The 143,473-nt window shown below is 39.6% G+C and overlaps 9 protein-coding genes across 10 annotated transcripts in view; 5 read left to right on the top strand and 4 right to left on the bottom strand.

Moving 5' to 3' along the window:
• atp10a (ATPase phospholipid transporting 10A) overlaps positions 1-20,687 on the top strand; it is a 31,445-nt gene extending 10,758 nt beyond the window's left edge. The window contains exons 9-21 of the mRNA XM_053322333.1: positions 1-38; positions 2,163-2,718; positions 7,689-7,792; positions 8,260-8,386; positions 8,572-8,756; positions 9,881-10,235; positions 13,511-13,587; positions 14,733-14,858; positions 15,046-15,246; positions 16,465-16,545; positions 16,662-16,766; positions 18,826-19,013; positions 19,197-20,687. The exon at positions 1-38 is cut by the window's left edge and continues 157 nt beyond it. Of these exons, the coding sequence (XP_053178308.1) occupies positions 1-38; positions 2,163-2,718; positions 7,689-7,792; positions 8,260-8,386; positions 8,572-8,756; positions 9,881-10,235; positions 13,511-13,587; positions 14,733-14,858; positions 15,046-15,246; positions 16,465-16,545; positions 16,662-16,766; positions 18,826-19,013; positions 19,197-19,839 (2,786 nt within the window). The 3' untranslated portion in view covers positions 19,840-20,687. The remainder of the gene's footprint in view (positions 39-2,162; positions 2,719-7,688; positions 7,793-8,259; positions 8,387-8,571; positions 8,757-9,880; positions 10,236-13,510; positions 13,588-14,732; positions 14,859-15,045; positions 15,247-16,464; positions 16,546-16,661; positions 16,767-18,825; positions 19,014-19,196) is intronic.
• Positions 20,688-35,125: 14,438 nt separating this feature from the next.
• ube3a (ubiquitin protein ligase E3A) lies at positions 35,126-42,263 on the top strand. The gene is made up of 11 exons (XM_053321905.1): positions 35,126-35,349; positions 36,581-36,627; positions 36,921-37,213; positions 37,305-38,515; positions 38,605-38,749; positions 39,292-39,497; positions 39,705-39,869; positions 40,358-40,513; positions 40,600-40,673; positions 40,792-40,935; positions 41,170-42,263. Coding segments are annotated over exons 2-11 (2,517 nt in total). The 5' UTR covers positions 35,126-35,349; positions 36,581-36,625; the 3' UTR covers positions 41,291-42,263.
• Positions 42,264-43,623: 1,360 nt separating this feature from the next.
• Positions 43,624-47,370, bottom strand: cnga3a (cyclic nucleotide gated channel subunit alpha 3a). 2 transcript variants are annotated; one of them, XM_053322219.1, is made up of 8 exons: positions 47,270-47,370; positions 46,794-46,883; positions 46,527-46,691; positions 46,212-46,271; positions 45,561-45,761; positions 45,330-45,431; positions 45,142-45,248; positions 43,624-45,020 (listed from the first exon to the last, which is right to left on the bottom strand). In XM_053322219.1, the coding sequence occupies exons 1-8, from the start codon at positions 47,368-47,370 to the stop codon at positions 43,624-43,626; spliced, it is 2,223 nt and encodes a 740-aa protein (XP_053178194.1). The 2 variants fall into 2 exon arrangements, with proteins under 2 accessions (XP_053178194.1, XP_053178195.1); XM_053322220.1 differs by lacking the exons at positions 45,561-45,761; positions 46,212-46,271.
• Positions 47,371-61,534: 14,164 nt separating this feature from the next.
• tmem131 (transmembrane protein 131) lies at positions 61,535-86,607 on the top strand. Its single transcript, XM_053322877.1, has 41 exons — positions 61,535-61,826; positions 64,364-64,425; positions 64,632-64,672; positions 67,730-67,798; positions 69,262-69,382; positions 70,878-70,994; positions 71,105-71,227; positions 71,325-71,405; positions 71,521-71,671; positions 71,788-71,844; positions 71,946-72,007; positions 72,096-72,204; positions 72,808-72,916; positions 73,053-73,206; positions 73,406-73,576; positions 73,758-73,868; positions 74,222-74,356; positions 76,226-76,330; positions 76,430-76,516; positions 76,770-76,922; positions 77,010-77,085; positions 77,170-77,284; positions 77,399-77,537; positions 77,673-77,782; positions 77,884-77,956; positions 78,116-78,267; positions 78,353-78,495; positions 79,003-79,189; positions 81,510-81,695; positions 81,802-81,957; positions 82,916-83,349; positions 83,446-83,630; positions 83,795-83,925; positions 84,034-84,152; positions 84,261-84,413; positions 84,545-84,695; positions 84,787-84,899; positions 84,993-85,074; positions 85,166-85,269; positions 85,383-85,528; positions 85,618-86,607. The coding sequence occupies exons 1-41, from the start codon at positions 61,655-61,657 to the stop codon at positions 85,882-85,884; spliced, it is 5,412 nt and encodes a 1,803-aa protein (XP_053178852.1). The 5' UTR covers positions 61,535-61,654; the 3' UTR covers positions 85,885-86,607.
• Positions 86,608-89,524: 2,917 nt separating this feature from the next.
• si:ch211-201h21.5 (uncharacterized protein LOC555526 homolog) lies at positions 89,525-93,163 on the bottom strand. Its single transcript, XM_053322880.1, has 6 exons — positions 93,068-93,163; positions 91,903-92,091; positions 90,656-90,838; positions 90,474-90,585; positions 90,263-90,399; positions 89,525-90,182 (listed from the first exon to the last, which is right to left on the bottom strand). The coding sequence occupies exons 2-6, from the start codon at positions 92,083-92,085 to the stop codon at positions 89,811-89,813; spliced, it is 987 nt and encodes a 328-aa protein (XP_053178855.1). The 5' UTR covers positions 92,086-92,091; positions 93,068-93,163; the 3' UTR covers positions 89,525-89,810.
• A 227-nt stretch (positions 93,164-93,390) lies between these two features.
• On the top strand, positions 93,391-98,943 carry LOC128362186 (basic immunoglobulin-like variable motif-containing protein). Its single transcript, XM_053322878.1, has 10 exons — positions 93,391-93,522; positions 95,896-96,391; positions 96,550-96,679; positions 96,824-96,919; positions 97,434-97,538; positions 97,629-97,723; positions 97,820-97,952; positions 98,048-98,131; positions 98,205-98,301; positions 98,398-98,943. The coding sequence occupies exons 2-10, from the start codon at positions 95,950-95,952 to the stop codon at positions 98,698-98,700; spliced, it is 1,485 nt and encodes a 494-aa protein (XP_053178853.1). The 5' UTR covers positions 93,391-93,522; positions 95,896-95,949; the 3' UTR covers positions 98,701-98,943.
• Positions 98,944-99,557: 614 nt separating this feature from the next.
• On the bottom strand, positions 99,558-104,072 carry zgc:172121 (uncharacterized protein LOC337599 homolog). Its single transcript, XM_053322881.1, has 8 exons — positions 103,935-104,072; positions 103,400-103,467; positions 103,137-103,309; positions 102,899-103,002; positions 102,559-102,720; positions 102,279-102,484; positions 101,049-101,128; positions 99,558-100,964 (listed from the first exon to the last, which is right to left on the bottom strand). The coding sequence occupies exons 1-8, from the start codon at positions 104,037-104,039 to the stop codon at positions 100,876-100,878; spliced, it is 987 nt and encodes a 328-aa protein (XP_053178856.1). The 5' UTR covers positions 104,040-104,072; the 3' UTR covers positions 99,558-100,875.
• A 530-nt stretch (positions 104,073-104,602) lies between these two features.
• Positions 104,603-124,144, top strand: nme7 (NME/NM23 family member 7). Its single transcript, XM_053322879.1, has 12 exons — positions 104,603-104,697; positions 106,570-106,671; positions 106,908-107,074; positions 107,451-107,561; positions 108,939-108,989; positions 109,189-109,396; positions 109,501-109,606; positions 114,788-114,852; positions 115,472-115,540; positions 115,894-115,995; positions 122,804-122,911; positions 123,539-124,144. Exons 1-12 carry the CDS (start codon positions 104,686-104,688, stop codon positions 123,569-123,571), a joined length of 1,134 nt encoding a protein of 377 aa, XP_053178854.1. The 5' UTR covers positions 104,603-104,685; the 3' UTR covers positions 123,572-124,144.
• A 507-nt stretch (positions 124,145-124,651) lies between these two features.
• atp1b1a (ATPase Na+/K+ transporting subunit beta 1a) lies at positions 124,652-132,447 on the bottom strand. The gene is made up of 6 exons (XM_053322882.1): positions 132,195-132,447; positions 128,261-128,389; positions 126,527-126,682; positions 126,111-126,295; positions 125,104-125,187; positions 124,652-124,981 (listed from the first exon to the last, which is right to left on the bottom strand). The coding sequence occupies exons 1-6, from the start codon at positions 132,286-132,288 to the stop codon at positions 124,724-124,726; spliced, it is 906 nt and encodes a 301-aa protein (XP_053178857.1). The 5' UTR covers positions 132,289-132,447; the 3' UTR covers positions 124,652-124,723.
• Between the last annotated feature and the right edge of the window lie 11,026 nt (positions 132,448-143,473).

The following is a 143,473-nucleotide window of genomic DNA, read 5'->3' as shown; positions in this document are numbered from 1 at the left end:
CGGTGGTGGCGTCCTCCCCCAACCAGCCCAGGCAGAAGGTGAGAGTCACCTCTACAACATCTCACACTTCCTTCGGGTCAATATGGGATGACTTTGTCCCAATTTAGAAGTTAATGAGATAGTTGATGTGGTCAGAGAGGTGTTTTGGGTTATTTTACACTGAATTTGAATGTAAAATGTAAAATTTCAGTTTTTTTGTTTGCTTTTTCACTGGTTCTGGTTTGACTCTTGCCTCTCTTACGTGTGTGTGTGTGTGTGTGTGTGTGTGTGTGTGTGTGTGTGTGTGTGTGTGTGTGTGTGTGTGTGTGTGTGTGTGTGTGTGTGTGTGTGTGTGTGTGTGTGTGTGTGTGTGTGTGAGACTGTCATGTCTAACTAGCAGGTGAAGCAGGCCTTGTGTTTAATTACAATAATAGTCATGTCTCTTGGGTCAGTGAAGCGGCTAAAATTATATTATTGTGCCGACAACATATCAGTGTATCCGAGCTCTCTTGCTAAAATAAACTGAGCTCACGTAGTGTATTTACATCATTACATCCTTTTATCAGAGACTATATTCACTAGGTTCAAGTACAACTCCATAGGGACTCCATGCTGGAAAAGAATGAATTTAGAATAAATGAAAATGATACTTAGAAATGTTGTCAGAACTTTGACAATCTTGCCTGAAAATATTCTTAAAAAAAATAGATATGAACCTAGATGACCTTTTTTTTGTTGGTGGCGACATCTTCCAACTATTTTCCTTGTGCAATGAAATCCCTGCTCTGCTTTATTAGAGTCTAGAGATGTGACAGAAACCAAGGAGACAGAGAGACGGGAGAGGATGATATGCAACAAAGGTCCACTGCCGTAATGGAACATTGCAATTTTATCTGTTTGCAAAGAGCCCCTAACTGGCTCTGTCACTTTTTCTGATGAGAGTAGTTGATTGTAGTTGTTGATGACCTTCGCCAGCTTGCTACTGAATATACCGTGCAGAGATATTGTATGACAGGATGTTTTCATTTGGTGTATTTTAATGAGTCACAAGCACACAAAAAAAAAGTTTGGAACAGCTGCCCCCAAGCATGTGTCTTTTAAGGATTCCTACAGATGTCTGTGCACCGTTTCCCATAAAATCACAGTAATAAGTTTAATGAATGTTTTAAGTCTATATATTTTTTTGATCTTATTGTTTTTTTTACTGTTCATTTGCAGTCTTTGAACCACTTTCTTCGTGTCAGCATGCTCCTGAGATTGGCTGGTAAACAAGATGTCTAGAAAGCTGGGAGGTATGATAGGGAGCATCAGTGGGAGATCCAACAGGGGCTAATTCTACTGATATCCCTCCAAAAATGGCTAATGCCTCTCTAATCTTGCACGTATTTTTGTTTTTCTTTTATTGAACCACACAGATGTAGTTTTCATCTTTTGCCAAAAAAACAATGAAGCGTGTCGCAGCTTCTTTTTTTTTTTTTTTAACTAGTTCTCCAAGAAAAACACTATCTCAATAGCTCAAAAACCTTTCAAAATTCTCACACAGCCTCCCTCTGCACGTAGTGTTCGCTTTTTTGTTGCCTGCATCTTTGATGTGTGTATCCGTGTTTTGTTTTTTGTGTGAGCCTGGGTGTGGTTGTCCTGTTCAGATGTGATATCCTCTCTTCGCCACACTGTGCACTGGCTCGCTTCTCCTGCCAGTCAGATGCACAAATCAGTGCAGATCACGCTTTATGCTGTGACACATTATTTATGTTCTTTGTGTTTCTGTTTGAAGGTTATCTGATAAGACAAAATCTGCACAAAACTGTTTTTTCCCTTTTTTTTATGATTATGCCTTTTTTGTTCTTTGTGCCAGTGTAATTGTTCACGTTTTTATTATGATGCCCTTGTGGCTAACCTAGCACCTGAATGATTTATACATATATATACATGTGAGAATTGTGGCTCCTGCTGCCAGGAGACCTCACAGTGAGTCACTCTCTCTGCTATTGTGCTGCACCGCCTTGGGGTAAAGGATTTGGCTAGGGTTGAAGCCAGGAGGTGCATTTTCATCAGAACGGAAGTCTCCGTGCCATAGGAACTGACCTGTATAATGTTCACAATTTGCAGAATGTAATAATGTTTGAATTAGTATGATTGACTCAGTTGCCATCTGTTCATTAGCGTCTCTTCCTGTCCTCCAGGTTCGGATGAGGTTTGAGCTGAAGTCCCCAGTCAAGACCATCGAAGACTTCATCAAACGCTTCACCCCCAGCCGTCTGACCTCAGGCTCCAACAACAGCAGTTCCTCCAGTCTGATCACCAACCGCTCCTCAAACAAGGGATGCTCCAGCATGCTGTCCTCTCCCTCGGCAGAGAGCACGCTTACCAAGCTGAACGAGGAGTGTAGCAGAGGCCTGGAACACACCTTTAGTCCTGTGCCTCCTTGCTATGACGGGAAGGCCTGGACCCTGGAGGAGGGCGAGCTGCGCTACGAGGCCGAGTCGCCGGACGAGGCGGCGCTGGTGTACGCCGCCCGGGCCTACAAGTGCTCCCTCGTCGGACGCCTCCCTGACCAGGTGACGGTGGAACTGCCCCACCTGGGGAAGTTGAGCTTTGAGCTGCTGCACACACTGGGCTTCGACTCCACCAGGAAACGCATGTCTGTGGTGGTGAGACACCCTCTGACCGACCAGATCACCGTCTACACCAAAGGAGCAGACTCTGTCATCATGGACCTCATCAAACCTCCTGGCACAGGTAGGAAAAGCCTCATTTATACTTTCGCCGTAGTTTGTCAGGTTGTGGTTTCCAGTTAGGAATTCATCACAGTGTTAAGGTGGAATTTAGAGTTGGTGCACTCTTCATAAATGATTACACAGCTGTTGGTTTGAAGTGCTGTGTGGCTGGCGCAGTATCACGTCCGTAGACGTCTCCGCCAGAATTGATGAATCGTGGCTGTGAACCGGAGATTGGCCACAAATCATTTGATGTAATCTTCACTTGGCACATGGGCTTACTGGACATGTCAACAAATTAAGAATATTTTCACTAGACGCTGGTAAATCCCAGATGATTGATTGCCCTGTGTTGTAGCTGCTGCGGGTTTTGTGAAAAACTGTGATTACATGATGAAAACACATTTTTTTGAGACTGCTCTTTTCCTGAGTGCTTCCAGTGTCTGTGGACTAACATGCCTGCTCAGGGTGTTAGTCTTTGTCTAAGAGCTGCCTACTTCACACCCCAGACCTTCATGCTTTCCACTGATGTAAAGTTGTAAACTAGCGTGTTATGTAAGTAGTAGTATTTTTAGAGGAAGTTACTGCTGCAAAACTCAATGCCTACCTTAACTGGCCCTTTTTTAAAGAAGAAAAAACTTCCGGATGTCTGTGTGTATTTTTTCCTCTGTGATCTTCCGAGTTCTTTAATGTCTTAATGGGAAAGGTGTACCAGCTTGTTAGTATTCCAGGCACACCAAGAGCTACACAGGCACTTTTCACTAATGCTCTGTACACAATCTGTCCAGTGGTGCTTAGAAAGAACTGTTTCAACACACCCACTGAACACTTAACACAACACACAGTTGTGTAGGGCTGCAAGTAATGACTATTTTCATTGTTTGTTGTTTTGGTGGGTTTTTTTAATCACATGATTAGTGGGTTTAGTCTATAAAACAGTGAAACATGCCATCAAAATTTTACAGAATCTAATATGACACCAACAACAAGATCCACATATTCAGTTTACAATGGTATAAAACGGAGAGAAGCAGCAAATAGTCACATTTCAGAATCAATTGATAAACTATTATTTTCTTCTTCTTTTTTTTAAAGCTGCAACAGAGTTAAGACTAACTTACTGAACCATGACTGTACATTAAAGGAGTACAATCCATCGGTTATCCTAGCACTCAGCCTGTGAGACTGTTGTGTTTTGTTGTCTGTGGCGGTGACGGACCTGTTTTAAAGTCTGAAAAATAACCCTGATGATGTCATCATGGCTTGAGACTTTTTTATTTTTAACAGAAAGCCTTTGTTATGAAGTGGGCACGTGGAGTTTAAAGGTGCCGGTTGCAGTCACTGTCTGGTTTGTTTCATGCTGGTGTGAAAACTGACAATCTTTCTTTGTAAATATTTCTATGTAATATTTCTGTCATTGATAAATATGTAGTTTAAGAATTTAGTAATCGTGAGTTAAATCTGTCTTAATGATAAGTCAAGAGAAGAAGAATCAAATCTACCCAATTTTCCAAGTGACATAAAGCTTTACTTTGTGGTAACCATGGTAACGTGTATGTGCATCAGCGTGTGAGTGCAGAGATGTTCTCTTACGTCAGAATGTGAAAGGCAGTGAAAACCGAGGCGTTGACCTTGTTTCCTGCTCTCTATTTTTCTAACAGGAAGTGAGTCTCTGCTAATAATACTCTTAATCACTGAGGCCTTATTCTTCATGAGCTCTTATTTAACACCAGAGAAGATAAGAGTTTGAACAGTCAGATTTTTTTTTTTTTTTGTAATATGTTATATATTAGTTAGTTATAGTTATTTATAATGATTAAATTACCAGGGAAGTTTACTCTTTCAGTGCACTGATGTCATTCGACCCTTGTTCTTAATTCAAGTTTAATATATAAATGATTATTTTTGTTTTGTGTTTTTGTTTTTTTATTTATAGCTATTAGCTAATTATAATTAGTGTATAAAATGACATCAGTGCAATGAAACAGTAATCACCAGTGGGCCTTTTAATACATGTATTGATAAACTGTGCCTCCATTACATATCTTTGTCACAAGAGTTTGATAACCACATATAAGGGATCATTGCAAAAAAAAAGTTTGATTATGTATTCTGTACATAACATTATTGGCAAATATATCAATATCAGAATTTTTTTTACCACATAATATCACTATCGGCATCAGCCCCAGCCCTAATTGTCGTCACCACACTGTCCAATCATTGAGTTACCTGTCACTTAGTATGACTTCATGCTTACAGCTGTTGGTTCATTCATAATAAGTCAGTGTACATTTATGAAAGTGTAATACTAAATCAACCAGAGAGCTCCTTTTAAGATAACTCAATGTGTATTTTCTTCACACACCACCCATGATTCATTAAGATCTGGACTTATTTTCACAATGTGATGAAGTACCGGGCATAAAAGCTTCATAAATAGTCTATATATATATATTCCACATATTTATATTCTGATGGGCCGGATCAACCTGCGCAGCGACTCGTCTCAACTTCCTTTCAGTAAAAGCATGCCGTCATGTGGTGTGGGTAATTCATTTATTTCAGATGCCTGGTTAGTGGCTCCCCCCTGCTCATTAGAGGGAGGCATTTCATCTCAACAAGGCATCTCGTCTTCGCGGAAAAAAGGTTTCCAACTAAATTACCTCCTTACGCTGAATCTAGACTGCAACATATCAATGGAGGAAAAGCACTCCCATCTTGTTTTGGCATGTTTTCCAGCTGACGCACAATGCTATTCTTTGGAGAAATTCTGAATTACAATATGATTTATTGTATCGATTTTCCATTGTGAGGATTACGCGGATCCTTTTTGCATTGGGGTACCGCTGGAGTGCTGATTGTTCATCATTTTTATAGCCCTCTATAGAGCGATGTCTGAGCTGGCACACTATGCCATTTTCAGAAGTTTTTCATTCACTTAAAATTCACAGAGCGGCGCTGATCACAAGAGGAGAGGCTTCATCGGGACAGTTCTCACTCCACCCCTCCTCCACCTCCTCCACCTCCTCCTCCTCTTCCTCTTCCTCCTCCTCCTCCATGTGTCTCAGCTCAGCAGCTCTAATGGCTGGCAGGGTGTGTCCTTGTAGAGACAGCTCACCACTTTGTTTTACCGTTGGGTAATACCAGCCAATTAGAGCTGAGAATGAGTTGGGCCTTCTCATAACACAGACCCTCCATAATGGCTCCATTCAAGGCGACCAGGGAGTTGTCCAGTGTCACTCTAATAACAGTGCACATGGAGGTGTTGGAGGTTGACTGTAGACCCTTGAGGGCTTAGAAGTTAGCAGTACTGTGGGCCATGACGTAACTGCAGTCTCGCTCCTGCTGAGGAGGTTTTAAAGCAAATTCCACCTTAAAACAGAATTTGAATCTTATTTAAACTAGTTAGATTTCAAAGCAGACCTTTACATTTAAATCTTGAATCTGTGTGCTCATCAATTCTTGCATTTACAACTTTACAATTTCATACTTTTAAAGCTGCCATAATCAATATTTTCACAATAAGAGCAGATCTAATGACGCTCACTCATAATGACAAACTGTCAAATAATAATCATCAGACTCAGTTCTCAAGAGCTTTTTAGCGTCTTCCAGCTCATGTTTTGCTCCAGTCCAATGCTGTCATTTTTAACTACAACAGGCAGCTGTTTACAGAAGAAAAACCCATTGTGCACTGCTGGCCTACTACAAACAACAAGCAAGCAAAGTTAAGAGCAAGTAGGTGAACACAGTGGAGCATTTAGAAGCTGTAGAGGCACATATTTCCCTCAGGAGTTGGTGGAAAGCAAAGCAGAACTAAAAAGAGTGTAAATATTGGACTTGCATTCATCAGCTGGCCAGAAACACAACTCCAAATGAATGCTATTGTTCCTCCGGATCTGCTGGATGTTGAAATAAGCAACCATGTTACTTAAAAGCTAGATAATATGTTAGTGTTTTCTTCACAGCTTGTTTATGCTGCCCCCGAAGCGCCCAAAAGCAATTGGTGAATACAGCTTTTTACATCCAGGACATAAATGCTATTTTAGGTGGATTTTCCCTTTTCATGGGTAGGGAAAAATAAACATTGTGTGTAGTTCCACCTGCGCCTGTGAGGCTGTCTGGTCCTAGCAGCTATTTGTCAAAAAGGGGGGAAAACTCCTGCTGTCCTTTTGGAAAAAAAAAAAAAAAAAAAATTCTTCCCCTGTGAGCCAAAGAAGAAAAAGAGTTTCTGTCACAAACAACAAAAATCACACTTGAACAAGTTGTCAGATGGAATCATTAGTGAGCAAAATTGAACGTATTACTTTCATACAAGACACCTGCCTCAGATGTGTATAAAAATATATTTGACTCTCTTTCATCACGGTTGAAGACAACATCCTTTTTCCCGATGCTTGAAATTCTTCAAGATTACTGACAGTTTTGTGTTAATTTGCTCCTTTCAGTGGAAATGATTTTTTGCGTGGCGGTGCATGTGTAGAGCTGCCTGCCAAGCTGTTGTGTTATTAGTGAGATTACAAGGCTGGCAATCCGAGTGTTGGCTGGTGCATCTGTGTCAGGAGACTGATAAGGCCAATCTGTTTGTGTACTGTCCTGCTGCCAGAAAGATGCCAAAGATACGACAGCAGAGACACAGTTAAGCAAGACGCATGATACTTCAACACATCTACAAGTAATATATAATCATGTAAAATAGATCACTTTATGTTTTAATAGATTTCCTATATGAGCTTTAAAGTCTGATTATCACATTTTAGCTCGGGTGTCGTCCAGTCTCAGCTCGATGAGTGATATGAAGACTTGGTGATATATACTGAGGCGAAGCATACATGGTTAATTTAGGCGTGAAGACAGATGGCTTTCATGTGCCTCTTGGAAGAAGCCCTTGGCAATCTGGATCCAAAACGCTAAACCACTTATGCCAGTTTCCTGAAAAACAAGGATATATAATCTTTATTCTTTTGTCCTCTTTTATTTTTTTCCCAGGTAACTCCAAAGGGAAACGGCAGAAAAAGATTGTCTACAGGACCCAGAACTACCTGAACTTGTATGCCGCCGATGGCCTTCGCACACTGTGCATTGCAAAAAAGGTAACAGGGATCTGTAAACCTTTTCTTCTTTTTTTTTTTTTTTTTTTAAGAAGTGCTGCCCTCTCTCATTAAAGTGCTTAAGAAGAGTGGAGCTGACGCGTCTCAGTGGCTATTTGGCAGCTTGTGTTTGTAGTCCGCCGCAGATGATCACATGGACCGGCCTTTTCCAAAGTGACATTCTTCGTGACTCAGCTGCAATCTGTGCCACTTTCCCAGGCTGTTAATTTATGCTCTCACAAGCCAGGCTCATTATATCCCTGCTTGTGCAAAAGCCCGTCACCAAAGCAATGTGATAAAACACCTTCTCAAGGTCTCACATTCTCTCATGGATCCTCTGTCATGTAGGCAGAGAAGGAGAAGGCTGCTCCGCTGTTACTGTTACATTTCCCCTCATGTTTTAACAAATGATGCTGTGTATGGATGTGTGTATGTGTGTGTTTGTATAAACTTTTATGTGTTTGTTGCAGATTCTGAGCAAGGAGGAATATGCCTGTTGGCTGCAGCGTCACCTGGAGGCTGAGACGGCCATCCAGGGAAGAGAGGAGCTGCTTTTTGAGTCGGCCCTGCGTCTGGAGACAAACCTCCAGCTTTTAGGTAATATTTACACATATACGTATATATTCTTATATTTTCAGACCTCACAAAAAGATGTAATATCAATGCTACATTTGAAGCTAGGATTAAACCCTAATATCCATTCTAATTTGTGTAGAATATTGATGTTGGCTCATGTTGAGGATGTTGGCGGGTTTGTCACAGTCGTGCATCTTCACCCACAGGAGCGACGGGCATTGAGGACCGGCTGCAGGACGGCGTTCCCGAAACTATAGCCTCTCTGCGGAAGGCCGGCCTGCAGATATGGGTGCTAACGGGCGACAAACAGGAAACTGCTGTCAATATCGCATATGCCTGCAAACTGCTGGACCCCGAGGAGGAGATCCTGACACTGAATGCTGACTCTCAGGTGAGTGGCGGCTGCTGGCGTTATAAAGCTAGACTTGCTTTACTGAGGAGATGAATAAAGAACAATAGCTTCACAAAAGAAACATAAAACTAGAAAAAAAATCTCTTATCTAATATATATAATCAAGATTGTTTTAATGTTTTTATCCTTAAAATAATAGTTTGATATTTTGGGGAATATAGCCTATGTGTACTCCATTTTTTGCTAAGTCATGTCCGTTGACCAAGAAGCTAGTCAGTTTTATCTTGTTTTATTAAATCCATACAAAAAAGTGTAGTCTTGGAAATGATGACAACACTTCTGCAAAGTTTTGTGCCATTTAAGCAAAAGACATATGACATGTTTAATAGTGAGCTTTAGGTGTAGAAGCTTTTTCAACTAGCTTACAGTCATAATGCTAAAGCTAAGCTAAGCTAAGAGGCTTCTGGTGCTAGCTTCATATTGGGATAACTCTTCTCATGCTGTATAGCTCTCAGCAAGAAGGCAAAACAACAATAAACATATTTCCCAAAACTATTCCTTGAACTTTATTTACTGTTTGTGCTAATTGAAAACCACCTTTTATTTATTTTTTTTACTTTTGAACATGTAAAGATAAAAATAAAACCGCTAAAAACAAAACGAGGATAAACAATCAAATGCAATCGACAATAAATCTACACAACTAACTCCATAAACAAATTCTCATAAACAATATAAATTAAAATTTTTCATGTTCAAAAAAGAGCAGGAAGAAGTATACACTTACTTATTCCTCCCTCTTTCTCCACGTCTCATCCATGATCTCATATAAACAAGTTATAAACAACTATCTCAATTTTATATACAACCCAAAAAAAATCCACCTGGTGTCAATAAAACACAACTTAAGACAGTTAACACAACCCTTCCTCCTACTAAAACTGATTCTTTTGTGCATCTTCTTGAACTGATTTACGTTTGTACTTTGTTTTAGCTCCTCATCCAGACCATTCCACAAATTCAGATCATTTTAGGACTGACAATGTTTAATTCCGTGCTGTTGACACATCTGGTTGCCAGATGTGTAAGCAGGCCAGGCAGTTTAATATTAAGCAAGTTAGTGTCCTGAACTCCAACCCACTCTGTGCCTGTCTCTGAACCAGGAGGCGTGTGCGTTGTTGCTGGAGGAGAGTTTACACTACATCCAGGCCAAATTCCTCTGCAGCTCTGCCGACCAGGCTGCCAAGGCCTTCCACACTAACTTTGCACCGTGTGAGATCTATCCCTCTTCATCTCCGTCCTCATCCTCCCACACCTCACCCTTCATGGTGCACCGGTTGGGCCTGGTGATTGACGGGCGCACCTTGGCCTACGCCCTGGATAAGAGCTTGGAGGATAAGTTTCTGGCTGTTGCGCGGAGCTGCCGCTCGGTGCTCTGCTGCCGCTCCACGCCGCTGCAGAAGAGCATGGTGGTCAAACTGGTGCGGAACAAGCTGAAGGTCATGACGCTGGCCATAGGTAAGTCACAGGTCAACATAATCCACTTTGACACATGTAACACCCCTTTTTCTTTGAGCTCTACATGAGATCTCAGTTAGACTTATGCAATTAATACTCTTATATTAGTATATTTGTCAAAAAAAGAAAGTCAGAATGTCCCTTTAGTGAACAAATAACCAGACCTAGAAGTTTAAATAAATCCCAGTCTTGTTCTTGGAGGCATTCAGAGCTGAATTGGGGATTCCTTATCATCTTATTGATTAAACTATAAGCTGTACTCTTGCACCTTTAGGCACCTATCAGCACGTGGTAGCACAACACACATACACACACACACACACACACACACACAGATATCTAGTAACGTCCAGACAGATCAAAACACGCCTGAGCAGACAGCTGCTGACAGGTGAAAAGATAAGTGTGAAGGAAAGCTGAAAACTCACTTCAAATTTAGATAATAAGAGATTATTAAATTAAGTAGACTCATTTAGTTCCAAAAATAGTTTGTCATGAAATGTTCCTCTTATATTAGTAACAGGTTTGGTAGGGATTTGTACACTGATGTTCAAATGTGAAAAGTTCTTATTCTATTCACCCTTGGATATATTTAAGTAGCAGTTGATATGTTTGATGTATTAGAAGTCATTAGTGTGTCTACAAAACTCACATTTAGTGTTTGGAGATTGTGGAAAAACTGATGACCTGACCCCAATAGTGACTTCTTCAGCCAGTGTACTGCCTTACCACTACGAGTATTAAGGGTCCTGCTCTTGGGCTCCTGCAGATTGACTACAAACTACATGTCATCTACCAACCTCGACTAAAGCCTGCACTGGCACGTATCATTCCTACATGTATGTCCTGAAGGCGTTTCACTTTTTGCACTTCATTTTTTCCTCAAACACATTTATATCTTCTCCACAGAGCCTGAAATTAAGTGACCGATAAAAAAAAAAAACCCGATAGAGTGCAGTGTGTTCTTCCTGCTGCAGGGTTAATATAAATTGACTTTGAAATGTAGGTTAAAAAAGGAATGAGCTCTCAAACCTCCTGCATCCTTTCTGTGACCGCTGAGACAAAACAATGTCATTTTAAAGCACCTTAGTACTAACACATTTTGGCTTAATGAAGCTGCAGCATAATAGAGGTGATAAGAGAATGTGACTTATGACTCTTTTTTTTTTTTTTACTGTTTGTCATTTATTTGTTCCTGCTGCACTCAGGAGGATCCTGTTTTTGCCAGGCAAGCGCTTTCCCGTCATTGCTATGTTAGCAGTAATGTGGAGGAAACACACTCCCCACACACTCTTTGATTTTACATCTGTGTGAGGACAGCAGGTGATGGTGAAGCTACATCAACCATCAGAACAGCAGCTTATTAGACCTCATCTACCTCTAAGTTCTCCCACAGTCTATATGTTGATTATATTTGACTTTATGTAAGACACTTCAATGTGTAAATTCTTTCTATTACAGCAATTGAAATAGTTTGCAATTAGCAAGTGGTAGTAATTATTTAATAGCAGGCAATTATGTTGATGCAGGTCAGAAGTGCTGAGATACTTAGTTGATTTGTCAGTGGGCAGAAAATTAATTACATAGAATTTTAAGTGAAAATACCAACTTATGTTGTCTCCAGCTTCTCAGATGTGAGGATTTTCTGATTTGATATTATTAAATTGAATATTTTTAATGTCAAATTGAACAACTAGCCGATTATCCCTTACATACTGTTCAAATTCTGACTCATAATTAGTGTCTATATCAATACATTCATAAATTGCCCATCAGACATTAATACATGTGTGATTAATCGTTCTGTGTGATTAATCTTATGGGAAAAAAGACATTGACTATCACTATTATATGGTCCAGGAGAACATTTTATAGAATATGGTGAATACAACATATGAATGCTGATTTTTTTTTTTTAAACATTTTTAATTAATGAACACAGGTTAAACATCACCTTTGTATATATTGCACGCAAATAAAAAGAATGATGCATTTTATTTCCATTGTTATATATTGTGGGTCACATTAGGAAAAGTTCAACCAAAGTAAATGTGTATAGGATGTTTTTACAGCTCAAATATAAAAATGGGTCAAATTTGACAATGTAGGTGTTAATCCATTAATCAATTAACAGATAAATACTCAGTTTTGATTATTGATCAATCAGTCAACTCATCTTTTAACCATGCCAAATATGACCTTGTTCCAGCGTCCTGATATTAAAGACTTTCTGCTTTTCTTTGTCAGATGTGATGAAACGTTCTTGGGAAATTGGTCAGACATAAACAAGCAATATGATGATATCACCTGTGGAAGTTAGGATGGGTGTTTTTTTACAGTTTTACACATTTTAACAAAATAATTAATTAATTTGACAAAATAATCCTCAGATTAATTGATAATGAAAAGAATAGTTTGCTCCAGTCTTATTGGTCACACAAAACAGGCATTGATTCGGTCCTTGCATCAGCACCATGACATCGATCGCTTAACCCTGTATAAAACCACAGCGTGACATTTTTATATTTTGCTGTCATCGTGCTAAGCTAAGCGAACTAGCTAGCTAGTTTTAGATTTACCACATAAATATGAATGTGGTATAATTCTTCTCAGCTAAGCAAGACAACAAATATAAGCCCATTGTCCAAAATATCCATCTATTCTTTAATTGAATTAATTATCAGTACCCATTTATTTTACATTCTGTAGACATTTAGTAATATAGGGTCTGAGTCTGAATCCTTATTGGAAATCTATTGTGAGGCTGTTTACCTGCCAGTTTAACACTGCTGCATTTGGATAGATTTTGGTGCACTGCAACAATACAACACCTACGTCTCATATTCAACCTGTGCTGCCACTCCAGCGCTGTTTACTATCACAACAACAAAAACCCTCTCCTCCACCCACCAACACTTCACCTCCTACTTTCACCACCCGTGGTGACGAAAAAAAATATCTGCAGCCCTCAAAATGTAGCAGGAAAAAAAAACAAAAAAAATCCATCAGGTTTGGCAGCTTTGCACAGGGACAGTGGAGCTGGTGAAGGGCAGCTGGGGAACAGCGGAGGATAATAAACTCACACAGCCAATATACAGTAACAGCTGATGGATCTGACAGTTATAGGAATTCTTGACGTTCCTCCCACATATAAAGCAATGCAGCACATGTCTCGCCATCGCTACGCCTAATAACGTCCCCCCCCCCCCCCCCCCCCCCTCTTTTTTTTTCTTTGTCATTTGTATTCTCTTTCTGTCTTACTACATTAATCTCAGGTGATGGGGCGAATGATGTCAGTATGATCCAGGTCGCTGATGTGGGCGTGGGGATTTCTGGACAGGAAGGCATGCAGGTAAGGAGAAGTCTGGGCGGGACTGACCCGGGAACATGAGTGACAGATGAAGAGGGGATTGAATGAGGCTTTGAGGGAGCTTCCTTAATTAAAAAAAAAAAAAAAAGGAAAGAAAAAAAAAGAAAAAGAGTGAAAAGAGCTAAGGGAGAAAAGATAAAGGAATAATGGGGGACACTGGCATTCTTTTGCATAGTTAATGGCTTTTAATTACTGTTAAGTGTGTGTTTTAGTCAAGCAAACACATCTTCTCAATAGGATTGACTGTGTGTTGCTGACTCAGGCAACTCGCTCTGTGTCCTGCAGAGAAGCAGCACACTTTATCCAATCCATCCACCCCTGCCTCTCTCTCTCTCCCTGCTCTGAGGTCACAGCCAATGCAACAGCCAAGGTAGATTCTTTGGAAATGACAGTGGAAGGGAAAAAATAAAAAAAGGACTCCGACAACCTCCTCCCCCCCTCGTTCATTTCACTCCAGCACCCTGTTCCAGGAAGGTGATCTTGCATTGCAATGATGGAGATTCCCAATTAACTTCCAGGGGAGACTTTGCAGGCGCGCCGCTGTGTAGCGCATCTGTTAAAGTCTCGCTATCCTGTCCTTAACTGAGCCGCCAGATTAATCATTGTTAATCAAAGGCGGCCTTAATGAGACAGCGGTCACTCCTCGGGATTCCACGGTGTGTGCTGAGACGCACATTTCCGCGCTCAGGCCAAGCACACTCCGCATTATGATTAACAGACCTTTCTTCTATTAGGAGAGTGCTCCCCAGGTAGTCGTTTAGAGGCCCGTTATTAGAGCGCAGCAGAAATTAAGCAGCCACGCAACGAGGAGCCCGCTGTTATTTTTCTTGTTGACGGGTAATGTTGACGGTTGAGACGTGTCGTAAAAAGGTTATCACGCCATTTTTAAAAAGGAAGTTATAAACCCCCAACTTCACTTCAGGGAGGGTTTTGTTTTAGATGTTGATTGATGAGACTGATATATTCTCGCTGCTGTAACGATGAAATCCCCAAAAGCCGAACAACCCAATTAGAGGTTATTGCTTTAGAAAGATTATTTTATTATTTCCTGCTAAATATTCTTTAAAAAGAAAGTGGTGGAGGATGGAGGAGGAGATTGAATGTTGGATCTTTCTTTTGTTTGGCAGGCGGTGATGGCTAGCGACTTTGCTCTCCCACGTTTCCGGTATCTCCAGAAGCTCCTGCTGGTCCACGGACACTGGTGCTACTCCCGCCTGGCTAACATGATTCTGTATTTCTTCTACAAGAATGCTGTAAGCTGCTTTTTATATACTGTGATCCAACTCTGCAAATATGTGATTTAGACAAAAGGTGACCGATTAGGAAACAAGTTCCCAGTAATGATGTGTTTTCTATTTTCTGCCCACTCCTCCTCCTCCTCCTCCTCCTCCTCCTCCTCCTCCTCCTCCTCCTCCATCCTGTTATCTTTTGCTCCCACAGATGTTTGTAGCACTCATCTTCTGGTATCAGTTCTACTGTGGATTCTCAGGTTCAGCCATGATTGACCAGTGGTATCTTATCTTCTTCAACCTGATGTTCTCCGCCTTCCCACAACTCATCACTGGCACGCTGGACAAAGACGTGTCAGAAGAGACTCTCCAACAACTACCTCAGCTCTATGTGAACGGCCAGAACTCTGAGGTCCGCTTTACGTGGTGTACTTTGTCCCTTTTTCTTTGTCCCTCTTGTTTTTAGTGATTTAATATGTGTTCTAATGAAGCAAGTGGTGTAAAAGAAGATGCATCTTCTCCTTAATTGATGCAGCCTGTCCTGTATCTAACATCCACATTGTACACATGCTCACTTCACATTTAAGTTAATCTCAACAAGTTTGAAAATGTTGTGATACAATTTAACATTGAAGTTAAATATGTAGTGGAAGTTATACTCATATAATACTCATCTAATACATAATAATCATTCTAATACTATACACTCTATACAAGCCAAAATTTGCAAAACTATTTCTCTTATTAGATTTTGAGAAAGGTTTTTTTATTGTTTGTTTGTCAAAAAAAAAAAGTCTGAATTCAAGGTCCTTTTTAATAAATTACTTCCGGACCTTTCAGCCACTACATGTGAATTTCATCAGCAGATGGATTTTGAAGCAACACATCTTTCTGCCAATGAAGGCCATGAGATGTGGCTGATAGCTCCAGAGGAAATCTAATATGCAGATCTTGAGTTAAGAACTTGTTTTTGTTGAACTACTTTTTCCAACCCTCAAGCTCAGGATTTCTTTTTTTTTTTGGTACATTTTATAAGATTTGTGGATCTTTTGTACGGTTTTGAGCAAATGAGGGTATGCTTCAAGGAAAGACTGAAATATCTCCTCTGAATAACTGCTGAATAGATTACCATGAAATGTTCTACAGACCTTCTTGATTCCCAGAGGATGTTTTATAATGACATTGATGACCCTCTGACTTTTCTAGCACCACCAGGAGGTTCACATTTGGGATTTGCAGTGAAATATAGTACCAGTTAAAAGTTAGGACACACTATCTCATTCAAACTTTTAACTGGTATTATACCTAAACAGCTATTGTATGGATTGCCATTACATGTTCCACTCAACTGTACTTTGTGTTCAACGCTAATTACAAAATGTTAACATGCTAACACGCTTCACAGAGATGGGAACATGGTGAATGTTATGGCTGGGAATGAATTGGGAAAACCTTAAATGTTGTGGAATCATGTTATTAATCATTAGTAATTACTATACAGAGCTCCAAAAGCTTTAACTTTGGTTTCACAACACGTGTTCTATATGGTACTGTGATTGATGTGATTTCTACTCCTGCTCAATCACATTGATGAGTTGCATGACTGTGAAACTCTGCTTTTGTCTTGCAGGAATATAAGCCATATATGTTTTGGATGAACATGATTGATGCCTTCTACCAAAGTCTGATCTGCTTCTTCATTCCTTACTTTGTGAGTCTGGTTTTAATTTCCATCCGCTCATCTTTGCTCAGTAATTCCGAGTTGACCTCACTTACTCATCATTTCCCGTCTTTCCGTGCCGTCTCCTCCCGTTCTTCTTCCTCCAGGCTTACGCTGACTCTGACGTGGATCTGTTTACATGGGGAACTCCCATCACCACCCTTGCCTTATTTACCATTCTGCTGCACTTGGGCATTGAGACCAAAACATGGGTAAGAGCCTTAATTATAGGTTTGTTGATGACAATGCACTTCAGCCCAATACAAAGAAACGCCTCCTCTCTTTCAGTGCTGCTCTCTCTCACTCAAATCAGTGTCTTGGCTTTGCGAGGGCACTGGTGTGAAGGCTGACGGGCACATGGATGTTTAACTCAGGCTGATTAGATTGAACTAGAAAGCATTGCAGCATCAGGGCCTATATATCAGCTTGACAGTGTGTCTGCCTCCGTCCAGGCCCTCTGCAAACTGTCTGCACTACATTACAGCACACTGCGACCTCACAACACCACACACGTACAAATACCCGTTTATCCCACAACCCCCCTAACCCCTTTACCCCCTACCCCCGTCACCACCTTGGTTTTATTTTCAGGTAATCTACGTATGGTTCTCGTAAACGGCGCAGCAGTCTTGGTCATGAGCCATTTTAAATTTATGACCCTGCATTGAATCAGAGTCTTTTCCATTATGCCGAGGCTGTAAATTTAGCCTGACAAGTTTTGTACATGAAAAATGTCCTTTTCACTAACTACCTTCCTGGACATGATGGGCCCTCGTGCAGAGAAGTATTCACACTGAGTAACATCGACGGAAGGTAAACATTTCCAAATGTTCAGCTGGCAGGTGCTTCATTCTCTAGCTGCTCGGGAGCATAATGCAGGCAGGATTGGTAAACGGCTGTGAAAGTCAGTTAAAGGTATTTGAAATGACAGCAAGCAGCACTCCTTCTCTTACCCCATACAGAAGCTGTGAGGCTGTAATTAATTATGTGCTTCTGTATGTGTGTCTGTGTGTCAGGAAGGGATAAATATTTAATATTAATCATCCATTAAATGACTGCAAGTAATGGGAAAGATGTCAGTCGTTGTGGCAAATACACTGAGAAATATCACCTGACTTAGCAGTTTCTCTCAGCTTGATGGAGTATTTTAGTGTCTTTCAGCTCATTGTTTTGGTTTTATAGCTGCAACTTCAATGTTGGGTTTTTATTTGTTTGTTTTTACAAAAAAACACTAACAAACCCATTGTACACTACTAGTGCTAAATGACAGACAGACGGAGTCAGCATCTAGCTCCCTTCAGGAGGTTGTGGAGACCAAAACAGAGCTAATAGTAGAGGAAATACTAGACATGCATGTATCAAGAGACTATTGCCTGTCACAATTAATATGTTATTGTCTTATCATACAACAACATAATTATCAACATCATCATGTCTATATATGGACTTATTGTGACCTTGATCATTTTTGACTTCATTATTGCCACATTTCACATTAGCAGCTAAGAGGCTATTCATGTCACATTAGCTAAGCAAGTAGTGTCCTCCATTCCTCACTGTGTAAGTCCTGAGTGGAGACTGCAGAAGGGAGCGGTGCCACTTATATGGAATTAAAGGTAAATAACTCCTCAACCATAATGGCAGTCTGTGTTTTCACAGAAGTGTAGTGCACACTCTCCAATCCTACCCTCCGCCCCCCTTGTATTATTATACTATTGTATTATCATTATATCAGTGGTATTAAATGATCTTCAAATGACAGTAATATCTTTTATCTCCATTATTTATCACAAGATAATATATCGTCCAACTAAAGTAGTTATTGTGAAAATGTCTGATGTCACTGTGTGTCTGCTGGATGTTTAAATAGGCAACAGTTTGATTACATGTTCACCATGGCAGCTTTATGATGTAATCCTATGTTTTAACTTTAAAATGATATTATCTGTACTTTGTACTTTAAACACATGTTGTGAAGCAACAGTGCTAACCGCAGCACCGCTGTGCTGCCAATACAGATGTTGTACATAATGTACAAGAGTTTGTGTCTATTGTGAACACAGATGGTTGTCAATCATGTCAGCCTTCACCCATTGGAATCTTAAATATGAGAACTATGTTTTCTTCCTCACAAATCTTGTTTTCTTCTTTTTTTTTGTGATTTAGATATTTACAGAATGATTTGTACGTTCATCTTGTTCTGTTCTACTTATTTTAGAAAACTGAAGGAAATAAAACATCCTAACTTCTCTTTTTCTTCTTTACCTGTAGACCTGGATGAACTGGCTGTCTATCGCCTTCAGTATAGCTTTATTCTTCATGGTGGCTCTTTGCTACAACGCCTCCTGCCCCACCTGCTACTCCCCATCTAACCCCTACTGGACCATGCAGCGGCTGCTTCAGGACCCCCTCTTCTACCTGCTCTGTGTCATCACACCTGTTGCAGCACTGCTGCCCAGGTACACTGCTTGATTTGTGGTTGACTGAATACACAAGCCCCTTTCACAAATTTTTATGATCCGTGTCATGAATTATGTGTTATTGAGACCAGATGTCTTTCATGTTTATCCCAAGAGCCTGGCATTCATTTCTGGAATAGTGCTGAAGTGTGTCCTGATGTCTGGCTTTGCTTTCCTTTCCAGATATTTCTACAGGGCGTGTCAAGGCACACTGTTTCCCAGTCCAGTCCAAGTTGGAAGACAGTTAGATAAACTCCCCGCTGAAACCCGCAGGAACATCCTCAGTCTGAGCAGGGTCAAGGTGGGGTCACCGCTCAGCCCCAAGCCTCCCTTCCTGTCCCTCGCAAAGTCCTCCCCCAAAGGTTGCAATAAAAAAGACCAGAGGAGCTTCCCCAGCTCCAAGACATCACAGGGGCCCATCTTACAAACAGATGAAATGAGAGGCCAGAGAAGCCCCCTGGGGCCAATAGACAGTGAGAAGAGTCTCTCAGATCTCTGCACATTAGTTCCTACAGAAATAGACACTCTCCCTTACACAAAAGACGCTCCTCCACTCACAGGGGAGCAACAGTCTCCTCCCACCAAAGACTCCGGGTGTCTCGATAAGACTTTAGAGCCGTCAGATCTGAGTCTGTCCAGCTGGATCACATCCACGCCTCTGCTCACACAGACAGACAGCATTGAGCTGAACCTGCCCCCTGACGGAGGCTCGCAGTGTGTTAAATACACAAGAAACTCAGAGGAAGTACTCAAGTCTGACCAAAGCGCTCATCCAGCACACAGGATGGAGCAGGTGGCAGAACAGCCGCTGTACACCAGCCTGTGATGAGTTCCAGTCTTAAAGTATGTTACTTAAACTCCAATTTGCACGATAGTTTTTTAAAAATCTAATTTTATTCTATTTTTCAAGGAGATTCTTTTATAAAAGATACAAATAGGTACTTTATATTATGGATGTATAAAGCTAAAGTTATTTTTGAGGTTTTGGAGATGGAAGAACTGGAAAGTCTCCTGTTTGTTTGTTTTGTAATCCTGGGAACCATATTTTCACAAAGATGCATCTCAGTACTTGATCAGGTTTTTAATGTAAGAGCAGAGTAGAGACATTCCACTGCTGGGTTATATGGGAGTATGTTTTCTCTCTGTATGGTACCCTGCCCGTTCTGTCAGCATCGTCTGTAAGTGACCTGTATCAGATGCCGCTGTGGCCTTGAATCAGTGTTGGTAATTCCTAAGAAGAGATGTTTTATATGTGTTTTAAGTCCCGACGGACATCATGTTTGATTTTGTGTATGAGAATTTCCCAAAGTTTTGTATTTACATGAATCGGCAAATAGTGGCATTGGTTCATTGCATATTTCAGTCTCTGTGCTGGATTTGCAGACACTTCTTTCTTTCTTTCTTGAGGCTGTTTATAGCTGCTCTGTAAAAGATTACATTCCACTTGGTAATGATGAGAGCTGTTGACTTTATGTATAATCATGTACTAGGAGCATACACCAAGAAGTTTCAATTTTGTCATCTTTTTTTAGCAAGAATTTACCAGAAATTATGCTCTGCTCGTGTGTGTGTCTGTATGTCTGTGTGTGTGTCTGTGTATGTGTGTCTCCACTGACTCATTGGATCAGTTTTTAAAAGAACAGTTACAGATTTTGGGAAATATGCATATTTGTTGTCCTGGCGAGAGTTAAATAAGAAGATTGATACCACTTTCATGTTTTCCATTCAATATTAAACTGCAGATAGCTAGCTTAGCTTAGTGTAATAACTGAAAACATGAGAAAAGAGCTGCTTGGCACTGTCCAAAACGTAAAATTCTGCCTGGCACCAGTGTCGTGTGTCCAAAGGCAAGTTGTAGTGTTACGGGGAATTACTTATTTTTTTGACTTTCAGACATAGCCAAGCTAACAGCCTCCCTGTTTTTTGTCTTTATGCTAACCTAAGCTAACTGTCTCCTAGCTGTAGCATCTTATTTATTTTTCTTTACTTATTTCTTATTTCTGCTGGTTGCCTGGCAACCTCACGTAACCCCATTACCCCATGTTATTTGTATCACTTTCGGACAGAGCCAAGCTAACAGCCTCCATCATTTCCCATCTTTATGCTAAGCTACGCTAACTGTCTCCTGGCTGTAGCTTCTTATTTACATGGGAGTGGTATTAATCTGAGCCATTCAACTCTGTAAGAAGGCAAATTATTTCCCAAAATATCAAAGCATTCCTTGAAGCACTGTACAGTAGGATGACAACAAGCTACCATCATGTGTTTCTCAGTTTTACTTGAAGGTCTTTTTTTTTTTTTGACAGTTCATGTATTTCATGTGTTGAGCTTATTTTGCCGCAATCCAGTTATGTGTTTTATTTTTTCTCTGCTGATGTTCAGCTGTAAACCAAAAGCTCAGTGGTGAAAGAAGGTCTTTCCCAAAGTAAAAGATGATTCTTTGAGATTTAACTTTGCACTTTGAAAGTTGAGAACTGCAGATGAGTGCTGTTGGTGCTGATGACAACTTAATTGTTCAGTATAAAGAGGATTGGAAAGTGTTGTTTCTTTCACACTTCTGCAAACATGATAATGAATGATGTTCTTTTTCATCATGCACAAACTCACTAGGACTAGTATAGAAAATTGGACAGATGCTACAGTTTGATTTATTGTTCAGCATTTAAAGCAGCAGCACCTTGAATATGTTGATTGTTCTTGTTCATCTTATGTCTCACTGCAGTGCATTTTTTTTGTAAAGTGTATCATTTACCAAAGATCATTTATATTTCTGAATTTTCTAAGCAATAGTATGTGCCTTAACACTGGATGAGAAATTACAAATCTAAGAGCAGTCGCTCTCGAAGCTGTTATTTGTTTAAAGATGACGGTGCGTCTTTGTTCAGTGAGGAGCATTATATGTTCATGTCAATGATATTTATGAGGCTACATGCTATGTGGTTTCTTTTGCTCCTGTCTGTTTTTGCACACGGTGCTTTTTTTCTCTGACATGTTGTTCAGATTCTGACTCCGCAGTCTGTCCACTTTGTTTTATAGGTTCTGTCTGTTCTGTGCTTTTGGCGTCGCACTTTGTGTGCCAGAATGAAGCTCGAGCGTATTCACTCGCTGCATTCCAACATAGCCACTTTCACAAATTCCTCACAGGAACGTTCGCTCTGTCTGCACGTGGCCTTGAGCATATCCTGAGCTCTGTTTGTGGGCTTTCATTAGTATTTTGGTCACAGGGTAGGTAGTAGATAGTTTCACATGTTGTAACACTCAAAAGAGGGATTTTTTGAGTTCAGTTATCATTTGAGGTATTCATCTATATCTAATAGATCCAAAAATCACACAGTGCTGGTTCAGTCCAGCCTCTCAGAGGAAATGGTTGTAGCAAACTGGATACACTGCAAAGCTCCTGCCCACATCATCAAACGCCATCAGCAATTTGGAAAAAACATGTTCAGATTTACAATTTGAGATCATTTCTTTTGATTTGAGTAAAAGGAAAACTCAGATATCCATGGCTTCTTGTGAACAAAATAAAAATGATAATTAAGTAAATTGTCTCTTTTTAATATTGTCTTTGGGGTGCATTCAATTAAATATGTCAAAAGTCATGTCCTCTTAAAATCACTGCCATATTAAAAGTATTTGATCTCTGAACTTCAACATAAATCTCTAGTAAGTGCTTTAATGGTGGAAGTGGCACCATACATGAGTAACATAGTAAAACATCTTCAAATTAGTTTGAAAGTTAATATCATACAGTTCTGTAGCCTAGGGGCCTCCAGTGATGTTGACCTTGATGAGATCAATGTGTGGATGACTCATAAATTCACAACAACTGATTATTCTACATCTAAATACCTTGATGAGATCAATGTGTGGATGACTGATAAAATCACAACTACTGATTAGTCTACATCTGGGCTATAGCCTTACCTTGATGAGATCAACGTGTGGAGTTTGATCATTACATTAGCCGGTATATGCCGGCTTTTGGTCGGTATAACGTGTAATTGGCCAGCAGATTAAAATATCAACGGCAAAAATGTCCGGCAGGAAAAACGTCAAATAAATAAATACATGTATAAATTCATTAATAACATATTAAATACTAATATTATCATATAATATTATGTAATATAACCTATAAGATATGTTGCCTTGTCAACAACAACAAAGTTGTGGAAAAGTTTTGTTTCCTTCCGTTTCATTGAGAACTTCACTGAGTGTTTGATCATGTCACTGACTGCAGCACTTATAAATCACACTGCAAATAAATGTGAATTATATGTGGAAATCGGACCGGAAAAACATCTACTGTAGAATGTCTATATTTAATACTGAGGAGTGATTTTCATATATATCCAACACGCAGCTTAGTAGACAGCACACAAAGCGACAGGCAAGACAACACATACCAAGTGTCGTGTTAAATGTTGCAATGTAATTGTGTGTGCATGTGTGTGTGAGTGCATGTTTGCTCATTTGCAAAAATGAAATGCACATAGTTAATGTTAGGCCTACATACATTGAATAAATAAATCAGTTAATTGCTTGCAATATGTTTGATTTGTTGCATAGCCTATGGAACAGTTATTACTAGCCTAAGTGAAGTATTGTGCTGATGTAATTGTGTGTGTGGGTGAGTATATGTTGGCTCATTTGCAAAAGTGAAATGCACATAGTTAATGGTACATACAATGGTACAAATAAATGGCACAGAGCCAAAGATGACCTTGTATTGAGTTTTTATAGGCAAAATATAGTATGCCACTTAGGGATGGGGGGCTCATGAAGTCCTGTAGCCCAGGGGCCTCCAGTGATGTTAATGCGCCCCTGTCCACAACGCATGCTAAAAATGTAATTACTCATCATGCTGACAGGTGCTAAAAAAAAAGCAACGAGGCAGGTGGAGGATGAGATGGTTTGAAATTGAAAAACAGAAATGCAGCAGATAATATTAATAATACAGTATATCACAGTGTTAAATCAGCAGCAGATATGCATTCAAATATGAAGGATCTTGACATTTAACACAGAGGAAGTGTATTAAACATATATTTAATTTGAAGTCCATCTGTATGCTCACACAGCTTGACCCTTCACCTCACTTCACCTCAGTTAGTGGTGCTTCGTCTCAGTAATATGCGGTATATCTGCATGAATTCAGTCTCTGTCCTCATCTGCGCACAAATCTGCACAAAGGTGTGAGATGAGAGGCCTCAAGAAGATGGATGATCTTTAGCCTGGTGTTGCAGCAGTTTGTGTTTGCCTGGTGTGTGCAGCATCTGTGGCAGGGGCGTTATTAACGTTTCTCTTAAGGTACGATGAGGGAAAAGGGACAAACGAGCCTCTGCTGATGCTGCCTTTACTCTGCAGCAGGGCGGCCAAATTACTGACCGCAGCTGCACTTTGCAGGAGCAGGTTCCTTGTCTGAACATGGAGATAATGATGACTCCTCTACCTTTGCCATCCTGCTCTCTCCATCTCTTTCAAAGCCCGAGTGAACACCAACCGGATTGATCAGCTGTTTTTTTTTTTTACTGTGTGTGTAAGTGTGGAACTTTTGTGCCATTGTGCAAATCTCCAAACCTTTTTTTTAAAGCTGCACATACAATAAAATTATTTTTTTTTTTGTCACAAGTGTGAGAATTCATGTAAAAGATTGATAATATAATTAAACAGGCTCCACTCTGGAAATGAAGGATCCCTCACAGCCTTCTTTCATTTTCTCTAATTACTTTTCTGATAACCTGCAGCCCGCAGACAGTCAGGAGACTAATTCTGCAGAAGCTAATGGAGTTTAATTTGCATTTTATCATAGAGGAGCTCCATTGATTCTGGTCATTAAAGTCGCCTTGACCCGCCTCATGACCCATTGTTTTAACAAGCTTAAATCAGGACATTTTCAATTTCCTAAGCTGCCTCATAAATAATCTGGTCCAATGAAGCCGTCAGAGAGCTGGATTATGGGAATAGTTATGCTTTAAAAGCCTTGCAGCCTCTCCTCTCCACTCTCCCAAGTGTTCCTGAGAGGACTCAGAGACTCGTTCATTTACACTAGTGGAGATTTGCCCTGCATCGCTTTTGATTCCAAAAACAAATGAAGGCTTCTTGCAAGCCAGGGCCATCTGTCTTCCAGTTGGTGGAGGCATTGTGAGACTCCATCCTGCACTATCACGTAGGAGTGGCTTTAGCTGAAGCATTATTGCTCTTTTCAAGCCTAACTTCCCACTGACACACAAATCCATCCAACAGAGACACAGACAGGGATACACTGAACAAACATCGTCACACCTACGATTAATTTAGTCTTCAGCTCACCTGACCTCTGTGTCTTTGGGCTGCGGGAGGAAACTAGAGAGTAAATATACAAAGCCTACATAGAAAAGGAGCAGCATCATACCACCAAAGTATTCAGTTTGCTACACATATTTGGGGCAAAATGTAATCCTTTTCGATCACTTGAACATTTTTAATAGTCAAAAAGATCCCTCCAAAACCTTGAGGAACACCATAAGAAAATTCATGCTGTGATTTGGTATTCAAAATTTTGACATTTGGAGATTTCTGTAAGAATTGCATTTTCAGTGATTGAATAGCGATAAGCTTTGTTGTGGAAATTGCTCAGAAACATCCTTATTGTCACTATACCTATGAATACACACATCCTTCTGAATGTCCTGGGTCTCAGTAGTTTGTGGTTGTAGAGTTTCATGGGACTGTGATTATCCCAGAGGTCACAATAGGTCATTTTACACAGTCAGGTCAAGTTTCCAAAAATGGTTCTCACTACATTAAAATGGCTACTATGAAGACTAACATCATCACACGTGAATACATTCATGTTCATTGAATACACAAGAGTCTAAGTCTTCCAGTCATACCACAATTTGTTCAATTTCAATACTGTTTAGAGTATGCAGAAATATTTAAATGCACCATTTTAAGAATAGGCAGAAATAACATTTATACTGCATGCAAAAAAGTGCATGTTTTTTGCTAAAACTGTATGCAATCAGCATAAAGTGGACATGTGTGGAAACGGGAGATTCGTTTGTACCCTTGAGTTGAGAGGCCAAGGCACCACTTTAAAGACCATGCTAGTTTTTCTTTCACCAACCTAACTTTGGAGCGTTATTTATTCCCGACAAGCTATCATGAAATCGTTGGTACCAATGGAACTAAACGGTACCCATTACAGCTTCTAAAAGAAAGTAATGTCAGGTTTTATTCAACTAATGATATACAGAAAGACATTAATGTAAATTCTACCTTCAATGGGGAGCTCAAAGAAATACTGGTACATTTATTTTGGTCATTGCCCACATACAAAACAAATGTGGAGTCAATTGTCATGATTTTTTGCTGATCAGAGATGTGGCCTTCATGTTAGTTCACATATCCTAGACATAACAAAACATCCACAGTTCATATTACAACCAAGTCATCAGTAGTCTACAGTAGCAGAGGGAATTAGCAGGTCCTCCCAAAAGTAATACAAGCTTGTACACAAAACAGAGAACAAAAAATTCATTTAAAAGGACAAGAAACTACATGTTTAAAAGTGCCAAGGACATTAAGATAGCAGATATTACATGTGCATAACAGTGACATTTTAAATTGGCTAGGTCTCTCATATTTAAATTTTATCACTAGCTGTCCAGCTTAGCCATTTTACTGTATCAAATACATTGATTAGATGAATAAAAGTTGAAGTGGCTTTTTAAAAAAGTAGCTGGCTGACTTGATTCAAATGGTGTAATGAACTATGGAACATGGAGGCATTGTTTATTGTCGTGGCAGTTATCAGACAATAAAAACTGCATTTGGATGGAAGTCAGGCTGGTTTTCAGACAAACTGCATGCTTCTCTAATTCACTGCTTGCAAGATTACATTTTAGTTCTTATTGTGGGTATTTTTAATAACATGCAGTCAGTAGTGTGACTTACAGTAAGAGTCCGTGTGGGATTTGAAGTTATTTATTCAGAAACTAGAATGTTTTGGTTGATTTCACAATTAAATATAATGTGTTTTGGTATATAACAGGGGTTTTACTGCCACCTTGGCAACCTTCCCAATTGAAGCCGGCCACGAAAATTGTTTAAAAAGTGAAACACACTTCTGAGCAAGAACCAAGAACCAGGACATCTGTAAACAGTGCAACACATAAACCAAGAATAAGCCTTATTCACATAGCCATGGTTTTTGCCTCATAAACATTTAGGTCAACACTTATACTGCTCGTTGTGATAACATCAGCATTCCCAATCTGAAACACTGAAAATCCCCCGTGCATCTGATGAGCTTGAATTACGAGCCAGAATTGATATGGTTGATCAGAGACGTGTCCTTCATGTCTCTAGTTCACATGTCCTGATCACAGAAGACACCAGTTCTGTCCTCATTACCTCAGTGAACCCAGTCTCTGTTCACTGTATGAAACACTTCCAAGAATCACTTAACAGTCACGATAAAATAATCCCACACTACACACTACACACTACAGTCTTACAACCTTGAGTGTCCTCTCCTGAACTCTGTACCACCCAGCAGGCACATTCCTAAACTGCCAGCACCACAATTGAGGTTAATTGATATGTTCCAGGAAAAGAGACATGCCGTGATGATGTCAATTTTAGGCACTCTTAATCCATATCAAATGGCTGGGAAGGGAATGATATAACCACAGTTTATCACACGTAAAGAGCAACAGCCACAAGTATCAGCTAATGTTCACTGTTAGCTCTTTGCATGAGTCAGTGGCTGCTTAACCTTATTCCCTCCATGTGAAACATTAAATATAACAACCTGAGCAGAAAGGTTACATGGAAATGATGAAACAAGTTCCTATGTGCACCAGAGTGTAAAGTTCTGGCTATACAGCAGATTAATAGAGATGCCTCCATTTCCTTTTCCTCTGCTACATGGAGCTGTGGTGCAATAAATGTATATGTGAGTATAGACAGAAAGATTGTTTTGTTTATTGTTCTTAAAATACACACCTTAAAACTGAGACAAAAATGGAAAGGGGCAAAAATAATCAAAACATTTATTAATTTGTTAGGAAAGGGAATTCTTTGCAAATAATTAGACAATTAGAATCATATATTTTACATATAAAATATGTCGCTTTACATTCAAAAAGGTCTTATTGGCAACAAAATCCTGTAATATAGACGAGTGGTTCCCAACCTGGAGGTTAGGACCCCACCAAGGGGTCACAGGGTAAATTTAAAGGGTGGTGAGATGATTAGAAAAACAGCAAGAAAAAAATCTATCTATCAAAATTTTGTTTATTTTTTAAGACTTTTTAAAGAATCTTTGTTTTTTGAACTCAAGTAAATAAACCAAATAAACCAACCCTCAACAAAAAAAGCAGCTCATAAGCAGAAACGCCTGATGCTTTGTATGCTCACAGAGACCTCCGGTGTTCATACTAGGAACTGCAGCAGTCTGCTAATGTAAAATCTTTATGCTCAGAGAGAAACAAAAGAATGGTGACTAATGCTATGCATGTTATACTTTTATGCAACTTATCTCACTCTCCTTTTCTCACACTATCTTAGAACTTCACCATGAATGTATTAACAGTATGAAAAGTAGCCTGACTGCTTTCAGGAACATGCTCTTGATAATCTATGAATGCATTTGGTTATTGTAAAAAATATTAACTTATTTCCATTTTGGGCTCTCCTTCTGAATTAATTTCCATTAGTATTTGCATGCATCACCTCTATATTTACTTTATTTTGACCTCCATGCACCACAGGGTTTAAGATGAAGCGTCTTCAGTGTGCAGCATGACACGGAAGACTGACAGGTACAGAAACCAAATGTCACACCAAGTGTAAAAGTCTACAGTACATCGAGCTGGAACACTGGTAGAATAATAAACATCTCTTCTGCTTAGATAATGCATCATTTACAGGGGCCTATTGCAGAATAAGATGGCAGCTCTATATGCCAGCTTTGATTTATGGTTTATGAATATGATTTAGAGGTTATGAATAAGATTGCCCTGTGTCTTGGCCTCCATCAACACATTTTGCACATGACATTTGCACACTTCATACTGAAGGTGTGCTCAGTCCTGTTCAGCATACAGCAGGGACTAATCCATGGAGCAATAGCTTTAGGATTTATACTTTAGTCAACAGGCCTTGGACAAAATAATCTCACTTTCATATATTTCCATACATACACTCAAAGTGTATTATAGTGTATGTACTGCTACACATGCACTGTAATGTAACTACTTGTACTCAAGTACAGTTTTGAAGTATTTGTAGTTTACTTGAGTCTTTCAATGTTATTCTACTTTCATTTCATTCTACTTCACAACATTTGGAGGGAAATATTATAGTAATAATATATGTATAATGTAATGTACATATATAAAAGATAATTATATATCAAAAAATGATGCATTGTTCATATACTCAACAGTATATAAATACATCAGTTTAACTCAGTTTTATCTAAACGCAACATTCAAATTCTGCTTACACATTAATGCATCAGTATTAACTTTTACCTTCAATACTAATTCACATTACACAGAGGTCCTTGCAAGCTAGTGACAGTCAATTAGTGGAGCAAATGTCTGTTTTTATCTTATATCAGGCATACATTTAAATTTGTGTGTATGTATACATACATTTAGTTTCTTATTATCCTTTAAAACATTGAATCAGAAAACATACGGTACATGTGATGATGTATTTATGTTTTTATATCAGGATTACCTCTAAATATGTGTGTATACTGGTATTATTTCTGCCTTTACCTTCTGCTGCTGCTTAACTGATGTAAAAGGTCTGAATACCACTGCACATGGCAAGCCAGTGTCTAAATTAACAGCCTACTCACTTTTTACATTTTTGTTTTCATCTTACATCAGGCGTACATTTAAATGTGTGTTTAGCCTATGAGTGCATATCTTTAGTTTCTTATTCTCTTAAAAAAAATAATCAGAAAATAAATGTGTGGATATGTATAAATATATTCTACTATCTTTTGTCATCCTGATAATTTCTGCTATTTTATTTCATCTTTTAATTAAAAAGGTTGAAGCAGTGTGTCCTAACCCTCCTCTAGTCTTCCTGTTGATTGTGCCATTTTTGTCCTGCTAGGTCAAAATGTACCTGGTTTGGTTTGTATGTTTATAAAACATAAGGTATAATTAACCCCCCAATTTTGTGTTAGACCTTTTAAACCAACTTCATTCCAACTTATTACCACAGGTTTTACACATAGTTTTTGGAAATTAGGGTTAATGAGCATGTTGTCCTCCTGGGTCAAAATTGCCACTATATCCTTAGCTGGGTTGTATTTGCGGTGTAACTTATGTCTTCTTGATGCTTTGTGTTTAAGGAAGGATTTTAACAATATCACTGTAAAGATGACTTGACTGTAGTTTCCATCCATTGTTCACTTTTTTCACCTTTTCACTTTTTAAAATGGTGATTTGAAAGTAGTTTATAAACCATAATGCAACACAAGACAAAAATGAGTAAATGACTGAAGGACAGATGACATAACAGGACTTAACATAGTAGAAGCATCGAATAAGACAAAAAGTACGAATAAAGTACAACATAATACAATGAAAATGGAGCCAAACATTTCCACAATAACAGGAACATGATTAATTTATTTAAAAAATAGGCCAAACCTCATTCTATTGATACATGTAATAATAATTTATTAGAGATTGTAAAGATATTGATCTGATCTCGTCTAGTGGCCAATAACGACCCTCCATGTACCAATAAAAGCTGAAAGTGGAAGTCCAGGTTGTTGTTTGGATTTATGCGTCAGTCCCATAATAAACACAACTGGACACATTCTGGCTGTAGTTTATCTAACAACTCTGACACTTTGATTACTTCAACTAGAGAACATTTCAACATTAAATGAAGGAAAATACTTGCTTCATTTATACACTTCCAACATTTCTTTGCAGTTGCAGTGCCACGTTGGAAAGCTGAAATATGGTATAATAATACCTAAGGCTAGATTAGTGCCGCCACGGGCCCCAATGCACTGAAACTCATGCTCATTCTGCTAGTAATCAATCATCAATCATGAAACTTATTTTCCTGGAAACAACTTGTATTTGATTCTGGATGGATAACCATGCTGTCAGGTGGAACCCTTGTATTGTTGTGGACATACTAGGTTTCTGACAGTGACGATGACTATCAACATAAAAAGAATGGGTCGAGCCTTTTTTGTCATATTTTTGTGAAGCCTGACAAAAAGATACACCTTTTCTCTTTCTCCCATCATGAGGGGGCCCTTTCTGCTCAAGGGCCACTGGGCACACTGCCGAATAGATCCAGCCATGATAATACCTGAGTGTAAATTTGCCATAGATTGATAGATAGATAGATAGATAGATAGATAGATAGATAGATAGATAGATAGATAGATAGATAGATAGATAGATAGATAGATAGATAGATAGAGTCCTGATTTTACTGTAATATGTTAGTTGTTGCAATACCTAAACATGACAATAGATGGCGCATTAAGCATTATACACTGCTGTGATTAAGCATAACTTATTTAACTTCTTATTTTAATAATGAGATGTACCCCAAATCAACTGTATTAGTCAAAATGACTTCCATCATTTCTTATCCTGCATTTATGCATTTTAATTTTACTTTTATAAAGTTTTTTTTAACCGTTTACAATATTAATAACAGGAATGCAGCTACTACCTGATCTGTTATATGTCCTGTTGGAGCTGCTGGATGCAAACACTGATATGGACTGAATCTATGTTTCTCTTCTGGAGCTTGGCATAGCGGTGGTCCACATGTGGCCAGATGTGACCAGCTGCAGAAAGAGCTCAGCAATGCTAAGTCTGCTAAAGACAATTTAGCTCCATGCTATTGATGGCTGCATGGTTAAGAGTCTTAAATTACACTGAAGACGTAAATATATCAGGTGATGTTTAAAAAAAAAATACTGCAGGCCACATGAAAGATTTATGGTTGATTTAAAAACATCTCTTTGTCATAACTTATGTTTTTTTTTTCATAACTCATCACACACCTCTGACTTCAGATTTTCAAGCAACCTGCCATGTAAAAGTAAAAAAAGATGGAATCTCCCTTCTCCCTAATGACTGCAGCATGCTCTGTATCTTTGTAGATCCTCTGGACTACCATGTCCTCTTCTGCAAACACAACAAACACTTTACAGAGACACTCTGCAAAACTTACTATAAGGGGTCAGGGGGGCGGGCTGAATGAAAAATGAGCAAAATCAAGCACAGTGAAGGTAATGTGTGAAAATTGTTAGGGATTTTCCAAAGCGGGCACATTTTTAAAAAAAGCGACAGTAAGATATGTCTTACACTATAACCTGTTAACTAACACTGTGATTGTCTTTCAGTGTAAAATTATTCTTTCTTATTTGAATTATGAAATTAAATTCCACAAAGGAGCACACTTTACCAAGCAGTGAGGGAGGAGCTGCCTGATCCTGATGTCCTTAAAGTGGCTGAGGTTTATAAGGACTTTTGAGCGGACGTTGCACCACTCATCACCACCATGGCAATCAGTGCTGATGTCCCACTGGTTGACTCAGCATTTGGGAAAAGTTCAGGAAGGTAGTCCCATTTCCTACCAGCACCCAGTGCCTGTGAGCCGGATTGTGTTATTCCACCCAGATGCCCCTCCACTACCAGCTCTCCCTCTATGATTACAGGTTAGAGCCTACTAGCTGCCAGTTTGTGTGCAGTCTCCAGCAGCAGCTACAGCTGCAATCTCTAGAAACTCATTTGGAAATGGCCAGGAAAATAGAGGTTGCTACAAGGGAGCAGAGTGTCTCTGTAGAGTGGCACAGAGTCAGGAGGAATAGGATCAGCTACGTTGACTGTACATACTTGAAATTACAAAGCGACACCATGAAATTAAAAAAGCAGCACAGATACTACTGGCAGGTTCAAGGCCAGCTCTTCATTACAGGAATGGAGTAGTGTGACTTTGTTGTGTTTGCAGAAGAGGACATGGTAGTCCAGAGGATCTACAAAGATACAGAGCATTCTGCAGTCATTAGGGAGAAGGGAGATTCCATCTTTTTTTACTTTTACATGGCAGGTTGCTTGAAAGTCTGAAGTCAGAGGTGTGTGATGATTATGAAAAAAAAAATCATAAGTTATGACAAAGAGATGGACCATAAATCTTTCATGTGGCCTGCAGTAGTTTTTTTAAACACCACCTGATATATTTACATCTTCAGTGTAATTAAAGACTCTTAATTGATTAATGCATACAATGCAGACACAAAGGTGATGGGACCATGGATGCCAATCATGGCCTTGAATGTGGGGTGTGATTTATATGTTGAAAACACCTCACTCTGCAAAAGGAGAGAAGAGGGAGTTTGGCAAAAGATTTCTGTACATTCAAGCACCACTTGTGTGTCAGGGAATGATGAAAACTCTGGTGGTAAGTGAGCTTTGACTTCTTCTGCTGTCAGCCACAGGCAGATGGAACCAAGTAGATGGTACAGAAAGTGTGTCCATGGTAGCCTGAATGATGCAGTGAATTTTGGAAGATCCTGAAGGCAGCGAGTGTAGAAAGTCATGTTTTTTTTTGTTTTTTTTTCATTTATTCCAGTATTATAACAATACAAACATTTAAGGCACATTCTGTGATACCATAATTGAAGATGTTGAATCAGCTTGTAAGATATGAAGAGAAGCCAATACAATGAAACAAAAGAAGAAAAGAAAAAATAAATAACAATGTGAGGGTCTCATTCTAGAAGGGTAAATAAGTCCATTCAAGAAAATAGTCTCTGGGCCTTATTGTTTGTCATGTACAAGGATTTCTTCTATAGCTTGAGTTCATTCTTCCAATCGTTGATGTGATCACATTCAAAGAAAATATGGTCCAATGTCTCAATGTCACTTTCACAAAATCCACATAAATTGTTGTCCCAATTAAATCTTACATGTAAGAATTGGTTAGATGGATAGATATCATTTAATATTTTAAATGTCACCTCTTTAGCTTTTTGTGGGATTGGATAAGATAAATATCTCTTCCTTATTTTTCTTGCCTCAACATCATTGTAATCACGCAGAACATATTTTCTTATTAACTGGTAAGGATAGTATTTCTAATGAATTTATTAGAGAATTGTGGACTACCTAAATTGATTCCTTCTACACAGAGTGATCTCATTTCCGAAACATTTGAATGCACCACCAGTTGTTGTGTCATTGCTTTAAAGGGAATTGGAATGGCTTTAATTACTTTATTGTACTCTTACCATAGACTTATGCAACTAGCCAATAGCAAGTACCTAGCAAGAATGTACTATTATTTTTTTTAATGCTTTATTGAAAACGTACAAAAATAAACAAATATGGCAACTTTCATTGTACATACATTGCAACAGTATAAAGAGAACGCCAAGGAAACATCAATCTAGCATTCGTGCAAATCATCTCAATGTATAACACTGGTGCTTCAATATAATACATTGATTCAGATTGAAATAAAATAAAATAAACATATCAATAAAATAAATGTTATCAAATAAATACAGTAACATAAGACAAATAAACAGTGATTTCAAAAGGGGGGATTCAGATCAGTTTCATCTATCCATTTCAGTGAGGAAATTATTTAAATCATTATCAAATCATCACCATATATATATTTTGTGACTTTAGACACCGTTTTAGAGATTTCATGTACATTTTAAATTCATTCATGAAGACAATACATTTTGGGGATGATTTCAGTAGTAGTTAGACAGAATATATAATTTCCTCCTGGGCAAAATTATTACCAACTCACATTTCCTTTCTTTCTTTTCTTCCCCATGAGTGTAGAGCAGAGAATAAACCCTGCAGTATAATCTCTGCTTTAAGGGGATTTTTATTTATGGCTGCTGTGGTTGTTGGAGGGCAGGGTGGGAGAGAGTTGCCGTTGGAGGGCAGGGTGGGAGAGGAGGCGGAGGAGGAGGAGGAGGAAGAAGAGAGGAGGAAGGGGGGGGGGGGGGGGTGTTTGGGGGGGTCGTGATGTTTGACAGTCTCGCGCTGCATGCCGGGATATATCGCTCTTGTTTACAAGATGGTAGAAGAGGAGATTTTACGCTGACCTGCAAACTAAAAGTATCAGGACTTCCTAACGCCGTCTCACTTCAGCTTTATTTAGGTGCTTTGCCGTAAAGTGAAGAGATTTGACCCGGAGCGACGGAAAGTTGTCCGGACTGCACGTCGCTGCTGCAGCTCTCTGACTGACTGAGTGACTGACTGAGGAGTTTTTGCAGTGTCACTGACAGACTGACAGACACAGCACTGTTCAAACACAGGTTGGTGCATGAAGCTGCCGTACACATGGCATGACGCTGGAATTAAAGCTTCTCTAACTAATAAAAACTGTTGTTTGACGGCTCGACGCCCTGTTGTCATCCTATAATTTAACAAGGCTTGAATACAATGGTAAAGTCATGCTGTTTTTTGCCGTTGTTTGTTGTCAGCTGTGGCAAAAAATGTATCAACATAACAACATGAGCTGAATGTCCAGGCCTTTAATGAATCAGAACAAACACTAACCTAACACCTTCTCTGATTTCATGCCTGTTGTTGTTTCTATATTTTTATTTTCAACTGTCTCTCTCTTTTAAAAAAAAAACAAAAAACAATGTATTAGTACATTAAACATCTGTCTAGTTGTTTCTTCAGTAATTGTCCCACAAGACAGAACAAGGAGGATTTTTTTCAAATCTAGGGCTCATTAATCACCAAAAAAAAACACATTGGGAAGATATATTGATTAGGCAATTAGTTGATCCACAGAAAATGTATAGCCTAGGCATCTATTTTGATACTAGACTCAAAGTTTCAGTCATTTTTCCAAAGTGAAAGTGCTGGAAATGTGTTGTTTTCAACTTCTCAAAGGTGACAATTGAATGCTTGATTGCTTTATTTCTTTTCCATCACTTGACTGTAAACTAAATGTCTTTTTCATGTGAAGATGCCACCTTTGACTCTGGGACTGACATTTTACAGACCAAATGATTCATTGATTTATCAAGAAAGTAATCATCAGATTGATCGATGATAAAAAAAAATTAAAAAAATCATTAATTGCAGCCTTATATGAACTTTTATGTTGGTGTATGCTAAGAAACTTCTATACTGAAATCAGGGCTCAAAGCTCTCAGATACTATACCTGTTTTCAGGCATAGAGTATAAAATTCATATAAAACTTAATTCAACACATTGTACACTTTTTCCTCTGGGCAACTTTTCAGGCTCTCAAATCTTTTTTTAACTATGAAAAGTCCATATCTTGGTATCAGTCCTTTAAAAAACAAATGTTCTCGTAATAAAACATGTTTTGGTGTGTTTATGTTAAAAAGAAAGAAAGAAAGAAAAGTGGCCTATGTATCTGCTGGGGTATACCTGAAACATATACATATATTATGACTGACATGTGTCACCCATTTTCCCAACATGATTATTAGTTCAGGACCAATGACTAACACTAATATGCCATACATTTACAGTTGGGCTCTATTACTATACTTTTCTTTCAGAGGACTGTCCACTGGGTCTGCAGGAAGGACTTTTAATCCAGCCGAATGTAAGTCACTTTATGTGGACTTGCACTCAACACTAATATAAAGGCACTTAGTTAAACTAATATGTCTTTTCTTAGAGTTGCACCCGTGTTTTTTATCTATTTGTCGTTATGTAGTAGCCTTTGAAAACAAGACTAGTGTAATAATGCTTGTTTGATGTTTAGTCCTGTACAGTAGTGAGGTTCATTGCATATATTTTATTATTTGCATCGCAAGTATGTGTTTCTGCTTTTTGTTCTAACCAGAGATGATGCTGAATCATCAGTCTGACCTCCTGTTTGAATATTTTGCACAGGAACAGAACGACTGCAAAGCATCTAATTGAGCGCTACTTTCGGCAGTTAACTGACGGCTGTGGAAATGGCAACTGCACGAATGAGTTTTGCGCATCATGCTGTGATTTTCAACCTTTGGATAAAAATACGGCAGCCGTCAAAGCACTTGAGCTGTTTAAGATTAATGCCAAACTCTGTGATCCTCACTCCTACAAGAGAGAATTGGATCCAGACTCCGGCACCAACAGAAGTGCTCTCCTGGACAGTAAGATGAGCGATATGGATCTCAGTCCCTCCAAAGAGAACTTCTCAGGTATTGTAGAACTGACTCTGACTCTTATGGCCACTGATTTTGAAGTATTTCACTCTGTTAATTCAGTTTTTATTTTGCTGTTTTGGTCCAGATGTTAATTACCTCACAGAGAACACTGTTTGTACGATCCTGAGTTCCTGCGAGGAGAAAGGAGACTACTCTGCTCTCATCCACGTCATTGGCAGGGTTTTCTCTAGCGCAGAGGGCCTGATAAAGAGTTTTAGAAAGGATGAACCGAACACTACAGAAAAACCTGACTCATTAAAACCAACAGAAGTCAAGAAGCATGAAAAGAAGAGTGAGCGAACCTCAGAGAAGACGGGAGCTTCCTCTGCGGCCGCTTTACCAGATGAGGCTCCAAATAATGTGTCCGACCCTTGTGAGGTCACAGTCGACGTTGACGCAGTGAGGAGAGTCTATGACAAACTTTTAAGCATAGACCAGGTTGACGCAGCTCTCGTGAATGCGCTAGTATACCTTACTCCGAATACAGAACTTGACCTGGAATACCTCGATGTGTACGAGACAAACCCAGACTACTTGAATATCTTCATCATTGTGATGGAGAACAATAACCTTCACAGCCCTGAGTACCTTGAATTTGCTTTGCCGCAGTTCTGCAAGGCAATGAGCAAGCTGCCAGTGCCTGCACTCGCCAGGCTTTCAAAGCTGTGGTCCCAGTACGATCTACCGCATATCCGTCGTATGATGGAGACGTTCCAGCAGCTCATCACTTTCACAGTTGTCTGCAATGAATATGACGGTGAAAATCTGGTAAATGATGATGAGACTGTAGTGGCTGCTACCAAGTGTTTAAAAGTTGTCTTCTACGCAAGCATCTTGGGTGGCGATGTGGATATGGAACACAACGAGGACGATGATGAAGACTCGGATTCAGAGGAGCTCACATTACATGAGCTGCTAGGAGAGGAGCGGCTCTATAAAAAGGGTCCTCGGGTCGATCCGCTGGAGAAAGAACTGGGCATCAGACCCGTAGACAGCAGGAAGCCCCTCATCCCCTTTGAAGATTTTATCAACGAGTCACTGAACGACGTGGTGGAGATGGACAAGGATTTCACCTTTTTCAAGGTTGATGCAGAAACCAAGTTTTCTTTCCAGAGCTGCCCCTTCATCTTGAACATCATTACCAAAAATCAAGGGCTGTACTATGACAACAGGATCAGGATGTACAGCGAGAGACGCCTCACGGCCCTCTACAGCATGGTGCAGGGCCAGCAGCCGAACCCCTATCTCAAACTCAAAGTACGCAGAGATCACATCATCGACGACGCCCTCGTCAGAGTGAGTCACAGTTTGATATGCTATGTTTTGTTACTGCTGAGGCTCAGAGCTGCTGTTTGGCAACTAATTTGAATCATGCTGTGTTTCAGCTGGAGATGATCTCCATGGAGAACCCGTCTGACCTGAAGAAACAGCTGTTTGTTGAATTTGAGGGGGAACAAGGTGTAGACGAGGGAGGGGTTTCAAAGGAGTTCTTTCAATTGGTCCTGGAGGAAATTTTCAACGTCGACATAGGTGAGACAGGAAATCACAATTTTACTATGTATACATTTGCATCCATTGCATCCCTGTTATCATATTTAAGTATTTTGGAGCATTTGCTTCTGGTCCTTCTTTCTGGGAGTTACTTCCTGATACCTTAACTTCATGCTAGTTTATTTTAGCATAACGACTGGTAGCATGTGGACATGGTTACCAGGGTTATGTCCAGTGGTAAAAACAAAACAACACATATCTCTAAGACTCACAAATGATACATCTTATCTTGTTTGTTAAAATTTTACAACTACAAGGGTATAAAAGACGTGTTGCAGGGGGTTATTACAGGAAGTCACTGCTTAGTTCAAGAGTTCAAATAACCTCTCGTAAAATCACAACAAGTTACCTGTTTCCTGTTTCCAGTCTTTATTTTGAGCTAAGCTAGTCGGCTACTGGCTTTATATTTAGCACATAGCCACTAAAATTGTGCCAATTTTCTTATCTCCCTTTAACTATTCCATTAAGTATTTACATGTTTTCTTCTGTTTGTATTTCTCTCTCTTTAACCTTCTGAACAGGAATGTTCACCTATGATGACGACACAAAACTCTTCTGGTTTAATTCGTCCTCACTGGAGAATGAAGCGCAGTACTCTCTCATTGGAATCGTCTTGGGGCTTGCCATTTACAACAACTGCATCCTAGATGTGCATTTCCCAATGGTTGTCTACAGGAAACTCATGGGCAAGAAAGGAACCTATCTGGATCTGTCTGATTCACATCCGGTACAGTGACTTTCTCTGAAGTTAATGAACAGTGAAATACAATGCATCAGTTTGACAGACATCTGTGATGTGGATGGTGTTATAATACTGTATTTGACAGGTAAAATCACAAAGCAGTTTTCAGAGTTGCTGGAAAGAAACCACAAACAGAAAGCTAACTATTTTATTGCTATAGCAGCTTACTATCTGTTGTTTCTCCTTTTGCAGGATCTCTACCACAGTTTGAAGCAGCTACTTGAATATACTGGCAATGTGGAGAAAGACATGGCACTCACTTTCCAGATATCACACAGAGACCTTTTTGGAAACCCAGTCTTACATGATTTGAAGGAGGAAGGAGACCAAATCCCTGTTACTAAGGAGAATAGACAGGTGAATTATCTAAAGAAAACATTGTTTTCAAAAGCACAGTAGTCAAGGATGATTATAATTACATCCATTTGAAGTCAGTACACCAGACAGGAGCTTGATATCAAATTAACAGTATTTTTCTTCACCACATTTCATTAAAAAGTTATTACACTGTGCTTACATAAATATCAGAATCAATAACAGACATGTGTGTCTTGTTCCTCTTCTGCTTGAAACATACATTTCACAAGCACAGTAACAGGAAGCAAATGAAAAATGCAATACAGCTGCCTCTTCCTTTACAATATATACTGTTGGCTGTCTTTCCTAATGAGACAAAGTTTACAAAACAGTGTACATCACTGTAAATGCACAGAGTTACACTGACTCAGTGTTGGTCTAAGACTTACATCAGTTTTACTGTATAATGTGTTATGACAAATGAAATATTGAATAATTGTTTTGCTATATATTTTATGTTTTTTGTCATTTCCATCTGTAATTCACAGGAGTTTGTGGATATGTATGCTGAGTACATACTGAACAAGAGTGTGGACAGACAGTTCAGGGCCTTCAAAAAGGGTTTCCTGATGGTTACAAATGAGTCCCCAATGAAGTATTTGTTCAGACCTGAGGAAGTAGAGCTGCTTATCTGTGGAAGCAGGGTGAGGAAACAAGCCAGAGGTCAGATTTTTGTTGCTTTATTGCAGTCAGTGTTTGACTTAGAGTTTCACCTTTTATGATTTCACAGAAACTGGACTTTGAAGCTCTTGAAAAGACAACAGAATATGATGGTGGTTATAGCAAAGACACCCAAATTATCAAGTAAGTAATCCTGAGCACACTAGTTTAATTATAATGTGAAAACATGTTATAACCATCTGGACCAGCTTATCATTCAGGACATTCTTATTTAAAGTTTTCTTTTGTTTTTTGTGGACAGAGATTTCTGGGAAACAATTAACTCATTTGGAGAGGAGCAGAAAAGGTTGTTTCTTCAGTTTACCACAGGCACAGACAGAGCACCAGTTGGCGGGCTTGGCAAGTTAAAAATGATCATCACCAAAAATGGCTCTGACTCAGACAGGTACAATGCAGCTAACTTTTCACTTTGGTTTTATTTAGATATATCCAGCCACACAATCCCCTTTCCCACTGTTTTATCATCCCAACATACCAGAAAATGTGCCACAACTGACAATTTGTTACTTCTTTATTATGTGAGCTTAAAGATTTAGTACATTCACCTGATGCTTAAACACACCGGATAAACTATTTTCAGTTCAGATCCGTCTCACTTACTTTCTATCCTTTCTTGCAGGCTACCAACCTCTCACACCTGCTTCAATGCGCTGCTGCTTCCTGAGTACTCCTCCAAGGAAAAGCTGAGAGAAAGACTCCTGAAGGCCATCACTTACTCCAAAGGATTTGGGATGCTGTGACAGAGTCATAAAGAACGTTTTCTGACTGCATTTGATTTTTTTTTAACTTCAACAAAAAAAAGGGAGTGTCACAACAATACTGAGGGAAATGCCATGATAACAAAATGCTGCAATAACCCTGTGCCTAACCAACTTCTACCAGTCAAACTCCACAGTCGGCCTTTCACTCTGAGGCAGTGTTTCCTTTGAGAGTCGGTTTCATATACATTAAGTTTCCCAAAGAGTTTAACAAGGCACTTAATTATTTTTTTTCACGTGTGTTTTGTTTTTGAGTAAACATGAACAGTATTTGATTTGTGAAACTGTGAAAGTGCACTTACACACAGCATTTATGTGAATGTCGGCACATATATTTATTGACTTTGTTTGACTTTTGTCTTTTATTTAAGTTTTTCATAATGTGGCAGTATATTCAGTCCTCAGACTCTATTCTCACATGTCACTGTACTGGGCTCAATGGTGCTTATAGGGTACAATTGTCATTGTATATTAAGGTGAATCCCTGTATATTACTGCTAATCCTAATCTCCTCATTGATAAGTTTATTTATTACTACACAACTATTTTTCCTGTCAGTGTGACAAACTCACCACTAACCAGAAGGATATTTTAAAGTGTTTCTGTGTTGTGCCTCTTGTATTACATTTAAAATGAATACTGTACTTTGTGTTGTGAAACAGTAAATCTGACCAGATAGTGTGGTTTCAATAGCTCGTAGGGTTTCAGAGAACTGACTGGTCAGTCCAGACTTTCACATCCTGAAAAAAAGCTTTTCTTTTCTCCAGGTTTGTTTGCTATGAAGTGTCACTGATTGTAAGTGCGTCGCCAACATGTGCAATGCCTATGTACGAAAAAAAAGTCACATCTAATGTTTTATTTGGCCAAATATCTCAGGTACATTAAGAATATGCAGATAATGTGAAACTCTAATGTAAAGCAACTATTATGCAAAGTAAATAAAGGTGAAATAATCTATAAACTTGGTCATAAATATGCACTGAAGGAATTCCCACTAACCACACAACATAGATATTATGACTACTAACTGTGGACCACATTTTTCATCACCTGACTGCAGTTTCCTATAGCTCAACAGAGATTTATAACATCTTTATGCTCATTGTTTTTATTTTCCAGCCTGCAACTTTATTGTTGTTTGAGTCACATTGCATCATAGTGTTATTTTTGCTGCAGTCGACAGCTGTTTTCAGTGAAAACCTCTAAAAACCTAGTGTACACTACCTGCCAAGCACCAAATAGACAAAGTTAGCAGCTAGCTAGTAAACATAGTGCAGCAGTTGGTCGAGACTGAAAGCAAAGCAGAGACATGATGACAAGTAAATGCTAATGTTGCTCTGTGCAAGCTGAATGTGTATACGCAAATGTTTGCCATACAAATGTAAAAGGTAATATGTACGTGTTCAGCTTGTTTCTGCTGCACCATCTGGCAAAAAAATCTGTTATTGCAAGTTTTAAGGAAAATGTATGTTCCTTACAATGACACATGGGGTCATACATGAACACAAACTTTTCTGTCAGTGTTAGAACAGTACCGGTTGGCTTTAGCGATATCTGTATAATTGTAAAAAGGTGATGCCACATACTTCAGGCCCCACTCAGGATTTAGAAACATCGGAATCAAAAGCCATAGGTGGATTTATTGATAAACCCCCACCCACTCACACACACACCTGATAAAAAATTACAGTTGCATTTGAAGCTAAGTCACAAAGACTCAGACCTCAGAAAAAAACTCTAAAGTTCACACCTCTGCAGAAAAGATTGTAAAAACATTTTCTCTTAGCCATAAAATGACAATTTAGACAAATGCAATGTATGTTATATGAACATTTAATGTTTATTCACATATAATTTCGCAGATTTACAGGTCATAGTGTATGCTGATAATACCTTATAAACAGAACTGTTGTACATTCATATTTACAGTATCAAATGGATATTCAGTTGTATTATTGTGTGTGAGATGTAGTATATACTCTACAGATGGATTGAGATATTTCCTGGGAAAAAATGTCAATACTGCTCTGAAAAAAAATCATTCTTCATTACTCTAAGGCTATGAAAAGCCTCTTTTTGCATACACAAGAACTTCTGATCAACATCCTCAGGTAGTTTCATGACAACATGAAAGTGAATGTCAATCATAGCATATAAACAAAAACATGTTTCCTGCATGCACTGTACACAATTTGACACAAGATGATAAAGTGTATAAATAGATATAAACATGGGCCTTTAAAAATTGTCACTCTACTATTCTAAATGAAAAATCCCTTCATTTCATGTAAAGTCCTCGGGTATCATATCTCATATTACTGCACTTTTTTGTCCTTGTCGGCCACCACTTCAGATAGGTCCTCTGGCTGTATGGATTTCACTTTGGCCTCCATATCACTGACCCTCTGCTTCATCTTTGTCTGGTTGGAGGTGAACTCTGCCATCAGCTGGGCAAACTTGGTCCGCATGACATCCAGGTTGGTCTGCAGTTTGGTAATTTTCTCCTCTAGGTCTTTGGGGTCGGCGCCAGCGTTCGCAACCGCTTCATCAATCAGGTTGTCTTTCATTAGGATGGCTTTCCCTTTCTCCTCCAGAGCCTTTTTAGCATCTGGATACTCAGTGAGGGCTTCCATCAAGTCGTCTTTTGACAGGGCAAAGAGATCAGAGTAACCTACACTTCTAATATTGGCGGTTCTCCTGTTGCCTGCTTTACTGCCCTTTATGCCCAATATACTGATTTCCCCAAAGTATGCACCATCACTGAGCACTACAAACTGAGTGACTCCATCATCGGCCACCACAGCTAGTTTACCCTCCTTGATGATGTACATCTCCCTGCCAATATCCCCCTTCTTACAGATGTAATCTCCAGGACTGAACACTTGTGGCTGCAGTTTGAGCACCAATTCAATCAGCAGACCAGCTTCACAATCCTGGAAAATACGCACTTTTTTCAGTGTGTCCAGATGCACGTTGATGGCAATCTCAGCCTTGAGTTTATCTGGAAGGTTCTTTAAAACTTCCTTCTCATCACAGGTCTTCTTCTCCGTCCACAGGTAGTCGAACCACTTGATGACCCTGGCCTCCAGATCTTTAGTGACCTTTCGAAACTGCATATACTGCTTTATGGAGTCGATCTTTGCCTGGAACTCAGCACGAGAGGCGTTCATGTTGGAGATCATGGCACCGACATTACCAACGATACTAGCAAAGATCAGGACACCGGTGAGGAAATCAGCAATCACAAAGAGGTATTCAACATCCCTAACTGGTGGAGGTGTCTCTCCAATAGTGGTAAGGGTCAGCGTGGACCAGTACAGGGAGTAGATGTACATTCTGGCCAATCGGCCATGCTCTGGGTGGCTTGTATTGGGATACACCCAAGTGTCTGTTCCGAAACCAATGGTTTTTGAAATGGCAAAGAACATGCAAGCATTCCAATGGATAATAACAAGGATATAAAGTACGAGATTGCTGATTCGAAACATGTTCGGGAAGCTGGTTCTAGTTTCTGTCCGCTCGAAGAACTCAAAAAGCCTAGACATTTTACAAAGACGGTTAAATCTGAACTCCGGATTGTTGTATCCATATCTCAGAAATAGTAGATCAGTGGGTATCATTGAAATCATATCGTACTTGAACTGAGATGTTGTTCTGTATTTATCTCTCAGTTTCTTGCTATCTTTTACCAGCAGCCCTTGTTCCAGGTAACCTGAGGAATAAAGACAAAATTAGTAGCCAAAAACTACAAAGGAAACAAGATAGTTAAAATAATTCTACATACAAATTGTGCCTTTATCATATCTTCAAATAAACATTTTCAAGAATCATACCTGTCCTTGCTCTCACAAATGTGTCTGCGTAGTAGATGGCATCTGAGGTGTAATCCAAGACTAACCACAATTTTGAATAATTTTCCTGGAGGTCGTTAAAACAGGATCTAGAACACAAGAAGAAGATATTTAAAATTTTGCATTACTGAGTGAAGAATAAGTTGTGAAGTCTGTGACGTGGACAATACCTTGTTACAATCATCATCAGATTGTAAAATACTGGACCAGCAATGACGGTCAGCCACTTGTAGTACTGGTCTGTAGCTGGATCCATAATCCAGATTTCTTTCCTAAAAACAAGTCAGTGTTAATTAATTTTGTTGCAAGATTTTCTAAGTGTGAAACAGACAGACAGGTTTGTTTTCTGTAATTAACTTTCCAGGTCCCAGTAGACTCATTGTATCTAATGAAGTACTTACGGGGGCTCCTCTTTCTTTTTATCGTCTTTCTTATCATCCTTCTTATCATCTTTCTTCTCATCCTTTTTCTCATCCTTCTTCTCGTCTTTCTTCTCATCCTTTTTCTCCTCCTCCTTCTTGTCCCCGTCTTTCTTCTCGTCTTTTTTCTCCTCCTCCTTTTTCTCGTCTTTTTTAATCTCGTCTTTTTTGTCCTCTTTTTTACTACAGATCACAAGTTTAGTTTTTATGTTGGTAAGAAAAAAAGGGACAGAGGCAGTCTATGAGGGACTGTCGGGAGTCTACCAAACTAAATGATGAGGAGGTCTAGTGGAGGCCTCACGGTTTTGGATTTTTGTTGGAAGATCTGGTGCAGGTCTTATATGTTTCCAGCAGATGGCACCAAAACACAGATGATTTTCATGTCTTGAGAACTTGAAAACTTGCAACAAAACATTCCCACAAGCAACCAAAAGGACTGAACAGGCGGTAAGGATATACTAAAAAGGAAATGAAAATGGGAAACATGTTTCTGTGCTATTAGCTATGCTATTAACTGCAGAATATACCACAGTTGTTACAACAAAGTGAGCTACTAATGTCCAGCATGATCCACGACTAATAAAAACTACTTCTATTTACTTAATCTACTTCTATGGATATTCACACACTTACTCATCTGTGTTGTTGCAGTTATTCATGTTGTAAGCAGCCAGCGGCCATTTACTGACAAGAGTTTGGAAAGACATGAAAGGACATTTTTTCACAGCGAACCTTCACAGTGTCTCACATAGGCTTTTTAAACATCCTTTTCTAGTTCCTTCAGTCTGGTTTGGCTCATCAAAGCTTTGAAGAACCATATGACATGGTTTGTCGAGCATATTTGAAGTATTGCAAACAAAATCAACCTGAAAGATTGTCATTGTGAGTGACAATTAAACCTTTACACACTGACTATGATTAGTGCTGCTACATGTGTACAGTACTTACTTTCTTTTGCGGAGTGCGTCATTGTTACCAACATTGCTCTCTCGACTGGAGAAGTCTTTGAGCTCAGGGCCTCTGAAGCGCTCCAAAAAGGAGTCATGCCTCTCTGCTTCGGGGTTCATTCTGTGAGATGCCCAGTTGCGCAGCATGAAGAAGAAGTAAGAGAGCCTAGAAGGTCAGCAAGAGGCAAAAGAAATACAGAGTGACACCCATCTAAGCTAGGAGGGGACTGATTCAGAACACATGGATATTCACTAGGATCTGCTTTACCTGGCCATTGCCCCGGCACCTGTAAATGAATCTCTGTGGGACTCTGAAGACAGCATTCTCTCACAGTTGTCTTCACAAAGAGAGTGAGCTCTGCGAGACAGTAGGTGGGAAAAAATGTGACATTGACAAGATGTTGGGAAGTGTTCAGAGTTCATAGCTGGAATCTAAACCTGCAAAGCAGCACATGATTAAAGATGCACTGTGTAAAATTTGACCAGCACTTTAGTTTAAAACATTAAAAAATTAACTAAAACTATCAACAGAATGTGAAGAAATAACAGTGACAATGACATCACGTTTAAGATTTCTAGGTATTGTGTTGCAGAAACATCTACTAAAGTTAACCAGCTAGCCCTGTGCTTTCTGCTGAGATGTTGCCACCTATTTGTTTGGTGCAGGTTGCCAAACCTTACATAGTGTATCGTTAATGTTTTTAATATTACTTGAATTTTAAGAATTGCGTGGTGATATCAGACCTGCTGTCCCCATTCTCGATGACAGCTAGCTCGTCATTAGGTATGTGGCTGGACAACCGCTGTCTGGCTGAAAAGGAGTTTTCGCAGCCGACTTTCGCCATGTTGTCGTGTCCGGCTCTGCTGGCCTGGAACACCAAGGAACAGAGAAACATATGTTGTAAGAGACTGCCATGTTGTGGTACAAACATAAGATTTGACAAGCCAATGTCACAAGGACAGAGCTGAGTGTCCATTTAAACATGTGTATGTGCTTGTGCTTTTTAGAAACCGGTCATGTACTTGGAAAAAGACTGCAAAACATGAAACTATGCTGCATCTAATCAAAGTTTATCATTGCCATCAACTGTCCCAAATTTGTCTCCTGAGAGCCATGTTGTTGATGTGTTTACTGACCACCACTCTTCACTCTCTGTCAAAGAGTAGCAACTAAAAATACATCCTTATTATGTCCTTAACACTAAACAGGATCAGTGCCCTCTCTCTGTGAACGGTCAGTGATCTCTGGTAATAGCACTCTGTGATCAGCTGGTTTTTAAAATAACTAAGCTATGGCTTATAGAGTAGAGTGAAGTTGCTATGTTCAGCCATGTATACATCAAGTTAAGTCCATTAGGGCACTTAAAGACTAGGTACAACTATACATGGCTGAGGGCAGTAACTTGCTTCACTTCTAGGTACAGTACAGTGTGTAGAAATGGTCAGTTCCACCTTATCGTATGATGCTGTGAAGGAACTGCATTTAGAAAAATCTTATTTTTATGTTTTAATGCAGTTCATCATGTGGGAATATTCTTACTTATTAAGATTTTGTTTAAGTTTTTAAAGGTTTAATGAATTGTTTTGCTGCAAACAATATATTACTTTGTTCAGCAATTTGCTGGTAAATAATGATTCACTGATCTCTGGGGAGCACCGATGGTTGTAACACGTGCAGACATGTAGATTAGTGCTAATACCAAGGAGATAACCAACCCCCACTAAATTAAATCACACTGAAGCTGAGTGTTTGAAGGGTGACTAAAGGTAAACCCAACACTGCTCTGTACACTAAATGTAAATGACATCATCATCATCTCTGAACCACACTGCATCCAGAGAATCAATATTAACACTGAACAGCTTGGAGACCAAAAATGATTAGAAATCAACATTATGGTGAGGAACCACAACTGCACTTAATCACAGAGTCACAGTTGTTCTGAGAATCTTGAAATGCATGCCAGCTCTCTGGCATTGGGGTGGCAATATCTGCCACTTGAGATGTTCAATTATACCACAAATTCCTAAAAACAGTGTCTGTGTAATATGTTCTTTTGTTCAGTGACTATTTACAGGAACTGAATTTACTGATGCACAAAACCTGAGCCTGATATTCGAATCTGATCTCAACATTTCTGAGCAAAATAGTGTTAAAATATACTTATAATAATGTCAAGGATGCCATTTGTAATATATTAGTGTAATGTGTAAAGGTGTTTGATAAACAGCTCTTTAAAATAAGAACAAATGTTTAAATCATTGCTGTTTTTGTTCCTGGAGATTAGTCGTCATGCTGCACTCTAGTGTCAAGACCTACTAAGAGGCTTGAGACTTGAGGTAAGGTTGTGCATTAATTATCTTTCTCGGGTTTTCTAGAAGAAATAGCTCAATATTCTTTTTAAAACCAATTACACATGTAAAATGATGTGATGATTTGATGATCTTCAATAGACAGACAGTTTCTCCATCATCTCCTACATTTGAACACAACAAATGATAATAATAAAAGTCTTTATTCCCGCATGCACTACATAGCTAACACATTATTTTGTGGATATTTAGCATCTGACAAAGGTAAAATAACCGTATGAGTCACATTGTACTTTATAATATGAGCATGTGTGTTTACATTTTTCTGTGTTCTTTCTAAATACTAAGTGTTGTCTCTAAAGTGTTTCTTTGCAATGCAACCAACATTATATATTGATTGCATCGCCACATTTTAAAGGCATTTTGATGCATCATCATACTGTGAGCATCTCTAATAATCCCCCTGTTGCTGTGATAAACTGCAGAATATCTAAAACTCACAAACAAAACTTAAAGAGATTGCAAATGCTGGTTTAAATCTCAAGAGAATATTTAAGGGAGGTTCTAGTGATGCATTTTTTTCTAGGATCTAAAATTCAAACTATTTCAAAGTCTTTAATGGTAGAATAAACCCACCTGGATGAAGCCTTCTTACAATGAGTTTTGTAAGCTGATAAAACAAATGGTTCCCCTCTGGTTGTTTCTGTATAAATCCATATTCCAAACACAAATATGATAAATTACTCCAGCGAAATATTCCCGATCCCTTTTGTCTGTGCACAGCGTCACCAGAAAGTAGCGTTACCGGCTGTCCATGATTGGCAGCAGTGGCTGTGCTGGATGATCAGAGAGGAGGCTGAGCTGACAGGTCCCACAGCAGATGAGGGGAGGAGTCCTGTCCTCACTGTCCTCAACTCACAGCACACACAAACATGACTGATAGATCACATAATATGCAAAGCTCCCAACTGATAAAATTTGACAGGTCTACGCATGTATATGGTGATATTACATGAATAAACCAAATAAACTAAATTTTCTGTTCAGCATGTTGCAGTTAATGGCTAGAAAATATTCCCCCCCCCCTATATTATAAGTTCATCTTTACTTTATTAAAATATGCTTGTAACAGCTGGTCAAAGTTAAGGCCACATGTTTTTCTCCTTTGCATAATACAAGATACATACTTGTTAATGACCTGATCAGCTGCTGTATTGATGCACCAAGATTATAGTTTATTGTATGTCTCAGCATGAGATGTGACAGATGATGTATGCACACATCATATAGCTTTTGAATGGCAGCATCAACTGGACGCCAATCAGTTGATGAGCAGTACTGTGAGTTAGGGGTAGTCAGAGAAAAGAATTGTTTCTCCAGTCACCATCAGCTCAGTGTCACTTCTGTCACAATTGCCCCCACCCCACCCCACCCTACCCCCATAAAGGCATAAGGTTAAAAGAGAAATCCCTTGGCAATACACAGAGCTGCACCGCTAATCCCAGATTAGACTTGAGTACCTATTTCAGCCATCTAATGCCCCCTCATGGATAGGGTCACTTGAAGTAAAGTGCCATTTTTTGCAGAACATTTCCCCTTTTGTGTCAATATAACCACAAATACTTGACCAGTCAGACACTGAGATATATCTGCTCTGAGATATATCTGTGATCATCACTTTGGCATATGGTTTTTAACTTTCCTATATTCACTGAGATATTTGTAAGAATCTGGTTTAAAAATCAACTTTGTAATTAATATACGGACAAATCCGCTGAAGATTGATGATATTGCTTTTTTTTTTGGATCATCTGTCGTCATCTCAAACTGGAGGGAATTAGCACTGTAATAGACTTTAGGATTGTCTTTACTAAGAGTGGGTTTAGGCAATCCATTAATAGAAACAGTGTACTGGATATACAGAAAAGGTGCTTATCTACTATACAGAATCTCTGTGAATACTAATAGTCACATTTCCTTTAAGACTATCCACACATTGTTTCTGACTTAAATATAGTCCTAAATTGAACTTTGAATGCAACATGTTGAAGCTTGTAAGTCTAATAGCCTCTTAGGTAGGTGTTGCTGTTCAAAATACTACTAATGTAATACAATAATGCAAAAAAAAATTAATAGGACTGCACCTTTAGTTTTGATTATTTAGTTGATTACATGTGATTATAGTGCTACTGAAACAAAAATCTGAATCTTGGATCTTTTTCTTTTTGGGTAAAGTTCTGAAAATTATTTAAAAAAATTACAAAGCTAATTTAATTGATCTATTTATACATTCAACCACCTCAAATCATTTTTTAGCCATGAAGCAGCATAAAGCTAATACCATTAATGTTCTTTGAATGCTTTATTTTAACTGAATGCTGCTGTGGTGAAAGAAAATCAAGAAGCAGCCAACCAATCACTCTCCCCTTCTCCAAACCTCATTAGGTTTAGGACTGTTTCCAGGTGCACAGAAAGCCTCTTTACATGTGTGGCAGAAGGCACATGGTAATTACTGCATCCTAAACCCTTGCTTTCCCAGAGTGCACCATGACACAGTGCAACAATTGTCTCCTGCATCATGGCTTCCTCATGCATTATTTCCAAGTCAATCAGACTCTGCATCCCCTTCATTTGCACCCCTCAGCCATTCAGCAATGAGCCGTGTCCAAACTGATGTGATGAGTCTCTAATCAGGACCGTTTACCAGCTGGCAGCACACTCACTGTGAGCTCAACTTTAAATGCACAGTGTGTGATGTATAGTAAATGTAGTCAATTCATAAAGCACCCTGGCTTATGCCTGGATTCACCTGGTCTGTCTACTTTTGTATACTTACTGTAAGTTAAGTATGGGCTTGATATTGTTATTGATCATGCAGAAGATGCAGAGACACAGGACAACAAGGCAAAGCTATCCCGAGGCATGAGGCCAGGATGTGTTCTTAATCAGAGAGCAGGTGAACAACAACAGTGGACAGCAGGAGACAGCAGGAGAGCAAGGCTGTGTTTTTGTGCAGTAGCTGGATTACCTAAACACACAACAGAATGAGCCTGATAATCTCAGTGAATTGCTTATTATTGGAATTACTATTCAAGTATCTGAATGCTGAAGATTTAGGCAGCAATTCAGAGGTCCAGTATCCAGTTTCTACCTTTCTGGCATGTATGACTACAAGCTCACAGGCTCAGTCAAATCCCTTCAGATGTGTATTTTCTATGCAAAATCCTGAGTTGTAATGAGTATAATGTCTGGACACTGACCACTGATGGATGGGACAAGATTTTTCCAATTTGCCAGTGTTGGTCTATTGATGATTTGAATGATTTAAACCTGCTATCACATCCTGCCTGACCTTTCTGTTTCTGTTTGAGTTCCTGTTTTATTTTGAAATGTGTTCTCCTTGTGTTTCTGTTACTTTTACGTTGTAGAATAAAGTTATTTTTTCAGCCTTAATCATCCTTCAGTCTCCTGCTCTGCTACTGTACATGTGACACTTGCAATAATTGTACATTTATTTGTTTCTGTCACTTGGTGGCAAAGGAAAAAAGCTCTAAGCACAACATTGACATATTTGATATAGCTAACGTGTTAGCAAACAGTTGCCTCCTACATTTACACATCCAGCAGACACAAAGCAACAAACGGTAGCCTACAGTTAATTTAGATATTTGGCAAGCTGTTCAATGTGAGTCCAATATTCAATCTCTTTAGCTTTCATTAACTCCTGAGGCAACTTTAGCTACTTAATGCTCCACTGTGTTCACTAGCTAATTACTAACTTAACCTTTTTCTTCTGGGCAGGTATATGGAGCTTTTCTACTGAAAACAGCGGCCTAATTGTGTGTGGGGTCATCACCATAAACTACACCTTTCATGTCCAAGTTTTAATTTGATCTATTGTTAATATACATAATATGATAGATTGGTAACAGCTGCTTCAAAGGATACATTTGGTGATAATCTGTCTCTGGCATTTAACCTCAAGCACATTGGTTCCTACTGAAGATATGAACAGATGTAAAACTGGTCATGAATATACTTTAAAAATGATAATAGTTCAAATTAGAAAATAAAAATAATTGCCTGAAACAACTGGGAGTGTTTGTTGGGGACCATTTTAACTCATTTGGTACACAAGCACATATTGATAGCTGCAGGAAAGTGTGTATGGGACTGTGGGGAAGCCTGATGAGAATGGCTAGGAGAGTGGTAGAAGGCAGACTCAGACACATGTTGAATTACTGAAAAATGTCTATGTCAGACTATACAGGTAGAACCATCATCCTTGTAGGAGTGTTTCAGTCTGTGATGGTATGTGAAAACAATGCTACATAAACTAGCTAAACAAACAAATGACAAATATGAATGAACAAATGACATGTGTACCGGAGACAAATGGTGGGGTCTCACACCCACTTTGTCACAGGGACTGATGTGTTTTTTATAGTTTTTGAACAATACACAGACAAGTAATCATATGATCCATATATCTTTGTAGCCAAGATAAATCAGGCCTTGAATACACAGGATATATGTTTATAGGATGAGTTTATTGCTGTTTTTAGTCTGTTCATGGCACTAAAAAACATAAATAATTTCAAGTATCCGTTTACTATGTTGAGTAGTTACTCATGAGACCCCCAAGTGGAAATGCTATACCTTTGTATGTGACTCTGGCCAGTGGATGTTGAAGGATGTGTAGAGCAAACACATCACTGTGCACTGTTGCTGGGCAGACTGTTACGTCCTTGAAATGTGCTGGGAGATCCAGATGCGTGAAAGTGTTGGTTTCTTGGTGATTCAGTGATTTTAAAGCAGTGTCCAAGAGCACCAAAAACAAACAAAAAGAGGCTCCAGAAATGTATAAAATCTATGTATCCTAAAAAATCTAATGGATAATTATATATTTTTTAATTAAATAAATTGACTAAATTATGCAATGCATGCCTGCAATGTGATACTGAGGCACAGGCTACATGATAAGTAGGCAGTCAGGTGTGTCTTGGCAGCCAGAATCATTTTAAGTGGCTGTGGCGGTGCTTTAAGTCCTCTTGTGCTGATGAGTTGTGCTCTGTTCATCAGATGCTAGAGATGATTACTTGTACCTTGTCATTCTTTTATTCCAAACAGAGATGATTTATCCCCTGCCAAACACTTACACAGGGTTGCTATAACAACCTCAAGGACAAAAGTGGTCATTTGTGAGCCTTTACTAGACGCCCGCCAAACATGAGGAACATCTGAAACTCTCCTCTCACTGCATGTATGAAGCTATACAGAAATAATATAACATTTTAGCAAGTGTTGCAAAAGAAGCACCTCTCTTCAGTATTGTTTTGTTTGTATAATCCTGTAATAGTGCAGTAATCTGTACATGTGCTGTAATCAGCTATACTCATGCTGTTTGTTCCTGTTCTTAGGTGCAATCATCAGTAGTATTCATGTGTGTCCATGTGTGATTACCTTTACATTCAACCTTCTTCACAATTACATATACTTGACATGATTTCATGAGTATGTCATTGGCTGGCTGGCCCTTCTGTTGAGGGTCCGTTTGCCTGAAATTCAGTCTGAAATTTGTGCAGCACCACATAAGACTGCTGATAAACACTGAAGAATGAACAGCTTGTCTAATCAGAGTGAAATGTGAATGGGTGAGCTCGCATCAATCGAGGTCACGCAATACAAGCACATTCACAAATATGTGATGTTTGCAGTATCAGCATGTTGCATTACAGATGTAAAGAAAGAGCTGCATGGAGAACTGGACAGAAAAAAACTGTTTTCATCTTGTAAACTATTATCATTATAATACATTGTGCTGATGAAATGTAAGTTTCCCACAGTCAAGGTGTGACTGTCTGAGAATGATTTGGTGTAATTAGTCCATGTTTTTGTTGAAATAAACCCTTCTTTTCACAGAGGACATTTTGATATGTCACAGTTGGAAAAGCACAGGTGTTAATGATTCAATTAACAATGGCTGAATACCAATTAGTTACTTCTAATTCTGTCTTGATGTGGTGCATGCTGGCTCACACTATCAGGGCTTACTGAGACACTGGAACAGAGCCATCATAATTGTTGTAAGTAGCACCTGTGCTATTTATGCAATGACAAGTCTGCTGTTTAAAAGGCCATATGTGTTTGTTATTCCAATCACATTTACACACAATTTGTTGTATGTAAATGAATGAATGAGAGGTGGAAGTGTCAATTTGTGTGTAGAATCTACTATCAACTACACATGTAAAGTTTTTAAAATGTTGAACTCATGATCCTCTTAGTAATATTAGCTCATATACACTTGTGTAGTAGAGTATGAAGTAGTAGCAAGTATGGCATTTAACTAAAACATCCAATGCTTTGTAACTTTTAATCAGATTTTGTCCATAATTAAGTCATATCAAGTTATTAATGCCTCTGTGACATAAGAATAAGCCCACGTTCAAATATACAAATATAGATAATCCTTCTCCCAGATTCAAATGTACATTTGTTTTCTGACAAAATGCTTATGAAAATATCATGGAAATAATGTGACCATTTTGTTATCAGTTCACAGAGTAGGCCTTTGTGAACGTTTCATCAATCCACAGTGAGGATTTCATCACACCTATGCCCTCTGCAGGAAGTTTCAGATATTGCTCTCACCAGTCTGGAAGTGAGTCCATATGGATGTGGCTTTCATGTATGGATAATATACTTTTCCTACAGTGACATTTTGACTTCATAGCATAGCGTCATAGCATTAAAAGCACCGTAAAAACTAATAACAACAGCTCCATTTTATTGAGTTTTGCCGGCAAGCCAACTTGGAAATGTAGGGCAGTGAAACCGGCACAACTGCTGTTGTAATGCAGATACTAGTGTGACAACTCAAAATGTCAGCCAAAAGGTCTGATAACCCTTAAGGATATCTTTTGAACACATATGCAAAGATAGCAATGTCATTATCTGTTTACATGTTCATTTTTGTTATCATGCAAATTGAACAATATGATCTCTACGTTAAATAACATTATAAGGAATGTTTGTATGATCTCTGCTATATCACAGATGCTCCTCTGTTATTTTTAAGTATTACATCAGGCAACATTCTGCCAAAGCCTGTTGATATTTCTTGGAAGGATGTCTCAAACATGTGATTATTATTTTTTTTTTAATCCCAATCCAAAGCAACCAACCAGTCTGTCCATGAGTAAGTTGAACACAGTAATATCAGGTTGTCCTTTACAGTGTGTGAATTATTGTTAGATGTATTTGAATGAGTCTGTGTAACTCTTTTAATATAAACACCCTTATCCAAACAGCCTGGCGTTTGATAAACATTTTATGGTTGCAAAACCAGTCTATCTGCTTATTGTAAAGCAATTAAGTAAAGCTTGTTGGTGACAGACTTATAAATCTGCCTGTAAATGAGCTCACATTTTGTTCTGGGGAATTTTGCTAAGCTGGATGCTTGCTTACCACAAACCTGACTGAGAACATTCTTCTGTGCTGTAACATGATCTGTCCCACCTCTAATGTTTGCATGCATCAAAGTTAGTACATGGTGCACTTTGACAGTTTTTCACTTTATGTTACAGCCCTCCAGTGATGTACATCTGTACTGTCAGTCAAAGCTTCTGCCCTCCAGCTTCCTCCAAGACCTCACCCATCAGTCCAACATAGTTACAGCAACTAATTGTAAACAACCCTGAAACTCACTGCTGTTTTTGTTTAATTTTTAGATGCTGCCTTGCAATCATGATACCTATTCTAATTTTCCAACACAGATGTACAGTTCTGGTTGTGTCAGAAGACATGGACCTTAATTATTTAGTTATCCTCTACTTTTACTTTGTGCTTTGTCCTAACCCTCCTCTGATGATCCTCTAATTCTGCTTAAATGTAGACATTAACAGGGTGTCATGGCTCTCAGTAAAGAATAAATCATGCTTCATTTGCTCTTCTTAAGCAATGTTCTTGCAGACACTGAAATCTGTTGTTTTGTTTGGTTTTATTCTGTTTGTGGTGCCAGCCAGGTTTCTCTCCAGGCATTTAACATGAGTCAGCCTTTTAATGAGTTTACAATGTATTTCAAATCCAACTGCACACAATGACAAAAACCTTTTTCAGTAAATACCCTTTTTTTGTTGAATGACCATAAATACACATATAACACAAAGCCACTGCAGTATAAGGCAAGCAATTATTTATATTTGAAGACTACCTGCCTGAATGAAAAATGTGTAAAATGAGTAAGGGAGGCGAGTAAAATGAGTGACCCCTGGTGTTACCCGAAAAGTGGGTGAAATGAGTAAGTGTTACGGACCCCCTAACATACAGGCTCGCAGAGAGGGCGTAACATATTTAAAAGGACGCTCAGACACAAAGTTCTAAAGTTCTAAATTAAACAAAAGTTTATCTAAATCAAACAGTAGAACTCAAACAAAAAGAGGATGGAGATCCCAGCTGAAATAAACAAATGGAGGGGAAATCACTGGGCAAGCCACACAGTGGGCCGTCGCACCCAGCTATTCCCTCTAAACTACCAAAATGGAAAAGAAAAGTAATATAATCCTAGAAAACCAAAGAAAACCCGAAAACTTGACTACCGGTAATCTCCAACCCCAAACTAATATAACAAACCAGCAAAACGAAACCCCAGCACTGAAAAACATGCATGCATAATTATTATATACCCTATTATGGCCTAAATATAAACAGTTAAGCTAGCCAGAGTTCCACAGCAAAAAAGTTCAAGGTCAGTGCAACAGCATTATCATTCACCACTACAATTGAAACACTGTTTCAGTAATGAGAAACAGACTCATGAATGAGGAACATGCACATAACTTTTGTTTGTTTCCTGATATAATATGATATTTGCCTTAAACACTTTCTTGAATATATTGTATAAACTACATAACTATTACAACCCCACAGGAGAGACCACTAATTTCCATTTTCAGGTATTGAAAACAAAAGGAAAGTGGTCAAATAAAGACGACTCAGGATCTCACAAATAGACAGCATGAGAGAAAAAAAGCAATGAAGGAGAAATTCAGCAAAATACTATAGAAAAAAACAAACAAGTGCAAGCACTGCTTGATATAACCACAGCATCCTCACTAAGTGAGGCAGGAAATTAATTTGCAAATGAATAGTTGGATAGTCAGGCCCAAAGTCACAGACAGAGACACGTGTGTACAAATGCACGAGAACTTCAGCCTAAAATTTAAAAAGTTGCAACAACTTGGGATCATTGAAACATCAAATACAGGAAATGATATATACAGTCCAGTGTGTATGACACAAACAACATGTCCTGCATGTATGACAGATGTCCAAATTGCAAGTACAAGACACTTGCCACATCCCTGCATCCTTCGTTACCTGGCAAGAGTGGCCTAGAACGGATCCACAGAGGAAAAGGATGTCAAGAACATAACTCTTCCATTAAAAGGTTGTTGGCTGTAACCAATGAGCAACTTCCAAATTTCGCCTCTTCCAAAATTCTCACCCACAATTCTGTTTTAGACAACGTTTTAGCCAACTTCATTACAACTTACTACCACAGCTTTTACATATATGTTTGGAAATGATGGTCAATAGGCCTCATTTAAATGAAACTATACCTCATTTTTGAGTTAATGCCTGTTGTCATCCCAGGTAAAAAAATAACCGAAGGACAACAGGAGGGTTAAGTATTTCAAATTCATCAGGAGCACATGCACATCATAGTATGAAGTCTTCCTGTTTTTCTTGGAACTCTTTTTTAACTATAATAGTCATGTATATGTATATGTGAGAGTGTTTCCAGTTGTGTGTATGAGAACATTGCAGTTGTATATGTGAGAGTGTCTCAGTTGTATATGAGAGAGTGTCTCAGTTGTTGTAGATCTGAGTATTCCCATATTTGTGTTTATGGGGGCATAATTAATGATACAGCATTTTAAAACAAAACATGACAAAGTCTGTTGAGGTGAAAACAAACTTGGGGAAAAAACATGGAACAACAAAATGAGCAATGTACTCATTCTGTAGTCAGAATTCCATTGACTTTAGACCTATCCAGGACTGTTTTCCCTTCTGGCACCTTTCGATGTTTCCCAAATGCCACTGTATTTTGACATGCCTTTGCAGTAAAGAATTCATCAAAAAGAAGATGGAATAAGCATCTCCATGAATTTCAGCCAGGCGGGTAGATGACAGGTAGATGCCACTTTCTGGATATAGCTCTTGCTTCCCAGATCCATCTTTTGAACCTGTATTACCAGCCTGAGGTTGTATCTGCTCCACCTTATCCAAAAAACTTTTTAATACCTCTAGTTGCTCACCCCTTATAACACAGGAGATGAGTCATTGCTTTACAGGGATACAGAGGTATTCAAGAAGTCAAGCAAAAGAAGGTACAAGTTTCTAAAAACTTCATGGGTATAAAATGTCTTTACTAAATAACATATTTGTTTATGGCTTTTCAATTTTAGATAAGCACCCAATATCTTCCAAATGTTTAAAATTAATTTATGTAACAAAATTTAGCAGAATATACAAATATGAACTTAAATGTTCCACAATTAAAGTAACTTGATTGATGTCCACATTATTTACATTTACAGTGTATGTGTCTGTGTATTGTACACCACCCACTCATCACATCACCACCCCAAAACAGTCAAACTAGGGGAAACACTGGTTTTAAAATGTAAAAAGCTGTGCATTACCATGTAGGTAATTCTTGGGTGAGCCAGTGTCTGGTTCATGAAATCTCACCTTCTGTGGTGGGTATCGCAGTCTTTTGGACAATCTCTTTTTTAAATGTTCCTGCTTCCATTCTGTGAAGTACATAAAACAATTTTTAAAAAGTGGTTCCTTTCAAGTTGTTGCAGCAATTTCTGGATTCATATCATTTGTCACACAGATTTGGTGCTACATTTAACCATTTTAGGCAACACAGAAAACAACCCTACATTCTGAGCAAAACTACCTACTGTCAATTCACCAGGAAAGACCCCCCCCCCCCCCCCCCCCCCCCCCAAAACCACTGAGAGCTAAGATCAACATAGAATAAAATTATGCTCTTTTGATCCACACAAGTCACAGCTTTCCATTCATACCCAATTAATGCAACACCAAGACTGTTTAGGGCACACAGTATGCAGAAATAGTCAAATAGAAAAAGGTGAAAATACAATTGCACTGCATGCAAAAGAACAGGGCTGGGTATCGATACCAGTACCAATCCAAGTACCCTTAAAATGATAGATACCAATTGAGTACTTCATTCGATACCCATCATGTGAATAGAAGCATTAAAAAATGCATAGAATACCACCACCCCTCCATATCCAATTTATTTCAATTTTACACAGATGCATTTTGAAAGTCTTCAAATTATTGACTAATTGATTTAACTCAGAGATTAAGATGGTGAACGCAAAACCAGGTTCATTTTGACAATTAGGGGAGATCAATGGTGGTGTTTCACAGGAGGCAGGAGCAGCTGGAGCCAGGTAGGTGAGTGTAATCCAGTGGCAGTACTGAGCAGAGATTGTGGGGTCTGTGGAGTTGACAGGAAACAAGGTGAGTCTTGCTGGAGTACAAGGCAGAGTGGAGTTCAGGAAACCAGGGAGCAGTGGGGAAATTGTAGCTGGCAACCTGAGAGCTGCACATAGAATTATACTTTAGAATGACAAGAACAGGCAACAAGAAACAACCATGAGAGTGGGCCAGAGTACTGTACCATGCAGGTAACACCAGGATAACTCTGACACTCTGGTAATCTTCTGAAAAATGGAGTGCAGGACCAGTCCTTAAATACTGTGAGTAGTAGATGGCTTGATGACTGATTGACGGCAGGTGTGCAGGTTGCAGTGAGGACCACTCCACCTCCACCCAGCTCCAGACCAACCTCCAACAGAGGACAGGGAAAACCACAAGACAGACAAAAACAAGACACACCCACAAAAGGGAAGGAGGGAAAAGGGAAAACAAAGGGAAAAATAGTGGGTTCCTGACAATCTTGAGTTGATGTTAAAGACTCCTTTGAAAATACTATGATGGCATAGTGCGAATTGTTTGGAATGGTATTTGTTTTTTTAATCATTTAATATACATTTAATATAAATAAATTGTTGTTGGTGTTTTTCCATTAATATTTTTATACTAAACATAATGTAAACTGTACACTGAATAACTTATGTGATATATGTGCACATATACCAATCATGAATTTCAAAGCTAGAAGTAGAAATTAATGAAGAACCGTTTGAGAGCCGGAAAGAGTCGGATCTGCTTGCTGAACTGAGCCAAATGATGGAGCTCACTCAAAAGAGCCGGAATTCCCATCATTAGAGTCCAAGTTGAGATGTTCTGCATGTTATTGCAACGGAGGGGGAAATAAAATGAGAAAAAGGAGAAAAAATTATTTTGGTTTGACATAGATCTCATAGTTGTCTAGGAGTAATAAATGAAACACTATTGAGATATCTTCCCTAATTTACTTTAGTGCATGTCAGAGATATGGGGACAACAGCCTGCATTAAAATGAAGCAGACAAATAGTAAAGCAGCAAGGTACAAAATGTATTTACGGATTTAAGCGTTGGTCTGCAGTGTGAGCAGTGACCGCAGGGCAGCCACGCTCACTCCGCTGCAGCAGGCTGCAGTACACACCGCTGCGTGCACGTCACACCACAAACGGAAGAGGAAGAGAGGGGCAGAGGAAGAAGAGAGGCTAACGTCCTGCACAGTAGTTAGCTACTCGCTGGAGTTGGAGTTTTTCCCTTCACGGCTATGATTGACAGAGTCAGCGGAGGTTTACACGGGCATGTCCGCACACTCGCTCCGTGGTTATCTTAACGACAAGAGCTGCGGCATGGCGAGCCACGAAAGAGCACAGAGTCCTCGCCACTCGCACACAAGAGCAACAACATCATGTGTCGGATTATTGAGGATGTTATTTATTGCTTTTATTCACACGACGAGGGCGAATAAACAAGGTTTGTAACTTAGCTACGTCCGCATTAGCTCCAGCGCTAACTTCCGCAGACACTAAGGTTATCTATACGGGCCAACTTTACCATAGCTAACATTAACTCTTGTCTAACAATGTTAAATGTGCTTATCTCTCGGTGACATTAACGAATTTCTACTTAAAGCTGAGGCGCGCTTGTTTTAAAAAAAAATGTTTCACATAATAACATTAGCTTAAACTGCAAGAGTCGCCGTCAGTTATGTTAGCTGTATGTGGCCTTTTAACGTTACTGTAAACGTTAGCTGCGGCTGTAGCTTGTTATGTTGTCAGCCCTCCATATATGGTGAAGTAAAGCAAACATACCAAATTATACCATGCATTGCGGAAATGGGGGCTTGTTAGCATCTCGGCTACTACTTATGTTATGTTACACCAGCTACTGTATGACTGTATAAATTGTCAACATGAACCTCATATTGGACTCAGTTGTGAAGTCAATGCTTGGACACAGGCAGATGACTGTTATCTGTAAACGTGGCCGAGCGTTTTGATTTTGACCCTGAGTTGTCTTCCAGCTTGGCACCGATCAGTCCAAATGATCAGTCCGCATGTTATTCATCCAGCTGTCAGGTCAGATAAGTCTCCCAGTCCATATCCAAGATAAGTTGTGCCAACTTAGAATAAACGTGCCCGGTGCTTATAAATTAACACTGGTACAAAAACAGTTGCAGCACAACTCTAACCTTTCTTCTAAATAGAAATACACTTGAGTTTTAAAGCCGTGAAAATACGATGTCACACTTCAAGCCAACATCAACACTGCAAGTTTTCAAAAAGGGAGCCAGTGTTAACTTTGACATAGATAGCTGCTGGTTGCATTGCTTCGCTGTTGAAACCATCTGTACAGATTTACACTGGCCCACGTTAGAAGAAGTGGCATGTGATTTTAAATGGAGAGAAAGGATACAACTTCTGCTTCTGCTTTAGTTTGGCAATCCGAATGAAATCTACAGTGGACTAATACAATAGCTGCACTGTCATTGTATGTTTTCAACAGCTCAACCACTAAAGGAGCAGACATGTAGAGTTTTAACATTTGTTGTTTTGAATAATGACTTGTTTTGACCATATTTTTTTAGTTAACCGTGTTTTCCATTCACACACTACTCTGTTAACATGGCTCCCTTGCTGCCTGTCTTTTGCAATTATCACATCTGTTTCTACTTGCTTTTATTGATGAATTTAAAAAAAAAAAAATTGAGTATTGAGCAAATTTTAAATCATGAGTTGGTGAAAAAAAGAGATAAAGGGGAAATACTTTCACTTCGTGGAGTCTTAACTTTCACACTCTAGTTCATTATGGCTATTTAAATCATTTTCATTCCACTTCATACTAACAAACAAACACAACACATTTGCAAATAAATCCTGACCCTTGGAAGAACAGCACTAATATTAGCTGTGTGGTGTACCTGCAGCGAAATCTGTAAAGATAATGTATCTGTAACGTGTTGCATTAAGTGATAAGATCATCTGGATCTGCTGAGGAGGTTCGGTCTATAACAAAGTTCACAGCCAGCAGGAGTAAATTAATTAGCCAATGCATGTCTAACATAATAACACGTCCCCCTACTTAAAGAGGGCTGTGAACATGATCTGTGAAGGTCGAGCTGTGGGACTTCAGTGGTGGTGTCAGGTGAAAAGCTTCTCATTAGAGTGAAAGCAGTCATAAATGCTGCGTGTTGAGTTGAACTTAAGTTTGTAGATTCATCTCTGGAGTGAGTAACATGAGAGTCAATGCAAAGATGCATCTTGAAAATCCTGTTGATAATAAGTGTGATTACTTAGGATTTACTCCCCTGTCCACGCATGACTAAAGAATATTAGGAGGCACTGACTTAGGTTCATCCTTTTTCATCCTTTTTCATCCTTTTCTAGCCAGTTGTAACATGCAGAAACACATGAGTGTGTCCTGTGTTGACAGTGGTACATAAAATGATCCTCGTTGGTATGCTTTGGATGAGATGTCAAACTTAAACACTTAACAGAGCAGAGAGTGATCTCAGATCTCAAGCCTGCTCTTTCTCCTGTGTCTTGTCTGCTCTGAAAGTACAAGAGATTAAAGTTCAAGTCGGGAGTTATCTTTACTAATACTGCTTTGTGGTTCTGGAAGATATATCTTCCTGCTAACAGTCGAGTTGCTCACAGAAAGGTATTTTTAATTCTTTCTGCAACAGTTTTCCTCATACGTCACCGCCACAGTGCAGCTCAGTTGTGATACATGTAGCTGCTTTTGTCCGACCTGAATGTCAGCAGTGAAATTGGTTTCTGCTTTGCTATGTTAATCAATTTAGATGTATCACATTTTGGTAGCCTGCTCAGTGATAGGTAAACAGTTAAAAACGTCAATGTATTTAGTTCGTCGTTCTCCCTTTTAGTATTCATAAACGTAAAATTTCCCAAACTGCTGAAATTAGAAGCCTGTTTTAGATTAGAGTCTTTTCTTTTGAGGTGATAAAGTTTGTGATACTTATGTAGTCTTCCTGTTGTTTTTCTTCACAGCATTCATTCAGTCAGACACAATACTAGAAGTTCTACATTTTGGTGAGGGAGGCCTTTTACAGGTAAGCACCACTGCTTTTCTTTCCTCTTTCTTGTTCATCTTGAAAACATGCACCACCACTAACCACAGATACTAACATGTATAGAGCAAAGGGTTAAAATAAAGTCATCTACTTGATTTACAAGTCATCCTTCCTCTGAATGTCATAATGTAATGTCTAGTTACATCACATTTAAATGATTGCATATGTCTCTTTTCTTTTTGCAGGCAGACTCTGACATTGATTTTAGTTTATATCATCAACAAAGGTAAGTCATTCTAGAAATATCCCTCTCAGTGCAACCTTCATCAGATACATGTTTGTGTGCCTAAATGCCACTTTGCAAACGTGGGTGTAGTCAGGAATGCAGGTGCTGCTGTTTTACATCTTATTACACTGAGCATATAGAGTACACTGTATGCGTGGGGTGGCCATAACCTAGCACAATCTGATCAAATAAGCAGTACAGTAGGTAGTACTGTTTTAAAGCTTATGCTCAAGTTTTATTGACAGTGTAACAGCTGATCCAGCTGGTGGAATTTGAGGCTGTATTGTGCGCTGCTCTGCTGGCATTATTCTGTAAACTGTTGCTACAATGTAAACTTCAATTGAAGAGCGTAAGCATAGCCTGAGGACTTCTTGAACTGAAATGATAGGGTGAAACAATACCAAGTGTTCTATAGCACAGGTTGCTGCGCTTCCAACTTTTTAACCTTCACAAACAAACAAACGCGCCGCTGAAATCGCACTGTAACACTTTTTTGCAAATGCATCACCGGTCACCGTGGTCATGTGAACAAGAAAGTACAAAAAGGTTATTTTGTCAGGGATAATGAATCTAAGCAAGCGTTTTATTACATCTGGCAGGCTACAAAGTATCCACCAAAAATAAATAGCTCGAGCATCATAATCACAAGCTGCCAGAGCCTACGAGGCAAGAACTTGAAACCGTACAAACTACTGCCGCAAGGTTGGTTAAGTAGCATGAAATCCGTCAGAGAAAGAGAGAACCAGCAAGTCGTTTTCATCCTGCAGTCACACACACACACAAACACACACACACACACACACACACACACACACACGTATGCACCAAGTCTCCCCTCGGCTCTGTCAATCATGAGGCGTTAGTGACATTAGTTGTCAGGCAAAGCGCTCGGTCTGTTTCATTGTTGCTTGACCAGACCACAGCACATTTCACACCTACGTACTTAGAAGTGTCTAGTGTGGCAGCCAGGCCTTGGAAGATAGTTGATGTGAGTTTAACAGCAGATAGTTTGTACCCACACAGACAAAGCTAAGAGGAGCAGACTGGCACATTGTTGTGTTTTTGTTGTCTTAATTACATCAACCAAGACCTGCATGGAGGCTTAGTTGTGGTGCTAGTGTCCTGGTTAGTTAGATCACATGACCTCACAAAAGAGAAGAGCACTTTGGGGAAGTTACCATTAGACAAACATTGTCATCTTAAGCCCCAGTGCTCTGAATACTACAATAACTTTCTAAGAACTGTGCAACCTTGACCAATAAAAACATAACAGGAAATGATCTGTAAGCATGTGATTGGCTGTACAGCAAATGTGTCGATTAGTCCAACAGGTGGAAGCGCTGTTTCCACATCAGTAAAACAAAGTTGGAAGCATGTAAAAATTCAATCAGATCACGTCATGTTTTTATGAGGCGGCCTCCACATAAACACAGCGACTCCTGTCCTAACTTTTCTCATGTGTGTTTTGTCTGGGCGCAGCATACAGCGAGCCTTTACTCTTTGTACAGTGTGTTCTAATCCATAAAAGGGTTATCTTGCACGGGCATAGCATGACCACTCCCTCGACAGAGTTGTGGGGGAAGGGGGGTTGGGGGGGTTTACTTTGCTGCTCAACTGTGTTGTTTCAGAGTGTTCAAATGTTGAACTTCCCCCTTTTTTTCTTTTTCTTTTTTTTTCCCTCGATCATTCAGGGTTTGTCGTCTGTGTGCAGTTCTTCAACTGCTCATCTTTTTGTTGTTAATTATTATCTCCCCTTCTATTACTCGGTGTACTCTGCTTTTGGGAGCAAGGCTGTCAACATGCTTGTCACTTGCACAGGAATGAAAACGTTTTTCACTCTCAGTCAGTTGGGTTTTTTTTGTTTTGTTTTTTAATACACTCGCCCTAAGGTTAGCCTGACATGTACATCTGAGGCCAAGAGGCAGCGCCTCTTCAATGTCCCCCCCTCCTCCCCTTCCCAGCTACTCCAATTACACTCTGACATTCAACACATTAGCTGTGAAGCGCTGAGCAAAAGGCCACACAGAATTCACAGCCAGGATACATTTGAATCCTTAATCCCACAAGAATTTTGTCAGTAGTTGTTATATTAATGAGTGAAGTGAGGACAGGCTGTAGATGACAGATTATCTCGGAGGAACACTGAACAGTCCGGGTCTCCGTGTGGATTTCTACTGTACCTCAGGGGATGGAAATCCATCCCTGTCTCCAGTGAGCTCAGCTATTGGAGCACACTGCCATGGCCATTGTCTGCTCCCGTACACATAGACTTGGTAGTAAATAGGTGAAATTGATCTCTGGTTAATTGTGTGACTCCGGGATGATGTTGGAGTAATTACATTTGAGTGGTGTGTATTAGGGGAGGGTGTTCGGTACCGTTACATTGATACTGGTGCAAAAGAAGGGTGGATAAACAAATAAGAAGATGGAATTTTTCCTTTCTTGCCAGCTTAACTTTTCCATGAATAGTTCTGCATATTTGTAAATTGTGTCATTCAGTTGTTTGCTTTTCAACCATCAAATGACTTAAAAAGCGCTAACATGCCACACCTGCATCACTGACGAACTTCTGTTTTCAGGTAGAAATAAAAGTCCTAATTACGTTGTTCTGTTGTATGTTACCTCCACCAAAGAAGAGTCGCTTCTTTGTGGGGACGGCCCTCCCTATTGTTATGATCCACCTGTTGTTAAACAGGTTTGGTGAGTCAGCGCCTGTGTCCTACAACCAGGCGGGCCCAACCGATGCTCCAAAGCGCCGCCTGCCTTGAATAGGAACAGCACGCTCTGAAGGTGTCAGGAAGAGACACGTCTTTCTCTCTCTGTCTGGTTCATTGTTGTTTTTCTTAATGCGGCTCCCGTCTATGGATTTTCGCGAAGATTTTACACATGGAAATATTAGGCCACACATGGGAGTGGTCCCGTGGCCCTCTTAGTTTAAAAAGCCTGGATGCACGCCGTGTTGTCTTGCTTGTGTCATTTGTTTGAAATGAACACAAACATGGATACTATTTTTCCTTGCCTGATGTTCCTCCTATCACATCTTCCTGTCTCTCACAGCACTTCCCCGCACCGTGGGAACTGCCGACCTATACGCTTTGAGCCTCCAATGTTGGACTTTCACGAACAGTGAGTGTCTCTTAATACATTCTTACACTAACTGATCATTTTGTATTGTTTGATCTATGTTTCTATTACATTTCACATTGTTAGAGACTTGTTTTTTTCTGTTATGGATGAAGAACTATTATTTTTCTTAAATATAATCAAAAGCATAGTCTAATGTGTCATTAAACAACATGTCCAGAGGATAATAAACACACAGCCACTCACTCAGTATGTTCTATTGCTCCCTAAAATAAGCTAAACATAAGTTTCAGCCAGGCCTGAGTGTGTCAAAAATAAATGGATCGCTGAGGAAACATTATAGCAATCTGTGGAATGCACTTAACAAAACCACATATTCTTAACCCCACCGCCAGCACCTTATTTCACCTAGGCTAGGCTTATTGCATCACATTCCTCTCTGTCAGCGGGTGTACACCCATGCAGTATGACCCAGCCTCAAGTGTAGCCTACCAGGGTACAGTGCACATGATTCAGTAGCACTCAGTGGGGCTGATACCTCTGCACTAGCTCACAGCGAGAGGTTCATCTGTCTCTGCCTGTCCTCCCCTATCCTACTTCCTCAATAAAGAATCCACTTATCAGTTGTAAATGTTTTGAGAGCACGAGACCTTGAAAATTCTCAACCTGTGCAATACCACACTGGAAGTGAAGGCAAGATTGGATAAGTCTCGATAAAGAAGCTCATAAAAGCTCAAATGTCGAAGCAGTGTAGTTTATCTCTACCCTTTACTCGCTTTGCTTAAATGACTCGACAGGTGCTTTTCAGATTTCAACCTATCAAATACGCCGTCAGTTGACAGTTGAAAGACTCTCTCACTGTAAATATTTTAATGGGCGTCATTCTGCAGCCAGAGTAACTTCATCATTACATAATTATGCACTTGCATAGCAGGGAGTATCATTAAAAACTCCCCAAGTTCCAAGTCTCCACGAGTTGATTTTCATACCACAGTGAAATGATAGAAACCACAGGCTGACTGGAAATCAAAGGGTTTATGGTACGCTTTGGAAGTTTATTAGCAGTGATGTGAAGTGCAGTATGTGCAGTTAACAGGTCAAAACGTGCAAAAACCCGCTAGTATGATCCTTTACAGAAAATGAACAATTTGCAGTTGGTAAGTTTGAGGAATGTCAAAGCCACCATTAGTCATCTTGTGGATAAACAGGAAGGTTCTGACTGTCATTTTACAGACAGACTCGTGTAATGTTTCATCTTGTTGTGAGTTGTGTCAGAGCTTCTGTACACATGTTTCATCTCTTAGGGCTCTCCTTTAATTAGTTTTCAATTTCTTGGAATAACCCAAGCCTAAAGGAAAGGCAAGTATTTATAGAACTTACAGGAATTTGCATAATGCGATGGGAAAAGAGATTTATACAGTTAAGAAATATGTGCATGTGTATGTTGTTGTGTTGTTCAGTGTATCTCTTACTTGCTCATAAATGCTTCTTTTCTACATTCACAGGCCTGTTGGAATGCCAAAAATGGAGAAAGTTTATTTACATAATCCTAGCTCAGAAGAAATTAGTTTGATATCAATATCAGCAACAACAGCACACTTTCATGCATCCTTTTTCCAGAATAGGGTAAGTAGTTATTATCACCTTCATTTATTTTTGATTGACTGAACTTTGGAAAATGTGGATTGTTGTATTTTTACAGAAAAAAACTGATGATCTTTAGTCACATGGTGGTGTTGATTCTACCATGTTATATCATTAGCATTGGTTCTTCCATTTGCTTTGAAAAGTGAGGCATTTATAAAGATAGATCAGTGCTTTGGCATAATTATTGTAAACAAAAGAGGCTGTAATCAATTAATACAATTCATCCTGTCTCTTAGGTAGCATTTGCTGAGTTTTACTGAGCTTTACTACACTAGATATTTTCAGTAGATTTTCTTCAGGCATCAACAACAAGCAAGCGAACAACAGCATACAGTAACACCCAATGCAAATCACATGTGCCACTGAAACATGTGATCTCCAACTAGTCTCCAACTATTGTAGACTCTTAAGTATTTAGATAACGTGAGTAAAGATAAAGAGATATACACACAGTGAAACAATGCTAGGCAGAGTAGTATCAAGTTATGTGAAGCATCCAGCAACACACACTGCACACTGTATGTTTGACTTTTGTTTTTGGGGAAAAAAACAAAACACTGAAATCAAGCTCACAGGATGCATTGTCCCAAGAAGATTGGTCCAAAATAACATAGTGACATACTCCAACCTATGATAACAGTCACTGAAGTGAAGAGCTATAGGAGGAGTAATGAATTGTTGTCTTCTGTCTCCAAACTGACACGTTGGTCTTACTGCTTGTTTTTATGAGAGAATGAAGCACTGCAGCAGAGACTGGATTGTTGTCCTCTGCATATGACCAAATGCACAAAAGCCGTAATTTTAAAGTAACTATTTGATGTTATTTAATCATAGCAAAGAGATCGCCAAAGACTGGAGCAAAAGCAAGGCCATTGATGTGCTTTTCCATGTAAAATGTATATATATATCTTAACTTGAGGACACGAGAGTCTAGATCACAGAGACGTGGAGAGGGAGTGAAGTCGCTGCGGTTTTGAAGATAACAACCTAAGGCCTTCAGTCCTCCATCATGAGACATTTGTCTATAAAGGCTTTCTATAACTAGTGTAGACAAAATAACTTCTCCAGTGTTACCCTTTATTTCACACACTTTAGTCTTCAATTAAAAAGTGGAATTGAAGACTCAAATCTTATCAGTGTGCAACATCTCATAATGTCCTGTTGATAGACATAAAGAAGAAATTTCTTTTAGCCGTTTCTGTACATCGTTCGTGTCACTATAAACCGACAGGAAATGATTCAGCCGATAATGATGCAAAAAAACCACTGAACACTCACATATGGCAACCACAGGCTGCACCGAAATGTGAGTGTAGCTGTAATATTTTCATAGCACTTGACCGTTTTCTTTTTTTTTTTTAAGATGTTGAAGTTAGTGTTTCGATTTCAAATATTTTAAATTCATGTGTTTGTGTGTTAGTGTGTGCGAGTAACTCTGAGAAGCTGTAATCTTTCTTATCCGTTTATTCAACAGATAATTCCACCTGGAGGAAACACGTCATTCGATGTTGTGTTTCTCGCTCGAGTAGTTGGGAATGTAGAAAACACTTTATTTATTAATACATCACATCATGGAGTGTTTACATACCAGGTATGAACCAAAATAAACAACGCTTTTAAAAAGAATAACTTGCATGTCTCGTGCCACTAGCATTGTGTTTGTGTATATGAGACTTGTGTTTTTCTGTCTATTTTCTGAAGGTTTTTGGGGTTGGCATCCCAAACCCCTACAGACTCCGTCCCTTCATAGGGGCTCGAGTCCCAGTAAACAGCAGTTTCTCGCCGCTAATAAACATCCACAACCCATACAGTGAACCACTGCAGGTAATTTAGAGCAATATGAACGGTGAACTTGTTGCATGTTTGATGTTGATTTTGGTGGATTGAGTTAACATGTTGCTTTTTTCTGGGTCTACTCCAGGTTGTTGAGATGTACTCCAGTGGCGGGGATCTACATCTCGAGCTTCCCACAGGTCAACAAGGAGGCACTGGAAAATTATGGGTTAGTTTTTGTTGTTCCAGTGTGTGTATTGTATTGATAGAACTTTTTAAAGATGGATAATGGAACTCGGGAGTCGAGATGCAGTGACTCATGCTGAACTTTCCCCCCCCTCCAGGAAATTCCTCCATTCGAAACAAAAGGGGTAATGAGAGCCAGCTTCTCATCCAGAGATGTGGATAACCACACAGCTTTCATCAGAATCAGAACCAATGCCCCCAACGAGGATCAGTTCATCATCCTGCCTGTAGAAGTGGAGGTCACATCAGGTGCGCTTATCCAACCTTTGTGATTTTTTTATTAGCTGCAGGTTGTCCTTCAGTTTCACAGCTCAGTATTTGTCTTGGTCAGCTTCTATAAGGTGTTTTTTGTTCTCTCTGTGCAGCCCCTGGTATATACTCCTCCACAGAAATGCTTGACTTTGGTACGCTGCGTTCACAAGGTATGGATTCTTTCAAAAGAGGTTACATCTTTCATGTTTTCTTCTTTAGTAATCTTTTCACAGTCTTTGCTCACTCTCCTTCCAACTTATTTGTTTGACAGATCGCCCAAAACTGCTGAATCTACACCTTTTAAATTCAGGCGCAAAAGACGTTCCAATTACGGTAGGTATCCTTTCGCATTTTAATCCTACATAGTCAACTGTCATCTTATCCTTTATGTAATCATCCTTTTTTTATGACTGCTTTACAGAGTGTACGCACAACACCATCCAATGAAGCAGTCACAGTAGATTTCAAAGCAGTCACACTGAAAGCTGGAGAAAGCAGATACACCAAAGTTGCAAGTATTAGTTTCGATGGTAAGTTTTTATCTTCCAAAGGATGTTGTTCGAACTTTTAAGCCAAATACGTTGAACCACACAGTCATTTTCAATTTTTTCTCATGAGAGTTGGAAAGTAAAGGTTTCCGTTTTTCGGTTAAAAATAAAAATAGAACCATGCAAAACTACCTTGTGTGATCACCATGACCCCCATAACATAATACGATATGAGCATACACGAATCGAAAATATCTTGAGGAAGTGCTGCTAGATGCACCACTGCACTTAACTGCACTGGCAGCTTCCTCCCCTCATCCTCTTGACTGGCTGGCAAAGATAAATATCTATATATAAACTCATCTTAGTAAAACAAAGTCAGTAGCTGTTTACTGTGTTTTGTATCAACTTCCTTTTAAAATTCTTGCACAAGGTCATTCATACATCCCAGTGAAAATAAAAAAAGGAATAAACTAGTATTACGTGTCTTTTCACCGTAGTATGTGCTTTGTGTTTTACGTCATGCCCATAGCTTAGCAACTTGTTACCCTCTTTTAGTTTAGCGTTGCCTAACTTCCTCTTGTGAGGCCTTGTATCCTTTTTCATTGCTCTTATCCGCTCTTTCAATCTTGTTTTTCATTACAGCCTCAAAAGCAAGAAGACCATATCAATTCTCTGGTAAAATAACTGTAAAAGCGAAAGAAAAGAGCTACTCCAAGCTTGAAATCCCATACCAGGCGGAAGTTTTAGAAGGGTGAGTTGTTTTTGTGGATATACATCCATTATGCTTGCATGTATTACACAAGATTCTTTTTTTTTTTTTTTTTTTTTCATAGAGGAGTTACAGCGTTTTTAAAAATAAGTTTCTCTGCCCTGTCGTTTCCTTTCAGCTACCTGGGCTTTGACCACACAGCGACGTTGTTCCATATCAGGGACAGCCCCGTCGACCCAGTGGACAGACCCATATTTCTCACAAATGCTTTCCACTTTGCGATCCGACTACACAATGTGTCCCTGCCCGAAGAGGCCAAAACAATGTTTAATGTGAGTGTTGTCAGAACGAGTTAACCGAAGTCGTTCTGATTACCAGGTATTGTTTTTGTGTGTGTGTGTGTGTGTGTGTGTGTGTGTATATATATATATATATATATATATATATATATATATATATATATATATATATATATATATGCGTAGATAACAAAATGACAAAATGACATCACCTTTTCGATTTCTATTTTAGGTGCAGAACTTCAGCGCACCCATCCTCATTCCCCCACACGAGTCACGTTACATCTTCTCCCTTCTCTTCCGGCCAGTCCGACCCTCCATTCACATAGACAGCAATATCCTGCTCATCACAAACGCATCAAAGTTTCACCTGCCTGTCCGGGCCTACACAGGCTTCTTGGAGGTAAACGAATGGACACACAAAAATGACCCGCTGTAGTCCACTACTTATCATTAAAGTGATACTGAACTGAGAGCTAGTTGAATTCATCAGATTATGTTCTCATCCAGTTTGTACTACATGTACACATGAATTTGCGTCTGTGTAACACAGTGTTTGTTTTTTTGTGGCCTTGTGTGAATAGCCGCTGGTCCTGCCTCCCAGTCTGAAGGAGAACATCCTGGACTTCGGTGTTCGCAGTGCAACAGACACAAGCAGCATCACATTTGTGGTGGTGAACAGTAACCCTATAGAGGTGAGATTATGCAGGAACTGACAATGAAATAGTTGTTAGGTTTGTGAGAATATGAATGTGAGAAACTTCCTTAACATAGGCCACAATTATGTGATTGTCTGTCCTGTGTTGCTCAACACAGTGACATTGTGTAAGTCATGTTTACATGAACTTCCTGATTATGCTTTTCAAATATTTTAGTGAACCGCTATCATGTTGCAACATAAGCTTTTGTCCTAATAACATAGACAAAATGTTTTAGCTCGAGCGCTTTAAAATACAGTCACATATTGTTTATCAGAAGGATAAAACTCCCTGTGCAAAGGGAATTATCTACATGTTTATGTCTTTTCAAACTACTTTCTGTCCTCCAGCTGGAGATCAAGTCCTGGCTGGTCACAGGAGACAGTCTTTCCATGGAGCTTCTGAAGACAGAGAAAGGAAACACAACAGTGGCCCTGAGTCGCCTGAGAGAGCTGCAGAACACTTCAGCCTCCCATCACAAAACAGTAAGATGTTCATGGCGTCACTCCAAACATGCTTGTGGTTTTATGTTGTGATCACGATGACACTAAATTTCATGGAAAGGACAATGAGCCCTTTTTTCCTGAATGAGCAGAGGAATATTATTACATCATTGTTCAAAGCAACATTTAGTTTGGTGTAAATCTAGCAGGATGTTAGGGAAATATTTCTATGTTGAGACATGAACAGTGGATACCTCAAATTATATGTTAGGTAGCAATCATAAAGACTTTGTTGATACTGTGTCACACAGGTCTTGTTGCAGGAAAGTAAACCAGAGTCTGAGGCAAAGACTCGTGTTAATTACACTGCAGCAGAAGTAAACCACACAGTGGACAATGCAGATGATTTCACCACACTACATCAGTATAATTAGACTTGTGGGTTATATCAACATGATGAGAGGCTTTTAGCACAGGTTCAAATGAAGGGCAAGGCATGGGTTGAAGGTAAGGTAGAACCAGGGAGTACATCTTAAAGCAATTTATTATATGTATAAAGGAGTGAGCGCATGAACAAAGTAGTGAACACATAATATTTTATAGCAAAAGATTTCCCCCACAGGTCTCAATTCAACATCATGCTCATTTTTAGACGTTGTAGTGTTTTTGTTTTGGATGAAATAGCAATACAAACACGCACATGTATGTATACTTTTGTATACTACGAATGGTAAAGGTATCAACCTGCCACTGTTCTCAGTTACATTATTTTTTACTTTTATGTGTTAATGCCTCTATAGTTTGAAAAAGGTTCTATCCCCAAAGTCACTTCCTAATATCTAAAGCCTGTTAAACCTGCTAAAGCCAATTACTGCTCAGAATGAACACAGGAGAACCAATCAAGTTCCACTCCAGAGCATCGCCTCACTGAGGTTAACTGAGGTTAACTGAGGTTTAAATAGCTGGACAAAAAGCATAAAGGCATATTTTGAAACCTCAAATTTAATATTTTCTTTCCCAAAGATTCTGCAAACATAATGAATGACTCTGTTACAATGCCAACTAAGTTGGGTCAGCTTAATGTTTACTAATAGTTATTTACAGTTGCTATAACAACGTTTAGAGATGACTCTAAAACTAAGGCCAATATTTTATAGGTAGGAATTTTGAGTGGAACATTTTAGTAATAAGAAGCTAACTCTAGCCTGCTCCAAACGTTGTGGTCTGTGTCTGTTTATAACTTTTGTAATGCAGCAGATAAACAGAAGCTCAGACACTGACAGTGATGACTCACAACAGAAGAACACTGTATAGAGGGGAAGTAGCAAACCAACAAAACGTAGAGCAAGGAGACATAGTATTTTTGTGTTGCATTTGTAGTAAAACATTTGTCAGCTCAGATCTATTTACTAGAATTTCTCAATTTAGTGTCTAAACTAAAAAAATATGTTTCTTTATTGCCAGATGTCACATATCAACATGTTTCAGTGACTAATACATAGAAGTGTATTTAAAAAATGAAGACTGTCTAGAAAGAAATGCTTTTTGTTAGGCCTGATAGAGTTTTATTATTCACAGTGAAAATTAATATTTTAAGTTTCTATCAGCAAAGCAAATATTCTAAAACCATATTTCAAAATGTACCGTTTGTATTAGACTGTATACTTTAAGTACATTAAAGGTGCCTTTGAGTTTGACCAATAAAAGTGAACTGCACTCTGTACCAGTTTTGCTATATTCAGCAGGATGTGAAAACTTTGAACCACAATATCTCACAACCACTCAGAGGGCAGATAGAGCCTTAAATTATGATGGATGCAAAAAAACAAGGTGCTTTACTGCTGCTCCATGTAGACAATCTACAGATGACTAACAAGATGTGTTAATTGACTTATTGTTGTCTCTACAAAGGTGATATTAGCGTCTGGCTATTACGCAGCATTCAGAGTGACACTAGTGGCCAAAGCCCTGGAGGGCACATATGATGGAGCCATACACATAACCACAGACTATGAAGTAAGTCGCCTATCAGATATGGTTGGGTTTTTTTATATGCAAAGGAAAGCACAACCAGCTTTCAGTTTTATGTTGACACAAATTGTTCTTCTCTTTCAGATATTAACCATCCCGGTAAAAGCTCTCATTGCAGTGGGCACATTAAACAGCTCTCCAAAGCACATCATTTTACCACCTTCATTTCCAGTAAGTAACTTATAAATATATTCATGAGAAATGACAGGAATTCAAATACAAACAGCACTTGCACCAGATATTCTAATTTCAGTAAAGAGTGAGATTTCACAGTTGAGCTGCACAGACGGCGAGCACATGACGAGAAAAAAAAAAGTGTTAAAAACAACACAAGCTACCTTCCTGTTGGACGCTTGAGGTGTAACTGCTCTTAACATGTCTGTATATGTTGTGTTTGGTTTGTTTTTTTTTTCTTTTTCTATAGGGGAAAGTTGTCCATCAAAGCTTCAGCATACAGAGCTCTTTCACACAGAAAGTGAGGCTACAGCAGATCCGCTCCCTGACAGAAGATATACGTTTCTATTACAAACAGCTCCGCAACAACAAAGATGAGCTCGAGCCCAGACGTAAATCGAAGGTATCCCGTCATCTCGCGGCGCACGACTAGCGAGCTCTATCTGCACTTGCAAACATAAACATATTTTCTTTCCTCCATTTCTTTCAGGTGGCAAATATTTATTTTGATGCCAGCTTGCAGTGTGGTGATCACTGTTATGTGGGGCTGCCATTTGTGCTTAAATGTAAGTGTTGCTGACATTGCAGCTTTCTGAGCCTGTGTGACAGAATAATAGATCGTTTTTTAAATAAAGGTCTTTTGTTCACAGCTGAGTCAAAGCCTCATGGGCTGGCATTACAGGAGGATATTTGGGATGCAGATGTGGATCTCCACCAGAAACTTCTCAGACGATGGAAAGAGCTGAAAGAGCAGTCAAGCCACAAGTAAGCATATTAGGCTACTTTATTAGACTTCAGTGATATTCACGCTTTAGGTTTAACTCTAGGATTATTTACAGAACGTCACAAGCCGTTTGTTTTTTTCGTGTCTTCCTGAAGGATCGAAGCCGTCTTTGAAGTCAACACAGATCTTCAGAAAAACGTGCAAGCGAAAATAACGGCACAGCTGACCTGGCCCTCTTTGGTCAACTCGTCACAACGCATTACATTCCCTCTGACCAACACAAACAGCTCCTCTGTGAGTAGAAACAATCCGCCTCTTGTTGGCACACGAATGCACATGTGCGCAAACACACGAGGGAATGTTTTAAGTTGTTGTTAAAAAGTAGTGTGTTTGAGATTGAGAGCGGGACGTGTCTTTCTGTCTCTGCAGGACGAGGAGGTGATTCTGCAGAATCCTGCCGACGTCCCCGTCTTTGTCCAAGTTCTCCCTTTGGCGCTGTTGCCCAACCCCTCAGTGTTTTCTGGAAAGCTGGCTGACAGGTGGGGAAGTCTCAACAATTCCAGCATGCTCTTACTCTTCATCCCTTCCTCTTCTCTAGAAAGAAAAAGATACAGTGATCTCTTTGATTTTGATTTTCCAGGTTGCCATTAGGAAATTTGTCCAACATCAACATTGACACGAACACCTTAGAGTTCCAAGTTCATAGAAATCACGTGAGTACTACAAGAGTGATAGATTTCACCATTATTCGGGAATTTAGAGAATCAGCTGGTTGGCATGTAGCTGCGCCGTTAATCACAGTCCTCTTGTCCATGGCCGAGGAAACATGTGGAAGCTGTTTGTCTCTAACAGGCTTTTTGTTTGTTTGTCAGACATCTGTAATGAAGAGCAGTACAGGGTTTGTAGAGGGATCAACCAGACCCTTTGTGTACAACCTCCTCCTGCTGCCCGGAGAAGTCAAGTCGTTCAGCGTGAGGTTCACTCCCATCAGCAACCACAGTGTCTCTTCTCTCCTCATAGTCAGGTAATGTCACTTTTAAATGTATCAAACAGACCTGTACATTCAGTTTGTTTTTGCCTCTTCTAAAGTTGCATTCCAATCTGTTTAGAAATAATCTGACGGTGATCGACACAATCATACTTCACGGACGAGGGACAACAGAGAGCCTGAAGGTTGCAGGGAAGCCTCCGGGACAAGGCAGCTCTCTGAGGTTTAAAATGACTGAGGCCCTGCTCAAAGACTGCACAGAGAGTGAGTGTGTGTTTTGCACAGGTTCAGGCTCAGTGTCAACACGGAAGTCAATTTCTTTACATAATCACATCTTGTTACCCAAAATAAGTTTAATATATAAGTTTGATGATAAGTCTGATCATTTGAACAGACAGTAAAACACAGTCTCTACATTAATTAACTGCTAACATCAGTATATTTAATAAGGTGGATCATTTTTTCAATCAACTATAAAAAACCTAAACAATAAACTAGAAGGGAAGTAATGCTTGGGCCTATTTTAGATGCAGCAATAAACCTTTATATTATTGTTAACAATATTTCAAGAGAATGCGCTTGTGTGTTCTCACTTTGGATACATAGTGACAATATAAAAAGATTAGATCAGATTATTGCAGGAATCTCTATAATGATACTTTTTCCCTACAAAATTGTACATCTCCTCTGAAAAATGGGTAATAAAATATATTCTTTGTCATTTGCGACCAATTCAAGGTGCATTAATTCCTTTCTTTGTGTTTATTTCAGAGACAAAAGTCAAGGAGCCAAACTTCACTCTCAAAAGAACGTTCAGAGTGGAGAACACAGGCTTGCTCCCGATCACCATCAGATCAGCAGAAATCAACGGGCAAGCTTGTGAAGGATATGGATTCAAAGTTCTCAACTGTCAAGAATTTGCACTTAAACCAAATGCTTCAAAAGACCTCATCATACTGTAAGTGAGAACAGTCTGCTACATGCTTTTCTTTCTCCTATAGTTTGATGAGTCTAATTTGATCCTGTAGATGGAGAATCAGGTCAGCATAAGAATATGGGTGATCTTCTGTGTGTGTGTGTGTGTGTGTGTGTGTGTGTGTGTGTGTGCGCGCGCACTCTATTAATACTTGTCTTCAACCCTCTCTGTCTGAGTAAGCCTTTAGTAAGAGGATTGCTTCTCTCTCTCCCCTGCAGCTTCTGTTTGCTCCCCACAGGTCTCATTTTTTCCTTCATCACTTGAAGTTTGCAGTCATCCTCAAAATGCATTTTGTCTTTTTTTAAAAAAGTATAACATTTATAATAATATTTTTACACCAGAGCTGGAAATCCCCACATATTCAAGTCAGGGCATTTTTCTTTTCATTCATTGTTTCACTCTTTCATAGTTCGATAGTTCCCCATTAAAATTGTCATGTGTTGTTTTCTTGATGATTATTAACAAAGGCATAGTGTTTTAAAATTAAGACACTCCTGTGACACAGCCCAACAGTATTCCCAGTACAGTGTTTTTTGTACTTGTAACAGCAGATGAAACTAATGATCATGAACATTATATATTGATTTTCAGTGTCCCAGTGCGTCAGCGTACAGCACCAAGGCCGTGGAACTGTTGGAACAAAATCCAAATGCAGCAATCGTTAATGTTATCAGTCACACCTGTTGCTTTTCTGCTGCCGCATATCAAAAGAGTCGGTTGTGAAAGGGTCCCGACTTCAGCCTAAGCAGAGGTCTAATCAGCCAATGTCACTGGAAAAAAACCTGCGTATTTGCACAAGGCCTTTAATATGTAAACTATGTGAAACATAAAGCCACGCCCACCTCAGACTCACAGGTCAGTCTCTAAACGTTTCCCTCATACAGACTGAGGACAAACTCCCAGGTGCTGTTGTTGAAACTAAGAGGGAATAATTCCAAACCCTGCATTGCAGAAATAGTCTTTAGGGCGGCCCTTCATATTTTGGCGATGACCTGCACATCACTGCAGAGGAGAATGAAGAGATCACGTCATTTGCAGTCAGGTGTGTCTTTGACTAAAATGTAAGGCGCGGAGGTTTTATAGCAGCCATTCCTGCTGCCATTCAAAAGAACTACCGTGCATTTAGAAATACCCAGATGATTAGTAGGAACAGATCTCCACTTGACTGGTGTTATGAGACTACACCCACCTTCACTGAGTACTGTAAAGTTCTTAATTTAGCCAAAAAAATAGCCTTTTTTTTCTTTTTTTTTTTACTAGTCATTCAGTTTCAAGTTAATAGCATGTTTCATCTCATTAGACTTTTGTCACAGCTGACAGTTTTGACTTGTAACCAGAAAAGCACAAGGGAGACTAATATTTTAAAGAGCTTTTTAACATCTCTATTTACAAGACAACTACTTACTAAATCATGTTTTATAGATAAAATCACACAGGCTTATGTTGGCATATGTTGACGCCATAAATGGGGTTTTCCACTAACCGCTCACACTGCTCAGTTAGTTCAGTAGTGTCTGCTTGGATTTGAGTCGCCTGCTTCCACATTTCACATTTGAACCGTCGCTGTTCTCACTGCAGTTGAGAGGCTTGTCGGAGAATTATCAGTAGGTATTCTTTTTATTAGGGCTATATACAACTTTAGTGGAATTTAGTTGATCAGAATTTTAATGAGCTTTTTTTTTTTTTTTACTCTTGTTCTCTCTGTGTGTATGTTTACTAGAGTGTTACAGTAATGTACTTCCTATGAAGGCTCAACAACTATCCTAACTAATGATACTTTGTTTACTTTGGCATGATCAGAGTAGCTACCTAATTCAACAATTTTGTGAATCAGTCAAGTCTGTGTAATCACTGTGACGCTATCATCGGACCAGAACTTTGGCAGACAGAGACAGAAAAGGGTGTACATACTCAGTTTGTGAGTAATGTATGAAAATGACACCCCTCCCAAACAGGTTTGCTGTATGCATCACCTCAGGCGTGTTCATTGTAACCGATAACAATGGACAGTCAGTCAGGATATTTCCCGTTTTCACTGAGGCAAAGGATGTGTGAATTGGACACACACACACACACACACACACACACACACACACACACACACACACACATTCATATACACACATTCATATACACATGAATTTCCTTGATGCGTACAGATGTCACATAGATTCCCAGATCTTCCACCATCACTCAAGTCCTCTGACCTCTGGCTATAAGTTGTATTTCTATTCAGTGGTCACATGATGCAGATTAATGAGCAATCTTTTAAACTTTGACATTTCCCTCTGTTTCCTCGCAGGTTTACACCCGACTTCACTTCATCTCGAGTGATCCGGGAGCTGAAATTGGTGACGTGCGGGGGCTCCGAGTTTGTGTTTGTCCTGAACGCCTCCCTGCCCTACCACGTATTAGCTGCATGTGCAGAGACCCTGCCCAGACCGAGCTGGGAGCTGGAGCTCTACATCATCGTGTCTCTCATTATGAGGTGAGTGTAACATTAGGAGAGGTAGAAAGAATGAAGCCACGGTGTCAGAATGCACTAGATCATCATTCTGTTGTATTTTCTAAAAACTTTGTTCATGTTCTTTCAGTTCCATGTTTCTGTTGGTGATTGCCACAGCTTACCTGGAGGCTCAAAGCATATGGGAGCCTTTCAAGAAACGTGTGTCTGTGGAATCCAACTCCACCTTGGAGACTGGGAGACCGTTTAATCTCAGGGACATTGTGCAACTTCACAGTGATTCAAAGTAAGTTTAACGTGGAAAAGTGTGAAAGGACAGCGATTGATCAAGCAGCTTGGTGATCAGCTGACAAAACATACACACAACATCTTGCCTAATGAACCTAATGTCCCATGAATAATGTGACATTTACATCTCATTTTACATTTGGGGCTCTGATAGTGAGAGAACACTGTAAAATCTCTGCTGGGCTGCAGCTCACCACTGACCACAGGTGTTTTCAGTGTCTGGCTGTGACTTATACCAATAGTTCCTCCTCATCAGTTTCCATTCAGACAGCTTAACATGTACATCAGAGGCAGTCTGTATGAGGACTGTCTGACAGGCCAGTCACACCTCACATTTGCCCCTTTTCTAGATACGAAAGCCCAAATGCTGAGACTACAGCACTTAGATCATCTTTGTAACAATTCAACATTTTTAGCAGTTATTGGAAATCACCATGTCTAACTATTATTATTCTTATTGACCTAAATCTTGAAACGTCAAAAAACAACAAAGTTGCACTTTACAAGTGCAGAGAGACCAAGGGTGGGTTTTTTGTGACCAACAGCAAAAATATTGAGTTTACTGTAAATATAAGTCAGGAAAAAGCAGGAAATTCTCACATTTGAGAAGGTGGAACAACCAAATGGTATCATTTTTGCCAAACATGTGCATTAAACCAGTAATCAATTGTCAAAATAGTTTCAGAGCCGGGATGTACTCTGAAGCTGTTTTTTTTTGTATTGTAATGCAGTGTTAGCAGTTGTTACAATTGTTTCACTTCACTAATGTCACAGTGAACTCAGATTTAGTCAAATCTAAGAGGCAAAAAGAACTGAGCAGTTATCTTTACAGCATCAATACAAAACATACTAGTGACAGGACCCAAACACAGTAGCTTGAAGTGTCAGAAAATGTAACTGCAGAGGGAGAATGCAGCATGTACAGGATAACTGAACACTTTTCTGTCTCCATCCAGGTTGAACGATTACAGTGACTCCTCCCAGAACTCCAGAGTGTTATATGCGTCCAGCAACGGAGCAGCACGGGTCGGAGGCCGCCAGGGCAACAGCCGTACCTTATCAGACTCAGACAGCCAAGACAAGAGGTCCAGAATCGGCATCAACCGCCCATCTATGCAAGCTACTTCCCAGCTGACCAAAGGAAGTACAACCTCAGGCCAAGAGGGCCCTCCAGCTGGCTGCCAGCTAACCAACCGGAAGGCTCGGAGCACCAAACTGGACCTCCAGAGTCAAAGTTTAGCCGGGTCATCGCTGCCTCACAGAGGCCTCTGCTCTGACGACACAGAATATGCCAACCTGCTCGGAGCCATGGACAACGACCTCGACCGTCCAGAGCCACTTAATGCCGAGCCTCTGCAGGAGCAGAGCTCACAGTCGATACAAAACAAAGGTAAACACTTTTATTTCTACCAGGAGAGAGAAGGAGGGCAACGGGTTTTTGAAATCATTCACAGGTTTTGAAAGTGTGTGTTTTTATTGATTGCAGCGTTGGAATCCAAAGGGAAGCCGAGGGGTAAAGCAAAAGCCCAAAGGAAGAAGGAAGAGAAAGAGAAAAAATCAACATTAAAGACTCAGGGAGACGACCTTAAAGATAACCTGGCTGACAACGATGACAGCTCCTCAACTACTACAGAGACCTCCAATCCAGATGTGGAGACAAACATCAAAGAGGTACAGAGAGGAGGCTTAAGAAGCAGACATACCTTACATAACACTGTTGAAGTCTTGAATCTCTTTCCATCGTCACTACTATTGAAAAGAGAAAAATAATCATTGTGAAAGTATGCACTGTGCTGAGATGTCAATATAACAAATGTTCCCCACGTTTCTGCCAGGAACCAGTGAAAAAGAAAGGAAGGACAGTAACCACGGGAAAAGTGAAAGAAGAAACTTCAAATTTTCTTATTAAACCCAAACCCAAGAAACAAGGAACCATAAAGAAGGAGAACCAAGCAGAAAAATCCAGGTTTGTTTATTTTACTGAAGGTGACCGCGGTAACCTTTTTATGTTTGTTCCTTTTTTCTTTTCTCTTTTTCAATCTCCCTTTTTGACAAATCCTTCCATTGTTCTCAGTTCTCTGGAGCTGCCATATGTCACCCCGCTAGAGAACAAACAACGCAAGAGCTTCACATCCAAAGCTCTGCACCCTCTCACCAACATCCAAAAGACCAGACCCCTACAGAAACAGAGATGTGAGTTGCTTTACTTAAACGTTGTCGCCCCACCTGCCCCACCTGCCCCATCCCCCACCCTCGCCGCAGCACTAGATGTGTTTGTGACGCGTTTTGTGTTTCCAACAGTGGACGGGAAGCTGGAAGACGGGCGCCCCTCTCTGCTAGCCAAACTGTTGTCCAGCAGCTCGGTGCCTGAGCTGGGCCACAGCAGCAGCTCTGAGGGCGAGAAGGAGTTCGCGTCTCCAGAGTGGGACGTTCCTCTCTCCAAAAACAGCATCCGTAAGTCCAGACCCAAAACCAACATATCGCCTCTAGTACCTCTCCTCCTTTTGCCTGTTTTTGAAATGCCCAATAATCAGTCTTACAAAGCGCCTTTCCTTTTTTTTTTTCTTCTTGTTTTCCACATGCAGAAGCAGATAGCCTTCAGCAGATCAGCCTCCAGACAATAAACGCAGACCCTTTCCTGAAAAGATCAGTAACAGCCGGGACCTGCTCACCTCCACCCACTTCTCCCAGCCAACTGTCCAAAGGCACCTACAGCAGCGTCCTCAACAGTAACAGGTACTTACTTCACATCAAGTATTGAGGTGCTCTGTATTTTGAACTCCACCAATCCAGATCCTCACTGATTTTTTTTTTACATCTTTTGCAGTGAGGGAAACCAGAAGAAAGCCCCGGGAAATAAAGTGTCTACAGCTCCACTCCCTGGCAAAAATGGCAACCCCACCTTTGCTGCAGTGGCTGCTGGTTATGACAAAAGCCCAGGTAAAGATGTAGCAATGAAGTAACACCTGGTCAGAGTGTGTCTTATGATAGTTTTATGTATAAGAGAACTCAAATGTTTTATCTTCCTGTCAGGTGGTTCTGGCCCAGGTAAAAATGACAGCCAGGGAAAGCCTCTGGCTCACATGACCTCAGTGGAAAGTGACAGCTCTGACAGGTAATGTGGGAATTAAGATTAAAGTTTATATCAAGGTTTGACATCAAGATTCAATCCCAATTAAAATTTTCTCCAAATTTTAATGCGATAGCTCTGGATTATGGAGTCCCATTGACACAGCCAGCAGTCCAAACTACCACTCTGCCAACTCATTCTCTGCTTTCGGACCCAACAATTCCTTCAACCTGACAGGAGGTAAGCTGCACGGCTCAATACAAACAAACTAACAAAAGAATGTAGAGTAACTTGTGGAGCAATTTCAGGATGACTTGCTGGATTCCAACTGAAGCATGTTGTGTTGTGTTTAGTTTTCACTGGAATGAAGTCTTCTGAGCCACAGCAGAGCTGGCCCGAGTTCACCAATGTTCCCTCTTCCTCGATATGGGACATACCGAGCAGCGACCCTCTGCACTCCTGGCCCAGCAGCTCCAACTCACCGACTGCCCCAACCGCAGTAAGATCCATTATTTTGTGCTAATGCAGCATATAGATACTCCACCTGTTCTACAACTATGTCAAGCTTTCTGATCTTTTGTTTTTTAGTCACTCCTGGGAAACACCCGTAATCCCTGGTCTGCAGCCACACCCTTCGGCAGCTCCATTTGGTCAACGAGCGCAGATTCAGCCTTACACCCTTTTGCTCCACCAACCAACTCAACAACTCTGACTGATCTGGTCACCACCCCCACCCCGTCGCCACCAGCTTCCACTGAGATGAGTCGGACCTACAACCCATGGAGCATGTGGCGCCCCACCCTGAGCAGGCGGAGCTCAGAGCCCTGGCCCAGCTCTCCCGAAAATGGCAATTAATGAGCAGATGACGGCACTTAACAGAAACACGTCATGGATTTGATGTACTCTGTACACTAAAATCATTTATTTTTTAAATCCCAACAGAAAGCAATGTTACCTGAAGTGTAACGCGGTTGGTAACACTCCATGCTGGAGGTTACCAACCTCGCCATTTAGTTCTCTGCAGCTTTTTATTCATGGGGGCAGAAATGCTAACTTTTATTTGGAATTGTTTTAACAGGTGCCCCTAAATTTAAAAAAAAAAAATGTTAGCATTAGCGTTGGTGCCAATGCAGACATTTTTGCTGTTATAGAAAGGCTGGCATTCCTTCTTGAAAGTTTATTACATGGCGCAGAATCTAAAGTTCAGTATTAATGTTGGAACAGACGTGTTATTTGAAGCCATGTCTTGTTTTCGTAATCATTTTGGTTTAATTGTTTTATGAAATTGGTTTGAAACGTCAAAGTTACATACTGCAGCTGGTTTGAGAATCATTGCACAAGGCTTTTATTTGACAGCAGGGATCTCTCTTTATCTGAAATGGGATTTTTTTTCACAATGTTCAAAGGTTTCATTAAAGTTCATGTTCCCCATTTTTAAAAGTGGGCTCTGCCCTAAAAATATCAAAGCCTTCTGTGAGAATCAATTGGTCAAATGATCAAACAACACATAAGTTTGAGGTTTGTGTTGTACATTGCCTCTATTTGTCAGCAAATTTAAAATAAAGGATTTCAGCAGAACTTTTTGTTGTATGTGATTTTTATTCCATCTAAACATGAAGATGTGATTGTGAAATGATCTTTATGCTGAGCTGAGGCAGCTCAGGAGCACATTCAGCCACAGACTCATTTAGCCACGTGCCTCAAAGTGCTTGGGGGTGCATTTCACAATATCAGCCATCAGACTGCACCACACCACAGCTCCAAGTACCTCCCAATCCCAGAAACACTGCACACTTGTATATAGTATCAGGAATTTATGTATATAGCAGATTTGTATTATTGAAGATGATTTGACACAGAGATTGCTTATTGTATAGACTATTTTATTTCATTTTATTTATTTTTATCACGTTCACCATTACACAGCTACTGTTGTCTGTTTTTGAATTCTCTCCCGAGGGGGATCAATAAAGATACCTTACTTTACCTTACCTTAATCATTACGTGGGAATTAGATTTTCTTTGTGTAACTTAAGTCGCCATAAATGTTAATACATCATCTCCCTGTTAATGTATTAGATGGTCACACACAAGTGATTTTCAAGTAAACATGATAGATTCAGAGAAAGTGAAAACAAATGCACAAACATCTTGCATATCTTTTTCTCCAACACTAGATTGTGTTTAATGCTGTGAAGAAGATCAGTGAAACATAGAACTCTATGGGGGACAAAATATACTATTTAAATACATTGATTTTTTAAGTCAGTTTGTCACTGCTAGGGTGCTAGTTAGAGTCAGTGATGTTAACTGCATGACTGTGGAAGGGGGGTGTTAGGCCCTTGATGTGGAGTGGGGATGATGAGCTCATTTGAAGATCTGAATTAACCTATTCCATACAGACTCATGTCCAGGTTCTGCCATCTGGTGCTGGAGAAGAACACTTCTGTCTTCTAGGTGATTGCTGGACGTTTCCTGTTGGTCTTCTACCCACTCTTGTGCCACTTTTCGGATCTTTCTGTCCATTCTTCTCTTTTTCAAGATCATCTTCCAGCCTTCAGTGCTCTCCCCGTCTGTTATCTGGAGCTAGGAGAGCTTGATCCTCGTCCAATACTCAGCATTCAGAGCTGCTTGCATTTCTTCCAGATGTTCCACCTCACTGTGCAAAGCCACCTGCTCTGTTTTGGGTCTTGTGATGTTATCCGCTTGTCCCAAGAGCACCTCCACAGCATGGTGTGTTTTCGTAGGGGTCGCCGTGTCCTGTGGTTCTTCAGTTACGGCTAGAGGAAACCGTATTGGATGTCGACTGTGACTTTCCAAATAAAGAAACATCTCTGCCTCGTCCTCAGTGAGCCACCAAAACATGTCACCTGGTTTCACTGGCTGCTCTCTCTCACTCACATCCTGCTTCCTGTCTTTATCAGTCTGCTCTGTGAGACAGCTCCAGTTTACAAATGAAGCATCTTGGTTTGCTGCAGCTCTGTCCCAGTAACATGCTGGTAGCAGGTTCTGCTGGAGGATGTTGGTTTTAAACTTGTTCCTGCGTTTGTGCTTTCTGGTAATTTTCTCCATCCCAAAATTGTATCTTGACAACTTCCAACTTACTGATTTGAATAATGCACTAGAATGACTTACTTGTATATGATATATCATGTTTTTGTTTAATTTCCAGTTAACTGTAATACAGTTTATGATGGGTAGGTTTGTAAAGATGGTGCATTTGGAGTCAGTGGTGGCCCTAAGGTTAGAGAAGCAAGCTGGTGACCTAAAGGTTATCAGTTCAACCTCCTCATTACCACGTCTGAGGTTCCCTTGAGCAAAACACTTAATCTCATCTGCTCCAGTGGCTGGCTTAATCAAGTAAATCTTCTCATACCTCATCAGTTCTAACAGACATCTAACCCAAGTGTTTCTTTTATCTGCTACATTGTGGGTTTATATCTCTGACTTCAATTGAATTGATGTATGATGCATATAAGCCTTGTATGAAGACAAGAAGTAACTTCTGGCAGAGTTAAATGTGTTTTTTAAGTATTGAATTGGCTTGCTCCAAAGTTTACATAATATGCATTTCAGCTTAATGCACATCGTCATGATTATTCATTCCACTCCCATTCATTGTATCCAATACTTGCGTATGCTTTAATATGTTATGGCATGTAAGGGACAAGTTTATATAAGGTATGTCAACTGCAGTTATGTTGACAATATTTGGAATGTTACCATATTATTCATAAAAGTTGAATTAAAAGAGGTTTCTATTAGTTAAAGAAGGATAGAAGAAGCATTCAAGTAGTCATCTGCAGAGGTCTGACAAAGTGTTGCTGGTTCAATCTCAAAAGAACAATTCCATTAAATGTGTACCAGCAGGAGTGTATGTTTAATTAATAAAGATGTGTTACATGTGAACATTAGGAAGGATCACACTAATGTCCAAACATTTCGTATTCACACTCAATCCATCATGTTGTGAATGTGTTCATGTTGTACAGATGGTGCAGGCTTTCTGTGTTCAACTTATTATCACATATTTTCCAAAATATGGAAAGTATGTAGCTGTTGCCTCTGCAGGTGAGCTATCTGAAAACATTTTGGGGTCAAGACTATATATCTTTTTTGGAATTTAACACACTCATACTTAACCCTCCTGTTGTCCTCCCGGGTCAAATTGACCCCATCTCTCTTTTGACTGTTCCTTCTTTCCTTCCTTCCTCCCTCTTTCTTGAAGTTTTCCTTTGTCCTTCTCCTCCTTCCATATTTCTTTCCTCGCTTCCTTCCTTCCTTCCTATCCCTCTTTTCCTTCCTCCCTCCCTTCCTTCCCTTCTCTCCTTACTTCCTTCTTCTTTTCCTCCATTCTTTCCTTCCTCCTGTCCTTCCTTGACCTGAGGACAAAAGGAGGGTTAAATGCCACTTTCTTTTTTGGAACCAGCTATACATACCTGCCAAGATCCAGAGAGCATATTATAATACCACACATTGATTTTCCTCTGTTATATTCAATGTGAAATTTTATTGTTTTTAATCTTGTGAAAAATAGAAAATACATATGATTTAACACATTATAGGGCTTTTTAGCCTTATGTACTGGCATCAGTCATATACAGTGCAAATAATTTGTCTACAGCCATTCCAGGACAGACAATAGAAATACAGTATATCAGTAAACTGGTCTTTCTATCATGTATCATCAATTCAGTGTATTAAAGTTTGATTCAGTGAGGCACATTATATTATCCTCCTTACTTGGATGTACACATTTAATAGCAACATATGAAAATCCATTAAGGTGACTTTTTACAGGGTTGTCTGAGAGACTCCATGAGTAACTGACTGAACTTGGCAACATTACATTTAGTCATAACAAATATAGTGTGGCTCTTTTTCAGGCTGTTTGTGCGATCTAGCACCATCATGCCACGACCGATGGACCCCTGCAGTTCCACCCGCACGGGACACTCGATGCTCTCCGTCACCACGCTGCCATCGATGCATGCCGCCATCGCATACGCATCGTAAGAGACGAAGCCGGGTCCAAAATACACATCTCTCTTATTCATCGTGGCTTCTCTAGAGTAGGCCCGGCATTTAGAGGTTATTGTCTTCATAAAGCGAGCAGCTGGTGCATCCTGATTGATTAACTCATCAAAGAACTCCTGTAGAGACAGATTGAAGAGTTTTAAGTGGGATGGTTATTATGTAGGGTTATGTAGTTGTCTATAAGTACACATCCTACCCATTTTAACGCATTTCTGCATGTATACTCCCACGATGCGAGGTGTGTGGTGCAGAGGAATTCTTCCAGCACAACGTAGGCAGACTCTGGATCCATTGCAAAGTTAAACTCTGCACATAGCGACACATTTCCTTTTCCTGTAAAAGAAAAGAGAGCGTTATACAGTTCACATGTGTCAAATACAACCTGTAATCATGTTGTGGTATATTACCTTCCATGTTGCCACCCATAATGTACAGATCTTTTAGCTTTTTGGGGAAACATGGATCCAGCCTGACAGCCAGTGCCAGATTAGTGAGAGGGCCAAGAGCCACCAAGGAGACCTGTGGAGAGCCTGTGTTAGTATCAGGAGGCAGTAACACACAACACATAGACTTCTTGGAGATTTCTCACCTGCTTCTGGTTTTCAGACACCAGTCTAATCATTGCATTGACCGCGTGCTCTTTCTGGATTTTATCCTCCCATCGTGGATCTCTATCTTCAAGCACATCCCCAAGTCCATCAGTTCCAAAGTGGTCACAGACAGGGTTACTGGCTCCAACCAGAGGACCACCAGAGCCTTTAAACACTGGAATCTGCAGAAGTAAGCTCTTCTTAGTGAAGTATCACTCACAATGGTGACCAATAAAACCCTTTCTACTTTCTCAGGTTATACATTTATCTCCTAAGAGTTTATATGTCCAATTGTTATGTGTAATACATTAGTAATTTGTGCTGTAGAGACTTGCATAGGGTCATATAGTTAGTGTGAACGATCACGACCACAGCAGCTAACTTCCTGAGTGCACTGAAGTGAGAATGAAGTCATTAAAGATCTACGAAACAAGATAATGTAAATATAAAGCAGGTGTGAAGTGTTGCTTGTAGTATAGAGACACATTTTAGTTGCCATATGCACAATTTTTCTCCTATTCATTCCTTTATTTGTTAACTTACTTCACAATTCACTTGCTGAAATGTGTGGTTTTCATAAGCCAGGTAGTGATATAGTCATTTTCTTCACCTGCTGCTGCTTAAGACTACACACAGACAATACAACTTGACTCCAAGCTCTCATAGTGAGGCTACAATCTAATCTCCGGCTCTTGGGCAAACATGATGTCAAAATGAAGTCAGTTCATCCACTAAGACAACAAAGATCCAGAAACCTAAACTGCTATCTCATACAGGTGACTCACCATGCCTTTCATTCCCTGGCCACATGGCACTATGGCATTGTGAATCATAGTTTAGGATTGCTGGATGGCTTTCTAGATTTCCTTTTTGTTGTCCTGGTTGTTAAGCAAAAAGTGAGTAACTGTTCTTAGAAAAAAACAACTAATGCATTCGTCAAATGTTAAAATGTTGGAAATTACCTACAACTCAGTATATTTAGATTTTCCTGAGAAGCATCCACGCAAATATGATTCTGTTGAAGGGAGGAGGAAGTAATGTAGAACAGTAGAATAGTCAAAGTCGGTTGCTTCTTTTAACAATAACAACCTAATTTATCACTTAGTGTGAAGAACCTGTTGGCAAGTCAGTCCTGTCTAGTCAGCACAGTGTGGCATCAGTGATCGACACTCTATGCGGTACAGCTTTACGATGAATGTGTTCAGGTATAATATATGGTTGTTTAAATACAGCTTTAAGGAAGTACCTGCTCACGCTCACAGACGGAGAGCACCCTCAAAACATTCTGACACACATTATCGACCGCCGCATTCCCAAACACGCAGGTGACGCCCAGGACTTCAATGTTAGGGGCCGCCAAGGCCATCATTATAGCCTGAGCATCGTCTATGCCGCAGTCTGTGTCGATGATCACCAGCTTCTTTGCCATGGTCTTCTGTAAAATACAAAGGTCCAAAATCTCATTTAAAATAATACACTCATGTCCCCTTGATTGATTTTATAGACGGTATCAGATATGCTGTTTTATGATAATCCATATATTCCACACACTTGTTGTTCCTTCAGTTGAATGTTTGAGCAGAATGATGCATGTGCAGAGTTTAACACTACAAGCTGTTTTTATTTTCATCTGTGGAAAGTTTCTCTGAGCTCACTGAAAAGCTGATCTGAAGGCTTGTAAACATGATTTGTGATATCACAACTAGTTTGGAAGCCAATCCTGATCCAATTATCAATTCGCATAAAGTGTGATGTGGAAACTTGAAACCCTCAGAGCAAAAACAGAGACATCTGGTGTCTTGCATATTCATAGATTCTAATGAGAAAGGAGTGGGTGTAATTTGAAGGGTTTTCAAAGGAAATTCTTCCCGTTAAAAGGGAGTTTTTCCTTGCCAATGTCACCAAGTGCTTGCTCATATGAGAATGTATGTCTAAACCTACTCTATGTAGTGATAGTATTGTTTTTTTATAAGTTTGTCAGTCTGACAAACATTATTATTCCAAGCGCGGGGAAAAAGAAAACTATATATATATATATGGTGGACGTTTGCGGAGAGGAAGGGAGTGCGGGGGTGGGACATAGGAGGGAAGAGGGGTTGTTGCTGTTCCAAGCTTTTTCAAAGTGCTGAGAAAGAAGAAATGCAAGAAAGGTGTTATTAATTCTTACCAGTGCTTTTCCTGCTTTAAAAAGTCAACATACCTGCTCTTAATGAACTATTTTATGACATAATATGACATTAGCTTTCAGAGTAGAAGTTGCAGTTTGCATTGAGAGCCAAGAAGTGACGTCACTCCACTACTTTTGGTCACTGCTTTTGTGAATGTAAAAGTTATTATAAGACAGTCACGTGTATAGTTTTGCTCTTTTTAAAAGGATTAGAGTGAACTGATCAGTGAAAATGAACACTTACCTTCACTTTGTGCAGAGAGGGCAGCTTCCACAGTCGCTCCTGTGATTGGTTCAAACTTTAGGACTAATTCACTGTTTACTAACACGGGTTGTACGCTGTAAGAAAATTACATGAATATTAAAAGAATATTTCAAATAATGCAATAAAATAATGTTTTGAATAAATAAAATTAGATTTGTATCAAATAGTGTCGTTCACCTGAGTGTTTTAATGATATTAACAGCTTTAATTATTTTTCTTCTGCTCGCACACCTCTTTGCTCCTCGAAATGGTACAATCCGTTATACCCTGCACAGGAAGAGGATGCAGGTCAGGAGGACGGCGTTTCTGAATCATTACAGTTCAGTTTTTGACACATTTAAAGCTAATGTGCACAAAGGTTTGATAATATGTCGCTAGTTTGAAGGTCTGCAAACTCGTAGTCGCCTCTATTTTGTCCCAAGTTATTACTTAAGGTAAGACAAATAAGGATAACGTCACCGCTGGGCGTGTTTACGTCTGCTAGTTACAAACCAGTACAGATGCAGCTGTGTTAGTGTTAGTACAGAGGTTTCTACAGTTGTAGATGTGTAATTTAGTGCACAGGTTACTACAGATGTAGGTGTATTTGTACAGAGGTTAGGACAGGTGTAGCTGTGTTAGTACAGAGGTTAGGACAGGTGTAGCTGTGTTAGTACAGAGGTTAGGACAGATGCAGATGTGTTATTTAGTGCAGAGGTTACTAGAGATGTACTTGTATTAGTACAGAGGTTAAGACAGATGTTAGTATACATGCAGCTGGGTTAGTACAGAGGTTAGTACAGATGCAGCTATGTTAGTACGGGTGTTAGGACAGATGCAGCTGGGTTATTTAGTGCAGAGGTTACTAGAGATGTAGTTGTATTAGTACAGAGGTTAAGACAGATGTTAGTATAAATGCAGCTGGGTTAGTACAGAGGTTAGTGCAGATGCAGCTATAATAGTACAGGTGTTAGGACAGATGTAGCTGTGTTAGTATAGAGGTAAGTACAGATGAAGCTGTGTTAGTACAGATGTTGCTGCGTTAGTATAGATGTTAGTACAGATGTAGCTATGTTAGTTAGGTCAGAGGTTAGAACAGATGCAGCTGTGTTAGTACATATGTTGCTGCGTTAGTGTAGAGGTTAGTACAGATGTAGCTATGTTAGTACAGATGTGGCTATGTTAGGACATATCTAGCTATGTTAGTTAGGTCAGAGGTTAGAGCAGATGCAGCTGTGTTAGTACAGATGTGGCTGCGTCACTGTAGAGGTTAGTATGGATGTAGCTATGTTAGTTAGGTCAGAGGTTCGGACAGAAGCAGCTGTGTTAGTACATATGTAGATATGTTAGTTAGGTCAGAGGTTAGTATAGATGGAGCTATGTTAGTTAGGTCTGAAGTTAGTACAGATGGAGCTATATTAGTACAGACGTTAGTAGCTATGTTAGTTAAGTCAGAGGTTAGTGCAGATGGAGCTATGTTAGTACAGAGGTTAGTATAGATGGAGCTATGTTAGTTAGGTCAGAAGTTAGTACAGATGGAGCTATGTTAGTACAGAGGTTAGTATGTAGCTATGTTAGTTAGGTCAGAAGTTAGTACAGATGGAGCTATGTTAGTACAGAGGTTAGTATATATGTAGCTATGTTAGTTAGGTCAGAAGTTAGTACAGATGGAGCTATGTTAGTACAGAGGTTAGTATATATGTAGCTATGTTAGTTAGGTCAGAGGTTAGTACAGATGGAGCTATGTTAGTACAGAGGTTAGTACAGATGAAGCTATATTAGTACAGACGTTAGTAGCTATGTTATTTAGGTCAGAGGTTAGTGCAGATGGAGCTATATTAGTTAAATCAGAGGTTAGTACAGATGGAGCTATATTAGTACAGACGTTAGTAGCTATGTTAGTACAGAGGTTAGTATATATGTAGCTATGTTAATTAGGTCAGAGGTTAGTATAGATGTAGCTATGTTAGTACAGAGGTTAGTATAGATGTAGCTATGTTAGTTAGGTCAGAAGTTAGTACAGATGGAGCTATATTAGTACAGACGTTAGTAGCTATGTTATTTAGGTCAGAGGTTAGTATAGATGGAGCTATGTTAGTACAGAGGTTAGTATAGATGTAGCTATGATAGTTAGGTCAGAGGTTAGTGCAGATGGAGCTATGTTAGTACAGACGTTAGTATAGATGTAGCTATGTTAGTTAAGTCAGAGGTTAGTGCAGATGGAGCTATATTAGTTAAATCAGAGGTTAGTACAGATGGAGCTATATTAGTACAGACGTTAGTAGCTATGTTAGTTAAGTCAGAGGTTAGTGCAGATGGAGCTATATTAGTACAGACGTTAGTATAGATGTAGCTATGTTAGTTAAGTCAGAGGTTAGTGCAGATGGAGCTATATTAGTTAAATCAGAGGTTAGTACAGATGGACAGATGGAGCTATATTAGTACAGACGTTAGTATAGATGTAGCTATGTTAGTTAAGTCAGAGGTTAGTACAGATGGAGCTATATTAGTACAGACGTTAGTATAGATGTAGCTATGTTAGTTAAGTCAGAGGTTAGTGCAGATGGAGCTGTGAACAGACAGGGATAAGAGCTACTGCAGAATAATAGGCATCTGATTTCAGGTTAGAGGTAGCGCATGACTCCTGTATGACTAACTGTATAAGTTAAAATGATGACATTCAGGGTTATGAGCCATAGTTAAGTGATAGCTCATGTTATCAGATTGTCTCAGAGGTTACAGTGTTGCACCTCTATTACTGCAAATTCTTTTTATATCTCCAGTGCTTCTAAAAATAAATAAATAAAAGCCTGTCCTTTCCTCCCCAGCAGGGACATCTCATCACATCACCATCACAGTCAGTCTCTGTAAGTGGCTGTTCAATGCCGAATACATCAGAAGGCCAAGGAGCAAATCTTTCTGGGCCAGCAGAACCATCAGGTACGCAAAGGCCTACCGATGGGGAGGAGAACCACAGTCTGCTCAGCTCCCTCGCCCGTGACGCTGCAAGAGTAAGGCGGGCATCCAGTGCCGAGCTACACCTGCCATGGACCTGCCCGGTCACACACTCCAGGGAGAAGTTCTACACCGTCTGCTCCGATTATGCTCTGCTCAACCAGGCTGCCTCTGTGTACCGTCCCCCAAACAAGCAGGATGACGGGTCCCCACTCGTGAAGCCTAAATCTGCAGCTGGAGGGGCCCACGTGGGATCAGATGGGGACTGTGACATGGAAGAAATGTCCTCTGGCAACACTAAGCCTATTTTGGCCTGGGAGATTGATACAACAGACTTCAATGCCGTGCTCACCAGAAAAACAAGAACAAGTAAGAAAACATGTTGTTCTTGAAGTCTGTGATTCACCCTCACTGCACAACAATTCTGCCAAACATCAGTTATTATTTAAAATGTTGCATCATGTATCTGCTCTACAGTGAGTGAAAGATTTAAATCCTCACGTGGTTTACACTCATTGTTTTTTCAGGTAATGTGAAGAAATGCAGCACCAAGAAGATGAAATCATCAGACAGGCCGAGCCGAAATCTGCAAGACGTCTCGCCTCATGCCTCGCTGGAGGAGATCAAACAGAGAAAAGTGCTCGACCTCAGACGATGGTAAAGTTATATTTAGTGCATCAACAGTTTTAAATAAAAACACAGTGCGGCTAGCTTCAAATGAGGCCATAGCAGTGATGTTGATTCCAAAACATTTTCAATATACAATGACTTATTCTCTGGATTTTGTATATTCTGCTGCAGGTACTGCATCAGTCGGCCACAATACAAGACTTCTTGTGGGATCTCTTCTTTGGTGTCCTGCTGGAACTTCTTGTACAGCACTGTGGGTGCAGGGAGGTGAGCAGCACTTAATATTTGCTCTCAGACTTCATGTACAGTTCACTAAACTTGATAGTATTCTTTATAAATGTGTTGAGCCCGACCGATATATATCAATCAGCCAATATTGACTTATTGCAGATATATCGGTATCTGTGTTTACGCCATCTGATATGTGCTGATATATATTTTGTTTAAAGATATATATAGGCTGTGTTTTATGTGTACTTGATCCTTTTTTAAATTCAAGTTTAATATATACATTTTAAATTCACAGTGAAGTGTCAGTGCACTGATGTAATTTTATAAAAATTACATTTACTCTTACACTGAATAATATCATGCCTTATATCTTTGTCAAAAGTGTTTGGTAACCACATGTGAGGGACCATTGTAATAAATGTGTGTTTATGTAGACAATCTGTATATAGAAGATTATCAACAGATATATTGATATAAGAAGTATTGCCATCTGACCCAAAAATCCAGTATCAGTCTGGCTTTATAAATGGGTATTTATTTCCTTTGCTAGTCTTCCACCCATCTCTCAAGAGGAGGCGCTGCATATTCTGGGGTTTCAGCCGCCTTTTGAAGAAATCAAGTTTGGTCCTTTCACTGGCAACGCTACACTGATGCGGTACACAGAACTGTCCTATACTTTTCTCAAATAATCACTTTAGAATATTTATACAGCTCAGTAAAAAGTTACAATATCTTTTTCTTGCAGATGGTTCAGACAAATAAATGACAATTTCAGAGTTCGAGGTTGCTCCTACATTCTGTACAAACCACACGGAAAGCACAAGACGGCAGGAGAAACAGGTGAGTCCTCAAGCTGGCAAACTCAACCCAACTCAGCCAGCAAATCCCCTCATAAAGACATAAAGCAAAGTGATAACCACTCTGGTCTCTTTTTAGCTGAAGGAGCGTTAATGAAGCTGACACAAGGGCTGAAGGATGAGTCTATGGCCTACATTTACCACTGCCAGAACCACTACTTCTGCCCAGTGGGCTTTGAAGGGACGCCTCTCAAAGCAGCAAAGGCATATAGGTAGGTCACATCTCTGCAGTATAACTCATCATGCACGTGAAAGAGTAGCTATGTTAGAAACTGATTTAAGTCGTTTTTTCTCTTTTTGTGTAAAGGGGCCCTCTACCCACAAATGAAATGGAATACTGGATCTTAATCGGTGAACCCAGTAGGAAACACCCAGCTATCCACTGTAAAAAGTAAGCTCTGTTTCTGCTGCTTTTTTATCAGGTACTGTTGTTGAGCTGTTTAACATGAAAACTCTCTTTCCAGATGGATGGACATTGTGACTGACCTCAACACACAGAATCCAGAATACTTGGACATCCGTCACACAGAGAGGGGGATTCAGCGGCGCAAAACCAAAAAGGTTCACCTTCTCACATCTCTTTCATTTTAAAATGTGTCTCTTATAAAACATTTCTAAAGTCAGAGCTGAACTAAAAGAACATTCTCTGGCTCACAGGTGGGTGGAAACCTGCACTGCATCATGGCCTTCCAGAGGGTCAACTGGCAGAAGCTCGGCCCCTGGGCTCTGAATCTGGAAAACTTGCGCCACGACTTCCACCACTCCAGCGGGGAGCAGGCCCACGGAAGCACAGCGGAGGAAACGGGGGAGAGGACGTCGGCCAAGCGCCTGGCCCACCTGGGACGCTCACACAGTATGGGAAGTCAGAAAGACACCAGCTGGAAACACATGTCCAACACAACAGAGTACAGACAGCGGGGCTCCCCAGACAGCGATCTCGAAGAAGACATCACAGACTGAAAAGGTTTACTGGGACGTACAGGGAGAGGACTAAATAACAGAAATGACAACACACAACAATAGTCTTAAGATACATTTTACAGGATAAGTCTGGTGTTGTTGTGTATTTGTCTTATTGTCAACAAATCCCATGAAAGGACCGACAATGTGTGAGTACATCTCTCAATACATGGACTTCCCCAGCTGGCCTCTAGCTCTCAGTTCCAAGCTCATTTGCTACTTATAACATCAATCACAAATGCATAATTGTATTCTTTTTAAAGGTTAACTAATTTCCTTAAACAGCTGGGCACTGTCATTTTTAGTAAATGTTACTCAAACTGAAGCAAATACTAATTTTGTTAGGGACTATTTTTAGTGGAGGATGAATACACATTTGGTGCTCTAGTGGGTATTTCCAGCAGCAGGATTATGTGTGTGTGTGTGTTTTCGAGGCAGTTGGATTCACAATATCATGAAATCACAAGATAACACAAGAATCCATCTTGTCTTGGTTATAGAAAATGATAGACAGGTGGTTCATCTAATCACATGCCAAGCTTTTTTTTTTTTTTTTTTTAAGTCCCTGCCATTTTCCAAACAGTTACCAAGGACGACCTCTCAGATGGTCCTGTGTAACGAACCATCTGGTGTGTCAGGTGACTCAAAGTACAGTGTGTGTGTGTGTGTGTGTGTGTGTGTGATAATGAAGGAACACCACTACACCAGAGTTCACTGATGTGTGTTATTAATAGTTTTTGGACAACAAAGGAGCTCTACAGAGAAATAAGCTATTCTAGGCTTTGGCTGCACATAATCTGTTAGAAAGATAGTCATTGTTGGTTTTGGGTCTTTTAATGGGATTTGTTGACAAGAAGAAAATATATATGATGTCACCAAGATGTTAATTCAATGCACCTATCATTTTTGAGGCTGTATTGTAGTTTGTAGTCTTTTTAATCAAATAATCATGACTTTTATGACTTTTATGTCATATGGCAATATCTGCAGATGACACACCAACAACTACTTGACGCCAATCACATCAGCAGCTAAGCAAGTGAACCATATTATCATTCAAACTGTGTGTGTTAGCTTCAATAGAACTCTTATCACCGCCTTTATAAATTGGCTTTCTATGCTGCACATTAAGGCGGAAAACTAGTTTAGTTTACTAAATTAGTTCTAAAAGTAAGGGAGAAAAGTCCCAAAGGTCATGATGACAAACAGCAAGGCAAAAAAAATATGCACTGACAAAGAGGAACAGTTTCTAGACAGGGTATTTCCTTAACAGCACATCAAATTCTGGCCTCAAAAATGAGCATTGAGTTGAAGCAGAAGCTCTTAGTTTTAAAACTGACACAAGCTTTATTAGACCGGGCGGTATTAACTTTAACGTAACTGCAATGTAAGGTGTTTCTGTTATTTTGTCCACCCCCGTATTTAAAGATAAGGTGTTTTTTACATGTTATAGTCACACTACAGGATTGTTTTCCCTTCATTCCGGTGTTAATCATGTGCACATTTCTCCGAATTGAATTATGGTTATATATCTCATCTCCTCACACACACTGCAGACACACTGCAGGCGTGTGCATTATACTCAACTAGTGAATGCTAGCAGACACACTACATTGACACATTTGCTGTAAATTCTGTTGAAAGTTAACACGGTTCCATCTTTCATTGTACAGGTTGAGTGGGCTCGACGTTCAAGTGGTTAGTTCAGTGGAAATGCCGTCCAGTGAAAAGTGTTGTGAATGCAGCTGACGTTTTGTTGTGCTTTGTGAATCCTAAGACCCTGGCGTAGACTATCCCAGTTTTATTTTTCTTCTTTAATAAGACAGGAGCTGTACAGAAGTGATAGTGGAATCCCTCAATTGCTGAAAAACATTCAAAATGTGAACCACAGACAGTGAAGACCGCATGTTTTATTTTCATGTTTTTTATGTAGAGTCATTTATTTGTTCTTTTACACTTTTTTTTCGTTCGCATCCCCGCGGTGCCGTTCGTCTCTGACGCGACACAACATCATTGTGTACTCACGTGGATTTGATGTAATGGGTTATTTATTTATTTATTTTCCAATCAATTAAGATTTTTTTTAATAAAGTCCTGGAAAAGACGTCATTTTCTTTATTTTATCATTCCTTTTCTCATGTTTCTTTTATGCCTTAATTCTCATCTTCAGCTCAGTCACTTTGTAGATGCTGGAGACGTGCAGCTTCCTTTTAACTGCTGTTTTAACTCTGCTATCTGAGCGGGACCAATACGGCAGCAACCACCTAACAGACAAAGAGAGACTGATCAGAGGAAAAAAAACAGAAGATACAGAAAATATGAACAGAGTAGAAAACAGTTCAATTTACCTATGAAAGCAGCTCCTTGCTTTTTCCATGTGTGACTCAGTTGAGGAATTGAAACTGATGTTTCCCCTGATGTTTGCCACCTTTGTATGAAAAAGAGAACATGAATCAGCAGAGATAGAGGAAGTATTCAAGTCATTTTTAACTGGTAATGCCACAGAGTACAAATATACAAGTTACAGTCCTGCCTTTAAAAACAAAACATCTATTATCAGTAAATGTGCTTCAAGTATGAAAGGTAAGAGTAGTATTATAAATGAGATTTTATTGAATCATTATTATTAATTATTTCATTAGTATGCAGCTTTTTAATGGTGAAAATACAGCAATATAATCTATAAAAATGCATCAAAACCTTAATCCACCATAACTTGTAACTAAAGTTTTTGATTCATTTATAGTGACTAGCAGTAAAAAGTCATATGAACTGGAAAAACACCAGTGAAGTACCTCAAAAACTGTACTAAAGTGGAGTATTTGAGCAAATGTACTTTCCATCACTGAGAGTCAGATACATATATGCAAGATTAGAAAAAACTTAAGATTTAAGCTTGCATATTTTAAAAAGTGTATATACACTCATGGATGAATTACTGAATGTCAAAAAGCAGGAATGTTCTAATACGTTTTTTTGCTCCTGATCATTTAAATATGTGTTCGTACTGAGTCTGATCTGATGTTTATTTTTATTCAATTTTTCTCCACATAACACAGCTGCACAGTACACACTGGAGTAAGTTCAAATGATTTGTCTGACAGCAGAATAGCTTTGTTGTAAGATTATATAACTTGCATCACAGGTTTCCTTTGATGGTTTTCTATCATAGTTTGTACAGTATGTGACAGTACTACTGTTATATCTGTGGAGAGCTTGTGTTAGCCTCATCCGTTGTGGCAGGAACCTTTATGAAAGATTTATAAAGCCTCTCTTTATCTCCAGGAGGAACAAAATACTTAAATTCAAGATCCAAAGAGTCTGTAAATGCCAAATGTTCTCACAATCTGTCCATGTGCATACAGTAATTAAAAGTTATTCTTCTCTTAACAGCAACACCTCTGAACAGGAGCAGGGTAAGTGGAATCAGGTTTTTTTAGTTTTCATGTGAAGTTGTTGCAGTTAGTTGCATGGTGAAAGTGTGTTGCTCCTGTGTTTGGCATGTCACGTCTGCTGATGAAAACTGTGGCTGTTGAAACCGTCACCTTGTCATTATAACTTCTAGACCACAGACTCACCCCTGCTCAGTGTCCCACTCCTCTCCACTGTTGGGGTAGACCACCCAGCACATGTCTGGACTCAGCAGTGACCTGGCAGAGTCCAGCAGTGGCTCCACCAATGTTGGAGGACAGCAGTTGACTCCTACAGCGACCAGCTGCTTGGATCTATTAGCAATCTGGACTGCATCTGTGAATGAGCTGCCGTCTGATATACACTTCCCATCCTGATGAAAAAATGAGAGATATTTTCATACTCTAATGGTTGACATTAATCATTCTGTCCATTAGCAATCAATACCTTACAAGAGAAGGAGAGCCAGGCTTTAGAGTTTGGGAATTCTCTGAGCAGCTCCACTAGAGCCTCAGCCTCTTTGATACTTGGGATTGTCTCAAAAGCAATGAGATCAGCTCCTGCTGCTGCCAAGCAGTCGACTTGTGGCCGATGCCAAACTTTTAACTCCTTGGAACAGACAAAAAGAAAAGACACATGGGATCAATTATCAGTTGATTCTAACAAATAAGTCAAGGCTTAGGTCATCAATCTGATGAGTAGCAGGAGAAATGCAATGTTTTTATCATCACATAGCAAAAAAAAAAGCTTTTTATGTAGCCAGTGTGATCAGCTGAGAGCCACTCACTTCAATACTCATCTGCTCTCCATAAGCCCCCGTGTACTCTGAACCGTTGTGCAGAGAGGCGCCATACGGGCCAACAGAGCCTGCCACCATGGGATACCTTTGCCCTTAAGACATTAACAAACAACACAATAAAACTGAATATTAGTTTACAGAGACACATGTCTACTCAGCTTCAAAAATATTTGAATAATTCCCTCATTCCCCAAAGTGCCGTATGCACAGTGGATTGTTACTCTACCTGTTGAGTGACTGTCAGAGACAAATCTCTCCACTGTCTCTTTGGCTACATGAACTCCAGACATCAGCAGCTCTCTGGCACATTCAGAGCTCACATCCAGGTGATTGATAAATCCTGAAATGCTTGCTTGGTATGTGGCTGTGGTGATAACATCAGCACCACTGAGGAGAAACCTATCAATAGATCACATCTATGAACTATGGTGAAAAAATAAATAAAGTTGTTTATCATTTATTTGTGTTCAATATACTGCATGGACATACCTGTAATGAGCATCTCTTATGAATTGGGGATTAGTATGTAAAAGCCTGGCGCTCCACAAAGGATCTCCCTGGATATGTGAAACAAACAAACTCAGACATGAGAATTTATTCTCATATTTTGTTTGCACTAATGTTAAGAAATATTCACATAAATTAATAGGTATTACATAAGGAAGCTATAACAGAGTAATAAAAGGCAACTAAGTTAGTTAGATGAACAGAGGGCCAATGGCTCCACTCAGTGGATTTACTGAGGCAGTAATCACATCAACTGCCAGCTGCAAAAGCATGGATCTGCACACTCCACTATATTACTGCCACACCACAAATGAATGTTTCCTTTTCTGTCAATCGTTAACAGCTGTCATTGATTGCTACCATGGAACCACAGCTACATTAATGTTACATTTGAGTCACAACGTTGTAGTTATCACTGTCTTAACAGAACGAATATACATAATTGTCATTGGTTGTAATTACATAATAAAAACAATCGGATGTGTTTAAACGTAATTATTTTCGCTCTTTTAAAAACCTGTAATTCGGCTCCTTGCGCCTCCAGCTCAGTTGCAAGTCCACCATCCAGTATCAGAGGTCCATTATCATTCACGTATTGTCGTAGAGTAGCAGAGGAACACATTGAGAACCAACTCCAGCCAGTCCCTCCTTGCTGTCACTGTTAACACCAAGCATGTAGCAGCCGTTTGTTGTTATTCCGGGTAAAAGAGAGGGTTCAAATGATGCGTTTAGAGCCGCTCGAAACTTTAAAAACTCCGATGATTCAGACCCCCACAACAACACTAGATGGCGCATGACACAATAACTTTTCAATAAGGTAGAGACTACGTGTGTAGTTGTATGTAAACGAATCCCAACTCATGAATCAGTCCGTTCATGTGTATTTCTACCATTTCTGCCCTGGAATGTAAAGTCACCACTTGAACAAAGCCAAGAGTGGCATGTCATGTATATAATGTTCCCTACTCACCAACTGTATTTTATATTTATGTATGTACATTAACTTAATAGCGTGGTGCTTCTGATGTGTTCAGACTACCTACTATTGTGTACTTATACTGTATGTTTATATTTCATGTTACATTTTTCGTCAAGGCTGAAGGTCGTTTTCTTTCTATAGCAATAACATGTACTCCCATGTACGTGTATGTGAATGCACCATGAACGCATCTCGGCTTGCAAACACAGTTACTATAGAAACGAAGCATAGCCCGGGAGAGCTAGTTTGCTAACTGAAAACAGCGTTGGGGCATGTAGATTGTGTTAATATGTCAAAAATGGTAAGTTAAAAATGTCCCTGTGTAATAACAATGATGCGAACACACTATTCATTAGTTTAACGAACCAAACAGACAATTGTTTGCTAAGTGCTAGCGTAACATACTAGTGCATGCTAGTGTTTGGTAAGCATAGCAGACACTAGCATAACAGTTAACGTTACCGACAAGCAGATAACGTTAATAAAATGGTTTTATTAATGTTGGCATTTTGTAGAAGCCAAGTAAAGTGATAGCTATGCTGAGACAGCTTTACAACAATCATTGTTAGTAGTGTAACTTTGTATCTCATGTGCAGTAGGTAGGCATTGACTAGCTAAAGCTGCTAACGTTAACTTTGTGTAGTGTCTGTAGTTTCTACGTTCACACGCTAGCTTTCCGGTGACGACATTTACCAGTATAACGAGTTTCATCAACATTGTTGTAACATTTATGTCCTTTTTTACGTTGTATGTTAAGTTAAGATGGGTGGTAAATAGCTTCAGTTTGTACCTTACGTGTATTAGCATTATGAGAGGGAGACACTGCGTTTAGACGGCCAATACATTTAGTTTTATTGTGAAGGAAACCACGTTTAAGAGTCTATTAAATAACGTTATTTTATTGCGAAGGAAACCACGTTTCAGAGCCTGTTAAATATCATTATCGTCAACAAAAAAATAGCAATAGGTTGTTGTAGTAAAATAAATTGCCAAATGCAAAATAGTCTCTTCTGATAATGTGTTTGATAACAATATTTCAATAATTAGAGACTGTACATAGAGCAACAGATAGGGGTTGTTTATTTTTCTGTGCCTATTCAGTCAGCATCACAGGTGCTAGAGCTTTTGTTATGTTTGTTTGTTTTGGTCAAGTTAACATTGGGAGAAGACAGGTAAGCACTGTGACAATGGTGTTCTCTCTCTCTCTCTCTCTCTCGCACACACACACACACACACACACACACACACACACACACACCTGGGGGAGAATGAAATCTTCCATTCATCTGGCATGTATGACTTTGGACTGTGTGGAGGAGACGAGTGCTCCCATGGTGACCGTCTACACAGAAAGTGCTCGAAGCCAAACACAGGCTGTTGCTATGAGTGCAAATAAATGTGCCGTCTCTTCAGCAAACTCAACCAAAGTCTGAACTAAACTGACAAATTCATTTGTGTCAATCTTTTGTATTTATTGGTGTCCATCATCTTTTAAACCCTCGTGGCTATAATCCTTTTTTTGTTTTTTTGGTTGACAAGATGAACAAAATCATATCTGTCATCACTCATGTTTTGATGCAAGCTAATAAGCCACCACTTTCAGTTTACTCTTACTTCTTACCCACCGGTCTACCATGTCCCCAGCCACAGCTATCTAAAAGATAGCAGGGATTTTAAACTTTCTTATATAAGTTACATTATTATTCTGTGGTTGTGCAAGTGAAGTTTGAGGGTTTTTTTTTTTTTTTTGCAAAGTAAACAACTTGCCATTCACTGTATTTCATAACCTAACTCAGGCATGTATCTCTACAAGTCTTAACAAGTTGATTTTTATAGCCAAAACAATAACTCAGAGGAAGGTTTGGAAACCTATTCAAAAATCTGTAACACTAAAGCACACATTGAAATATGTTAACAGTTACATAAATATGTGTGAGCTGTCATAAAATGGGTTGCAACATGCAAAACTGCGGATGTGGCCCTTAACATAATGGACTGAGGCGTGTACTGCAACAAATAAGGAGTGGTGGACATGGAAAAAAATGTTATTTAAACTTTAAACTTAAATTATTAGGACTCATACTAATCAGTGTTTTCCTTGTTCTCAATTAGTCTCAGTTTAAGTTCTTGCCCCCTCATTACTCTGATTTGATCTGTTCTTCTTCCTTATCAGGAGGATCGCTATGCCTTTCTTACGGAGTGGTATGACCCCACTGCAGCTCTCCTGCGGCGCTACCAACTGTTCTTCTATCCCAAAGATGGCTCAGTAGAAATGGTAAGCATTTACTGCTGCAGCTAAATATTCTTTGAATTTGACTGCTTCACCTTTCACAGTCCACTCATAAAGGCGCAGCCATTTTAAGTACATGATTATAAGCACTGTAGTACGAGCATTTGGAAAAATAAACCCTTCTATGGAAAGATCTGATTACATCTGTGTGGTATATCTCACAGAAATCATAAACTGAACCACTAGTGCATTTTGATACAAGTATTTCTTTTCATTTGCAGTTTGATGTAAAGAACCAGCGGATATTTTTGAGAAGGACCAAATACGACAACCTTCACCAAGAGGACCTGTTTGTAGGGAATCGTGTCAATGTGTTCTCACGGCAGCTTAATCTGATTGAATATGGAGATCAGTTCACAGCAAATAAACTTGGCAGCAAAAAAGAAAGGTATGACAGTCCACATTATCCTCTCCAGTTACATGCATCACGGCTTTACAGCACCTTGTAATCATAGCTCCTTTTTTTTAACATTATTTGCAGATGGGTGTTATATTTTTTGTGAAGAACTGCTCACATTTAATATACACATACACTTTTATCATAATTGAATGGAAGATTCAGTAAGAGGCTTAAGTATTTTCAGCAATTATACACTGATCAAGCTGCATTTGCAGTAAGATAGCTGTCAAACTGATTTCTATTCCAGTCAACTGCAAGGATAGCTTTGACTAAGTGGGTGACAACAAGCAAATTGATGAGACACAGTTTTGTTTTGTTTTGTTACTGTTATTTATGTTTAATTTTTTTGTCTCTGTTTTTACAGGACCCTCGCTCTGATAAAACCAGACGTAGTTACAAAGATCGGAGATGTCCTTGAATTGATATACTCCTCCAACCTCATTGTGACCAAAGCCAAAATGACAAAGCTTACATGGTAAGGTCAAAGCTTCACAGACAAGTGTCTAATAACAACGGCAGTCATACTATTGTAATGTATCAGACAAACTGTGGCCAGAGAGGGAGACACAGGCTGTTTGGTGCCAGTATTCACATAAACAGATGGATGGCTCTGCTCTCTCACAGTTATTAGGAGCATATGGCATGCCAAGAGGCAGAGAAGGATGGCATTTAATTAACTACACAACAGTTTTATCAGGTGCTCCATCACGGTGCAGTTAAATGATCAAACAAATTTCAGGCTCAGATATAGCAAAATTATTTGAAAGCATACAAAGGATTGGATTCTGGGCTGTAGGCAGTATTCAGAAATACCAGATTCCCCCAATGTACCTTCACCACTCTCAGAAAAGTTGACAAGCATAGTGTCTTTTATTATTTTTTAATTTTTCATATTTTATGTATTCATAGTCATACACTGAGTTACATGTATTGAGAAAAAAAAGAAGAGGATTTGTTGTGACCACTTAACCTCAACCCCTTGTATTTTACATGTGCTACTAACTAGATTAAGTTAGTAGTAGCAGTTCTGTCACAGAACTTCTTATAAACGTAACACAAATAACATTTCTATATGAAATTTTATTTTCTCTATAATTAGTGCCAGTTAACAAATATCTTTCCAGAAACTTTGAAATTATTATGAAATTATGGATCCATAAACTATGTGCCCCAGTATGGATGTCTAACTGCTATATCAAAGCCACACTGTTACTTCCACAACTGGTGGAAAATTACTGGGTCTAAAAATACTAGAATCTGCCTTAAAATGTGTATGTTTTTAACTGTGGAAGGGAAACTCCCTCCAGATTTCTAAAACATAATAATCTCGCCCTAAATCTTGTGGCCATGACCTCAGTGTCCTCTGTGGCGTCTCCATGCCTGAGTATAGTCCCCACTAGTGAGAGTTAGGAGATATATAGTAGTCAGTGGTAGAAAAACTGCTCCGATCCTTTACAGCAGTGTGAAAATACCTCGTTAACATGTTGAAATGAAACCTTGTCAGAAGTTTAGAGAGAAAAAACACTACTGGTTGGAGCTGTTAACAACTCATAGACATCTGAAATGTGATCCTGACTACGCACTGCTTTTTGTAAGACGTCATTTAAATCTGAAACGCTTTCAACTCAGACACTTTGCCTTTTCCCCCAAAAAGATCAAAGAAGCTAAAATCATACCATACACCCAGAAGCACCAATTCCACACAGTTCAACGTCGACTCTGGGAAGAACTGACAGAAAAGTCGTCGACTTCTGTAAATGTCTTTGACAGTTGTTTGGAGTTCACACTGAATGTTTGAGATAATCTGGCCACTCATTAACTCCATATTTTTTATGGTTTTCTTACATTACAGGAGCCAAGCAGCAGACTTTTATGTGGAACACCAGTCAAAGCCTTTCTTCAGGTGAGTGCCTGCAAATGATTTGTTGTGTGAGCCAACGTAGAAGCTTTCTGATTGCCAGCAGCTGTCATTAACAAATCTTGTGACGATGATCCCGATGACATTATGGTGACATTTGAAAAACATTTAGGGCATCTGACCCACTACTTGAAGCTATTCCATTTAAATGACTGTATTAATCGTGAGTTGCTCCATTTCGCAGTAACCTGGTGCAGTTTGTGTCCTCGGGCCCTGTGGTTGCCATGGAACTGATGGGTGATGAGGCCATGTCTATCTGGAGGAAGCTCCTGGGACCTGCAGACTCTGCTGTGGCGCGGAGGGAGGCACCGCAGTGTGTGCGTGCCCAGTTTGGAACAGATGGCATCAAAAATGTTGGGCATGGCTCTGACTCACTTGCTGCAGCAGCAAGAGTAAGACTAGTGTTATACATGCTCATATGTACCCTTTGCCCCACAATTCACATTCCCAGAGATGATCATCTACAGTGTTGTTTCCTATTTGTTTGTCTTATTAGGAGCTCGAATTTTTTTTCCCCTCTACAATTGGGATTGGCCCCTCTAATACAGCCATGTATACAGACTGCACATGTTGCATCATCAAACCTCATGCCATATCAGCAGGTAAGAAACATGTAAACTTACATTTTCAAACTAAACAAACAATTAGCTTCATTTTTCAGTTTAATTAATTTAGTTGAATTAAATAATTTGTTTATAAAATGGTTTCAATCCACAAAGTCTAATACTACAGTACTGAATCAGCAATAACTTTCTTGAAGGTTATAGTGTTGTTAACTTTTTGTTGAGACAGTTTCAGAGGAGTTGAATTTTAAAGTCATGTTGGAGGGTGTAGTTTTGTTCTGTTGAATTTTGTTGTGCTTCTAATATTTATATAACACCTCTCTAAATTATACATACATAAATGATGTAGGTGCAGTAGCAGCTGTTGTAAAAACAATACCACCAACCTCTATAGCGCCTGCTGTCCCTCCACCCCTGGCTGTAAACCTGTTTGTGTCACACAAAGGCACTACATGGTTACCACACTTGGCTTTGGATTTTTCCAAATCCCTGCCCTGATCCCTGTTCATGGAGCATGCCACTAGAGCTCTGACCTGTGAAATGTGAAAGTCTCTGGACAGAGCTGAAGTATGCACACAATCAGTTGTTGACCGATGAGAGCTAGTTGTTCTGGCCATATAAGCCCAAACACTGTTCATTAGAACAAGTACATCGTGGTCCCTTATGAATGAATTTGATAAGAATGAATCTTTACTGCTTGTCCTCAGTGGTAATTTGTTTGGTTTATGGTGTGGACACAGTGTTTGCTATTTTTAAAAACACTACGCCCTCTCATTTTTTCCAGACGAATAGCAGCAGAGTCAAATTGTGAGGCTGGGATGACATTTTGATAAGAAGATGCGTAGTATGAAATATGTATACATCAGAAACAGCAGATAGGAAGTCATAATTAAACAGACTCTGCAGAATTGATATCGTTAACAGCATTTGTATGTAAGAGCTCATAATATTCGACCCCCCAATGTCTCCTAACAAGATTAATAATCCACAGCCACGCTAGCAGCTCTGAGAGGCTTTATGAAAAGAAAAACAAACTGTCAGCCAGATAAACCAAAGTACTGGACAAATTCAAATTTTCACCTGATGATGGTGCTAAATGTAAAGACAGAAAATCACCAAAATTCACAAAGAGCATGAATGTCTGCACCATACTGCGTGGTAATCCATCCAATAGTTGTCCAGAGATTTCAGTCTGACTCATAAATATCAACCCAATTTCTAAAGAAAATCAGTGTTTGTGTAAATGTCACAGGGAAAATGTTACATGAAAAATTGTCTTTCAAACATAGTAAAAATAGCTTTATTGCACAGTGACATCTGAACACTTGTTTTAAACCTGTAAAGAAAATTCAATAGCCACAAACGTTCAGCATATATTTTTCTGACATACAGAGCTGTTCATGATATAGCTTCTCTTCTTTATGGTAAAACAGATGTATGTAAACATTTCTGCTACACACCTGTTTCAGTGGGGGAGTAGTGGCCTGGCAGCATAATAGGTATTTGCTTGCGACAGGCGTCATTTCATGCAGGCTGTGCTGTTTATTGACTGTTCTGTCACTGAGACATAATATGAAACCCTCCTGAACACAGAACTTACAGTACACCTGGTGACTAATCAAATATGTTGCCAGTGTCGGCCTAAACTACCCAACAAAATGAATTTGTGAGTACATTTGAGGCAGGAAACTTTCATTTATATCTACGATACTTTGTTTGAACAGTTATTTCCGAGGTGAAGGATTTTCAAAAGGCAGTGCTGCTCCTCCTTATAATTTGTTGATTGGTTTGGCTTCTGTCCACCGTTCATTTTCAGTCGATTTTTGCATCAGAATAGTCTTCTATGCACGCTCAAAGCTGTAAATGACATTGCTGTATTTAAGACCCCTGCTTCCCCCTGAGGAGCAGGTACTCTGTCTAGACTCAGCTTATGTGAGCAGGACCCTATCCAGAGTCAACCCACGCAAAGCTCCGGGCTCAGACAACATACCTGGCCAAGTGCTCAGGGACCGTGCTAACCAGCTGGCTGATGTCCTTGCGGATACCGTCAACACCTCTCCGAGTCAGGCTTTCATCCCCGCAGGCTTCAGAAAGACCACCATCATCCCAGTGCCAAAGAAGTCGACTGTGACACGTCTCAATGACTACCGCCCTGTGGCGCTGACTCCCATCATGATGAAGTGCTTTCGAGCAGCTAGTAATGAGACACATCAAATCCACCCTCCCCACCTCACTGGGCCCTCTCCAGTTTGCAAGGCGCTCCAATCAGCACCACAAACGACACCATTTCGACACCAGCCCCGTCTCCCCCGAATATTAGGGGCACTTATGTTAGAATGCTGTTCATTGACTTCAGTTAAGCATTCAACACAATCATCTTTCAGAAGCTGGCAGGGAAACTTTGCCTGCTGGGCTTCAACAGCTCCCTCTGTAATTGGATTTCAGACTTCCTGACAGAGAACGCAGAGAGAGCACATTGGCAACAGAACATCAGCCTCCATCACAAGAAGCACGGGCACAACCCAAGGCTGCATGCTCAGTCCACTGCCGCTCACGCTGCTCACCCACAACTGTTCTGCCAAGTCCAAATTCAGTCACGTCATCAAATTTGCTGATGATTACTTTTGGATGGTTACTTTTGTGTGTCACTATTTATATTTATATAGGATTCCACATTTTTTATTAAGCTCTTAATGTTCTTTTTATATTATCCTTAGTTATGACACACCTTGTAAAGGCAGTTTAGATATGAGAGCTACAAAATAATCATTGATTACATTTCTGAGATATCACTGCCGACAATGGTCCATGTGATAAATTAACGATATTGGCGGCATAGAGAACCAGAGCCATGCGTAATGGTTGTGTGCAGAGACAGTTAGTTGTTCTGCTGTTGTAGAACCTCACCGGTGAAACACATTTGGTGAAACAGCACTTTTTTCCCGTGTAGGCAGTGGATTGATATGAAAACAGTCGGTTCAGGGAGTGTCTTCGTCCATTTATGGCTAATTGTGGAAGTGGAAATGAGGTACATGCCTGTGCACCCATTTCCTCAATGACTGAGATTTATAAAGCAGAACCATGCGTATGCACGGCTTTATAAATCTGATGACAGTTATGTGTTTGCATATTTCTGGCTTTGTGCGCACACACACAGTTTTAGTCATGAATCTACACAGAGTTTTTCCATCTGGACCCTGGTCTCTCAACATCAATTTTGCACAGCAACGTCTCCACTTCCTGCAGAGACTGAAGAGAGCCGGTCTACTAGCACCCATCATAACCACCTCCTACAAGGTCACCCTGGAGAGCGTCCCAGTCGGCTGAATAACTGCTCGTTATGGAAATGCAGAGCATCGAAATGCAAAACCTGTTAAAGCAGAGTGAGAACAGCTGAGAAGATCGAAGGGATCTCTCTCCCCTACTCCATGCACTGCTCCCTCCCCACACCACTTGTTGGATCCCCCTAGGTGTAGGTATGGACTACACCTCTCTGCTCCTGCATTGGGCACCTCATGACTACCCTACACTGACACCTTAGACCATGCTATCATCACAGCTGTTCCTCTTATTTATACTATGTATAACTACCACTGATGTCACTGGTTAGGCATTATTTATATTATTGATGTTCTTATCATTCTTATAATTCAGTTGTGTTTTTATAGTCCATTTGTACTGCATTATTCATATTTATATTGTCATAATATTCACAGTTAAAAACTCTGAGATGATCTCACTGTTTTTATTCTGCTTCATTATCTGTTTTATTCTGTCAGTCATGGCTACACTTAAACCAAGCAGTCACGCTATGCCACAGATCTGCCTTTATAATTCAGTTTTTAGTTTTGTAATTGTACTTCTTCCTTTGTTGTATGATGTTTCGTGACTATTTTGTTTTGTGTTTTTTTGCGCCTTGGGCTGTAAAGGACATTTCGTTCTTGTAGCTTTGTGTGTGGATGAAGGACAAATAAACAAACTTGAACTTGAACTTGTAGAGACTGTTGAGTTATAGTAGCAAAAACTAAGCTCATTAGAATAATTCTGGCATTGTGAGGTGAAAATGTATGCTTTGCATCTTGTGCCGGTTTAGAATTGCATTGTTACAAAGACTGTTGTTTACCTTCGGACGTGAGGTGACACCTATGGTCTAAGCCAAGAATAGTAACTCGGTCTGAAGGGCTTGACCAGCTGTGCCCAAACTGGGACTGTCAGTCAGTTCAAAGACAAACTGTAACAAAAGCTTGCTTTGATTTCCCCTGAGGATTGCTTAAGAGGCTAATTTACGCTATGGCTACGTGTACAGGGCACAGCCAATCACAGCGGTGACAAAGGAAGTTGTGACTGAACATGCACTCAGACATGACTGGAATAGAGAAGCTTCTGTTGCCAGGCACCCAGAATAGGATCTCCTAGCAACAGCACCAGCTGCTTTTGGGAGCAGCGATCATAGGCAAGCTGTTTGCTGCTGCCTGTGGAGGGCACAGAGGACTCAGGAGGTGGTTACTTACCTAATACCCACCTAACTGGACTGTGACTGAGCGATTTCCCAAACAAGAGATGTAATTCATCATCACTCGGTGAAACACCTTGCCCAAACTGAGAGTTATGATTGCACTCAGTGGTATTAAGAATTAATGGAAAATGTAGACAAGTAGTATCCTGCCTGACGGGTACACAGGCTACTTTTTTATCAGGATGTCAGAGTGAGGCTGGCGCCCTCTTTCAATTATGTGTGTCTGCAGCAGTCTGACCTTCACTGTCAGTGTTGCACCTTTGTCACTGGCTGTACCATTTTTACAATAATGCTCTCCCACTATGACAAAAGGCACAGCTCTTTATCTTGCTTTCCAAAGTGTTGACTGTCTGTACAAAAATAATATCTCCTCTTTTTGCATAGACAGGACATCTGTAAGACAATCTCATTGTACTTTGTCCAAAGGAGACACCACAATCTGAGGTCATTGCAACATAAGATAACATTTATGTCTGAACGGTAGCATTATGATAGCTTTATAGCACATCCAATAATAGTAACTCAGGCTGTATGATAAGAATATGATGTGATCTAAATGGTTTCATTTCTACTGAGAGATTGTTTGGCTTTGATCACATTTAAGAGTTTATTGTAGCACTAAACACCTTAGTTATCAATTTGTGTAAACTTCTGGAAAAGCTCATAAAAGTGTACAGATATGAACAGCTTTGATTTGTTCACAGGCATGACTGGGAAGATCCTGAACTCCATATGTGCAGCTGGATTTGAAATCTCAGCTCTTCAGATGGTAAAAACTGAATTATTCTGTCTGTGTGCTTTGGTATCGCGTATGTCATACATTTTAAGTAATGGATCGCTGTGGTAAAAAGGAAAACAGCCCCCATCTTCTTAGGTAATTTAATTTTCGAACAAGCGCCCATATATCCCAGCGTTACTCATGTAGCCAGTGTGTGTGCAGTATTGACTCTGTCTGATCCAGCCTGACCCCATGATTGAACTCGGCGTCACTGCTGCAAACACTGACCTCTTACAGTCCATTCGTTTGGCTGCATATTCTGGGCTGTAGGACAAAAATAAATCAATCAAGGTTTTATCACTGTAACCACATGCTGAGCATGTTGTGCACGAATGGGAATAAAATATGTTTATATCACAAATTCATGCAGAGCCTTTTTTTAAACATATGATTTCATATCTTTGATGTTTTTAGCACATTAGTTAGTGTAATTTTATGGGAATTATGATGATGGTGGAGCTGTTGTCACAAATCAAAGCATACGCGCTAAGCTTGATTTCTCATATTTCATTTCCTGGATTGCAGCCTCCATATTCAATGTTTTTGTTGTGAATTATTCATTTTCGTGCTTGTTTTCTTGAGTAACAATAATAATAAATTATTTTCACAGTTCAACATGGACCGGGCAAATGCAGAAGAATTCTTTGAAGTGTACAGAGGTGTTGTCACAGAATATCCTGTGAGTATACGCACTACATTGTTGTGCCATCATAGCAAATACCTGCACCATAGCTGTATCACTCAATTGTTACTTGTGTTTATCAAAGTGCAAAGATTGTCTGATCTTTTGTAAGGATGTGGAGGAGTGAGAAAAAGACAGCAACCAAATGTTTCAAAGATCATGTGCTGTAACAGTGAGGAGTTGTTGTGTATTAACATTGTCAGTGTATTTTCCATGAGGTAAAATCAGTGCAGCTTTCTGATGAGTACGTTTGCTAGTGCCTCTCATAGGTATTGTTCACTGGTGATACACATATATATTTGCTAGAGGCATGATCTGTGTTTTAACTGTATATCACTCACTCCCTGCAGAGTATGGTGACTGAGCTCTGTTCTGGACCCTGCATGGTCCTAGAGATCCATGGCACAGACGCACCCAAGTCATTCAGAGAATTCTGTGGACCTGCTGATCCGGTGAGTCCAAGCATATTCATTTTGTCATAATGCTCTATAGAGAGGAGGGTCCTGGTGGCTGCAACAAGGACTACAACGCATCAAATGGCACCCATTAAAAGACTACAAAACCCATAGTCAGCAGGGCAGTGGTTGCTAGGGCTGAATGATATTGAAAAAATGTAGAATTCCTATTATTTTGACTGATATTGCAATTACGGTATGATAGAGTGAATGATAATATTTACATTATTATTATCATTCTCTATGAAAAATATATTTAATGGTTATGGTGTGATTTTTATGGGGATCATTACCAAATAAACACTTTAATATATGATGTGTAGGCCTGGACATCTCTGCAGCACAACAATACTTAATTTCAAATGTTATTTTGAAAATTGCAGTCAACCATATTGCGATTTTGATCAAAAATTTTGATAAATTGTTCAGCCCTTGTGGCTGCTGCCCGGCTGAACCAGATAAGCTTTGGAATTACCCCGTTACGATAAGACCAAATATACTGAATTTAAGTTGGAAAACAAGGTCTGACTGTCTTCATTTCCTGCACCCACTCCTCAAAAGCTCCCAACCCTTCAAGACATCACAAATAGATTAATTGGCAAAATAAAATGTCAAAACTTGGGTAAAAAATGTGATGGCAGTCAGTACATTATCTGTAAATGATTATCCATCCATCATCCTCCTACTCCTCCTCCTACCCCTCCTCTTCCTCCTCCTCCTCTGGAGTTTTTCAAATGCCCTTGTTGTCAAAGACAGACAGCAGAAAACGTGATCACATTACTGTGTGATGTTAGTCTGTTGAGAAGTTAACCTCTGCAGCTGGAAGCTAAAGCCATACGTGAATGAGGAGCCCAATATTTTAAATTTGAAGGGAGCCTAATATTTTATTTTTAAAAATGAATCACCTGAACAGTAAAATAATCCCACTGGCTTAGAAGAGTCTTAAATCTGACACACTGATGAATACCAGAGTGTTTTTTTTGGCCTTTGTTTGGTGTACATTGCAAAGAATTTGTGGCTTATGTGATTAGATAAAAGACTTGGCCCGTGAAATAAACTTGTGTGTGTGTGTGTGTGTGTGTGTGAGAGAGAGAGAGCTTGAACACCTGCATGTATGTGTTTGTGTGTTCCTGGATACTGTGAATCAGTGCTGCAGGGCTGTGCCAGTGCGTGATGTGAAATCTAATGATAAGACGCTCTGCTTGTTTACCACAAAAACCAAACAACTACACACCTGCACGATTTCATCACCAGTCTGGCAGCGGCCCATGACTCAGCTGTGCTTCCTCCAGTTCAGCTTGTTTATATCATTTTCATCCGCTTCAGTTTTTTCAAATTGAATGAATTTAACTCGTCTGTTTCGTATACAGTCCTCCAGGCATGTTACCGACATTACAGCCACAGAGCAGGAAAGGAGTTAGTTAATTGGCTAATGATTTCCAGGTCACATGATGCTACACTCCTGCTCAGTGATGCCGAAATAATTAAGCCTTTGCAACAGTCCTTTGTTATTTTATTAGTTATCATCTACAGATCTGACTCTGGTTTGGTTTGATATTATATCATTTATATCTGTCAAATGACCTGAAAGCAATACATGTTCATAGAAGAAAAATGAATCAATCAAACCATACTGGTGCAGTCTGTTAGTGCTTTCAGCCCAGTTGATCCAAGAGGGGTAGGAGGGGGGGGCAGCAGTGTCTTTTTAAATACACTGGGGGCAAATTGTACACACACTGTGGTGGCTTTAACAACAGGGCTAAGTCATGCTTTCTGAAAGCTGTGAGACTGGACAGGATTTTCACAAAATATGTTTTGAGCATGAGTTTGTTTTCACGTTCATCTGCTGAAAGTGGAAAGTTTCTCTGAGCTCATTAAAAAAAATCTGATTTAAAAGGGAAGGGCCTATTAGCGGGATTTGGAAGCCAATCCTGGTCCAAGGGCTTTAATAGAGATAGAAGATAATTTACCTTTTTTCTTTTGTGGAAAAACCAAATTGGGCAAAAATTATTATTCAAAGCAGAGTATTTTATATACATATAAAAACACTGCTGAACTGTGGGTATCAGGTTGTAATTCACAGCGGGCTCAGTAATCGTATAAAGAGAGACCAAGCGGGAGAGTAATTCTATGTAATATCTACTGTTAGGTTCTCAAATATATTAAATGCAGCTGAGGCTCATGTTGCTTCAGCTATCATTTGTCTTCAACCATCATTCTCCACTAAGGACTCTGTAACTTCTTTGATTGCCTCAGGCTCTGAAGACTAACAAGGACGTCAACCAGTTTCATCAGTCCACAACCTCAGGCTAACCTCTGTATTATCTGACAAATAACCTAAACATCACCACTCCTATTCCTCAGAGGAGCTCGGTCATCTGATACATGAGATAAGTGGACAGTCACAGCAGCGTGGAGATCTGGGAGAAGAAACATTGTAGACTGGATTGGTCTGTTAGAGGTCAGCTGATGGGGTCACCAACAGGGCATGTGTAGCTTAATGTGACATTATTCCACTAAGTACCAAAGTACGGTACATTTTCTTGTCAAATACAGCCTGTGAAGACATTCCAGACGTCATTATCAGGCCCACAGGTTTGACTGGTCAAACACTGACACTCCAGACTGTATGAAGAGGTCAGAGTGTCTATGAATAGTTAATATTGAGTTGTGTGTGGTAAGAATAGGCTATTGATTTATTCCAGTTGACTAATCAACAACACTAGTCTTGTGTGAATAAACACATGACTGTACAGCTGAATTAATGACCTCTAACACACTTTATCACATTACAGCTAGCACACAGATCAGTTTAATTACCGTATTTCTTTACAGAACGCAGCAAAAACATGCACTGAAATATATGATGCAAGATTTATGAAGGCTTTCACTAGGTGTTATATATCTTGCTCAAAAGGATCCTCATGTGTCTCACACCTCCACACCCTTAGCTGCCTTGCATTGCACTCACTCAGTCATGAGATTGTGCTCTGTCTTGTGATGTGTCCTGATATCAGAGTGGACAGACACAACGGTCCTCTGTTAGCCAGTCCTGACCCAGCCTGTACTCTCTGCCCTCTGCCATAGTGTTTCGTTTTGTCTCAGTCTCTAAATATACACTTCTCTCTTTTTTTTTTTTTTTTTTAAATCAGCAACCACAAGATTAGCGCACTCTGGACAGTGGAGGGCGAGGCCGTGTCATCACGCTTTGTCCTGTAGTAGACGATGAGTGTAAAAGATGATCCAACAGGCCTATAAATGTCCTGTTACATGAAGCTAAAGAGACTAGCTCTACATTATATTTGGTAAAAATACAAGCTTTGCCTATTGATTTTTTAACCTGCCTATGTAATGCTTTAATGGAAATTATATTAGCTGTCCCCGGTGGCAACTATAGCAGATTTACTGCTTTATTATAGCAGAAAAATGAAACTGAAATGGGCAGTAATGAGATTTTCTTTTTTTAACAAATAGTATATTATTGATTAAAGAGTGAAAAATCGTAATTGGATAACACTGGGTGAGATTACAGAGGAGATAAATTGACAGGCCTCCATAGTTATTTTGACATGTGGATAGTTTCCACAGAGCTGTAACTTTTGCATCATCGGGAGGCTTTTGTCTTCAGAGCAAGGCCGGCTCCATGCTTAATATTATGGCAACAGGCTCAGGATTTTCTTTTTTTTTTTCCTTATCTGGTCAATTGCGTAGGAAAAAAGAAAACAAAGGAGGATAGTGGCAGTGGCTGTTGTAGTAATAACAAAAAGAAAAAAGGGAGGATGACTGAGTAGAAACACAGAGAGTAAGATACCAACAAAGCAGCATTAATGATAAGATCAAACACCATGAGCCACAAGCTACAAGTTGGTTTAGGTTTGTTCTCTTGTGTCATTTAAATGAAACTCTGTGAACATACAAACAAGTGTGTCCGCTCTTGATTCTCACTCATACCATTTATCACAAGCTATGATTCTGAAATTTAATTACAAAATGTGTGAAAGTCACCTACTACAGTAGTTCAAAAAAGCAACATCTGTCAGAGGATTATTGTGCTGTTTAATTGTTCCAACGACTGATGTGAACCCTGTGATGTCTTCTTTTGTTAAGTGTGGTGATGTGATCACATGGGAAAGTCAACCAGTTGTTTTCATTAAGCTGTAGTTAAAAATAGGAGTGCGTGGTAGTATTTTCAATGTCCCCAGCTGCTGGTAGATGTCAAGTAGTGATAAGGAAGTTTGAGGAAATAGTACAGTTTTACATATTATTTAACTATTATTGTCACTATTGTAATATAGGACTAACCACTGTTGCAGCGATGTGTGTGGTGTGACAGAATCGTGTCCAGCGTCTCGGTCTCTTAGCTCCCTTCAGCTGGGTCGGGACGGTCAGCGGCGCGTGAAGGATCAGACGTGAGACTTTTTCGATTTCTGGACACTCATGTAACCGCCGGGTCACCCTTAGCCCCCGCCATGAATGTCCACAAAAGCCAGCAGCCATTACGTGAACATCAATCCAGCACACTATGGGACTCATTAAAATCAAATTAAAGTCAGACAGTAGGTCACTCATGGGTAACTAACGCAATTACAGAGAGCGGTGCTTTTGCGAAAGAATTATTTTATCACTAAGTAAATCTCTCCCCCCACTCCCCCCCCCCCCCCCCCCCCTTCTCCTTTTACCATCTTTGTGTGCAGCGTCATGTGGCATGGGACACAAAAACAACAAGGAAGATAGTTATACACAGGATATACTATATTTAGTTACATTACACACTCAATTCTACCCTTAAAAATGTAAAGCCACATTCAGAGTCCTGCTGTTCTTCTTAAGTAGAATTTCAGACTTTAACCATGTAGAATGACACCTATTAGACAGATGATGGAAATACAGTCATCCAACAGCCGACTAAATTCTCAATTTAGAGTCATCAAGAGTTTTAGGCAGGCGGCGTCACTGGACTGTGGTGACATTTGGTATATTTAATGGTTTAGCCAATGAAGGAAAGACAGTTTTACAATGTAGATAATATTGGAGTAGATAGAGCCATAACTTATTAATGTAAAATAAGACAATCTCACCTCACATCATTAATAATTACACCAACTTAATATGCAAAAACAGTTACTGGGCTTTAGTGGATGCTACAATAAATATATTTAGGTTTATGCCAATAACTATTTATACTATTGATTCATTGCATTACTATTATAGATTTACTTTTCTATCATTTTTTTGGTGTTACTGTCAAAATCTTTCTGCAGTTTTCTACATTTAAGTGTTGTAAGCTCTTCAGCAGCAGAATGACTAATACCCTATCTGACTAATATAACTGTTAACTTGAGAATCCAAAACCTACCACAGGTGTAACAGTGATGATTAAATGCTCTATAAACATTTTCTGGAAGATTAAATGTTAAATAACTGTGTAAAGTCAAACTGTGAAACACTTAATGTACCGTACTCCAGAACTAAAATAGATCCCAGCTGGCCCGTCCATTCCCAGGTGATGTGCAGGTTCCCATGGTCCTTGAACGTTTCCAGTTGTCGCTTCCAACATATTCTTCCCGTCGAAGTCATTTCAACGTTTTGTAGTGGCGTGCAATCATTTTAACTGGACGGACGTGGTTTTCGTCCAGGTTTTTGTTTTAAAAGACAATGAACAGCTTCGGGAAGAAGGCTAGGTTGATTTACTACCTTGAAGCTTGTTTCCTGCCTTTCCTGCGCGTTCTCATAAACCATTAGAGGGTAAAGAACCTGTCAAAAGGAAATGTCTCCCTGTCATAACACAGTATTATTCTTTTCTTTCCACAAAATGTGAGATAAAACAAAACCTTAGCTGGTGTCACGTGAATGTATTTGTATCTGGTTATTCAGTTGAATCTGTGATGAATGGGGAACATTTTAAGCTACAATGTCCTGACTGCTCATTACCTCTTCACCCCTGATTTGCTTTTTCCAAAGTATCAAGTTCTACATGAGAACTGTATGTTACATAATGTTTTCTTTCCATTTAGACTTAAAAGGCATCATGGCAAATTAATAATTCACATATTATCCTTCCCCTGATAGCCGGCCCTGTGGGAGGGTTACATTTCCTTGAGGCACAAAGTAGCAAAGGGCAAGTGAGCCGGCTCTGACCTTGGGAGTGTCTGATGTTGAAAGAAAACAGATTAAAACTCAATATAAAGCTGCTGCATGTAAAAACTGTGTGAGTAAAGGAGATGTAGAGTAGAACATAAAAATGTCTTCTTCCCCTATTTGTGAAGCGATAAAACATTGAAAGGGATGAATCATATTTGATTAGTTTTAGGAATGTACTAAACTGAATGTGGAAATTCAGTGGGAATGTAGTTGCTGCAGTCTGGAATAAATAATATAGACTCATCTTAATAGAACAGAGGGGAAAATATCAATATTGTAATATTATTGCAAAAAAGTGGATTCATTCAACATTTTTCTACATTATGAAACAGGCTCATCTATATTACACCATGTGGTGTGTATAAAGTTTGCTGACTGTCAGTGTTTTGTCACTTCCTCTACTGGATCACATGTGTGATTGCTGACTAACCACTCTGTCGGAGTAACATACAACAGTACAGGATGTGCAGTTAAAGAGCTACACCCTATTACCAGCACAAAGACCTGATAATTGGACAGAAAGTTGCTGTTTTAGGTCCCATGTTGTTTAAGGTTGAACTCAGCCTGACAGTTTAATGCTAATGAAATGATTAAATCAATGAATGAATGAATCACAATCAGTGGTTTTCACTTTCAATAAAAACTTGAAGTTTTCTTCTAACAGGAAATTGCTCAGCACCTCCGTCCCTCAACCCTGCGTGCTCTTTATGGTAAAGACAAAGTGAAAAACGCAGTTCACTGTACAGACCTCCCTGAAGACGGTGTCCTGGAGGTGGGTGTTACTTCAGACACACACACACACACACAAACACATTGTACTCTGCATATACTGTTCTGTCAAATACTCCCACATTATTCATTAGTGCAGTTCCTCTGATCCTACACACAGGTTTGCTCATTGTCTTCCCAGCACTTGCATAAATAACTACCTCGCGCTCAGCCAAGAACAAAACCCCCGACTCTGTGAAGCCGTGTCTTTAGACGAGTCTCATGACTCCGCTCTGTGGGCCGGGGCAACCTTAGATCACACTGGTTTTGAGGAGAACAAGACTGGCAGCGGAATTTGAAACAAAACCATTGTTTTGTAGGGAGTGGGTCTGACCCATCGAGCGTCATTGTTCAGGAAAACTCCTGATCTGTGGCCGGGACAAATGCCTCCTTGTTAACCATTAGCTGGTGACTGAATGAGCTGCCATTTTCCCAAGACTGGGAGAGTAGTAGCCAATAAAAAGGCTTGTGCAGAGGAGCATTTGCTCTGTGAACTTTCACAGTGTCACTATTCCGATATCTGAGACGGTGGACCGGCTGACACTTAACGTCACATTTAAATTGAGGATATGTTGTATGTATTTCAGGAGTCTTTTTTTCATGGGTATTTACTTTATGCTTTCTTTCACAGGTGCAGTATTTCTTCAAGATTTTGAACGGGTGAATGCAAACGAGAAGACACATTTAACCAAATTCAAAGACTTCACAGTTGTTCCATTTTTTTGTTTATTGTTTCAGCCTTATGCAGATTAAATAAAGTGACAAGAGCAGACTCCTGACAAGTGTTTTGATCTTCAACATTGAATTAAGTATGTTCACACCAACTAAACATCTTATTACACGGGATACTGCATTGCCTCTGATATTCTAACTTTTGACCAGCGACTTTGGTATTGGATTCATACATTACACTTTGAAAAAAAATGTACAACTGCATAAATATAAAATTCTTCCACCATGAAAATGGCTAAAACATTCAATAGTAAGTTGCATCACGTCATGTGATGTCTCCAGCAAAACAGATTTCAAAGCACTGAGTTGCCACTGTTTCCATGGAGGTGACAGACTTCTAGGCTGGACCCACAAAGCTCTACTCTACGAATTAAGAATGAACAGATGTAAGAGTATCAAACAGAAATGTCATCAAACCATATTCTACAGCTAAGGTGAACAACAAAGAAAAAGTGTACAAATGTATCCTTCCACAGTCAACTTGAACATCTCGGTAAAGTAACACACACACAAAAAAAAAAAGATTCCATGGAGCGCAGTCATTTACTCATACATGGGCCTTAAAGGTTCAGAGTACCATGCTAGTATTTCAGTTAGTCAGAGCACATTAACGCAAACTCCACACACTCACATAAACTAATACACCTGCACACAGACACGAGCGCGCGCTCCACACACCTTGGACCACTAAAGCTGACATAAGACAGAAGAAATTACGAGACTAGACTACAGCACTGGACACTCCAAAAATATATAGAAACCACGTTAGGATGAAGTACTTTGGGGACAGAAACACAACTCGCTACACATCAGTAGTGGAATAGCAGTTTTACAGTAATAGATGAACACATCCCATGGCTCGAGGAATATTTTCATTTACAGTAGAATAAATATTTGCTATTGCTACTCTTGTATTTTACATTCTAACCCTCGACAGACACACAGAAAAGCTAGTGTAAAGCACACGGATTAAGTGTAGGTCCTGTATATGAATGTTCAAAGACTAGTGGTGTTTTATCTGAACTCTTTTATTCTCTCTACATTTGATTTGTTTTCAAAATGAGAGTGCTCGTCATGGCTGAGGTCACGAGTTGATGGTGAGTTTAACATCAAAACGTCCTTGATAGCGATCTTTCTCGCTGTAACCGATGTTTTCTCCGAATACTTTGCACTCAATGCGCACCTCTTCATTAAGGCTGATGTTGGCAAACTGGATGGCCACCAGAGGCTGCAGGTACTGGGGCTGCAACACTTTGCCGTAGTATGGGTAGTACTGAAGGGGGAAGCCGCCATCGAAGCCAAAGTACTTAATATCCCAGATCTTGGCTTGGTCCTCCTCTCTCTGCAACGAGAACGGTTGAATTTAACTTAAAGTCGAACCTTTTCATACAGCACTGATACTACGACAAATAATCGAATAGTATATTCTGCACCGCTGACAGATAGCAAACATATTAAACTCACCTTATGTTTGCAGAAAACGGGGATCACGTTGGGCTGTGATTTGGCTTGCAGGGTCTCTGGGAGTGTGGCATTGCTTGAGGGAGGCTGAAAAGAGAGAGACTAGTTGATGAACCACATCCTGAGCAGGTGGTTATGTTGTGTTTGATTCTTCGCTACCTACATACGACTCACCACAACATGTTTTATTTGCCTTATTTGTACACACTATAATGTAGCTGTTAGCAGATAAAGTGTTTATTAATGTATTTGTTAACTCCTCTTGTGGTTACTCCTAATGAATGACAATACAGACTTATGTAATGCAAGGAGAAAATGCTGTATAATACTGTACATTGGTACAGTAACTACATTATTATGCATAATAAACCATTTATTAAATGTTTGGGTGGGTGGGTGGGGGGCTTTTTGAGCTCTATTTCATAGCTCAACAGTTTGACACACAGACAAATGTTTATGTTGAGGTTTTCATTGGAATCTAACCAATTAAAAAGCAGCAAGTTCACCCAAAAAAATCCACATTCAAGGAATTCTGAATATATAGTCCTGTGTCTGCTGCGTTCATTTGACTTTATGTGAAATGAAAAAACAATAACATTTAACATGTCATCTGCAGCTGAGTGTGTGAAAATGATTGAAAACCAAAGTCAGTTAAATATGCGCTAGTTTTTAACCAACACAATCTGAATTTGTGAGCAAAATACCTGATTTACTGCTGCCGGATGAGCCTGGTTTACATTCCCTGTCACATTTTTATGCTGCTCATTTTTACAAGGAGTGCTAGCAGTTCAAATATCTCACTCAACAAAGAAGTAGTTCCTTTCATTTATCTCGCTGACTCATCATCAGACAGCTAAGTAACATAAGTTAACAGTTTGAGTTGCACTATATGTCACATGGCTGACAAAAGAAGTTATCTTTTTCTAGACTCTTATTACAGTCTTATTACACAATATTGATTTAACTACTGTATCATAATGTTGTCATTTGTAATAGGGCAGTAAACCTACCCTTGGTCTGAAGTTGACAATCCTGTTGAGCTTGACAATAAGGCAAGGCTTTCCATTTTTGAAGCCGAAAGTCTCGTCAGTTTGCCCTGAGCAGGGATCAAGCCAAGCCCTGCTGAAGCGGCAAGCTTTCCTCTGGCCTGCATCACTGTCCACACTTCCACGGTCCTTATATGACATAGCAGTCTCTGCAAAAAAAAACAAAGACGTGTAAATGTCAGTGAAACATCAGTCCTACTTGTATTTAATGAAATTAGGGGAACACACAACTTTAGGCTTTGATGTTTCTAATGAAAAAAAATGTACGTTAGCGACGAATCGACGTAAACACAATTGACAAAAGTTGATTGAGTATTGTTACATACCCATCAGGGATCAGCCAGAGTATGACTGTCCCTGTATGATTAGCTTATACTTGCCTCCACAATCTTCAAATTTCTGTGCATCGGTCTGATTGTTGACATCGTATGGTTCAAGTAATTTCACCATGGTGGCGACATACTTCTTATAAGTATCTGGTTTGCTCATGGTGAAAGAAATTTCAGACTTCTCTGAGCGTGGGGTGTGTGACAGACCTGAAAAACAGAAGCATGTTTGAATAAGAAAGGAGAAATGTGGTCATCCAAGGGTTAAATACAAAACTGTGTTTTTTTTTTGGTTTTGTTTTTTTTTTTGGTTTGTGGAAATCAGTGAAATTTCAATGATTTCTTCAATGAATTTGATACAAGTTGTTATTTGTAGAGCCCAGAGAGACAAAGAGAGACAGAAAGACAGAGAGAGGTAGAGTATCTGTGTGTGTGTGTGTGTGTGTGTGTGTGTTTGTGTGTGTCTCTGGTCTATTATCTAAGGACAACACACAATGTAGGGTCTTGGGGATTTCCTCAGATGGTCTCTGTCAGCTCTTTATAGCAGTAATTTTCCACAGACCTTGTGCACAAGGCCTCTGAGGCGTGGCATCAAGAGAATGAGAGATGGGTAAGATGAGTGAAAGGAAACGTCATATTTATTGACCCTTTATAACCCAGCATCGCTACTAGATCGGCTTCTTTGTTGTTGTAAATGAGAGCGGCAGTAGAGTTATTTGTGTGAACGTTGACTGAACGCTAACATTTAGCCATTTAGTGGAGGCTTGTGAAAGTTCACCGATCCCCTGCCCCCACCCTTCCAGTCTCACGTGTGACTCTCTCACAATGGAAACTTTTAGCCCCAGAGTGAGAGAGGCGGGCTCAAGCTCTGAGAGAAAAAAAAAGGAAAAAAAAATCTAACTAGTCTCTGCTTCCTTTAATCGTGCCACTACTGAAAACTCACTTGAAGCTCAGAGTGCAACCCCGCTCTACTTTGCCTGCTTTGCTCTTTTGATTGTCAACAGTGGTGGAAGGGTGACAGGACCAAAACGGCAGGCAAACTAACCCTGAGTGCATGAAGCTAGTCATTTACAATGGCTGCTAAAAATACCGCCAAGGCTACAGCGTGTGCTGTGCAAACAAGTACTGGCACAACAAGACAAGGCTGGGCACTTACAAATCTGCACCGTCTCCTGAGCTCACAGGGAAAATTTTCGAAACGCCCCTCTGTGTGCGTGTGTGACTGTGGCGGTGTTTCGACGGCGTTGTTCTCACAAGATTGCAGATTATAGGAGAGAATTTTTCTTCCTGGCAAAACAAGCTTAGAGGCCTCGCTTTAGCTGTGAGGAAAAAACTACTCGTGTGTTGTTGTTTTTTTTTTTCATTTTCAAAAGAAGCGGCTCCAAACTCTGCTTGTTTTCATGTGAGGACGTCGCTTGTGACGCATAATCACGGCACACATGAATCGTTTTAGTCACAATGAGTGTAAAAAAGCTACAACAGTTCCCCTGTAGCCTGAGGGGGGAATCATTGGCTGGCTGAGAGGAGTGAAGGACAAAATGGCTGAACCTATCTAAGGTCAGAAAAGGCTTCTGATAGACTGGCTGCTTTAAAAAAAAAAAAAAAAAAGGCACACCCCGACATTCATTTACAACGTGAAGCCACACAAACACACACACACACACACACACACACAGCAACATCATTAGCCAACGCTGCCATCTGGATTACTGTTGTTTGCTTTCGCTCTCGAAGCTTTAAAACTATAAAATGAGAGAGTAGAAAAAGGTGGAGGGCGTTGTTATTTACCTGGGGGAGCGACTCGATCCTGATAGGTGGGTTTGTACTTGCTTAACGTGAGCAGCATCGCCTGAATGGTCCCGATGAAGATCCCAGCCAAACATCCGTAGAATATCAGGTAGAACAAGAAGATTTTTACTGTGGAGGGAGGAGGGAAAAGAAAACATCAGTCGTCATGTTAAAAAAGGCTTTTAATGGAGCAGCAGAGACATGAGTTTAAGAAGAAATGAATGTGTCAGATGATGTGAGAAACCTTGAGAGTTTAATTGAATAAGTACAAACACTTTCTCTTCTCATTACGGAAGCCATTTTAAAAAAAACACACAGTCTCCTTTTACCTAATTTAACATTTTCTCACATTATGGAACAGTAGGAGGGCTTCATTCCCAGTACAACAGGATGAGTCACAGCAGCCTTTCTCACGGACCCTTCCCCTGCTGTGTCACCACTTACAAACAGGTTTGGCTTTTTTTTAAAACAACAAAAAACACACAGTCTTCATTTGACTGAGCAACAAGGCCTCGCTTTGCCTATTCTCTGCTTAACTTGTGATTAGCATTTCTTGTTTGGCTGCTTTCAGCCAAGTAAAGACGGATACTTAAAGTGTCTGTGCTACACGGTTGAAATGTAGCACTCTTTGATTGGTGTGTAAATATTTTTGTGGTGACCTCAGAGCGGCTTCAGAAAAGTCACGTGACTCCAATTTAAAGAAAGAACGCCTCTTCACTTCTGAAGCTCACATCAAACTTAAAAAAGTACATTTTTGTAACCAAACAAGCCCAAAAATAAACTTTAATTCCCTCTTTTTGCAGTAATAGTCAATAAGATATTTGAATGAATATTTTTACATATTTTTGCATTTAGAAAAGATGTTTAAAATCTGCATATTTATAACCTTTAAATCCTCAGAGTCTAACTTGTTTTCTTCTACCTGCCCGCCATGAATCATTCAAATCAACTCTCATTCAACATTTAACGCCACATATATATGCAAAGTGAGCTATGACGTCATGTGTAATTCGGGGGTTCCCTGAGGACTCTTTAAGATCCTCCTCAACCTTCCCATTCCTGGTGTGTTTGCTGTCGTTATGGCACCCTCCCAAATGTCATGTCGCTGCGGGTAATCAGTAAAAAAAAAAATCAACCCCCGATGAAAAACCGGTTTGGCAGGTCTGTAAGGTGTTCAGCCCTACAGCCTTATCTCCCACTACAGACCGTTGATTGTAGGAGGTTCAGTTGGCTCTCTGGGCCCTCGCCCTTTATTGCGTTACTCTGATACTGTGAGTTTTTCACACTAAGAACAAGTGAACAGTGTTTGCCCGTGATCAGGAGCAACACCCCATTTATCTTTCACACAGTTGTTGTGAGACAGTGTGACTGAAACCACGACTAAAAAAACCCCCCATGTTTACCTTCTCTCTGTTCAAAAATGAGTGATTAAATGTTAAATGTGTACCCGTTGGAGAAACAGGCAGCCTTGATATTATGTTCCAGCGTGGCTACAGGTTGTCATAACACCTGCTACCAATGTAAATGTGTGCTGAGCTATTTGCTAATGAGCATGTATGCGGCTGTAGCAGGGATAGCTCAGTGATGCACCTGTTGAGAGGGAAACTATAGACTGGCTGCCATGTCGGGCCGCAGTGCTCGTGCCTGACGAGTTGCGCAAGCTCAGTTTGCAAGCAGTGATTTTTCTTTTCTGTTTTTTTTTTTGTTTTTTTTTTACAATAGACCACCTCAGACACACCAAAAAAACTCAGTCCTGTGGGAGTGATCATTCAGATTCAGGTGAAATTAAGGTGAAGAGAGATATCAGAGCACGTGAAGTGTAGCCAGGGCAATTAGGGATATGTTCTCTTAAGTTTATGTGACATGTCTGTACATTGTATCCATCTGATGGATTATATTGATCGATAATGACTGGAGATTTACAGAAGAGACATGAGATCAGTTTGGCTCTGCAGTCAGAAGTCAGCACTGTTGCCTAGACATGCAAATAGCACAGAAACCGGCCTAGTGGTGGTGAGAGGCAGTTTGAATGGAGAGCACCTCCCCCACCAGACTGCTGCAGCGTGTGAAGAGGGGACCTTCACCACATGCATGCCACACTGATGCCTCCCTCTCTCTCTTTCGCTCTCTCTCTTTCTTTTTTTTTTCTTTCCTGAGTGTCCTCTATACAGACTGACATTTCAATCGTAGTCTCCGCTTTTGCTGCCTCCTTGGTGCAGTTTGTCACTCATTCAGCACATGTCGAAATCAACACACGGAGGCAGACGCCGACTGACAGCGACGCTCCTCATTCACCCCCCCCCCCCCGCCTTTCTTTAAAAACTACCCAAATTGAAACTGGCTCATTTCAAACAGCTCCTAGCCTCGTTGTTTAACACTCGCTTTAAAACGAGCAGCCCCGGTAGACAGCAACAGTATCATCAACACGGGGGCGCAGACACAGACATACCTGTTGCTTTTTAGTGCTAGCACCGCTCACTTTTAGTTAGTGCGACATCACTCTACCTCACGACGGCACTACTAACACTGTAATATATGCATACTACCATTGTAACTACAGCACTATCAAAATGACTACACTAATAGCGGTGGGTTTAAAACAATATACATAAAACGTTTAATTAGCTCCATTAAGTTCGCTATCAACTCGCCATTGCCCAGCTATGAGGGCGACAACACGACTAAAAAAACACCACCGTGTTTTGAGGTCTTTTCTTGGAAATGAACAAATATTTGAGTTTTCATTAAATGAGGAATGAGTGCTTGTAAACTGGTATAGAGAAGCCGGTTTATGCCCTCTTTCTTTATTTCAGGTAAGGGGGGGGGGAAATGCTCGAAGATGGAGAGACATAGAGAGAGACATAAAGAGAGAGAGAGGCGACCCAGGAGACTTGTGAGTCGTGATGTGTTTCACACCGGGGGAAAAAAACGCCACTTCTAACATGTAAAAAACGAGTTAGTGAGTGTACTGGGCAGTATAATACCATGTAGTTATCCTATTCAATCAACAGCCAACACTGCTGAGCCACTAAGCCAGCATCCTATCGTCTTAAAGTATTGAAAACAGTGGTAAAAACGATTAAAGCTGGATCCATAATCTCGGGTTTGAGTGAAAGGGGAGAGGGAGGGGGAGGAGGAGCGAGGGGGGGGGCTGTGTAGTTAACCGGGCCTGCACATAGGAGTCAAAAGACTAGCTATCCAGCTTATTAATAAGAGGAATAAAATGTCGTCTGCTTCTCCTTTACTCTCTGCATGGTGTGCCAAAAAATATATGAGGGTGAACCGGCATGGCACGCAGAAACCCAACCCAACTTTCCCTGGTTGGGCTTAGTGGAAAAGTCCTGGCCCACCACACTGTCCTTCAAGATGACCTTTTCATAAAGGACGTTTCATTATTAAATGCCCCCACTCGGGCTACGCCTTGACTCACCATTTCCTATTACAATGCGATACCCAAATAAAAACAGTTATCCACTTTTTAATCTTTGGCTAAAACACGCGAGGAAAGGGGAACAAATGAGCCAATCACAGTGCGAGTTAATTGATTCTTTGATATACAATTAGCCAGTTTTTTAATATATATATATATCATTACAGTCGACCTGTGGCGTGTGGTGGGTTTATAGACGCTGTGTGAGATTCAAGCCACTTCTTTGAGTTGAATCGTGATTTAACAGCGCCAACTTCACAGCACACAGCCTCCATTGAAAACACGGAGTCACGACGCAGCGTGTCAGAGGCTAACACGGCTCTAACAGGTGCTGTCTGTACAGTCAGGAAACGAGGAGAAAGACGAGAAATATCTCTTTTGAGCGCCAACACTTTCACCCTTTCTCCCCTCCGTCGTTCACTTCACACAGTAATGCCTTCCCTCAAGCAGCAGCTATTTAGCTCGTTAGTTAAAGTAAAGATACAGGAAAAAGGCAGTACTTACACCAACTGATTCCTGTTCGTCCTAGAAACTCCCTCTTCTCTGAATTCCACAGAAAATTCTTCCACCCGCCGTCGCTGTCTTTATTTCCAGACATATTAAACTCTCCGGTAATATCCCCCTTTTTTTTCTTTCTTCGACTTGTCTGCTTTTTGACAGTGTTGTTCGGGTAGCTTTAGCTCAACTGTTAACCGTCCCTCCACAGGAAACGCAAAAGGACAGTTTCGTACCCGACTCCTCCAATTGTAGCACACACAATTTATCTGTCAGGGAAACCGGCTCCGCCCGCAAACTCCTGTAATAAGTTACCCCCCCCAGAGGAGGGAGGGCTGAGGCTGGCAAATCACAAGCTTCTGCTGCTTTTTGCGTAAGCTGCAAATGAAAAAGGGGGGCTTGTGACCAGCAACAGGCGAGCACACTCATGGACGTAACATTTCAGAGACTGTGGGGCCCGACAGAAAAAAACGTCCAACCGTTGCCGCAAACGTTTTAAATGATGCTGGTGTCATGGCAACACGGCAGTATGGTTCATATCTCTCAGGTGTCTGAAGTGTAATGTGGGGGAAAAAAACCTGTAATGTGATGACAAAGCTAAACATGTGCTGTCACTGTCAGTGATGAGCAAAAAGTGTTGTTAACAAAGTATATTTAACTATATAAGCCTCATTATACTAATCCCACAGTTTCTTATTAATCAGACCCACCTGTCTTTAATGTAATGGACAAAATAACTTAGTGATATTAAAGAACAGGTTCATACATGTTCAAATCTGTCTTAAAACAACAGTCAGGTGGTTTTTGACACGTTTTTCTTGCTGTAACAAGCATCAACCTCTGGAGCTAAAGAATTAAGCCAGATGTGCCAAAACCTGCAGTTCCTCTAATGGCCACTTGAGGCTGGCTCCAAAAGCCAGTCATGTTAAAATGGCCAAACAGGTTTACTTCCTGGTAAATAAAAATAAAAAATTCTGGAAAGTATATATTTTTTAATGGCTTTAAGCCTGTTTTTCGATGTCGGAAATTAGCAGTAGCATGTTCACAGTTATTGTAAATGCATTGTGCTAACCAAGCTAGCAGTATTAGGATCAGTTCCACCCTCTTGTCCAAATATGGTTCCCTCTGGCTCCAAAAATCCAAGTTTGCAATGGTTGAAACTCAAGGTTTCAGAACGGGACTCTACAAAACAATGGTAACTTTGTCCATTATTTTTGCAGTCTATGTGCTATAAGCCCTTCTGGCCATTAACAGTCCTTCATAATGCACTTACAATGTAAGTGATGGTGGCCAAACTCCACAGCCCTCATTCTGTGCAAAAATGTATTTAAACGTTTATCTGGAGCTAATACAAAGCTTTCAAATGAGCTGTCCAAGGGAATGAAATGGATATCTTTCAAAGTTACAGTCTTTTTAGTGCCAAAGTCTCTGTTTTTGCTACTACACTAAAGCCCAACAGGGAAACACTGTTCAAGGAAACAGAAAGAGGGAATCTGATGCTATTAAGATTGTAAATGTGGCAGATATCCAATTGATATGACTACCTCAGACTGCTATACGCTTTGGCACAGAGTAACTGTGTGGAAACACTGTGGATTTTGGCCCTCATCACTTACAGTACATTGAAAAACACATTTGAAGAGGATCTTTAATAGCCAGTATGAACAGGAAGAATGATTACAGCAAATAAAACCCCTTTAAGTGTTCATATGGGCACCTGGCTCTTATCCTTTAACTCTGGGAATGTATTGTGAGCTGCTGCAAATATGTGTAATATCGGTTACCAACATCTCAGCTAACAATTGCTCTGACTATGAACACTTTTCCTAATGTTTTTAAGGAAACATAAGACACTCAAACTTGATATAATGTTGCCAAATTATAGTTTTATCAGCTGAAAACCGCTGAAAATGCAATTAGTATGTAAAGGGGAACAGACTGGAACATACTGATAAACCAAACAGGAACACACTGCACTGAAGAAGAGAAATAACTGGCTACAAGCCCGTTTTGTAGTTAGCCTCTTTAGTCAGTCTTTTTCACCATTGCCTACAGTACTAACAAGCAGTACCTCATTATTTTAACCAAGGTAAAACAACAAAGGTAGCTATTATAGGTCAATGCCAACAAAATAATTGTTCATATTGGTTGAAATGAGTGAATGTATTTTACTTGCTTTTTTGCAAGTAACTGCTCCCTTAAGCACATTCCCATTTAGTTAACAATATAGACAGAAACCACTAGTGTCACATTCCAGCTTTTCAGGAAGGCTGATGAAACAAACGTGCATATGGGAAACAAAACAGAGAACTGAAAGTTTGGTGGGACAGAGACTGAACAGGAAGGGAGGTGGAACTTCGAAGTTTACAAATACTATGAAGTGTGAAGGATTCAACCTGCATTTTAAACTGATTAGGTCTCCTTAATCATTAACATTTATCTGATGTTCCAAAACACCTGAAAAGTCTTGCATTAGTAGGACAGCATTTGATTAGGTGTACTTTACTCTTTTTCTCCAAAGATTTCTCAGTGTCACTTGGTCATGAATCACAAGCCTATGACGCTGTGCTGAGAAGTCAGAGTTTGACCGCAGAATTGTGCAAGGAGGGGTGCTCACTACTATTATTAATATTTCATGTTGGTAGTGAGTTAAATCAGTTCCCATATCTGAAACTGAAAAAATACATCAATATAAGCTGAGTTACTGAGTGAAGATGATGTTATTACTGAGCTGCACTAGCAAATAAACAATGTCCCTATACAAGTTATTATCTGTGAGATTTCCACATGACATGACATGTATGTTTTACATCAAGACTGTACGAGAGAGGTTGAATCAGATCATCAGGCATCATAGGAAAATAACTATCATCCCATTTTGATTCAAATATTTGCTAAATCTTGATTGGTGCACAAAAAGGTGTGACATCACCTGTCTGCAACTAAGCCCATCCATTTTAAACCAATGAGAATAGCACAGGAGAAAACAAAAATGAAACTCCCTCATGTAAAATAACCAAACCTCTTCTAACTATGGCAGAATATTGTGTGTTTATGTTGGAAACCATCACTCATAGTAAGAAGCTAATAGAGAAAATAGGTTTTCAGGGCCTTTACTTTTGCTATGCCTGAAGCTGTCATGGCTTTCATGAAAGATGACAGAGCTTATCTCACCTTTCCATCATTGTACTTACTCTCCAGTGCTAATCCTTAAAGCAACAGCTGTCTGAACATACAGCCTCTTGTACAAGGTTTTACATCTGCTGCTGCACCTAAACATAAGTATTCCACACCCTCTGGCACACAACAAATGCTTTACATTACTGGCAACTAAAGAAAGAACAGCATTAGCTAGTAGTTCACTTGCTAGAGAATAGGGAAAAACAAGCTGTCTCCATGAGCAGCAATCCAGCAATGAGACAAAAACAACACTTTCAATTATATCAGTTTCACAAGTGTAAATTCAGGAAAAAGGTGTGACAGGAAATGAGTCTGTTAAATTGCCCAATTTTCTCCATGAATCAGAGGCACAGCAATTAATCTCATAGCTTGTTAATAAGCGTGTGTTTAACAAAAGACGGAATGTTTGATAGTAAAAGCGACAGATATAAGTGTTAGTTAATATCAAATTCTATAAACCAGATTTGCTTCTGTAAAAATGGGTCGTCTCTCATCTAAATCCCTCCTTTATTTTCAACTGTCAAAACCAGAACTTACTCCCTTGATCTGACTATAGTCAGTAATTCTGTTTGGTCCTGAGTAAAGCAGCCAGTGTTATGTGCTGGTCTGTTTTTACACCATTAAAAGTAAACAATGTAATACACTCCTTTGTAAGACTATTGATTCTGCAGTGATAACATGGCAGCCCACTGTTTGTACAGATCAAGGGTTTGCCAAGATTACCAGGAGGTGCAGCATTCTGAGATAGGTTGTGGATGGAATCTGGTATGCAGCGTGTGAGCTGGGCTTGAGCTCATCAACAATAGCGTGTCTATGTAGCGGGCCAGAGAAACGATGGCCTCCTGGACCGGCTCTTTGACAGCACAGTGGATTCGTACCGACAAAGAGCAAAACACCTCAGTTCAAAATAATCTTGCACGGCCAGACGAGAATTGGCGTATAAATACTGATCTCTTCTCCACAGAGTTGAGAATCGAGGTGATTCTGGAAAACCACAGCAGGCCGGATTTGCCCTAAAGTTAACAACCACTGTGCAGACTGTGTTGTGCTAAAAAGATTTGGGCTCCACTCTACATGATTTGCACTTTTAAGTTATTTTTTGCCAGTCGTAGATACTTCAGAGCTTTCAACCACAGGAAACATGGGAGGAAAAAGAATGACTGGAATGAAACTGGGGGATGTAATGACATGATATGTGACCTCATGTCAAGTCTGATGATATTCTGATTTTCTTTTTATTGCCAATAAATCCCATTAAGACACCAGATAGACTTGGCATGTCTATCTGTTATAGCTTATTCTTCTGCCTCTCTATTCACTGTCCAAAAACTATTAAAAACACATCAGTTAGCCACACTGCAATAAACATGAGCACTGTAGTTTATTTTTAGTCTGTATTGATTTACACCATCCTGCTGCTGTAAATACTCACGAGAGCACCCGATTCACTGCTGGTAAATGCAACATTTACTCCTGTTTGAGTACTATTGCTATTTGTGACTATGTGCTAAAAACTACCGTGCCCAGTTGTAAACTATGGAAACTGTATTTGTGACCTGTTTGTAAAGATTTACATCTATATCTTTTGGTGTTTTCACAGGGGTTTTTATGCTTTATAACCATTCTTTCAAAAAACTGTTTTCCCTCTGTGATAATATGGTGGCAAACATAATGGGATGGCTTCATGATGAACAACACTTTTTTCATTCTGATAAAAAGTATAAAAGTTGTACATAAAAATGCACATAAGCAGTACCACCAGTTCCTTAGTGCACATTTACAGTGTTAGGAATGTAAATCCGTCAGCCACGTACAAGCAGATTTACATCATGCCCCCTCTACAATTTCCTGAGCGTGCTACTTTGAAGAAAGGGGAAAGACAGAATTGCAGTTACACAGAGCATGAGGTGTGTTGGTGAAAGAGAGGTAGTTCTAAATTAGATATTTTAAAATGAAGTAGGAAGTGGAGGTGGTGACATTCCTATTCACTACATTCACTACACTATGAAAGAAACCTGCCTGGAAATGATAGTTTTCCTGTTTATAGCCTCATGTATATGGCAGGTGTACAAGATGCCAACTGTAGAACGTTTCACACTGACTGTGGTTTAGTGTTGGCGGCGGTGTGTGCGCGGGAGTGTCAGACTTTCACTGACTGCACATTCCACTGTAGCAGCTGCACGTGTTTCTGGATAGGTGGGTATACTGTGGCTTTGAATGAATGTCCTCTACCAGCATCTAGTGGAAGAAACGTCATTTTCCGGTGTTGTGTTCGCGTACAAACTCGTCTTTGTTTTCAGCCTTCGAATGAAGTACTTTGTGGTTATTGCCAGGAAAAACCTGATGTGCACTTTTCATTTAAACAGTGTTCCAGGAAGGGCCTGCACATCCTTTCCTCCTTAACTTCCCAAACAACATATGGTCCAAATTGTTTGACCTTTGCATCTATGGGGCGGCCCTCTCCCTGTGTTCTGCTCGGCCCGTTATGCTGTGTCACAGGTGAATAAGCAGGCCTTACCACGCCATCACACTGTGTGCAAAACAAGACACTGGAGATCACCATAATAACAGAACTGATCACAGCTGAACATTTTCTGACATTTGACTGCCTGCATCAGATATTTATTCAATATTTTGATGCCACACAAGATCACACCATGCCACTACATAATGTCAGACACTTCCTCAGCAAGTTGATAATAATGTTAATTCAGTGACAAAGTGGAATGACTAGGTGATGCCAGTGTTCAACACAACGATAGCAGCTGATAGAAATGAAACTCAAACATTTATTAATGACTGATTGGGAATTTATGAATGTGAATTAGTGTAAAGACTAATTATGAGTCAGAATATGAATAGTATGTAAGAGTTAAGTAGCTCTTACACAGAGATTATTTATTACTTAGTATTTAAACTGATGTGCAGCAAACAACCGGCTGACATACTTAACTAACAACAGCATGTTAGATTGAAAAGTAAAATAGGTAGTATGAAATAATTATCTGACATAATACTTGATTAAAAGGCTGTTTAATGATGATGTAAAGAGGGAAGATTTTAAAATGTGTTTTCATAAAAAATAATATATGCAAAGTTAGTAAAAAAATACTGTGCCAGAAACAATTAAATGACCAAATAGTGTCAGTTAGGCTAGCATATTGAAACTAAATGAACATTTCTATCACACATTTCTTCGTGTATGCAAATATAAATATAACAAATAGTCATACTTCTACAAAGCATTAAAAGTATAGTTGAATATATTGTCCACCTAAAACATTTTTATTTGGCAGTTATGTTACAGCTTGTCATGCTATATTGATTCCCCTCTCTGAAAGCTTTTGATTTTCTGATTTGAAACAAGCTAGTAGTGACAAAGAACACATATACGTATGGATTTACAACTAGCTGTTACAACCTAATCCAGTATATCATAAAGCATGATTTGAATGGGATGATGATGTTATGATCCTTCATGCCTGTAGAAGGCCCTCCGCACTAAACTAATGAAAGTTGCTGTTGTGTACAAACAGTAATAGAGACAGAGTCAGTCTGTCATTGGGGCTTTCAAGAAGCCAGCTTCTATCATTAACATTTTGTCGATCTGCCCACCACCACTACCAGCGGATGTTATTTGGGACACATCATCAGTAAGAAAAAACCACACACACACTAGACAGAGATATACAGTATGAGCAAAAGGCGTAAAAAAAAAAAGAAAAAAGTATTAACAATACACAGGATAAAAGACTAAGTTACCATATGTTAAGTATTGTTTTGTACATACTCTCCCACTATTTAATTACAGAGTGAGTGAGGGAGGGTGGGAAGTAGAGGATGTTTGCTGTAGAGCATGCTAATGGAGAGTATGCCCTGCAGGGAGAGTGGGGGAGCAGTTGTCTGAGTTACATGGCAAAATCAATAAACTGCACGTCACACAATTGTGCATACAGTCAACAACGCAAGAGCTGCTCCTCTCATCTCTCTCTCATCTCTTTTTGTTTCAGTTCTTTCTTGTCTTTGTCTTGTTTTTACTTTAGGTAACTAGATTTAAATTCTATGTTCTTATATCCAGCTCCACTTGTTAATTAATGTGCAACAAGAGCAATATTCAAGTCATAGAATTTGCTATTGTTGTTTGTGTGGTTTCAACATTTAACCTGTTTAAATTAAAAGTGTATGTTGAAGTAGGTAATCTTAATGGAAAACTTCATCATTCATAACTTGATCAGAACTTTGTAATACTATTAGATTAAACATTTATTTCTCTGCTGGCAAAAATAAAAAAGTATAAATATATAACTGGTAAAATATGGAGTGTGTATAGCAGCAATTTGGCACTACTACGCTGTTTGAAAGACACTGAAATTGGGTGTTTGAGAGAATCAACACTAGTGGGTGTGATGTGTTGTGAGTCAAACCTTGACTTTTGTTTCTTTATTCCGCCACCCATACAGTAACTACTACTGTAACAGTGACTTATGTTTACTGTAACAGACCAAAACAGAGCAGTGTCAGATGATCATATAAATCTTCACCCACGTGTAACCATATATCTACTTACAGTAAATGATATGTTGTTTGGAGAAGTGCAAAAACAATGATTACCATACTCTGTTTTGTCATGCACTTTGTAGGCAACATTTTGATCCAATAAGCCAAAATCTGATTAATATTTAAGCTTCATAGATTTAGTTTAAAGCTATTTAAAGTCGTTGTCTTGACTGCATTCACTTCTGACAATTCAGTCTAAATAAAAGCACAGATAAATCACCAAAAGAACCAAAAGTAGCTGACTCACATAATATATCTGGACTGAATACGTAACACACCTGCATTACTCAGTCCAAAAATATAGATAATGATGTGATGATTGTGGTATTAATAAGAATGACCCTCAGTAGTAGTAGCGTATTGGCATGCAGCTCCACAGCCCAGTCTCCTTCAGCAGCCACTGACCCAGTTCTCTAAACTCAGCGAAGAAATTAAAGTGCGGTGCGAGTGTGTAATTTGGAAATAGGGAAAAGGTGCATGAATCAACCCAATTTATAATGGAACTAGAATCAGCAGGATTTGATCATGTGTACATTTCATGCAAGTTAAAAGGAAATTGTGGATCATTTGGAGCAGAAATACCCAGATTTGAATGGTGAGATGTACCAGTATCACCCAGTATGAGAATGCTTGAGCTCAAATTAAGTTTTTATCAGTAGAAAAGTAGCATGGTTAGAACATGACCTTGGACATGTTTCACCTTTGAAGCCAGCATCACAGTTTTGATTTGAATTTCAAATATGCTACAAAACTGCAGCTGAGCCCTGGGAGGAAAACAAATTCACTGATTAGTGAAATAGTTTCTGTCTTCTTATTTCCTCTGAGTCATTTGAAGAACATCAGAGGCTGTAAAACAATACAGCATTAGCAGAGTCTGTGTCACTTTCTACATTTTCCACTCCACTGTATGATTTATGATCACTACCAAGTCTCTCCTCTCTGCTGCAGATTAGATTGCGGATGCCATGCCTGTTTGGTGAGATAGTCCATTAAATTATATTCCAAAATTCCAAGTTAATTGTGCTACATAGGAAAGAGACAACAAACATCATTAAAAATGATTTTTTTTTCAGAGCACATTAACAGAACAACTTACTGCACAATGTAAATAAAAATGAGTGAAATTATAATACATTTCTGCTAAGAAATCAATACAATTATTGTTGCAGTTTGTTTTAACAAGTGTACTTATTTGCTCAAGAAGATGACATTCAACTGTGGTTTATTCCCCTGCAGTGATAGCGCCCCTTGCGTTAGTGTTTCCCAAAGGGTGGGAATTTTTGGCACCAAGTGACAATTTTTCCTGAACTGTGTTTGACCCAAAATGTCATTTGAGCTGAACTGTAATTTGAACTGAAGTGTAATTTGATTGGTGTAATATCTGTGGGGATAGGCGCTAAAAATAGTTTATAATATCATTTCAAGTCCAACACTGGCAGTTAACCAGCAGGGGATAGATGCTGTCACCCATAGCTTAAAGGTACCATGTGAAGTTTTCTTCCATTTTTTTGTCAAAGTACATCCATGTTTCTTTTTCTTTCCTGTCTTTGTCAATAGTACAATGGTTCTTCCCTAATGTTGAGCGCCATAAGGGAACAAATGACTAGACTTGCTACATTATTGATACTCTGTGGGTGTGTTGAAAAAGGGGAAAAAAACCCATCTTGCATCACATTTGTAGAGCGTACAGTATGTTGTGCGCAAGTCAGCGGTGCACCAAGGAAGTTGATAGCGCTTCTCTCATAAGAGCTCTTATAATACACCCATGACTTTTCCTAGCAATGTTGGCTCTCCGATGTCCGTCATCTGCTACCATGGGAAACGCCCACCCAGAGGCTTTAAATTTAGACACTGTTTCCATAGATAAGTCCAAAAACCAATGATTTCCTCTGTTTAAAAAATGGAAAAACATGCACACGAGCTGCAGTATCATTATATTTTGTTTCCTTTCACAAAAAAATGAAGGAGGTCCCATCTCAGTTTTATAGTAAGTTAGTAGTTAGTAGTTATTTAGATCAGTGTAGTAGTGTTGATCCAGTGGAAATTCGTTTGTTCTCAGCCCGTTACCTCAACTTTCCAGGATCTGTCAGAGGAGATGAGAACGAGTTATTGAGCTGTACTGGTTTTCCAAGCAGAACTATTACATTCACTCATTTGTGAGCGGCAGTGTAACAACATTGGATGCAGATCTGGTCCAAATACACATGACGGCAAAGTGATAGCGAGGCAAGGTGGATGTTTGATGTCTGTGCAATTTTGTTTGCTCATTTCCGCTCATTTAATGAAAACGGGTCATAAAAAAGGACGCAGCTTGCTCTTGACAATTTTACAATCAAACACCTGCACCCGTACATATCATCTAACAGATAACCTTGAAGCCTGAGAGGCGAGTTGTGGCATCAATATAACCAAATAAATGAGAACAGAGTATTGTGCGCTTGAAATACTTGGGGCGTGATTATTTTCCAGGCAATCATTCCTGCTCTTCTATTATCACTACTGTCAGTGAGGCTTATCTCTGCCTGCCCGGCTCACCAGCCATAGCTCCGACACATCCTCCAAGCAACTGCGACGCATTGTTCTAATGAGGTTACAGCCTAAAGCAAAGTGATTTGTTTTGTAGACGTTATTATGGTGGCCTTTTGGCTGGCCCCTTAATTTCATCAGTGAAGCACTATTAAACAGCAAAGGTCTTATGGGAAAATGGACCATGCTGAGGGACCTCTTGACATCCTCGCAGTGGTAGTTGCGTAACCCTGCATACCAGAGATAGCTGTGTTTTTAGTAGTGAGGTATCACGCCATTCATTCATAATTATAGCAAAAGATTCTGAATTGATTGACTTAATTCATTTTGATGGTTTGTTTTGATTTTGAAAATTCATATTCTCAAAGATTATTATGTAATTTGTTCTTTGAAGAGAGTTTACACAGATTTTAATTCCACTGATATGTTATCTTGGTTGAGTTTGGGAGGGTTAGTACATGTTGACATTGAGTTGTTTTTATTAAATTGTCATGGTGACCAAAGGTAATTAATTACCACGCTGTATGATTAGATCCATTATCATAGGTATTTGAGGCTAGCTGGTTGAGCTTTTCATGCTCATCCCACAATGAGTCATCATATTTTGCTTATTAATGCACTTCACTGACATTCAACATATAAGACTTTGTGGTATTTTTGTTTGGCTTCAACTCTAAAGGGTTTCATCAGCAATTTAGTATTACACAAGAGACACATTAAGAAATAGAGTGGTCAAACCCAGCAGCGAATATCATGACTTCTAATCCCTGGTGTGGTTCGGACTCCCACTCAGATTTCCCATAATACAACTATTGGTATTTTATGTCATAATCAGAAATCAACAGTAGAGAAATGACAGGAAATGAGGGGACAGAGTCAAAATCAAGACATTTTGATGACCCATCCATCCACCACAACGTCCCTCTGCGGACTTTTATTTCCTCATTGGCTCCCGATGGACTAAAAGTCATAATTCCTGTGTCAGATTGACGTCATTGTGACCTGAATAAGTCATTTTTGGGAAT

This window comes from Scomber japonicus, chromosome 7 (assembly GCF_027409825.1).
Source record: "Scomber japonicus isolate fScoJap1 chromosome 7, fScoJap1.pri, whole genome shotgun sequence".
NCBI classification, from domain to species: Eukaryota; Metazoa; Chordata; class Actinopteri; order Scombriformes; family Scombridae; genus Scomber; species Scomber japonicus.
This window is presented reverse-complemented; position numbering and strand designations above follow the sequence as displayed.

Bases quoted from the DNA above. Each gene is read 5' to 3' on its own strand.
- ube3a (XM_053321905.1), top strand. The intron at 38,750-39,291 runs GTGAGACAGGAA...CCTTCTGAACAG, and splicing joins AATTTTCAACGTCGACATAG to GAATGTTCACCTATGATGAC. The intron at 40,514-40,599 runs GTGAGGAAACAA...ATGATTTCACAG, and splicing joins TGCTTATCTGTGGAAGCAGG to AAACTGGACTTTGAAGCTCT.
- cnga3a (XM_053322219.1), bottom strand. From the start codon at position 47,370: ATGGCGAAAGTCGGCTGCGAAAACTCCTTTTCAGCCAGACAGCGGTTG. The intron at 46,692-46,793 runs GTAAAGCAGATC...CTGACCTTCTAG, and splicing joins GGTGCCGGGGCAATGGCCAG to GCTCTCTTACTTCTTCTTCA. The intron at 45,249-45,329 runs GTATTGTCCACG...CTTGTGTTCTAG, and splicing joins CTGATGATGATTGTAACAAG to ATCCTGTTTTAACGACCTCC.
- tmem131 (XM_053322877.1), top strand. From the start codon at position 61,655: ATGTCCGCACACTCGCTCCGTGGTTATCTTAACGACAAGAGCTGCGGC. The intron at 77,538-77,672 runs GTGAGTAGAAAC...CTGTCTCTGCAG, and splicing joins CCAACACAAACAGCTCCTCT to GACGAGGAGGTGATTCTGCA. The intron at 77,783-77,883 runs GTGGGGAAGTCT...TTGATTTTCCAG, and splicing joins TCTGGAAAGCTGGCTGACAG to GTTGCCATTAGGAAATTTGT.
- si:ch211-201h21.5 (XM_053322880.1), bottom strand. From the start codon at position 92,085: ATGGCAAAGAAGCTGGTGATCATCGACACAGACTGCGGCATAGACGAT. The intron at 90,839-91,902 runs GTACTTCCTTAA...TTACTTCTGCAG, and splicing joins CCGTCTGTGAGCGTGAGCAG to ATTCCAGTGTTTAAAGGCTC. The intron at 90,586-90,655 runs GTGAGAAATCTC...GGCTCTCCACAG, and splicing joins TGTCTGAAAACCAGAAGCAG to GTCTCCTTGGTGGCTCTTGG.
- LOC128362186 (XM_053322878.1), top strand. From the start codon at position 95,950: ATGCCGAATACATCAGAAGGCCAAGGAGCAAATCTTTCTGGGCCAGCA. The intron at 97,724-97,819 runs GTGAGTCCTCAA...GTCTCTTTTTAG, and splicing joins CAAGACGGCAGGAGAAACAG to CTGAAGGAGCGTTAATGAAG. The intron at 98,132-98,204 runs GTAAGCTCTGTT...CTCTCTTTCCAG, and splicing joins CCAGCTATCCACTGTAAAAA to ATGGATGGACATTGTGACTG.
- zgc:172121 (XM_053322881.1), bottom strand. From the start codon at position 104,039: ATGTGTTCCTCTGCTACTCTACGACAATACGTGAATGATAATGGACCT. The intron at 103,003-103,136 runs GTAGAGTAACAA...TAATGTCTTAAG, and splicing joins CTCTGACAGTCACTCAACAG to GGCAAAGGTATCCCATGGTG. The intron at 102,721-102,898 runs GTGAGTGGCTCT...GTCTGTTCCAAG, and splicing joins GAGAGCAGATGAGTATTGAA to GAGTTAAAAGTTTGGCATCG.
- nme7 (XM_053322879.1), top strand. The intron at 106,672-106,907 runs GTAAGCATTTAC...TTTCATTTGCAG, and splicing joins AAGATGGCTCAGTAGAAATG to TTTGATGTAAAGAACCAGCG. The intron at 114,853-115,471 runs GTAAAAACTGAA...TTATTTTCACAG, and splicing joins AAATCTCAGCTCTTCAGATG to TTCAACATGGACCGGGCAAA.
- atp1b1a (XM_053322882.1), bottom strand. From the start codon at position 132,288: ATGTCTGGAAATAAAGACAGCGACGGCGGGTGGAAGAATTTTCTGTGG. The intron at 126,683-128,260 runs GTAAATAACAAC...TCTGTTTTTCAG, and splicing joins GGATCGAGTCGCTCCCCCAG to GTCTGTCACACACCCCACGC. The intron at 124,982-125,103 runs GTGAGTTTAATA...TTCTCGTTGCAG, and splicing joins CCGTTTTCTGCAAACATAAG to AGAGAGGAGGACCAAGCCAA.